The sequence below is a fragment of the Polyodon spathula genome, chromosome 11 (assembly GCF_017654505.1).
Source record: "Polyodon spathula isolate WHYD16114869_AA chromosome 11, ASM1765450v1, whole genome shotgun sequence".
Taxonomy (NCBI): Eukaryota; Metazoa; Chordata; class Actinopteri; order Acipenseriformes; family Polyodontidae; genus Polyodon; species Polyodon spathula.
This window is the reverse complement of record NC_054544.1, coordinates 26,811,731-26,949,282: the sequence shown is the minus strand read 5'-3', so window position 1 is coordinate 26,949,282 and position 137,552 is coordinate 26,811,731. Positions and strand designations below refer to the sequence as shown.

The following is a 137,552-nucleotide window of genomic DNA, read 5'->3' as shown; positions in this document are numbered from 1 at the left end:
AGATATTTAGAACTTGGGAGACCACATGAATGTTTTGTACTTTATTTAGGTCATACATTTTTTATCGCTATATGACTCATACATCAAAAAAACATGTAATATTGAAAAAAACAAAGGGCCCTTATACTGGAAAACAGTTTACTGTGAACATGGATGAGCAGTGAATTAACCCAATTAGTCAATTATCAAGGGAGCACTGCCTGGTATCACTTTTTGTGTGGTAGGTCACATGGTCTGAATGTAGCTTGACCACTGGAGTAAAACTGAGCGACAGCACAGGAAGCGATGAGATACCAGGAAGCAGCAGCAACTTGTATCCCTGCAGTGTTGTCTTTCAGAAACAAACAAAGGTCAATACAAGGAAACTGAATGATACTTTGTTTAAGAGCTAAGAAAACAGATTTGAAACCTGGTTAACACTCCTTTAAGAGAATGGAAGGTGATTACAAATATCAGCTTAGTGATAATAAGCTATTCCACTTGCCTTATCAAGAGCCTGCTGTACCATTCACCTCCAGGTTAAACATTAACAGGAAATGTCCTTCAGTACCCATCTCTCACAGGTGAGTCATTAGAATCCATACGGAAACTATACCACCCACCTCTATCACATGGCACTGAGACATTCCTAGAAGAGCAGATTAATGACAAGCATGCCAGTGACAACCCATGGCCTTTAATTGAAATCAGAGCTGTCAGTAACATAACAAGCAGATCACTATGAGCTGTATGCATTACACAAGACTGACAGAGACAGCTGCCTCCATACACCTCAGATTGTGATACACTATAAACTTGTGCTAAAGAGGGGCTAGCAAGTTTCATTACAACTGCACAAGAGGTGCAAGTCAAAAAGGAAGTTAGAAAGGCCAAGAGAGAGAGAAATGAACATTGCTAAGAGGGATAAAACCAATTCCAAAATGTTTTTCCAATTATACAATAGCAAGAGAACATTCAAAGAGAAGGTTAAATATCTAAGAGATATAAACGGCAAAATCATAGATGAAGAAAAAAAAAAGCAAATACATTAAATGATTACTTTTCACAAGTTTTTATAAAGGAGGTTACTGACAACATGTCCCACATGTCAACCTGTTCCTATCCAGTTTTAAATAACTTTAGCATAACCGAGGCAAATAAACAAAATAAAAATAAACAAATCCCCTGGGCTGGATGAGATCCTCCCAATAGTACTCAAAGAAATGAAAGAAGTTATTTGCAAAATGCTAATCAAGATCAAGCAATTACCTATATGGTAACAGTATCCTGGGAGACAGTCAGCATGGTTTTAGAAAAGGGAGATCATGTCTAACTAACCTGCTTGATTTTTTTGAGGATGCACCATCGATAATGGATAATTGCAAAGCATATGACATGATTTATTTAAATTTCCAGAAATCTTTTGACAAAGTCCTGCATAAAAGTTTAATTCACAAACTGAACACAGTAGGGATTCAAGGAAATGCATGTACATGGATAAGGTAGTGGTTAACATGTAGAAAACAGAAAGTACTGATTAGAGGAGAAACCTCAAAATGGAGCAGGTAACCAGTGGTGTACCACAGGGATCAGTATTAGGTCCTCTGCTATACCTAATCTACATTAATGACTTAGATTCCGGTATAGTAAGCAAACTTGTTAAATTTGCAGACGACACAAAAATAGGAGGAGTGGCAAACACTGTCACAGCAGCAAAGGGCATTCAGAATGGTCTAGACAAGATTCAGAACTGGGCAGACACATGGCAAATGACATTTAATAGAGAAAAGTGTAAGGTACTGCACGCAGGAAATAAAAATGTGCATTATAAATATCATATGGGAGATACTGAAATTGAAGAAGGAATCTATGAAAAAGACCTAGGAGTTTACGTCGACTCAGAAATGCCTTCATCTAGACAATGTGGGGAAGCTATAAAAAAAGGCCAACAAGATGCTCGGATATATTGTCAAAAGTGTTAAATTTAAATCAAGGGAAGTAATGTTAAAACTACAGTGTATTATTAAGACCTCATCTAGAATATTGTATTCAGTTCTGGTCACCTCGCTAGAAAAAGAATATTGCTGCTCTAGAAAGAGTGCAAAGAAGAGCGACCAGAATTATCCCGAGTTTAAAAGGCATATGCAGACAGGCTAAAAGAACTGAATCTATTCAGTCTTGAACAAAGAAGACTCCGTGGTGACTTGACTGAAGCATTCAAAATTCTAAAAGGTATTGACAATGTTGACCCAAGGGACTTTTCTCGACTTGAAAAAAGAAACCAGGACCAAAGGTCAGAAACAGAGATTAGACAAAGAGGTATTCAGAACAGAAAATAGGAGGCACTTTTTTACAAAGAGAATTGTGAGGGTCTGGAACCAACTCCCAAATAATGTTGTTGAAGCTGACACCCTGGGATCCTTCAAGAAGCTGCTTGATGAGATTCTGGGATCAATAAGCTACTAACAACCAAACAATCAAGATGGGCCAAATTGCCTCCACTCGTTTGTAAACGTTATGTTCTTATGTTTTAATCTGTTAAAATGTAAGTGAAACATGCAGTGAAATGGACGGACAGACAGCCTCCATACACCCAGAGATATGACAGACTGGATGAAGAAGGTCCTGATAAATTTGTGTGACATGTGTACATCTGAATACTGTCACTGTTCAGCTGCCTTAGACATTGAGGTATCATGATCAGTTCAATAAATCTAGTCATGGACAGAAATAAACACACAGTCCTGTAGTAAGCGCAGGCCATGAATGTGCTAAGGCAGCACATGCAACTCCCTGTAAGGGCTTACAATACAGGGAAGTTAGAAGTAGGTATGCAAGTCCAGAAAAAACCAAAAGCAGGTCTCCAGACCTACATACAAGTTTCATAAGAACTCAATGAGCATTATTCTAGATATAAATGAAAATTTAGTGTGCATACAAACCCAGATTTAGCATTACTGAAACAGAGTGTGCATATGAACCATGCCTAAATAGACCCAGATTCAGCTTCACTGAAACATAGTGTGCATACAAACCATGCCTAAATATACCCATAGATACAGTTTCTATAAAATAAGTTTTGGGCATATTCATCCTTGGTTGTAATTCGGACATTGATTATGAATGGTATTTAAACACACACATCCAAAATAAATGTACCCGACTTGTCACAAGAGAAGTTATTCTGTTTTAGTGTGCTGCTGACATCTAGCGGTAGAGAGGTGTAAGAACATAAGAATGATTGATGATGGTCTTTGTGGAGCTTGTTTTTTTCTTGGGGAGTAAAAACAAGCAGAAACCACGAATCACATTCGTAGAGACAAGCAGTGTCTGAGTGATTTGTTTCAGCTCATTATAAAGAGTGTTATTTTTTTTCCTGAAACAAGATTGACACTTTTTGCCAGAAACCTAACACATCGTAATTAATCTTTTTTGTTGTCTTTACTTAAACCAAATTCACATGTATAATCAGATTTTCCTAAAATACCACTAAAATGAATGAAGCTGCGTTCTAGGATAAACAAAACTCTTTAGTCCTCATTATTTAATTCACACACAAAACAAATGGACAGGGAATCATCATCTCCAAAGAGTTAACCACAAATTAGGAATCAGATGAAAGTCACTGGGTGCCAGGACAGGGTGCAGGGATTCAGCTACATTCAGTGACAGTGGCTTGATGATACCCTGAAGCATCAAGTATTGTGTTAATTTGTGGTAAATGTTAAAAGTGGTACGCCATGTACTGCGCTTGCCCGGGCACGCACAAATGATTTTTTCTCAGAAAACAATTAAATGACCATCTGAACGGGGTATGATGTACTGAGTTTAGCCTTTAAATTTCTTTTTAATATAATTGTTTTCACAATTCAGCAATGTATGTGACTTTAACTGATGGGCAGCAAACTGGGTTATCTAAAATTGCAAACATATAATTTTGTGTGTGAACTACAGTTTGTCTTGTTCATAGTGACTTGTGCAGTAGTAAATCATAGCATTGACAGCGTACCATTTTCTGGCGTTATACAGGTCAAGTTGTGGTACTTGTACCACATTCTGATGACATAGCACTTTCTGGCTCTATACTGGTGCTCTGCAACTTGCTGCCTGAAGCAAAGTATAGCATGGCACCCTGTGACAGAAAGACAATGATTCTTGGTGGTAAATCTCCCTCCCAACTTGTGAGGGCACTAAGTAACAGGAACAGAATACTCTGGACTACTTGGCCTGACACTTCGTTCTGAAGGTTAAAAAGAAGTCGGTCATGTAGAGAAGAGACAGAGCTTCAGTACACTAACTCATTGACCCAGAAGGCAAGGGATCATGAGTGACGGTATAAATACATCCAAGCGATGTATCTGTTCCTTCATTTTGGTTTGCGCATTTAAACCTGTAAGAACCCATGAGAGACCCAGTGATAAAAAGTATTGTGAGCATTTTGTTTTGTTTGCCTATAATTGTTGTTTGTAATTAACACGTTCTGGAGCTGTCACCAAGGGCCAGTACAAAACCCAGGACAGCACTTCACTTTTGTCACGAATAAACTTGTATCACCCACCATGAGCACTGCAGTACGCACCCAGGACTGGTGAAAGTGTTTGTACATTGTGGGAAAGATACGTGTGTTTATTATTTGGGACTGCAACCCGTTTGTTTGTTTCCAGTGATTACACATTGTTGCGTATTGCCTGGAATTATTGTTTGGTGACCAGACAAGGATTATATAAAAAAAAACTTTTTCTAACTGAATTACAAACCTCTGTCTGCTCATTACACACTGCATCACTCCTGCACCTGTACACAATCAACCACTTTGCCACACACCCTTATATCAGGCAGATAATGATTATTGTAGAGATTTTTAAATCAACAGGTGTTTGATTCAGCTTGTACTGTGCAATCGCTAGGTGTGCTCCTATAGCCTGCTTTCTGACCAGGTGTTTGATTCAGCTTGTACTGTGCAATCGCTAGGTGTGCTCCTAATTTATTATTTATTAAAAAATTAAATAACAAAAGAAAACAAAACGGCGTGAGGGAGGGAGTGCAGGGGTAAAAATCCAAAACAGAACGTGAGAACTCTTCCTTAATCGTCTTCGTGGCGTACGGGACATAAACAAAACAAAGACAAAATAAATATTAGTTAAAATTTTCAAAAATCTCGCTGCTCCAAACTAGTCTCTCCCTCCACCCGTTACTCCGCCTATTTTACCTTCGGACCAACCCCGAACACAGTAGTACGTTCCCTTTAGTATGTAATGTCCCACCTCTGTAGTTAGTGGAACACCAATCCCCAACTGACAAGTGTCCTTATCCTTCACTTGACTCCAGTGGCTGGAATTTACATACTCGTACTTCTGCCCCTCACCAAGGTGCCGCCCCTCAAAAAGATGACTTTTGCCATGGTCACAAGATCTTGGTAAGGGAAGTCCCAAGTTGGTTTGATGCCATCTACTGTCTACTGTCACAGACCGAAACCCCTTTGACTCATCACAGGTGCAGACAAGTATTCTTTGAGAAGACACACAGACAACATGCAGGTAAGGCACATGTAGATCAGTGCACACATGGACAGATATTTAGCCCATACATACAATAATACATGAAAGAGCATGAAGCAATATATTTCCAACAATGAAGATGATGAACAAGACCAATAATGGCAATGAGTGCAAGGGATAATGAGAATGCAGGGTAAGTGTATGGGAAGTGACAGTTGATGGGACAGGCATTGCAGATCCAGTGCTGGGGTGTTGGAGCTTTTTTTTTTTCGGTTGTGCATTGTGAATGTTTTTTGTTGCAGATGTGACTTTTGAGGTGATAAGGGAATGGTCACAATCCCCTTGTGTGTACAAAAAGCATTTCAATGTTAAGTGGAGCGATCAAAAAAAGAAGCCAAGTTAGAAGCAACAATTGTATGAATCTTGGGCCCCAGCACCTTTCCAATTGTGCCTATTTGCTTCATGCTTGACAAGGTTGCCCCAATTGCTTCTCCTAACTTGGGCTTTTGTGTTTGATATCACCACTTTAAAGGGCTGTTGCGTTTTTCCAACTTATTTTTTACAATGACATTAACATTGTTTTTGCCAGCGCCATAAACTTTCTTCAACCTACTGCATATAATGTACGCAGCAACCAAAGAATTGTAATGGATACATTTCTATTTCAGGGAACCAGGGTTATGATAATAACCTTAAGTTCCCTTTCAAGTATGAAATGTATTCCATTACACATGGGTAAGTATATCTAAACCTGTCCCAAGGACATGACCTGCAGAACAACCAATTTTGCAAAACCGATGGCTTGCCTTACTGATAAGACACAGTAATCTACAGAATGCATAGTTACCTTATGAATGTGCTTCTGAATGTGGCCGAGAAGCCGCTGTCAGCAGTCTGGTTCCAAAAGCAGGGTTATGAGGATCCAGGACATTAAACCTGTAGAACCTTGTGAAGGTGTGAGGAGTGGCCCACACCACTGCATTGCAGATGTCAGGGACTGATGCACCCTGAAACAACGCCCAAGAGATAGCAAGACCCCTGGTGGAATAACCAGTGACCTTCTCTGGAGGAGGCAAGTTAGCTTGCTCGTAAGCAATCTTAACTGTCTCCACTATCCAATTGGACAGCCTCTATTTTGATATAGCTTGACCTTGGTTCTTAGCTCCAAAACATAAATAGTTGCTTAGACTGTCGCCAAGTTTTTGTCCTGTCAACATAATATGCTAGTGCCCTGACCGGGCAAAGCGCATGGAGCCGATGCTCCTCATTTGACAGGAATGGAGGACGATACAAAGCCTCCAATTCCACAGAATGATTGACATGGAGGGTCAATAAACATTTAGGCAGAAAAGCCAGATACAGAGCATGACCTTAGTCCTAGACTCCGTTAAAAACAAGCAAGCTTTTGCCACTGAAAAAGTCTGTATCTCACTAACAAGTCTAGCAGATGTAGTAGTGAGTAAAAATGCTGCCTTCAAAGACAAGTATTTAAGCTCTGCAGAATGCAAAGGTTCAAAGGGTGGTTTCGTGAGTGCATGCAGCTCCACATTTAACCGCCAATGAGGCACTTTGTTCTTCAAAGGAGGCCAAAGCCGGCGTGCTCCTTTTAGAAACTGACCAGACAGAAAATGAGCCCCTGGGGACACAGAGTCAATTTTAACATGGCAAGCCGAGATGGCTGCCAAGTAAACCTTCAGAGTTGAGGGAGATTCACCCTCATCAAAGAGGTCCTGCAAAAACTGCAGAATGACTGGCATGGAGCAAGTCGTGAGATCAATGTGCCATGCCAGACAACAAATTTGAAACACGCCCCACTTGTATCCACACTGAGAGTGCGTCGAAGCAGCTCTTGCATTTTCTGGAGTCGATTTGACTCTCGGATAAGCCTAACTGGCTGAACAGGAGCCGTTCAGGGACCAGACCTAGAGTTGTAGGCTCGATGGGTCGGGGTGCCACAACGTCCCCTGCGCCTGGCTAAGCAGGTCACGACATGTGGCAATTGCCAAGGCTGGTGGCGCAAGAACCACGTTCTCCTGGGCCAATACGGGGCCACTAAAAGCACCCTGGCTCGTTCCTGCCTGATCTTTTCCAGGCACATCGGAAACAATGCTACCGTTGGAAAAGCATAAATAAGAGTCCTCAGGCACTCATGTGCAAGGGTGTCGACTCCTAACGGACCTCCCATCTCCAGAATGTAGAACCAGATGGGACAATGGGTGGATTCCAGGGAGGCAAAGAGGTCAACCTCTGCTCTCCTGAACCTGTCCCAAATCAGGCTCATCACATCTGGGTGGAGCCTCCACTCTGAGCCGCATGGAACACCTCATGATAGGAGGTCTGCGGTGTGGTTTTCTGCTCCTGGCAGATGTATCGCTTTCAGGGAGAGCAGGTGCTCGTAAGCCCACAACAAGATTCTGTTAGCTAACTGATGGAGACAGGGAGAGCACAGACCACACTGGTGGTTGATGTAGGCCACCACGGTTGTGTTGTCCGTCCTGACCAACATGGCTCTCCCCTGCACCTCCTGGAAGAAACTCTGCAAGACCAGAAAGGCTGCCTGCAGCTCCAGGACGTTTATGTGTAGCAGCTGTGTAGCAGTATTACCAGCTGGCTCTTTGACATGTTCATCATCAGGCCGAGTCTGTCGAGGTGAGTGGTCACCAGTGTGGACTACTGCCTGTGCTAGGGACTGGGCACATATGAGCTAGTCGTCCAGGTAGGTGAGCACTCTGATGCTTTGTAGCCTCAGAGGGCCCAGGATAGCCTCCATGCACTTCGAAAAGGTGTGAGGGGCTAAAGAGAGGCCAAATGGCAGAACACGGAACTCGTAAATGGTCCCTTGAAAGGAGAATCGTAGATATTTCCCGTGGCCAGGTCTTATCAGGGCATGGAAGTAAGCGTCTTTCAGGTCAACCATAGTGAACCAGTCTATCTGGAAAGGTGAGTAAATTGAACAAAGACCTCCTTCCATATTTAGAGGCTAGAATGTTAACAGACTGAGATTAACTGAAATGCCATATGTGTATTAGGATTACAAGAACTATTTAAAATTATTTTGAGACCAGGGTACAGGAATTGTTGGGGATATTGGATAATTGTGTTTCAGGCTGTAAATTCACAGAGAAGGGTTTCACAGCAGTGTGATTAGTAAATTACCACAGGCGATTACACACACGCAGGTTTCACAGCAGTGTAAGGAAAATAGGCGCGCAGTGTTAACTTTAGGTTAAAGGGCTTGATCAGGCAGTCGGTATGAATAAAGTAATTAAGTGTGTGAATGACAAAAGTGTAAATGATGATTATGATACGAACCAAGAACGTGATGATGGTGGTAGTGAAGGTGATAATGCAGGTAGAGGGGGAAGCGGAGCCAGGGAGGAGGCTGGTAAAGGAGGGAGTAATGGGGGAGCTGGGACAAGCTCTGACTCAAATCCTGGACCGACAACTCTGTCACAAATGATAAAAGAAACAGTAAAAGTGAATCCCATTCAAGCTCAAATAAAACAGGACAATACTAAGAAAAAAATTGTAGTACCATTGACAGTATTGGAAAAGGAAACACTATAAATTGTTGCCATCAATTAAGAGGAAGCAGGGCACTGATTATTGGATAAAAATGCAAGGTCTCGCTACGAGTTATGGGTTGACTGATACCGATGTCACAGTGTCATCTTGTGTAGCTGCAATAATGGTGAAATTGGATGAGGATATTAATAAAATAACTTATTTCAATGTAACAGACAGATTAGATCACTTAAAACAGGTATATTAAACTACGGGCAGGCTTCGAATAATGAGGGTTTGACAGATAGAAGAATCAGCACAGGAATATACGATTCGTAAATGGGAAGCATACAGGGATTATTCTGGACTCCCAGGGCCAAAAGAGGAGGACCAGGTATTTGTGCAGACAGTTTTGAGCGGTCTCGGACCGCATTTACAAAAAGCATTAGAGGTTGGCATTAATCCAGTGAAGACATATGATGATATTATGAATTGGGCCGGGACCATAGAAAACAGGCTAAATGAGAAAAAAAGAGGGGAAAAGAATAAAGCCTCTGTGTGTGCTATGCACTTTGCAGGCATTTGCCATGGGTGTGGCAAGCGGGGTCACAGACAGACTGAGGGCAGGTCAGGTAGGGATAAAGGGACAAAGGCTGGTAGAATAATATGTGCTAATTGCAGTAAACCTGGCCACTCTAAAATACATTGCTTTCCGTCGGGAGTGCCAAAAAAAGGACAATGGCTCCCTCTAAGGGAAACTTTCCTCCCCCTCTCCCATCTGCAGGAGATGATGCAGATGAGTGAAGCTAGGAAATAGGACCGTCTGGCCCCCATCACCACAGGCTGTGTTGTGAGAAAAGGAGGGCGTTGGTATTTGCAAGCACAATTAGGGGGCCCTCTTCAGCAGGAGGTAGGAGGGACTTCCTGGGCCCTGATAGGGCAGCATTTTTATATATGCTCAGTGATTGGCAGTCAGAGAGGCTCTTCCCATTCGGTAATTGTTGTCATTCTTTTCAGGGAACAAGGGTTATTGCAGTAACCTAATGTTCTGTTGTGCTGTTCGTTCTGTCTCTCCTCCCCTTGTCTCAGAAGGGCGCCGAATTGGAATCAGTTGCTCTGAGCTTCAGCTTATCAGAAAAAGACACACAGCTGTTAGACTTTTAAAGCTGCAGTGTTTTCCCAATTGATTGTGTTTTTTGATTAAAGCAATTAAAGATGTAACTTCTCCTTACTGCTTCTAACTGCTATGTACTTTTCCACGCCTGTACTTCTCCCACGTTGTTGCTTCTACTCACTGTCGCTGGGAAGACCTCATTTATATCCGGATGCGAGAGATTAACTGCAGCTCATCCGTCTGATCAGGGGTGAGTCCCACTTCAGCAGCGGAGCTCCAGATGTCGCTCTGGTAAGCCACCAGGCCCGTATTGTAGTTGTCCAAATGTGCAACAAAGGTGTCAGCCGAGTAGCTTTCTTTAGAAGGACCTTAGTGACCCTACATTGCTTGTTTGGGCAAGCGGCGTCCTTGGATAGCAACACCAGGTTCGATGGAGCGATTACTCGACTGGCGCATAAGCCTGGTCCATAGGGATTGTTGCTGAAAGCAGCACACTGTGCGCAAAAGGCAGGGTCCACCAGGGTCTGCCGCTATGCGTGTTCCTGGTCTAAGCAGCGCAAGCATTTCTCATGGCCACCAGCTGCTAGCAACTTGGCAACACAGTCAAACCAACTGTGAAACACAGTGCTTATTGCCTATGTAATAGGCTGAGCACAAACAAAAAATAACTAGTACTGAGCTATGCTCTGTATCTAGCCTGGTATCTACAGACTAGTAAAACACTAGTCTGGGTACCTAATATCTAGTACAACTGGTACCAAAAGCAAGCAAGCTTGGTACCAATTCTGGTGTTGACAGCAATACGCTGGTACCAGCAACCTGGTACTGAAGTAGTTTAGGTACAGAGTATGAATATTACCAGTACCGAACCCGGTATCGACCGCTAGTATTGTTGGTACCATAACGTCTACAACGAGACGTCGGTACAGGACGTTAATACTCACCTGACAGCCCCGATATCACGGTATACCGTCAGTGCCGAGAGGCTAGGTACCGTTCGTGTGATGTATCGTGTCAATATAGAGTCGGTGCCGAATACCTACTCTAAGGTTGCGTTCACTCTGGTACTGAGGTACAAAGAAGACTACGTCAACCTTGTGCTAAAGCACAACAGTAGCAAGGAGATCTCACGAAAAGATGCATGCCAGCTAACTGTATAGTCAAGAAGACTGTCTTAATTTTCATATATTTATTTAAAGTTTCTTCATTGTAATAAGAAATAAGTTTTTTTTTTTTTTTTTTAACTTTTACATTTTATTTCTGTTTCTTCATTAAAAAAATGTTTTCTTGGAAGAGTAAAAAAAAACATTAACTTTGATTCATATAAATGGTTGCTCTCAAATTAATTCACGATCAAGTTTATGGTAAACTGCGCATGCATGATTTAGAAACTCAGCTGTCAGTTAAGCAGAATATCCAAAAACTGGGATGAATTCGAAAATGCAGAATTTGGGACGTTATCTAAAAACTAGAGCAGTCCAGAATTTGGGGCGTTATCAAAGTAGACTGGAATTTGGGACGTTATCTGAAAATGATAGAGGCCCAGACTTTAGGACATTCTCAAAAGCAAAGCGGCCCAGAATTTGGGAAAGAAATGAAAACAGGGGCAGTCTATATGTAAAACCGATTACATTAGAGATAAACTAATATATCCTGTAACAAAACTGCAACAGTGTATATATTTGATATTAAAATACATTGAGCAAATGATTATAGATATATGCTATTTGAAAGAAAAAAGTATACCACTACAGAAAAACAATTCTTACATTCGTGCATAACATGATAATTCATATAAAGTAATAACCCATAGTTATTAGTACAGCAAAATATCATGTTATATTTTAACTGAATAGTTGTAGAAAGCAGATCTCTCGCTCTCTTTCTCTCTCTGATCGCAATGTTAAAAATGCCTGCAAGCTTTTCCACTCGTGTGACAACATGTTCACGTAACAGATATGGACCAATCAAAACGCGAGACTGTTATACGATTCCATCCCAAAAACCGGGCCTGTGTCATACCTCCTGTTCAGGCTTTGGTTCAGTATCTCAAAAGGGCAGTAAACAGCTAGTAAAAAAATATGTTATTAATAATTTACACGCAGTGTATGTGCCTTAAAATGGTCCTGGTTTGTAAACTGTTTATTTTTAACTAGTCTACATGTTGAACAATCAAACTATCTTTTTTTTTTAACACATATTTAAGTGTGTGTTTGTTGTGTAGACTTCAGTAGACCCTAACTTATTGTATTTAGTACTACCTCTTAAAATGTATTAGCGAAAGTAATATAATTTGACATCTGGTAGCCAAGGTGTTATAGTTTAAAACTGGTTAATACACTAGCAAGCACTGGCAAAATCAGCTTTTTTTATACGGTGCAAAACTCATTTAATTTAACATATTGTTTATGGACTTTGTGATACCTGCATGGTGGATAGTAGTGTCTACACATTTTATCGACAAAAATAATCCAAAGCAAATTTGCACTATTGTTACATGGTAACAGTCTATCTCCTTTGTTGAGTGATGTGTTTACAGAATTTTTTCATCTTTGTCTTTACCCCCAACATTGCACCAAGCCTCCATATCATTATTATTGAAACAGAATAAAGACCCTCTTGAATGCTGTTTGTACCGTCCTATATCACTGCTTAATGCAGACTTTAAAATTCTTGCTAAGATCATAGCACACCATCTGGAATCAGTTCTCCCCTTTATAATCTCCTGTGACCAGACAGGGTTTGCACAGGGTAGACATTCGTATTTCAATTTAAGACGACTGTTTATTGTTATATATGCTCCGACATCCACCTTGCCTGAGGTTGTTGTTTCACTTGATGCAGAGAAGGCTTTCGATCATGTTGAGTGGGATTATTTATTTGCTACTCTGCACAGGTTTGGCTTTGGTCACAATTTTATTTCATGGATCAAACTCTTGTATTCTTCCTCATCAGCCTCAGTTTGCACAAACATGCAGTCTGAGTACTTCACTCTCCACCGTGGTACAAGACAGAGTTACCCTCTCTCACCCCTCCTTTTTGATAATGCTATTGAACCTCTTTCGATATCTCTTTTGAAAGCAGGATATTCAGGATTTAATTTAAGGGGGTCGACAGCAGAAGGCATCTCTAAATGTAGATCACCTACTTTTATATATTTCAGATCCTGTGTCCTCTCTCCCCCATGTATTAGCTATATTGCAGCAATTTAGCGCTTTTCTTCCCTGTCAATACAGCCGCCCATCGATGCCCCCTTGATGCAAAATTCCAGCTGTTAGAATCATGAGAGATGTGCACTGCCATGTGTGCATGTAAAATATGTCAGCATGGCTTATTGCTACACCTGTATTGTTTTCACTGTAAAAAATTGCTTATTTCACTGCATTTCATGGTCTAAAAATATGTATGTCAAGATTTATGATTATTATATATTATATATTGTTATATTATAATATGTCTTGTAGTAAAAAATGGCATTTAAAATTATCATACAACAAATGTTCTTAAATATTAAAATTCTTACCTGAGAAACAGTAAATGCTAAATTGTAATTTTTTTTTTTTTTTGTCCACCTTTTAAAGACTTTGTATTTTTACCATCTGTGGTATTAAACAAAATAAAAATAAATGTAAAATTTACAACAGATTCCTAAATGCAGTAAAACAGGTAGTGCACAATAAGGCAACTGTTTCCTGTATTTATTTTGAAGTGATGATTATATTTATTTAAACTGTTCTTTCAGAAATTGGAATCTTCACAGGGAACTACATATTACATAGCAATGGGCACATTTCAAGGAAATCGTGAAATTTGTAATCAAAATACAGCCTAAATTTAATCCCAATTCACTAGGTGGTTCTCATTATCTGTAGAAATGTACACAGCACACAGCAGTATAAACAGACAGGAAAGAAACACATCTTTTATATATCCAAACAGTGGAGTATCTCAATAAGAATGAGTTCAGTATTCATTACAATTATCTGAGTCACTCTCTAAATATACTATCCCCAATGTAAACTCTACACTGCCCCAAATGTAAACTCTATAAAGTTTGACAGGCTTCTCCAGCATCTTGCAGCCAGTGTCCCAGACAACTGTTCTGAAGCATGTGGGCACCTCCTTCAGTTCCTTGATATGAACTGCAGGTTGATGGGGCCCCCGGGAATCATGAGGGTGCGTGTTCGGGGCTGAACCTCCCTCTCGTTGGGCTCTGGCCGGACCTCAAAATGCTGCATCAGCTGGAAACACAGACATGAAACGATTCTAAAATTATGACACCTTTGTGTTGACTCCCAACTTGCGAGACTTACATTGCCAAACTTTGCATGGTCATGGAGCATCACTATCAAAAGATGGACAGAATGAAATACATACGCATTAGGTAAACTATATGGAAGTGTCACAAAGACGGCTGTAGTGGGGACATCAGACCAGAAGAAACGCACAGTACTGACAGAGGAAATGAGAAATGGATGCGCTGCTGCGCAGTTTATTATTACAAAATAAAACAGGACAAAAACAGGACACGGCACTGGCAGCCAAAAACAAAGAGACAAACAAAAAGGACTAACACTAAACAAAACACGTGAGCAGATATTACTTCTATTATTATTATCGCAATTATTACCTCAGTCTCCTATCTCGTTCTCCACTCACCAAACACACAACCCCGAGTATGTGAAAACATGCTGCTTTTATGCAGCTGTACCGAGACTCGACTGCTAATCAATCATTCAATTGGAGTCGCGGTACAACTGCATGTGAATTAAAGTGCAATTCCCCGTGCTCACATATTACATTTTACCTGCACGTGAAGTGCTGTGCAATCCTCGTGCCTAAATACAAATGTACATTTTAAACACTTGTGTTACACAGACCCGTTTATATCCAATGTACCAATGACTATACACCAATATTAACACACAACATATAATAAACACAGGGGCAGGCACTTTGCCACAGGAAGACATTTATGTATCCTTGTATACATCCTATCTGTCTTGTACTTCCATTCTCTATACAGCTCTCAAATGTACAGCTTTGAAAGAAACATGTGATATCGCCAACATATATTTTAATTGTATAACATGGCATCTGAAACTACACAAGTGAAGACTACACCTGCCTTCCAGGAAATATGTTACACTTGCACTTCCTAAGTCATTATACCTCAGCAGTGTCTTCAGGTCCAAGCATCTTATTGGCTGCAAATCATATCAGTCAATAAGGAAAGTAGCTTGTTGGATACAGACAAGAAAAGGGACAGTGGGGACGGCGTAAGTTCCCAGGTGAAATGATCATGAAACTCAAATGACAGTGAAGCGGCCTGCAAGCAGATTTATGTAACTCAGGTGTACTACCAGATAGCATATTTTAAATTGAAAATATATGTCTGCAAGACAGATTTCTAGGAGTCCTACAGTATACAGCAGATGTGCAGGGCATGAAAAATATATGGACTTCATTTAAGGTGAGTGTGAGTGAGGGCACAGGCTTACAGCTAACTGCTCCACCTGCTGGAAAGCTGTTATTTCAACTAGGGAATAGTTCCATGTTATTAAGTTACATAGGTCTGTACAGTACATACAGATAGGTATGGTTTGCAAGTATTCCCCCCCTACCAACAATGTCACATTTTGTTACACTTAATGCACAGTTTTTCAAACAAACTTTTTTTTATTCCAAGCTGTAGTGGTTAAACTGAACACCGTTATATGAGGAGGAGGTTAAATGTCAACAAAACTTGCAAAGAAAATGTACAAAATTAAATTTACTGGTTACATAAGTATTCAGCTCCTTAAGTCAGTATTTGGTAGAAGTCTTTGGATAGGTCTCTTCTAGCTTTGCACAGTAGGATTGTGAAATTTTTGCCCATTCTTCATGGGAAAATTGATTCCCATCTCAGACGCAGAACTTTGCTGATCTCTCAAGGTCATTGTTGGCTTCAGAGTGACATCCCAAACCTGTTTCTCCTTGCCTGGCTGCTCAGTTTGGGAGGGTGACCTGATCTGGGTAGTGTCTGGGTGGTATGATGCATCTATGGACTTCACTGTGTTCAGAGGGATAATCTGCACCTTTGAATTTTTCTTGTACCTTTCTCCTGCTCTGTGCCTCTCTACCACTGTATCCCTGACTTGTTTTGAAAGCTCTTTGGTCTTCATGGTTGCTTTGTTGAGCTGCAGCTTGAATGTCTTTATATACCTGATGGAAATTATCTACAGGTTAAACCACTTTGAGTACACATGGGCTGAAACTATTTCACTAATTTTGTGACCTTTCAAACAAATCATTTGCACCTGAGCTGATTTAGGGCTGCAGTAGCAAAGGGGCTGAATACTTATGCAACTGGGATTAATCTGTTTTTTTCTGTAAATCTTACTTATTTATATCCTGTATGCATATTTTAACTTTATCAATGTGTAGCAGTTTGTGTAGATTCCACATGTAAAGTCTAATTTGAAAGCGTCGTGGAGTACACTCAGGTGCCAACACAATGTGAAAACTTTGCAGGGGGGTGAATACTTCCGCAAACCACTGTATGTAAAGTACAGTAGATCGCCTCCACTGTATCTCCTTCGCAACGATAATAAAGCAGTGATGCAGGTCAACTTCAAATATATAAGCGGTCATGTCTGAACTGTATTTTTAAGGTATTTGCAATGGTTTATAGCAACAATACTGTCTCCATCTCCACCTCTAAAGCCAAGGTGTTTATAGGGTGACAGGTAATACCAGGAAATAAAGAAACATGCATGTTACTACCTGTTTCTTAAAATAAATAAATCCCCCCTACTTATAATATGAATCATAACCAACAGTATGCCATGAACAGAGGGAGTGAGAGGGAGAGCAGAGAGTCGTTGAAGAGAGGAGACAGGGAGTCTTCTCTCACCTCCAACGGAGGTTTCACAGAGAGAGGAGAAAGAAGCTGGAGTTCAGAGAGAGTGAGGCTGGTTTCTCACCCTGGACAGTGCGAAGTACATCTCCAGCTCTGCCACTCTCTTCCCCACGCAGGCCCGCACCCCGACCCCAAAGGGGATAGAGCTGTAGGGGTGGTGTCTGAACTTGCACCCATCCCGCAACCAGCGCTCCGGCTCAAACTGCTCCGGCTCAGGGAAGCTGCTCTCGTCGTGGGACGCAGCGTAGTGGCACAGGTGGAACTGCGTCTGGAACCAGACAGACACATAGATTAAAAAATGAAGCACCTATGACAAATCAGGCATTGCCAACACTTAGAGACTGGTCCCTGGCAGTGTTGGGTACAGTACTTCAATGACAATACTGTGACAGTAATGGGGTTAGGTATCTCTTACAGATACTAGGTCCATGGTAGTGATGGGTACAATACTTCATAAGAAATTCAAGAACGAGGAAAGGCCACTCGGCCCGCCTATACTCGCTCGCTTTGGTGCCAGCATGGTCTGTTAGCACTTGGGAGTGAAAAAACTAAAACCCCTAGTCACCTCAAATGTTTGCTAACTGAGGTGAACACTCTGAAGAGGTACTTTGCATAAAACAATAATGGCAACAGGCTGGGAGAACATTTCTTTGACTCTGGGGGATAGACAAGTTTTGTCAATTTATATGTCAAAAAAAGAAGCCAAAATTGTTACTTCAGGTTTGCTTAATATTATAATGTGACTTATTTATAAAATTGGTATTTCAATAAAATTGATCAAATATGTATGCATTTATTATGATGATGATGACCTGTTGACTTAGAAAGAAAAAAATAAGAATTCCAGTTTTAAAATAGCTAATCCGACCATTTTGCTTTCGGATTTTATGACGTGTTGCATATTTGAAATGTTTGTGGAATGTTCAGTAAACCATTCAACTAGCCTTGTTCAAAGTTAACACAGTTCATTGTAAAAGTTTGCCTAGTTGAACACATCTCAGGTTAGTAGGGGAAATTTAACCTTTGGGTATCTAGGTGGCTAGCTAAAGGTCTAATTGTGGTCACTTAGAGGGAAATACTTCAAAGGCAATACTGTCACAGCAATGGGGTTAGCTATCTCTTACAGAGACTGGGCCCTGGTAATGAGTAATGTGTTAGTTGTGTCACACTGTAAGCATTAGTTAATTTAAAATACAGGTGAAATATAAAATTCAAGAAGATTTTCTGATTAAGTGTTGCAGTTTTGCTGCTGTAGTCAGAAGCAGTAGCATGCTTTTTTCCTTCACAAGAGAGTGGAAAGACATCTTCAGGGCTCCTGTGTTTCCCTGGAGTTGAAACTAATTTTAGGGGTGTACACAAACTGCGGTGAAGGGGAAACTATTAAATAAAATAAAGGAAAGCCAACCACAAAGCATATAGTATAAAACTGAATCCTGTTTTACCACAAAGCATGACTGTGGGAGTTGTTTTATATTCAATTTTGTAAGTGCTAACTTTGCTGTCAAGCAAACACTAACTACATGGACTGGAGTGTCTGGAATAAGCCACCTCTCTGCATTGTTTTTATGGGTGTGCCTACCTGTCGTGGGAACCAATAGTTGTCCAGTATAACTTCATTGTCTACTGTCAGACGGCCATTTCCTGGCACAACAGGGTACAACCTGCAAAAAAGAATTGGGTACAAGACACCAGGGAATCAGACTTCTGCTCAAAGGACTGGAATGAGACTGAAAGTACAGAGCAGTTAGAAGCAGTAAAGAGAAATTCCATCTTTAATTGCTTTAATCAGAAAACATAGGAAATTGGGAAATCACTGCAGCTGAATGTGTTATCAGCTTTCCCATTCTATCTGCCAAGTGATTAGAATTCAATTCAACATTAGTAAGGCAAGAAGCTAATAACACCCAGGCAGAAGAAACTCCTGGCTTTATGGACAGATATAGCTGGGTATCATCAGCGTAGCAGTTGAAGTTCACTCCGTGTCTGCAGATAGTGTCACCTAATGGTAGCCTATAAAATGAAAACAGCAAGGGATCTAGAATGGAGCCCTGTGGAACACCACAGGCAACTTCCGATAATGCCGATTTTACTTCCCTAATACAGACAAATTGAAACCTATCAGAGATAAGATTTGAACCAGGATAGGACAAGACCAAACAGTCCCACTGTGCTTTCAATACAATTCAGTAGGACGGAATAGTCTACAGAAGGGGTTGTCAAACTTTGTCATAGTGAGCCTCCCTGAGCTATAAAAAAAAAAAAAAAATTACGGCACCTCCCCAGTTTATTAAAACAATACAAAAAACTAGAAATCCTACTGTATGTTGCAACATAATGAATACAAAGTAGAAGGGATCTGATCAACGTAGATTAGTATGAGTTTCAGAAGTATTAATCTTAAGTTCAAAAACAATAACGGAAGCAGCTGAAATAAAACTTCACAAACATTAAGAAATATGACACCACAAAATGATAGATTAATTCAGTATAATATCATTCCTACCTTATCAGTAGGAGGGGTGTGTTTGTTTTCCCGCTGTACAATATAGTAGAATTCAGGGTTGCAGTGTAGAAAGGAAGAGAAGTAAGTCATCTTCAACAGAAAGCCAGGAGCGATATTTTGTTCTGATTGCAGTTAATGCTGAGGATCCAGACTCATATAGGTAGGTGGATGAAAACAGAATAAGGGATTTCAGGGCCCGGTTTGCTAACTCACAAAACTCAGATCCCACTGATAACCAAAAGTCTGCGACTGGCATTTGTAAAAATCACTGCTGCAGAACCTTGACGCTTGACAAGTCGATAAGGCTTTCCTCTTCTTTTGAAGACAGCACATCTGTGGGTTTTGGCTTAAATGTGAATGGGTTCCTGATCCATTGATTACATTTGTCTTTTAGTCACAAAACTGCTCCTGCAGGCCCCCTAAGTGCTGAACAGCATATCAATTCTTTAAACTTCTGAGTTGTGCAGGCCTCAGGGAACTAATGCCAGCAATTGAATGAAGCTGATTGCTTAAATGCATTTCACTATAAAAGCTAGTTATATTGTTTGCATTCAAATAACATTTTAATTTGCTGCTAACCAATGCTTCCATTAAGCAAGTGTTTGCTCAGAATGACTGTGATCTAGGTTGCACCAGGCTGATTGAACGTGAGATCCCATTATATAGGAGGATAGCCCCTGCCCAGTATGATTTTGTTCAAACTCAATATTCGGCAGCTTCTGAATGGTCAGGTTATTAGGGAGAGCTGTAGCCCTTACTCCTCCCCAGTAGTCAAAAAACTGACTCAATATCAGAAACATTGTTTTCCTACCGTCAAACAACGAAGGAATTTTTCGAATTCGCCATTTCACCGCTGAGATATTCCCTTTGCAATGTGTCTAGTACCTCATGGTTCAAAAACAACTCAGATCAACTAGCTGTGCGTTTTGCTGCTCTGGTCTTACACTTATCTGTTGATGGTGTAATCTCGGTGATCACGTTGTAGGGGAGGTCACAAGCTGTCCAATCATACCTTGACTTTGTAGCCTAATCCATTGAAGAGTAATCGATGTGCGTGTGTAAACAAGACACATATTTGCAAGCGAGAGCACAGTATTACGCACTTAGGATCAAGGTTTCTTACCGTTTTCTGATCATTTTTCAATTTGTAAAATTTATAAAATCAAACAAAATGGCAAGCAGTGTTCCAATGCATCCCAAAAGAAGTCGATTGGGTCTTTTTTAAGTTTTGGAGGAGATGAATAATAGTGAAAGTGACGGCGAAAATTATCAACTTTCTGGGTTGGCGAGCGCTGATTCAGCATCTGTGAAGCAGCATTTGAAGATGGATTGGAGCCTCTTCAGGATTTGTAAGTATAATGGATCCACACTACATTTATTATTATTATTATTATTATTATTATTATTATTATTATTATTATTATGTAATTTTCAATATGCATTTTTACTGTAAATATTATTAGAAAATGCAACCATTTGACTCTTAATGGGCACATAAAAATAACATTTTTTTAAATAATTTTTATTGCATAGTAAAGAGCAACACCATGTCTCATCTGTGCTTTGCTGCTGTATATGGGTCCTGATCTTTATGATGCAATACAAGTTGCAAGAAGTAATTGTTGCTTCCCGGCCGTCTTTATTATTTTCTCATTGATGTTCATTGATTTAGATGATTGCATGGGAGTGTTATTGCATGGGAGTGTTTAGCAAACTTTTTATATTTCCATGATTACAAGGAGTGATGTTACTCACCTAGAGACAGTGTAGGTTTCTTAGCCTTTCAAGATAAGCTGTCTGCCTGCTCCAACAATCACTCACTCAGTTCCTTTGTTTGCCACATGTCAATCAAAGTAAAGATCAAAGGAACTGAGGTGTTTTCAGTCTGGCAGCCTGATTTAGAGCAGCAAAGGTGTCTGCAATCTCATTATTATTATTATTATTATTATTACTATTATTATTATTATTATTATTATTATTATTGTAGAAATTTAGCAGATGCCTTTAACCAATAATCAACATAAGAATGAGTGTAACCACTTTATTTTGAAAAAAAAAATCTCATTATTTTGCTTCTTGACATTTACATACTTTCAAGCAAGTGAGTGACAAAAATAGAGTCAGGTACTGAAAATTCAGAGCTACAAAAAAATCTCAGAAGCAACATTGTCCTGCACAAACACACAGTTATGTGAAAGCAATGTGCCTGACAGTTGTGGCATATGAACTGAGAGTATTTGTCATGCATACTCATCATGGATACATTTCGGGCACCCTAGAGCTCTCCAAAAAGGCCACCTTTTGAATGAAATATTGGACAAATAAGTAAAAAAGAGGATTACAAAATCTAATTCATGTGGCAATGTATAGCATGTGAGGTGCCAGAAGGTAACCTCTCTTTTAGATCTTGCTCAAGAAACTAGTGTATGACTGGCCATAAAGGTTTACACAATATTCATTTTTGGAGAGGTTTGGAGAGGTTTGGGGACCCTTGGACCTAGCTTTGTAAAAACTCATGTAGAATTTGATCCCTTTATTCAATCAGTTCATGTGCTACAAGGTGAAAAAATGATGATAGAATATAAACAAATGAAAAGCATTTCTTGTTTTTTATGTTTTTTTTTTTTCTGGGTATCTCCTTCCAGTGTGGTACTGAGTAAGACTTATATCAAATCTGAGGTTTTAGTCCTAATGGCCAGGGGGTTACCTTGAATTGAAGCCCTGAACCATACCTGTGCTGTCTATACTTTGGAAGATAATGTGATTTATTTAAGGCCATAGCCCTCCAGGTAGAAATTGCCTGTGGGAGGCTTGGGGTTTAACAGGTTAACAACAAGACTTGGAAGTATGCATATCCATATTCCTTGGATGAATTAACAGGTACCCAGTAGTTCTCTACCTTGAATTTGGCGTGGGTACAACCACGTACCCGTGGCCGAGCGGGATTGTCCAAAGATGGCGTTTTGTACACCATTTGGCTTGTTTGAATTTAATCGAATGCCATTTGGTTTATGTAATGCTCCTGCTACTTTCCAGCGATTAATGGAGTGCATTTTTGGGGATCAAAGTTTGCAGTCCTTGCTGCTGTACCTGGACTACATAGTGGTCTTTTCATCAACTGCTGAGTAACATGTCTAGCGCTTGGATATGGTGCTGGGTCATCTTGGGCAACAAGGCCTAAAAGTAAAACCAAGTAAGTGCTGCTTCTTTCGACAGTAGGTTATTAGGCCATATCATCTCCCGTGAGGGCGTGGCTAATGACCTGGATAAAAATTAGTGCTGCTGCTGACTGGAAGTGTCTACAGAACATTCCAGAGTTAAGAGTTTCGCTCGCTCCTTGGTTTTGCTAGCTATTATCAATGCTTTCTGGAGTGATTCGCAGAGCAAGCAGTGCCTTTACATCGATTGGTGTCCGAGTTGATTGGGTCAAGGAAGCGAGATAGAGGTAATGTAAAAATATCTTTGGAGGGAAAGTGGAGGAATGAGTGTGAACATGCCTTTCAACCATTGAAAATTAAGTTGGTGATTACACCTGTACTTGGATATGCAGATTTTAAGAAGCCATTTATCATTAAGATTGCTGAAAGCCATAATGGGCTGGGTGCCGTGTTATTGTAGGTACAGGATAGAAAACAACAACCTACTGCGTATGCTAGTCGGGAGTTAAGATCAACAGAATGCAACACGGACAATTACAGCTCCATGAAGTTGGAGTTTTTGGTCATCAAGTGATCTGTTTCTGAAATATTTAGGGAATATCACTTGGGAATGTATTTACACAGAATAGTCCTTTGAGCTATTTAAATACTGCTAAACTCGGTCCGGTGAAACAGCGTTGGGCCTCCCAGTTAGCATCGTTCAACCTGGATATAAAATATCGACCTGGTAAAGTTAATGGTAATGCACATGCACTCCAAAGTGTGCATGTGACAACAATAGCCCAAGCACTCCACAAATCTAGCCAGTATTTTACTCAAGAAAGCCCACCTTGAATCCCATTTAAAGTATGCAAAAAAAAAAAAAACACTCAGGAGTCTCTGTAGCCATGTGGCAAAAAGTTTTGTGTTCTGATGAAACTAAAATGGAACTTTCTGGCCAAAATGCAAAGCGTTATTTTTGGCACAAGCCCAACACAGCACATCACCCAAAGAACACCATCCCTACTGTGAAGCATGGTGGTGGCAGCATCATGTTATGGGGATGTTTCTCATCGGCAGAGACTGGGGCACTTGTCATGATAGAAGGGAAAGTGAATGGAGCAAAGTACAGAAAAGTCCTTGAGAAAAACCTGCTGCCCTCTGCAAGAAAGCTGAAACTGGGATGGTGCACAACCCGGCGGACCAGGTTTTTGGGAGGCCGCCGCAGCCTGATCGGAGTATTTGTAGCAGCTCCTGAATGTCAGCTACGAGTTCCAGGGGCCGTTGATATCAGGCTGGCTAGCGACACACGGTGCCGGGGGTCGGGACTTTCACCCAGGGGACCAGGTGTGGGTCTAGTCTATTGTCCCCGCCAGCAACTGTTGACAAGTTTTCTGCGTCATACATTTACTATTGAGCGGCCACTCCCTATAAAAGGTTCCCATAGTAAAAGAAGAACGAAATATAATAAAGCATAGTAAGAGCAAGGTAAAGCATAGTAAAAAACATGGCAAACCATGGTAAACTATGCATAGTATAACCATTGTAAAAAATCTAAATTATTGTGCAAATTTATTGTGGAAAACTTTTATGAGGATCCTTCTTCAATTGTTCTGTAAAAGCACTGTCATTCACATACCGTTACTTTTAGTACTCTTCAATCGAAATATCTGTACTGTATACAAAACAAAGCTACAACAGTTTTGCAGTTTGTACTTCATTGACAAAATGTATCATGAATGTTCACTTGCACCATTAACGTCGTGGATTTCCCCAGTCTCCTACCTCAGTGTCTCTTTTATGACAGCCTTCATGTAATGCATCTGGGACAGGTGTTCTGCAGTGGGGATGCGCCGCCCTGGGCAAACCTCAGCAATCTCGCGATACAGCCGGACCTGAACAGCGGGAGCTCTGGCCAGGTGGTACAGGGTCCAGGACATTGTGTTCGAGGTCTGGAGAATAATATTATGCATTTCAAAATGATGACTTATTGTGTACATGCCTCCCATTCTTACTTCTATTTTTTATTTTACTGCCCTTTGCAACCTTTGAGTGTTTTTGCATTTATTTAAATGCTGAGTTTGCAGGGTTTTTCAATGGTAGCCTGTGTTAGGGTTAGGGTTAATTAAATGCTGAGTTTGCAGGGTTTTTCAATGGTAGCCTGTGTTAGGGTTAGGGTTATTTAAATGCTGAGTTTGCAGGGTTTTTCAATGGTATCCTGTGTTAGGGTTAGGGTTAATTAAATGCTGAGTTTGCAGGGTTTTTCAATGGTAGCCTGTGTTAGGGTTAGGGTTAATTAAATGCTGAGTTTGCAGGGTTTTTCAATGGTAGCCTGTGTTAGGGTTAGGGTTATTTAAATGCTGAGTTTGCAGGGTTTTTCAATGGTAGCCTGTGTTAGGGTTAGGGTTATTTAAATGCTGAGTTTGCAGGGTTTTTCAATGGTAGCCTGTGTTAGGGTTAGGGTTATTTAAATGCTGAGTTTGCAGGGTTTTTCAATGGTAGCCTGTGTTAGGGTTAGGGTTATTTAAATGCTGAGTTTGCAGGGTTTTTCAATGGTAGCCTGTGTTAGGGTTAGGGTTATTTAAATGCTGAGTTTGCAGGGTTTTTCAATGGTAGCCTGTGTTAGGGTTAGGGTTAATTAAATGCTGAGTTTGCAGGGTTTTTCAATGGTAGCCTGTGTTAGGGTTAGGGTTATTTAAATGCTGAGTTTGCAGGGTTTTTCAATGGTAGCCTGTGTTAGGGTTAGGGTTATTTAAATGCTGAGTTTGCAGGGTTTTTCAATGGTAGCCTGTGTTAGGGTTAGGGTTATTTAAATGCTGAGTTTGCAGGGTTTTTCAATGGTAGCCTGTGTTAGGGTTAGGGTTATTTAAATGCTGAGTTTGCAGGGTTTTTCAATGGTAGCCTGTGTTAGGGTTAGGGTTATTTAAATGCTGAGTTTGCAGGGTTTTTCAATGGTAGCCTGTGTTAGGGTTAGGGTTTAAATGCTGAGTTTGCAGGGTTTTTCAATGGTAGCCTGTGTTAGGGTTAGGGTTAATTAAATGCTGAGTTTGCAGGGTTTTTCAATGGTAGCCTGTGTTAGGGTTAGGGTTATTTAAATGCTGAGTTTGCAGGGTTTTTCAATGGTAGCCTGTGTTAGGGTTAGGGTTAATTAAATGCTGAGTTTGCAGGGTTTTTCAATGGTAGCCTGTGTTAGGGTTAGGGTTATTTAAATGCTGAGTTTGCAGGGTTTTTCAATGGTAGCCTGTGTTAGGGTTAGGGTTATTTAAATGCTGAGTTTGCAGGGTTTTTCAATGGTAGCCTGTGTTAGGGTTAGGGTTATTTAAATGCTGAGTTTGCAGGGTTTTTCAATGGTAGCCTGTGTTAGGGTTAGGGTTATTTAAATGCTGAGTTTGCAGGGTTTTTCAATGGTAGCCTGTGTTAGGGTTAGGGTTATAAATGCTGAGTTTGCAGGGTTTTTCAATGGTAGCCTGTGTTAGGGTTAGGGTTAATTAAATGCTGAGTTTGCAGGGTTTTTCAATGGTAGCCTGTGTTAGGGTTAGGGTTAATTAAATGCTGAGTTTGCAGGGTTTTTCAATGGTAGCCTGTGTTAGGGTTAGGGTTATTTAAATGCTGAGTTTGCAGGGTTTTTCAATGGTAGCCTGTGTTAGGGTTAGGGTTATTTAAATGCTGAGTTTGCAGGGTTTTTCAATGGTAGCCTGTGTTAGGGTTAGGGTTATTTAAATGCTGAGTTTGCAGGGTTTTTCAATGGTAGCCTGTGTTAGGGTTAGGGTTAATTAAATGCTGAGTTTGCAGGGTTTTTCAATGGTAGCCTGTGTTAGGGTTAGGGTTAATTAAATGCTGAGTTTGCAGGGTTTTTCAATGGTAGCCTGTGTTAGGGTTAGGGTTATTTAAATGCTGAGTTTGCAGGGTTTTTCAATGGTAGCCTGTGTTAGGGTTAGGGTTATTTAAATGCTGTGTTTGTAGGGTTTTTAAATGGTAGCCTGTGTTAAGGAACTGAGTTCAGGACCTGCTCTTCAGTTCTAGATCAGCCAATGTCTTTATAGTAAGCCGGCTCCTTCTGCTCCATCCATGATAATAAAACACTCAATAGTGCAAAATTAAGAAATACTAAAAGAAACTTCATACATTGACTAAAAAATATTTCAACTGGCACTTCATTCATTCATTCATTCATTCATTCATTCATTCATTCACTTCATTCATCAACTGATCACGTCATTCCTTTTGTTTAGCTGGAAATACAGCGCTTTGCCCTAAACTGAGACAATGTGCTTTGTCTGCTGCCATGCTCATACACATGTCTGTAATATTAGTGTACAGTCCTTTATATTACAGTGAAGATAGCAGAAAGGGGAGATTATTTTTGGTTTTCAACATGTTATGGTTTGATCAGCTAAGTGCAACGGATTGCCTGGAACCTATAAGGTCCAGGCTACTCTACACTGCAGTACAGCACTGTTTACCCAGAGAGCATGGACTCTTTCCTACAGGAATTCAGATCAGTGCTAATTGAGAGACTAACTCAGAGACTTTTTTTATTTTTTAGCACGTGTTGCTAAAGTGGACCACCGATTAATTGAGCTATATTTTATTTTTATAATTGACCATAGCCCATTAAAAGATGCATTTGAAAACTTAAAAATAAATGACTACAGTATTAATACATATGAAAGTATACAACAGTCATGTTATGGGTCCAAATAAAAAAAAAAAAAACATTTCAAGAAATAGAAATAATTTGTACTTGGTTTTAATGTCATCTGGATCAGGGGGTTGCACATGCCAGACTTATTAACATTTATTAGCATGTTCCTAACTAGTTAGGCTGGGTCCTACTTATTGATTTTTGAACCTGATCTGTCCGGTATTCTGTTAAGTTCACAATACAATATGATATTACACACATTGGTCACAACTTGGCTCTCACCACCAGAGATTCTATAAGATAAAGTCTGGTGTTTTCCTGTTCTTAATTGCATTGTTTTAGCTGCACAGCAGTGGTCCTCAAAATGGGGGCAGATGTACATACCGAAATAATCTTCTGTAAATACAGTATAATCGTAAATCTCGTTTTTTACTGACTTTATGTGAACGAAAAGACACACACTTGCCCGTTTTCCCATTGGAAATAGTGATATTTTGAAATATCACTGTCCTGGTCACAAAAGCAAAGTTTGTGGGGAAATATAGCCATTTTCTACACTTTTGAGGCATAAGCAATTAGGAAATAACACTTACTACCCAGGAACAAAAAAAAAAAAAAATTGTTACACAGTGTAGTCACTCCCAATGACACCAACACCTGACAAACAAATAATCTTTCCCAATGACCGTGACAACCAAAGTGCCTCAGGCCAGGGGAGCAATCACCAATGTGAATGCTGCTATGAGCTGCCTAGGTTATTTTGACTTTTCCCTTATTACTGTGCTGTAGCTCTTTTGAGCATTTATAAAGCCAGTTCTAATAGTATGAACCACTATACAATAAGAGAGATCATTGTAAAGACAGTAGCGGTCCCAAGACAGTCATGGGTGCTTTGAACCACAGTTGTATGGCAATGCCATGAATTCATTGCAGTTTGTCAATAGGGACTGCTTTTCATTTGAACAGGTATCTGCTTGTAGCCAGGTTACATATACAATACATATAATTATACATTGCTATCTCCAAGGTCAGCAATACACCTGAAATACAACTGTATCTATACAAACTATAACCCTAAAAGTGATCAGTCTTAGCTCTGTATATCATCCCTAACAGCCTGGAATATTTGAAAGGTAAGGTAAGTCTACGTCCTTTCCTCTCTCACACACACTTACTGTGTCAACTCCTCCCAACAGCAGTTCAGTGAGACTGGTATAGATTTCACTAAGGGAAAGCTTATTACAGGACAGCAGATAGGTGAGGTACATTCCCTCCACAGTCTCCCCTTTTTCTGTTTTCTGGTGAATCTCCTTCACCTTGTGGTCAATCAGTGTCTTCGCTGAAATCAAAGTAGGAGACAGGACATAGAAAGGCTCTGAACAGATTTAATAACACACTAGATTACAGGGCATGAATAGCAATGAAATAACGTTGTAATAACATGGTAATTACCAATGATTCCTGCTCTTATAGTAATTACAGTGAAAGTACATGGCAACGGGCTTGTGAACTCTTTTTCAACTGGTGTAATAACTTGGTTACACCACGGTAGTAGCCATTTCCATGTAATTGAACACTTATCATCTGTATGTAACATTCACAAACAGTAACATTAACAGTTAACTTGTTATTACTATGTTACGACACAGTTAAATATACCATGTAATATACTGGAAAACTGGTTTGCCCCTGTCAGTAATAAAGATACCTTATATTAACCTACTGAGTAGCTTGATTCCAAGGTCTCCTCCACCCACCCTCCACTTACAGGTCATACAGTTAAAATGCAACACAAGACAGTTCTAAAAGTTATTACAGTCCCATAATGTGTATCTGATGTTTACAAAGTCACATAGCTCACATCAAAGGATACATACTTAGATATATTCAACAAGACGAGGAAGTGTAAGGAACCCCAGGCAGATTCACCTTACCAACAGCAGAGATGTCATCCCAAGAGCTGACAAATCTCTTCCAGTAGGGCAGCATGGAGCGAGTCCACTTGGGGAAGAAGAGGACAGTCTCAGAGAGAGTCAGCATGTCCCCGACAGCCCGGATGAACTTCTGTGTGTCCTCAGGAATCTCCTCGTCGAGGCAGCCAAGACGTGCCTCAAACAGAATGGACGAGATCCCTGGAGCAAACCGGACAGACAGGCAGAAGAACATCTGAAAATTAGTGAACGAAAGGAGGCCATTTGGCCCATTAGTGCTTGTCCAGTTCCTCGTAGCTGGTTGACCTTAAACATTCATGCAGGGTTTTAAAAGGATCCCAATGATTCAACATGACATGATGATTAGCAGACAAAACATTTTAAATGGCTATTGGCACTTAGTGTATCTTGCAGGTTTTTTTTTTATGACTGAAATATATGCTCTGTTTATTAACAGTATTAGCATTATTATTTTTTATTTTTTTTAAAAACATTTTTATAGGCCACTAAAATGTGATTAAATGTGGATCACAGACGACGCCTACCAAAACACGCCCTTTTTGTACCACGTCACGCATGACGTATCAAAAGGGAAACCATTCTCGGCCTGTATTTCTGACCTACAGGTTTGTGAAATAAAAAAATATGTATATATATTTTATTATATGTTTCCAGCGGCAGTCGCCATGTGTGTTTACCTTTTCGTATGTAACTTCCGGTTTTATTCCGGCCAGCAAAATTCCTGAGTGGGAGTGACCATACATCACACAAAATCCTTCATGTCTTTGTTGTTTATTAATATTTTTAACCGCATAAAAACAATTTTATTTCAATTAATGGAATCTATACAGAAATGATGTGTTTGACCTGCAAGATGCATTTTAACAATCTCTAGCTTTAAATGTCCCTTCACGTGAAAAGAAACAACCGTGATCTATGGGGATTAAAACCCCTCTTCATTCAACCACTTCATCTGTTTCTGAAAGCTGAATGTGTTTTATATTTTTTTATTTATTTAGTGTGTCTAATTATAATCCCCCCACCACTGATTTTCTCCCAATTTGGAATGCCCACAAGGCCCAAAGGTTCAGTGGGCGTCCAATCCTACGACCAAGCCAGTTTTCTTTTTCACATAGGAACTCGAGAGTGGATGTCAGCAAGCAACCGACCTCTGGAGGATAAAGGCCAGCCCTGAGGGTGTCCGCTCTGAACTCACTGGACACCTGGCCAGAAGGGTTGACTGTAGAGAGATGAGGAGACACAGTCCCTGCCAGTTTTACCTCCCTAACTTGCGGGAGAACCAGAGCCAGTCTGATGCTCCCTGTGAACCTGTGCTGTATGACACCCTGCGCACCAATGTTTATATTGAAATAACCCCCCCCCCCCCCCCCCCCCCCCTTTGGATTCCCTTCCAGAGCTCAGGAACAATGCTGTAAATAGATGCAGAATCTACCCTGGACAAATATTTTAACAAATAAATACACTGGTGCAGAGATATACAAAGTAAAGAAAACCACAACAAAAAGAAACTGGTGTCATTATCTGACCCATTCAAGCGTGTTGTCAGATTAGCTTGTCAGAAATAACTTAAAAACTGAAAGTGTTGAAACCTGTTACATAATGAACAGGCTTTATGGTGTTCCAATGAAGAACCCCAGTCAAATCCATACTCTGAAATGGGAGTGATTTATTACAGTACTTTGATGAAGCAGAGCTGAGTGCACTGTATAGTGTGGCGAATGAAAAGTGTTTAACTATTGACATTTGTTTTGTTTGATCCTGTGAGATGTCTACAGTATTTATGAAATGTTTCACAATTGTAAAATTTTTTTCTTTATAAATTTAGTAGTCGCCAATTCATTTTTACCCCATTTTTCACCCAATTTGAAATGCCCAATTGTATTTAGGCTCAGCCCATCGCTACCACCCCTGCGCTGACTCGGGAGCAACGAACACAAACACATGCTGTCCTCCAAAGCGTGTGCCGTCAGCCGACCGCTTCTTTTCACTCTGCAGGCCTGCCATGCAGCCAGCCCAGGGCTACAGCGTTGGAGGACAACGCAACTCTGGGCAGCTTACAGGCAAGCTTGCAGGTTCCCAGCCAGTCTACAGGGGTTGCTGATGTGTGGTGAGCCGAGGAGCGTGGTGTCCAGGCTATAGGGCGCATCCTGCACTCCACGCGACGTGCCTTTTCCGAATGCGTCGTACGGAAGCACCTAATTGTACACCTAATTTTTAAAAGCTTACCTTATTAACCACATTGATATAATTCCACAGGGACACCCCTTTAAATCGTGGTGTGTGTGTGAATCAACCAGAGTAAGTGACCACTCAGGACTAGCCATTTGGGTCATTATTTCCAAGCGATTGTTTCCATTTCCATGCTGTTATTTTGCCACAGACACAACAATGTAATAAGATACTTCCCTGAAAGCGAATGACACATTTCCGTCAGGGTCCTAGAGCATGCACTGATAGCCCCATGCACACCAGTACCTTCAAAGCCAAACTTGTAGAGCTCCCCGGCCAGGTTCTGGACTGAAGTCCCGTCAGGACTCTGCTCCCGGAGCCGGTAGATCCTGTGCAGGAGGTCGGACACCACCTCATTCACCACGGGGGCGTACGCAGACACCTCCTGCAGCTTCAACATCTTGGGGTTCAGAGCCCTGCGGATCCGGTACCACTCCGGCCCCTTCCTGCAAGAGAAAAATAATCCAATCTGACAGGGCAGCTGGGTATACAACACTAGAAGCATCCAACAACTGGATCAAAATCAGCACTGATTATTAAAAAAATATTGTTATCTGTAAGCATTCTTCCCTGTCATCTTCGTCTAGATAGACTACATGTACAAATATAAGTGTGGCAAACACCTCCACTGTATCTCCAGTCAGGAATGTGATGTAGTCTTATAACCTATGGTTTTTCTGCAGGTCCTCCTTTTTACAAGGTATGCAAATTAGTTCATGCCAGTGCATGGCTTAATACAAGATACTGTGCTTAATTACTTGAAAACACAGGGAAGGGCTGCATTTTTAGCAAGTTTCATCGCAACTGGACATGTTACTGTTACTGAAGGCAATTGGGGGCCATCTTGGTAAAGACGCTGTTTTAACGTATATATAGATATATGACATATATATATATTATATATATATATATATATTATATATATATATATATATATATATATATATATATAGCTAGCAAGATAGCAGGGAGAGGGTCAGATCCCGCCCTGCCTAAAAACATATGCAAATGCACAAATGTTTAATTTAATTAAATTTCTGTTAATTGTCTTATTATTAATTATCACCTGCACCTGGTGATCATTGTAAATTAGAGCCAGGTGCAGGGTATTTAAAGAAAGCAGCCAGTGTGCTCAGGACTGCTGCTGTGTGGAGGGCCTGGTTGATGGTGCTTTCAACCATTTTTGAAAAAAAATAAAATAAAAAATGTACCATACAAAGCCTTTTTGAGTGTGTTGGTTGATTTTTGTTTTAACAGGTTAACAGCTTAGCTATCCTGTTTATAGCTTAGGGTCGTGTGTTAGTCATTGCTCGTAAGAGCTAGGTGTTTGTTTTGTTTATTTTGATTTTGTGTTTATTAAAAAATAGCACATAAGCGCTTTAAACTTCCATTTCCTGGGTCCTGTTTTAAAGGGGCATCGAACCATGGTGAGGTGCAGTCTTGTTACATATATGGTACAAGGCACCTTCCATTTCTTGGTGATTAAGTACAAAATGTGAAAACTGTGAGAGGGTCTGAATACTTTTGCAAAGCACTGTATAAATAAATTGTTTTCTACCAATGTATTTCATTATTATTATTATGATTCATATTATTATTATTATTTTGTTTACATAGCAGTCACCTTTATCCAAGGCAACTTACAGAGACTAGAAATAAAATAAACAATACTGCTTCTGTTTCCCTTTTCAGGCAGATTTGTGTTGTATTTGCAGTCAGACAGCGTACAGCTTCCAGCTTCCAGGCTACGGGGAAGCTCTGGGGTTTTTATTTTCACTGTATCAATGTTTGATCTAATAGCATATTGAAAGTGAATGCAGGAGCATGGTGATACTCAGAGGGGAATCTTTTACTTTCAAAAAGTTTTTTGTGGATAAATTATTTTATCGTCTTTCTACACAACAAGTATAACTATTACATTACATGACACAAATTCAATAATATGAAATTCAGAGATTCTCAATTCACAGAAAAATCTATTTCATTGCTGATTACTGCTGCAAATCCAGTCCCTTTTCTGCCTAAGAAACTGCTCTCTCTCTCTCTCTCTCTCTCTCTCTCTCTCTCTCTCTCTCTCTCTCTCTCTCTCTCTCTCTCTCTCGCTCTCTCGATTGTGGGAGGGGCCTATGAGCAAAGAGCAAAGAGCAGTGAATTTAAATTAGTTTAAATAAATATATAAATAAATTTGTTTTCTATATAAGTTTGTTTTAATATCTGCAAACTTTTTAGTCAACATGTACACCTGGGGATGGGCTCCCACTCGGGTGGTACAGGGGGGGCTGACTCGGAGACACGGGTTCAGGTGTATACCTGACCTCGATGTCTCCGTGGAGGATGTGTTGTTGGTGGTGGGAAAGTCAGTTGGGTTTAGAAATATTAAATCTGCCTCACGAATAAACAAAGCAATAGCTGTTTTTCTGAGTCAAGAAAATCTGGTTAGTAAAATTGTGGAAGAAGGTTTTGTTATAAATGGTTCACTAATTTCAGTCATGCCCCTATCCACACTTTTGACTAAAGTTATTCTTTCAAATATTCCCGTTTATTGATAATGCCATAGTTGAGAAAGCGCTCTCTCGATACGGCAAAATAATGTCGCCTTTTAAACAAATCCCACTCGGTTGCAAGGCACCAGAAATTAAACACGTAATGTCTTTCAGAAGGCAGATTTTTGTGCTTCTGAATGACCCTGATCTTGTTTTAAATGTTTCATGGCTTTTTAACATTGAAAGCAGGTAGTGTTTGCAAGCATAGGCATAATGAAATTTCGTTGTGGGGAACAGGGGCATCTCAAACATTCATGCCCACAGTTAAATGCAGAAGCAGGTCTGAGTGGTAGTAGTAATGGTAACGAGGAGGGGTCCGAGGTGGTTAAGAGATCGCAGGTGGAAGAGACCGAACGACCGGAACCAGGCGACTTAGCCCAGCAACAGCCTGCCAACAGCGAGTCTGCACCCAAACCAGAGGCTGCTACAGTATCGGTTGATGCTGACCAGGAGGGAGAGTTCAAGGTGGTGGGGAAAAAGCGGTGGCTGAAAAAGAGGAAGACATCCTCTGCTGCTGCCGACATGGAGGGCAGGGGGGGGGGCAATCTGGGGACCTATGGTTTCTCACGGCAGTGGTGGAGGGTCTCAGCCCTGCGCTGCGGTGGAACAGAGCAGCCGGATGGAGGAGAGTGGGGAAGGTGATTCCCAGCCCACTGATACCGCAGTTCAGGTATCAGGTGATGTCAGCGGAGCTGAATCTCTGTCGGCCCCAATGGCTAGTTCAAGTCAGCTCTGATGGGGATTCTGTCCCGGGTGGCTCCTCTCAGCCAGGGGAGTCGGTGGTGGCAGAGGAGCCAGTGGATGAGGCGATGTCGCTGTACGAGGAGGGCGAAGAGGAAGATGGAAATTTCTCCTACACCTCGCAGCTCTCTGACATTTCGGCCAGCCAAACCGGTAAGGGCAAATTATAAAATATTAAAGAAATCTGCACTTTTCTCGATAAAACAAAGGGTAAGAGGCGAGAAGAAGTAAAATCCTTCTTCCCAGACCAGAAGCGTTTTCTATACTCAGAAATGTTGTACTCAAGAAAGCAACTTTAGCTGAATTTGATTCAGACTGAAAAAGCATATGAGCTCAGTGAGGAAAATGTTGAGATCTTCTAATCAATTTTAATGGCTAACTTTACCTGGAATATTTATATTGTTATGTATTTATTCATTTTATTGTTGAGCAATCTTTTTTTTACCAATGGAGAGCATAAACATAAATGGGGGCAGAATTTTAACAAGCGAGCACAGCTATTCGATTTTTTAAATAGTAAATGAGCGAACGTGATTTTATTGCAGGAGACACACTAGCCAGTCTCACTGGCAGTCTGAGTGGGGGAGTGAATGTGTTTTAAGTCACGGCTCAAATGTTAGTGCAGGGTTGGCTGTTGGTGCTGGGGCAGTGTGATACTGGTCATGTCCTTATACTGGGAGGGGATTTTAAGTGCATGTGGCAATGTTGCCCCGCCCCTGCGTGTATATTGTGTTGTATGTTGCATGTTGTGTGTTAATGTTGGTGTATAGTCATTGCTACGTGGGATATAAATGGGTCTGTGGAATTTCAGCACTTTGGATTTGAAATGATACAATGACTATGGGGTTAAAGTGCAGACTGTCACCTTTAATTTGAGGGTATTTCCATCCATATCGAATGAACTGTTTTGAAATTACAGCACGTTTTGAACATAGTCCCTCTATTTTAAGGTTCCGAAAGTAATTGGGCAGATTACTTTATTGTACATAATGTTAGTCATGTTTAGTACTTGGTCGCATATCCTTTGCATGCAACGATTGCCTGAAGTCTGCGACCCATAGACATCACCAGACGCTGGGTATCTTCCCTGGTGATGCTCTGACAGATCTGTACTGCAGCCATCTTCAGTTCCTATATATATATATATATATATATATATATATATATATATATATATATATATATATATATATATATATACACATCCGTGTAGGAATGACTGACGTGTTTTCAATGTTTGTTTCAATCTCTCAAAGTTGACCAAAAATGTAGCATTGAAGTTCTCTCCACTAACAGTTTCAATAATCATTGAAACGAATGACCTTTGCCATAATGCTTGCATTTTTACATAGGAAAATCTGAGAAAAATGATGGCATTACATATTAGGTAAGAGTTACTGTAATTATTGTTGCAAGTACTCTTAGTTTATAACTTTCCAGCCAATGACAATGCAGTATCCAGCTCCTCCCTCCTCAAACCTCTGCCCGCACTTACTCTACATGCAGGCCGTAGGCTTGTCCCCGCATGTCGCGGTACTCCTTCCAGTGTGGGAGGTAGGTCCTTACAGGGTATTTCCCTTCTTGCTGGATAACCTGTGCGATCAGGTCAGCCGTTGCCACATTGACCACGTCAAAGGGGCCGAACTTTGACCGCCAAATCGGCCCATACAGCTTCTTATGCTCCACCTGAGACGAGAGGGGAAGGAAATCAGGTGTCAGGCAGCTCACAGGTGTGGCAAGCGATGCAAAATAAATAATACAGCCTATACTTTTAATAAGAACCAGCGTCACAAAATGACTGAGATAAACGTACGACAAAGTTTTTCTTGCATGTTTTCCTATGATTGTCGTTGATTGATGGCTGGTTTCACTGACCCGATTTGCACTGGTCTAGCGCTAATCTGAGTCTGTGTTTAAATGAACGGAATACAAATTATAGAATCATAAAGGACAACATCAGGCGGTACATTGCCCAAATCACTGGCTATATTTGGGCTGTAACTTGAAGATAGCAATTCAAATATGTTGAAAGGTCCATGATGAAGATACTTGGTGTGGTATGTTAATATAAAAATATAGATGTGAATCATTTTCTACAAAAATGAATTGCTGTACATATGCAGTATATATTATCAGTATATACAGGGATTTAAGACCATATGCGTATAAAAAAAATCAGCATGCTTGTTTCTCAGTGAAAGTGCTGTGTCGCCCAAAATCATTCTGGTGTGTGGCAGCCTTTAGGGGCAGTAAATATTTCTTATTAAATGTTAACACATTGTTTTGTTGCTAATGCAGGGCTGTGTTACACTCCATCCTAGCGTAATATGACTGCTGACACCTACTTACATTGCTTTGAATGTTAAGCTTAGGAACATCGGAAATCGACAGAAAGCAAAAGACGGCTCTTCAGGACTGCAATTTACAGTGGAAAAAGGGTCACAAATGCCTTTTCACCAGTCAGAAAGTGACAATTCAGATTAGCATTACAGCAATTCCTTTTATGATTAGTAATATAAAGCATGCTTTGAGAAGTGTGTGTTATTTTGTTTTACAGTACTGTAAGTTTTGAAACACCAGTGGGACTGGGTGTTTTTCTTTACACTCATCCCTGCATTAATAGTTCTCTTTTTATATAAGAACTGTAGAAAATAGTGTCTCTTATACTGAGCTTACTTTACAGTTGTATTTAATATAGTCAGTGCCAATGACTTTGATTACACTAGTTCCTGTATTTCTTATATAAAAATAGAACTTGTTTCAACAGAAATGAAATTAAACAGCAAGCATTCCGCCATGCTGTAGCATTAAGTGTGTTTTAGCCTCTACCACAATTTGTACTTTCTAACGTTTTTATTTGACAGCCACTTAACATGTAATGGGCATAAAATTAAAATAATCATGATAATGTCCAATATTTTATAGAGGGTATCGTAACGAGGTAGCCTAAATGAGGTATCGCAGAACCCTGCTGTACAGTACGATTCTCTGTTACGCTTGTGAAAAGCTTGAATTGTTAGCTATGATCAGTCGTTCGGTGAATTCTGGTTGTTGTAGTTCAAACTGGAGAGCGTTCCTAATTGGGCTGCATTCCTAAATTCAACGCCGAGAAGCAACAACTCTTAAATCGTTCCTAAACTAACCGTTGAGAGCTAGTGACGCTCAGCGTTGGCTCATCACTGACTCAACGAACTCACCGACTCTCAGACCTGGTGTGTATATATATATATATATATCAAAGTAATGCAGCATATTTAATAAAAAAAAAAAAAAAAAACTTGTATTTAAGATTTTGTAATATTCTTTTTAGATTTTTTGGCTGGAGGCCAGATATGCCGAATCGCTCATTTAAAATTTTACCGTTTAGTTTAGAATGCAACGAAGCGTTCCTAAATACCCTGTTGTGACAATAGTGCCCTCAACAGTACAGCTGAATTTAGGTACACACCCAGGTACGCACCCATTGTTACAGGTCCAGTCAGAACTACACAAAAACTGTTATCAAACCGTACAAATGCGCATGCGAAGCATTCGTTTTTAAAAGTAACATCCTGTCATAATATAATTATAATAATATAACTCCACTACATATTTTATCAAAACGTGCTTGCATTGTATCTGTTTTAGTACAGTTTTCTGACTTGCGTTACCGTTGTAATTACCTGCAAAGCGTGACTCTTATCTGCGTACCCCTTAACAAAAAGCCAGTAAGCCGTGGTTGCAAGACTTGGTCCCCGCAGATCATCGATGCACTTGTATTTGCCGTGGCTGCTTTCTGCTTGTAAATTTAACTGGCTTGTCCTTGATTTAAACCTGCAATTACTCTGCATTGCACCGGCAAGATCAAGAGATAATCCTCTGAAAGGCAGCAGAACAGGTCGAAAGACAGCAGACATGGTGCAGTGAAGCACGATTCCACGTTCTGGAGCAAAGGCGCAGCCTGTACACTATCACTCACACACTGATCTTAAAAAAGTCAAAGTCTCATTTTAACCCCCCCCCCAAAAAAACATTTCTAGCAAATGTGCACCTTATCAGCTCCGCCCATAAAAAACATTCTGGCAAAGTGCAACTCTGCCACGTTCATTGATTTTTGTGCAATTATTTCCCACAGTCATGATCACTTTTTCATGAACTATTGCTGATGCAACTATTTACTTACAGTATCTGCGCTGCGCACTCTACTTTATCCAATAGCACACCTCATCTGTAGATTAGTTCCCCTAACACTTCCCCTAACATACATTTGGCTGTCAAAGCTTCAATCAGGTAAAGAATACTGTAACATCAGTTTATTCATTTGTTATAATTCAGTTTGATAAACAAAAATACAAATTATATAAACTTTTGTTGTTGTATCTGATGGAACTTTATGCCAAATCCTGGATATCACCAGGTCCAGACAACACCACACATCATGAACAATCACATACCGATCCTATTGTAGGTCCAAAAGAACACTAACTTGGACAGAGCTACTTAGCCCTGGTCTAGATTCTAAAACACCCTGTGATTTATTTAAACTTACTATGCCTCTATTGGCCTCCCAAAGCAATTAACTATTTCATTATACTTGTCAAACCTAGTATGGAATAGCCCTGAAGGCCTGAGTTGCCAGTGCACTGGAATGGTACCCAAACTGAGTGTAAAGGCCATTGCACACTGGATGCGATAACGCAATCAAATTTAAGAAAAAGAAAACAAAACACATTATGAACATTCCCTATTGCACCTTGCACACTAATTACCGTACGACGGTGATGCGTCAATTTTGGAATCGAAGCATGTTCGATTTGATCCTATTTGACGTGCGTTAAAAATGACCAATGAAAAATGATTGGGAAGACATGTGGATTCTTGCAGTACCCTGAAGAAAATGTAAAATGTAATTGTGTGCCGCCAAACAAAAATTACTTAATGGTAAATCCAACAAAGATTACAAAAACTTTGAAAAAAAAACAAAACATGGAAAGACATTGCCGTGGACTTGGACATATGTACTGTAAAACATAAAAACGTGGATTTTGTGCAGCATAGGTTATTACAAGCATATACTTTTTATTTCAATTGTAGTCGAGGAAGTAAAGAAACAGTGGTCTAACCTGGAGACACATATCAGAGAAAGAAGCGTGACAGGGCAAGAGTGGTCAGGGCTCAACAGTCAGAAAAGAAGAGCAGTACATGAAAGTGATGGAAAGTATTTTCGGTAGGTCATTGCTAGCTTCCCAAATTCAACATTGGTCATATGGTTCCTGATGCTATGATAACCATGTTGTGTAATATTTATTTATTTATTTATTTATTTATTCAAATTTTTAAGATGTAACATAAAATTATCATGGACAGGGGGCGAAGAATCTCAATATATAATTATACATAGACTTTATAGCTTTTGCATATATTAAAGGTCTTAACAGCTTTTTTGTTACTAGATTTTTTTATTATATTAACATATTGTTCCATTTCTTTTGAAAACATGAAAAAAATAGGTTTTTGGAGAGTAAATTTACATTTATGGATATGGAATTTGGTCAACATGATCAAGAGGTTTACCAGAAAGATTTAATTTTGGTCTGTTTTCACAGTGAAAAGTTGGCCTGTAGGGTTGAGAAGTTGACAAACTAAGAGTATATTCTTATCAAAACCCATTGGGGAAAAAACAAAAAATTTTGTATCTAATATCTCACCATGTTGTGTTATCTAAGGCAGCAGCAGGGCTGGTAGGTGACGTAATCACACACGAAGACATAAGCCTGATATACGCTCCTTGCAAAGGTGCTGGCTCTTTTGTACAGCGGTATCAGCGCTATGCTTTAATGCGAAAGGTCTCGGGTTCGCACCCCCCTGTGTGCTGATTGCCTCCCTCCGTGTGATGCGCCTGCCTGCATTAACTGTGATATCGCTACAATATTAACGCATATAGTGTGCAATGGCTTGACGGACAAGTTTTTCGGATGATAGGTTCGAAATGGTCTAAAGGCCTTAAGTGTGACAAGCCCAGTAAATCCCAGATAATGAGCAATACATGAACCAAGGAGGGATCATCACCAGCACACATGACCTGTATTATGGAATTAGGAGCTAAGCCCAGAACAGCGAGCACTTGACAGAACTTCTTATTAAGACTGTTATTGTAGTCAAATACAGCCTTGAGTGTTTGCTGATTACCTGTATGTGCTGGCTCTCTTGTGCAAGTTTCAATAGCAAGAGTCATTACTGATAAAAAGGTTAAAGCCTTCTTCCCCAGAGATGGATGGGTTACCTAATGTTTAACAGACAGTGGAACAAAGTCCCAGATATGTACTGTGGCACAAACAAACAGTTTCAATATATACATTGTATTTGTAAAAACACAGTTCTAAAACATAAAGAGCTGGAGAAGAGCTTATTGAATTGGAAAGAAACTTGATGTTGATGCTGTCCTTCTGTGTGTATAATAAACATCATGGTGTCTATCTGCATGCAGTAGATGCAGGCGTGAGGATCTACTTTCTCATGTTACTGTTTGCCCTGACTGAATTTGCAACCCTGTGAGAGATGGATGGTACCCACATGCTTATTCCCTTGAGTAGTTGGGTGGGGAATATGGGAAGTAAACAAACTGTGAGCGCTTGTATACAATTTTGCAAAGTCCAATTAATGATTGTTCCCAGTGTTTTCAGAGATGGTTTAAAATTTTCATTGTGATATCCTCAAAGAAATGAATTCCTGGCTGAGATATTTTTAAAAGCTTTCTTTTAGTTGGAAGTTGGATAGAAGCAGTGGCTCATCCCAGCAAGCAGCAATTTGTTTCAGGAGAAGTTACTCTGATGGTAGGCTGTAGCTTTCAACATTTCCCTGCCGGAATAATATACATTTTCTTTGCTAATTTCCTTAATTTTGAACGTAGAAGAAAATATAGCCCATATTTTCTCATGATGTCTGCACTGCAGACTCTACAGTCCTTGTCAGTGAGCTAAAATTATTTCTTCACATCATAAATGTCACTGAGGTTGGCACCTAGGGTTACATTTGAAATCTTAAACATGTGCGTACTGTATCATATTCACACTTGTATTCTGTCATAATGTCAGTCTTTTCTTTTATACGCACAGGGGCTTGTAATTCAATAAAAACTGAATTCATGTGAAGGTAACTTTAATTAATGAAAGCCCAGACATACAGTAAATTCACCATAACCAGGGATAACGTTACTGGGAACATATTTATAAAATATTAGTATTAATATTGTTCAGGTTAACAATATGAATGAAGCCGAAAAAAAGTGCGTATCCGATAGCCCAATGCACCATAGGGACAACATGGACACAAACAAAGGGGAGATAACTGCTTGTGGCTGGAGATGCAATACTGAGTGTTTTTTGATTCAGTGCCTTTTAAACCTGTTTTACTCTGGGGGGTGGGGGGGATTACACAGCCCGTGAAGTAACTTTTAAAAAATGGATGGTGAGTAAGTAGATACAAGAAAATGCACAGAGTCCTTTTCTTCAATCAGTTGTTGGGTTTATTGAAATATGCAGGGAGTCTGGTCCCAGGTACAGGACAAACAGAAAACTCATCCTTACAATGTTTGCATGACATTAAATACCCTTCTGTATAGATGGTCCACCTCCTCTTTCTCTGACACTTAACCAATAGCAAAGGTACAACACATTATTCTGTCACCATATATTTAATCTATTGTGTGTGTCTGTGTGACGACCTCTGAACTAGGTGCATTCTTCAGACCCCTGGTGCCCAAAAGGTCCATACATCTGGTTTTTGTTATCTTCTTGAGACCCTTTGATTCCAGTGGCATTATCTCTTTGGATCTTTCTGAGAACCTTTGGGTCCAACGCCAGTCCCTGGGAGCCTTTTATCCCCTTTATGCTTTGTATTCTAAAAGTCTTAGAGCCTGACTGATAAGAGCATTGTTATCTTGTTAGTTTGCAGTCAATGCTGGGCAAGAAGCTTGTAGACGCAACGTCTCTATCAATTGTTAGCAGTACATGCAATTTGAACCAAACAGTCTGCTATCTGCAATATTAGTCTCTTTTCAGAAAAGAACACCAGTATAGCTCTGCCAGTCCACATGTGTAGCAAACTGCTAATCAATTCTCAATCCATGTTTTCCAACAGCCCGTTTAAAATAAACAGCACGTGTGAAAATAAATTGGACCTGACGCACCTGACAAGTGCTGAATAAATGGCCCGCTAAGGGTTAATAAGAACATAAGAACATAAGAAAGTTTACAAACGAGAGGAGGCCATTCGGTCCATCTTGCTCGTTTGGTTGTTAGTAGCTTATTGATCCCAGAATCTCATCAAGCAGCTTCTTGAAGGATTCCAGGGTGTCAGCTTCAACAACATTACTGGGGAGTTGATTCCAGACCCTCACAATTCTCTGTGTAAAAAAGTGCCTCCTATTTTCTGTTCTGAATGCCCCTTTGTCTAATCTCCATTTGTGACCCCTGGTCCTTGTTTCTTTTTTCAGGCTGAAAAAGTCCCTTGGGTCGACACTGTCAATACCTTTTAGAATTTTGAATGCTTGAATTAGGTCGCCACGTAGTCTTCTTTGTTCAAGACTGAACAGATACAATTCCCTTGAAGTAATGTTAAAATATAGTATAGTAAGAATGGGATCAAGAGAGTTTTAATAGGTGTAATTGGTAAAATTGTGCTGGAGTCCTCCTTAATAGAAGGTGTCTGTTGAATCTCATTTCTGATGTCTGGTATTTTTATTTTTAAAGAAATGTAAGAAGTCATTGCAGCTGTAATTGGAGCCAGTGTCAAGGGTAGGAGTATTAGGGGAAGGATTAATTAGCACAGAAGGACCAGAGATATACTCATACCTAGAAGCCCTGCAGCAGTCTTTCTGACGGCTGTATTCAAAACACTGTAAATAGTATAACGAAAAGATGTAATTTTTTTTTTTTTTGAGTACGCCACAAACATCTGAACAACCGAAGCATGCATATATATGCAGTGTGTGTGTGTGTGTGTGTGTGTGTGTGTGTGTGTGTATATATATATATATATATACACACATACATACACTCAAGCATTTATTTTACAAAAAAAGAACATGTAAGTAAATAAACATCTGAACAGACATCGGTTTACAACATACGGTACATATTTATATATGTATGTTCATTAGCTTTAATGTGAAGGTTAAAATCACCCAATAAAATAAGCCTATCATATTTGACTGTCAGTATAGATAGCAGAACCCCAAATTCCCTCACATAGTGTGTTTGACTTAGGTGGTCGATAAATAATTACAATATGAACAGGTAATGGACTGTTTAATGTCACGGTTAAAACTTCAAAAGATGAATAACCTTCAACAATTTCCTGTTTGATTTTAAGTTCACTTCGGAAAACAGTAGCAAGTCCACCTCCCCGCCCAGTCGAGTGAGCTTTCTGGAAAAAAGAATAGCTAGGTGGAGAAGCCTCAATCAGGGAAGCATTGTTATATGGTCCATGTTTTAGTTAAAGAGAGAATATCAATGTTGTAATCCTGAATAAATTCACCAATTAACAAAGCCTTATTAGACAGAGACCTGACATTAAATAAATCTAGGTGTAAATTGGTCCAATCAAGAGCATGTGATTGAGCAGGGGTAATAGGAATTTGAAGGTTGCTGTAGCACACTCCTCTGTGTTTGCTCATCGGGTAGCAGGAATGGCAGGATACTTTAACCTGAATTTGACATGACTCTTTAAATTCCCTCCCCAGTTCCTGGTATGTTGGTAATGATTAAGCATTCAAGAAATCTCTGCTGCAAAGCTAACAGTGCAGTTCTGACACCTGAAACAGGTAAGCGATTTCACAATTGAGACACAACACAAAGTCCAGGGACATCTGGACATCATTTATTTAGCTGCCAACTGATATTGAACTCCCCAGCAATAACAGCTGAGGTTCAATTAATAGCACCCAACAGTGGGTTTATGTAATGCTATTGCACAAACAACAGTCCAGCCAAAAGCATGCACAGTGGCCTGTGTTAGAACACATTAATACTCTTATTCACCATACAGCTACTATTTGTCTCTGACTATGTCTCTTGTGGTCCACTTAGACCTCTCTCCTCTCCTAGACCCTAGCCTCACCAATCCCTCAAGCTCCTCTGTGGGACATCCTCAATCCTAGAGTCCATCTTAAAACCTGAATGTGTAGCAGGGAATGTGTGTCAAAGAGAAACCCACAACTGTGTCAGGGGGCATGAGAAAATGAAATGGCGAAGAATAATGGAACTCCTGGACTGAATTCATTAAACAAACAGAAATAAACCATATAGATAAGATATAGAATCGAATACGATTCCAAGGGCAATACAGGTTCAAATATGGAATTAGGCCTTGGCCTTGATCAAGCAGAATCTTACCTTGCAAACTTATCTTAATCACAAGGTTTAGATCTTTATCCTTGTTCTGCGAGAACCATTAAAATAAATATTTACAGCATTTCCATTTGGGACACTATTTATTTAAATTGCTATAGTAGTCATTTAGTAGTTATTCAGTACAGAAAGAGTCGAACCTTTATTATAACCCTGTTTACTTACCATACTTAAAGACATTTTTCATTAAATATGTTTTGATATTTGATCATTTTTATCAAATTTTGATGATTTGATTAATTTTATGTTTTAAAATTATTTGGAGTTTATTCTTGCACAAGTGAAAATGGCCTTTTGTGTTGTAGTGGAACCTTTCAGTTCTACTGGTTAGCAGTGCCCCCTGCTGGCACAACCAGGGATTAAGGTTTTTCCAGCAATAGCAACACCAACAGCTGTTCTTGATTCAGGGATGTACAGTTCCAATGAGACATATCAAGTACATGAGATGTTGTCCCCGCACACCAAGCGAGTCCCAATCTCAAGATAACTGTCAGATTCATCATACTCTGATCAGTAAACTGCTTAATTTATTTATGACAACTAAAATATATTACACCAAAATTTAGTTTTAATCATTTTTTAAAAAATGCCATTATGAACAACAGAAGACATATAAATACAGTCACAGACAGAAGTTTTGGCACCCTGCACTTATTATACCAGAATTCAAGGGAACAGATCAAGGACAAGCATTTAGTAAATCTTAAACACTTTTTTAAATTAAACAAGAAGCACTATATACACAATCTCTAGTAATTTCACAAATAAGAAGCACTATATACACAAGCTCTAATAAATTCACAAATAATCTTCAAAAAACAATCAAACTTGTTTCATTTGAAGTATTCATTGTTGCAAATAACGTTGAATCAGCTAGGCTGGTCAGTAAAACATTGAATCTCTTTGCATGGAGGATCTCAGTAGCTAAGGCTCATGGTTCATCAACTGATTCAGATTCAGTTGTATTGTGTCTGCCAACTGATGATGTGAGGCAGAACAGTAACTGGATACCAGAAAATATGAATAACAGTGAGTTTTGGCCTTCTTCATTATTTTGGATAGAAGGCAAACCTCGCAAAGTGACCTTGTGTTAGCAGAAAGAAATGTATAGTAACAATGTGTACAGATCCAGAACTATTGTAGATGGTGCAGAAGTAACCCTGACACATAAATTAAAACATAATCCTCTTGTTAATTGTGCATGTAATATGTGCCAAAGCAAGTCATCAGTGACTGGGCCCGGACTTTGTCTGGCCTGCAGTCATTTGGCTAAATACTGTAGAATCTTGTTTGAATGTAGTGATTCTACAGGAGTTTCTTTCTCTCATTTAAATGTGAACCCAAAAGATATTAAGAGGATTGAATGCATGAGTTGTGAAGGAGGTCACTTAGTGAAATGGGCACATCTAGGTAAATTGGAATGTGTAGAAGGTGTCCCGGCTAAACGTGTCCAAGTATCTTGTAGGTACGAGGTGAGGAAGATGGCGTCTCACACCTGTGATGCTAAACTTTGGATAAAGAGACCTGTGATGGTATTTTTGGAACCAAGCAGAGCTGAACCCGGCACAGAAGTTGAATCCTGCTGGGAACGTCGGGATATGCTGGACATAGACTAGGCAATTTCAAATACGGAATGAACTTTGATATAAAAATGAAGTGTTAGAGGCTTTTTGGAAGGAGGGATAAAGAGGGAGTATCCTTGTACGACTAGTAGGTTGCTCTCTTGTTCCATGAAATAGGTCAGTCTACACATGTTTTTAATTAAGTACTTAGTAAAATGGGAATTTCTAAGAAAATATATAATGAACGATTTACCACTTTTATATCTTATCTTTAGAAAGCATGACTCTAGATAAAAAGCACCATTCCAGCTAAAAAGTGAACTTTAATCTACAAATTTATGTTCCAACAAAATAAGACAAGAAAGGGATTCTTTACCCCAGTAAATTAATATTAATCCTTGAACAACCAAAGTCTTAAAAAAAAAACCTGTCTCGGCTGGATTTTGTAAGAACAAAGAACAGGGTCAAGTCTAGTTCAGTCATTATAAAAATATAAGAATCAAATGCAGTTATATTAGTTGATATTTGGATTTAAATCTTAGAGGGAATCACCAAAGAAATACAGTGATGTTATAAATTCTGGGAGCAACTGTTAAACTAAAGTAAATTAATTGAAAGATTATCTTATAATGAAACAGGTTCAGTGCTAATTGATGCTGTTTATAGTTCATAATAGTTAAAGAATAGTAATTAGACACAAAGGTATTATGAATTAATAAAATAAATGATTAACCTTCCTTTTTTAGGCAGCATGATATTTGAAACTAAAAATAATTATTTGATTTCATAAGATTAATAATGTTTTAAGTATTTGCTATAATAAAAAACATATTATTTAAAACTGACAAGTATTATTGCTTGTTCGTGACTTTACCATATTGATAAGAAGACTAAAAGCTGGAGCAGTATTGATAGTTTTCTTTCTCCTATTGAACAAAAAGACCTCTAGACATTATGATATCCATTGAATTATAGAATATAAAAGGCGTTGTGTTATGTTTTTGTGTTAAGTTTGTAATGATATACTATAATGTACCTTGTTGTTAATCCACTATACTATTGTCTAATGATGGTAGATGGAGTCCTTATAATGTGGTTCTTTGAAACTGCTGCATTGAAAAAGGGGGCCTCTCTCCTTATCCAAAAAGGAGGAATGTCCTTGGATTCCACTTCAGCGAAGCTGCAAGTCTTATAGATTTGGAAATTTAGGGTTTATGGAGTTAATGGTTTAGCACAGATAAGAATATATCTAGAAATAATACGCAAGAATTGTGGCTTAACAGACATTCATAGGTCATAAATCTAAAGAGTGTTTGCACAGACTCTGGCTTTGTAGAAAGCAAGAAACTGTGGAAAACTGCTTGGAATAGCACATTCAAAAGTCAGGTACAGGTCAGAGCCTGGTTAGTACAATTTTTAAGGGATAAATAATTCTGATTAAAACTATTACCACTTAAACTTAGTGAAACTAATTGACTTAAACAATCTTTTGTCAAATACTCTGTTAGACATTGGTATATGGAATTAAAACTGACTCATTAATAAAATGATGAAACAATATGAGGTTAAAAGAAACACATACCTTTAATTTAGTAAAATATAATCAATTAGAAGATGATGTCACATATTAAGAACAGCTCTCATATATAACACATATAAAAATAGTGTTTTGCATGCACATATAACAGTAGTGTTTTTATATTATATTATAAACCAAGATCCTGGGAACATTGGTTCACGTAACTTTTCAGATAAAGGAGGGGCTCGGAGGAAAACAAAGAATGAGATCATACAAATTGAAATAAATATGAAGTTTTGAATTTATTTGAATACATGACACCTATTAATTCCGAAAAGTTAGTCCGGATCTTTTGAAAAACTATTATTTGTAAAATGGATAAGGACTGTCTCACTGATTAATGATTGGATTTAATTGAGGCGTCCCATGTATTCCAATGGGACAAAAAACCTATATAATTACAATACACCACCACACTTATCACAGACAGAGTAAGGTGGTCCATCTTCTGCAGACCAAAACACAATTGAGCTGAATGAACTCAGTTTAATTTGCCTGGTGAAGACAGTCCTACCCTTTTACGATCTATATTCAAGGGTAAGCATTAATCAATTATTATTTAATCTTACGTGTATTGCATGTATTGCTATAAGGGACTCACACTATGTTTTAGATATTAGAGAGTGATTTGTTGAATGTGCTGAAATAGACCACTGGGTACTTTAAGTGACATGTTCTTGGCCTGCTTGTCGGCCTTGAATACATACATATATACATGTATTAAAGTGTTAACGTTGATATCTGTTAAGACTCTGGACTGCCCAGTGTGTCTGTCAGCTGGGGATACGAAGTAGCCTGTAATTCTTAGTAAAGCCTCCAATATTTAACCGTTAATAAACTGAAGGAGTACTGATCATACTCCGATTCGTAAAAAAACTTTAAATACATGAGTCTGTCAATTTCTTAAGTGCTATATTAGTCATCTGGATATATTGCCGGTCCAGTGCAGAACAATACCCCACTAGGAGTATTATCAACTCCATCCTCCTAACATCTCCCCTGAGATAAGAGTATATGCTGAGCTATATGGAAAGAGTACGTAAAGAAATCTGAACCCACGGATTTCGTGACATCATTCATCACAAAAATATTGGCACCTGTTTTAGTATTTTGTGTGCCCTTCTTTTCATACGGCTTTCAAATGTTTAAAAGAACAGAAGAAATTAAAAGAAAACGACCAGCTGGCTTGCGTTGGTGCCAGTGTGGTCCGTCAGGACTCAGGAGAGGAAAATCAACCACCCCTAACCAGGTTAGGGGAAATGAAACCTCTGGGAATCCATGGCTAGATGGACCGCCCTTCCTCCAGACAGCTAGCTAAAGGTCTTATTGTGGTGCATGTTATACAGTATTGTTTGACAGCATCCAGTCTATTCTTTAAGGATCTGATAGTCCTGAATTATAGTAACTCTTAACCAGTATGTTACGTTTTGTTGGTGAAAGCATTTCTACTGGATTGAGACCTGGTGATTGCGAAGGTGATTACACAACTTCTAACTTTGTTTTCTTCAAGAATTCCAGAGTTGACTTTGCATATAATAATATCAATATTACAAAGAGCTTACAAATAGATTTAGATAAGATTCAAACTTGGGCTGATACATGGCAAGATGACATTTAATGTCTTGCACATAGGGCACAAAAACATTAGAGGCAAATGCAGCATGAATAGTAATGAAATAGAGGAGGCTATGTATGAAAAGGACTTGGTGTAGTAGTGGATGAATCTCTCAAATCAACTAGACAGTGCAGAGAAGCTATAAAAAAAGGCAAATCGAATGTTAGATTTTATAGCCAAGACAGACCACACCTACAACATTGTGTCAAGTTCTGATCCCAATATCATAAGAAAGACATTGAGGCATTGGCGAGAGTACAGGGGAGAGCAATGTGATTAATTCCAGGATTGAAGGGTATGTCAAACGAAGATAGACTGAAAGAGCTGAATCTCAGATTCTGGGATCAATAAGCTACTAACGAGCAAGATGGGCTGAATGGCCTCCTCTTGTTTGTAAACTTTCTTATGTACTTGAATTGAAAAAACTCTTAAACAGTGCAAGCAAATTCCTACTTGGTTTCATTGAATGAGTCATCAGCCAATGAAAATGTATTTCAATAAAGAACAAGTTTTTAGTTAAAAAGAATTAATGTTATTTTGAAATTCCACTGCTTCAGATTATTACCTGTGCTTAATGACAGCAACAACAGTTTATTTAGGGTTGCTGTTGAACTTAAACCAGTTCATGGCCCCGCAGCAACAGGAATCTACTAATTTCCATATTTAAAAATAAATAATAACAAATAAACGACCATCTAGTTCTCTCTAGCCTTTGATTCCCAGCAAATATAATTTAATTAAGAGAATAAAAATAAACTAACAACTACCTAACCTATATTTCATTGTTTTTTTGTAGTCTTCAAAACTGCCCCAATGTTGTAAATAGTGCAGTGTGGACTATGGGTCAAACCAATGTTCATGTAGGGTGCGTTTTTTTTGCTTTTAATAGGGTTGTAAATTTTATATATATATATATATATATATATATATATATATATATATATATATATATATATATAAATGGCCACACAAAAATCAAACATAATCATAAATATATTATCCCTCCCTCTGATTTTTGGCTCCCCCTACACCTAGGGCAGTAGCATGCACAGAATTCTGGGAACTATCCATCTAGTGATGCATGCCAGAGACTTGACGAAGAAGCTTCATTGATTACACCGTGTAACAAATTTTTCTTTTTCTTTTTGTTCCTGGGTAGTAAGTGTTATTTCCTAATTGCTTATGCCTCAAAAGTATAGAAAATGACTATTATTCCCCACAAACTTTGCTTTTGTGACCAGGACAGCGATATTTCAAAATATCACTATTTCTAGTATAATCATAACAGTATTTACAGTATAATCATAAATCTCGAAAAACTACTCACTTCTAAATCTTTTGTAGACATTTTTGTATTACTTTAGTATAAATACATGTTAATTTGGATTCATATGTTGTTTTTTTCTGACTTTGTGAACGAAGACACACATTTGCCCGTTTTCCCATTGGAAATAGTGATATTTTGAAATATCGCTGTCCTGGTCACAAAAGCAAAGTTTGTGGGGAATAATAGCCATTTCCTATACTTTTGAGGCATAAGCAATTAGGAAATAACACTTACTACCCAGGAACAAAAATTGTGTTACATAGTGTTATCTGTACAGTGTGCTATAGTGCCAATGGCTGTAGGCTATGGGAATATAATTTTTTTTTACAATGAATACCATTAAATCTCCAGAGGGTTTGTGTGTGTTCATGTCTTGTACAGTGTGTTATTACTTTCAATATATACAAAACATTTATTTTTTAAAGTTTATATGCTTGTACATGTTTGGGTCGGCAACTGGTAGTTTGGATTTTTAGCAAAATATGGCTTTTTTTTGCCAGTTCTTTTTTTAGTTTTCTAAAAAAAAAATTTTTTAAACCTAGTATAATGTTAGACCAATATACATTAAACCAGACAAACAAAACCCCTTCTCTAGCGCATTTAATTTTAAGCTTACGTAAATAAATATATTGATTGACCCACTAAATAAGCATTGATTGGTAAGAAATAATAAAAAAGACCAAAAACAATTTAAGTTATTTTAGTTTGGCATTTCTCAGTGCTGGCAGGATGCAGACTGCTTATTTCTCTCCCTGTCTACATAGTTCTTGTGAACTCGATGACCGCAGGTACTCTTGATTTACCTTCCATGCTGCTGATGCTCTTCTCTCTGGCTCTATGTTGTCAAATGTTCCTCTCGCTCACAGAGGCAGGAAAATGAAACTGATCGTGCAATTTATCATGAAAACTATAACTAGAATCAAGTGGAGACTTTTGGGCCAGAACTTGTCGAGCCAAGTCGAGTCTTTACTTGCAGGGACTCAAGCCGACTCAAGTCAAGTCATTTGATGACCAAAAATTGCGATCAAGTCGAGTCACTGGCTCGTGTCACCACAACTCTGGTTTAAAGCACCACAGTTGCCTCAAAAGAGCTCTCAGAATCATGTTTAACCGTGATGTACTTGCAATACTTGGTTAGACACAATTCTGAGTTTTAAAACGACACTAAATGACAGAAAACACAAACACTATTCTTATTTTTTAAGGAATTATAGGGAAAATGAAATAGAAATGTTCTGTAACTGCAGTTACAATAATACAATATTGGTAAAGTGATCTCCAATTGCATATCTTACCCTGCAGTTCACCTATCTATCTATATGGAAAAAAATATTTTATACTAAAAGGTATATATTGAAGCAGTGCATTTACAAAGCTTAAACCTGATAAATATAAAGTAACAAAACTTTTCTGATAAAACATTACAGGAATAAAGATATCATTCCTGAATACTGTATGTAAAAACTATTTTCAAATGCTACAGTAATGCAATGTCACAAGTCTTCCCTGTTGTGCCGCAGTAGCCTGAAACAAAGTAGTTCACAAAAAGAGAGAGATAAAAAAATTAGAAATTAGCATTGAAATAATTCCATGAATTTTAACTGTTGTGCAATTCAATTTGTTCTAATAGCTATTGCCAAAGGTTTTGCATCACCTAGAATTTTAGGATTGAGACAATTAAAAAATAAAATAATCAATAAATAAAACATTATATAAAACATCATTTTTTATTTAAATCAAATAAACTACAAAATGATATTGCAAGAGTCTAATGGTAGCCATAATAGTAGTACAGTATTCCCTGTTAAGATTTTGAAATGGCACATTTTACAATTTTTGTCCGCTTTTTGCCAAGTAAATAGAAACTACAGCGGTATGTAATTTAACATGTTAAAAACGCAACATTCTTCAGCAGGTATCATTCAACTTTATGAAGCCCAAATGAGTTCATTCTATAGGGTGATGCCAAACCTTTGGCCAGAGTTGCAGAGCATTTTTTTCATAATAGATCTGTTAAACGCACTTACTACAATCCCCCCAACACTCACACAGTAGATGCTCAATCTAGCAGAAAGTCAAAATGCAGTTTACTCCTTTATTTTGACTGATATATTTACATTGTACAATTAAAAACAGAAATCTTGAGTCACGCACTGAAGTCCAAACTCATAGCGTACAGTAAGAGCTTAACCATTATGAATTGCACACTCAAGTCCACGTCAAAAATGAAAGCACCAATTGCAAGATGATGGAATACCAAGTTGTGCACGAATCCAATCCATATAGGACATGCTGAAATTGAGCACTGTTCTGTTGTTGCCTTCAGGTCATCGAGTCCTTGTGCACTCTGAATGACGCCATCGTTTCCATGCATCAAAGCCCTTCCATATTCAGCACCTCCAGAGGGTTTCTCTCGAGTGATTTTGCGAGTGGCCTTTAAGATGCTCTATATTGCTGAAACACTTCCCACACTCTATACAGCGAAATGGATTCTTTATATGAATTTGTTGGTGTCTTCTTAGGCTGCCTAACCGAGTAAAACGCATCCCACAATCTTTACAGTAACATGGATTCTGTTCAGTATGAGTTCGCATGTGCTTTTTGAAGTTTCCTATTTGGGAAAAACTCTTCATACATTCTACACAATTATATGGTTTAAGTCCTGTGTGAACTTGCTGGTGTTTTTGAAGGTTTTTTAATGAAGAGAAACTCTGTCTACATTCAGAACAGTCATATTGATTCTCTTCTGTGTGAGTTTGCTGGTGTTTCTGAAGGGTTATAAATGAACAGAAACTTATCCCACATGTTGTACAGATATATGGCTGGTCTCTTGTGTGAATTCGCTGGTGTCTTTTCAGATTTCCTAACTGAAGGAACTTCTTTCCACATTCAGTACAGAGAAACTGTTTCTCCCCTGTGTGGCATTGCTGGTGATATTGAAGGCTTTCTATATCCTTGAAGCTTTTACAACACTCGGTACAATAATGTGGTTTCTCTCCCATGTGAATCTGCTGGTGTTTCTTAAGAGCTCCTATTTGCCTGAAACTCTTTCCACATTCTGTACAAGGATAGGGCTTCTCTCCAGTATGAATTAGCTGGTGGTATTTAAGATTAACTAATTGTCTGAAACTGTTCCCACATTCTGCACAGGCATACGGCTTTTCTCCTGTGTGAATTTGCTGGTGTTTTTTAAGGCCCCCTAATTCACTGAAATGTTTCCCACATTGTGTACAAGGATATGGTTTCTTTCCTGTGTGAATTTTCTGGTGTTTTTTTAGGTTATCTAACAGAACGAAACTTTTGCAACATTCACTACAAATAAATTGTTTCACTCCTGCATGAATTCGCAAGTGTTTTTTAAGAGCTCCTAATTGCCTGAAACTTCTCTCACACTGTGTACAAGGATATGGTTTCTCTCCAGTGTGAATGCGCATGTGGTCTTTAAGGTTTCCTGACTTGATGAAACTCTTGTCACATTCAGTGCAATGATATGGTCTCTCTCCTGTGTGCGTACGCTGGTGGTATTGAAGGCTTCCTAACTGCCTGAAACACTTCCCACATTCAGTGCAGGAATATGGGCTCTCTCCTGTATGGATTCTCTGGTGTTTTTTTAATCCATGTAAATGCCTAAAACTCTTTTTACATTCGCTACAATTATACTGTTTCTTTTCAGTGTGAATTCGTAGGTGTTGTTTAAGTAGTCTTAAAGTACTGAATCTTTTCCCACATTCTTTGCAATGATGTAGTTTCCTTTTGTAACTGATTGTATGGATTTTCTGGTGTGATTTAAGGAGTCCTATCTGACTGAAATTTTTTCCACAAGTTGTACACTGGTGTGAACCCTGCAAGCTGCTTGTGGCTTTTGAATATTTAACAGACACAGAATCTGGAACTGTAGACCTATCGGTGTGCACAGTGTCATTTTCAGGGACCTCCTCTTTAATGGTGACAATGTCCAGTTCAGGGACCTCCTCTTTAATGGCGACAGTGTCCAGCTCAGGAAGATTCTCATTAACATGGACAATGACCACTTCAGGGACCTCCTGTTTAATGGTGACAATGTCCACTTCAGGGACCTCCTTTTTAATGGCGACAGTGTCCAGATCAGGAACATTCTCCTTAACATGGACAAAGTCCACTTCAGGGACCTCCTCTTTAATGGCAACAGTGTTCATGTTTGAGTGTTTCACCAAGGTAAATCTGCTTCCTTCAGCAGCTCTGCCCTAAAACAAGGAATACATGCTGTTACAAAGTTGCAAAACAGTTACAATACAAAATAGAATCAATAGCCTGCAGTGTTAAATTACAAACAACAAAATCGACTCGATACTGTAAAGCCTACTGCAGAATTTCAGTCAATGGTAGAAGCACTGCAGTTCAGTCACTGTTTTCAGAGTGGCAGTCTGCAACAGACAGTTCCACTTTCAAAGCAACAGTTCTGTCTTCAGTAAGATTGTATTACAGGATTCAAAATTATCACAATGGGTGAAAAGGCCATTTCATTAATTTAAATGTGTTTAGCTGGTATAAATACAATTTAAGGTCTACACGGAGAATATGTTCTTGCAGGACACAACTCCACAGGAGTGTGGGCTAATTTTGTTTTGCTATATGCACTGAGAACTAGACCTTGACAAAACCTAATTTTGTTCAGTATGAAAAAAAAAAAAGCATAAACAACGAAAGACATTTTAGACACCTTACATTTAGGTAAATGCAAGGACACAAATTACTGTATGATGGGAACTGCCTGTTCCCAACATACAATAATGTACAGTAGTATTTACTGTATTTCAACATTAAGTTTTGGAATGAAATGATCATGTTATCATTTAAGACAATTTGATTCAGTTTTAACTAACCTAAGTTATATAAATATTTACAATCTGCTTGCAACATTCTGAAACTGCTATATACTCATAAACCCAAATATGGCACTACATTTATTTCTTTCTTTCTCAGAGTGCATGGAATGACAACTTCAGCCATTTTTTGGAATACACATATCATAATCTTATCTTGCATTAAATACCTAATAAAGGCAAGGTGCCACATTAATAAGGCATGTTTATATGTACACGTGTTTAAGTTTGCTCAAGATGCGGCTATCCAAAATACTAAACATTTTTAACTGGAGCAGAGCTTGTTTATCCATTTCTTCAGCTCTTTCAGTTATGCACAGATAAAACAAATATTCATTCTTATCGTCATTTTATAAATTACCTGATTTTTGTCTGAAAAAATGCTTTAAAAGCACTATAAAAGTTTGCTTTTATATATATATAAAATTGCTCTGCTTGGACATCAATATTCATAATTCTCTTTCAGTTACCCATTTCATATGTCACTGGTGACAATCCATTATTTTATCCACTATTTGTTGATGTATTGTTTGGCCAAACACACAAGGGGCTACAGAAAAAATAAATAAAAAAATAACACTTCCTCTCTCTTTCTTTCACACAGTCCTTTCAGTTCTTAAAGATGAAATAACAATATTTGTCCAGACTGGCAGGCAGGATTTTGTTGCCAGCGGTTACAGATTTTATGGAATCGTTCCATATTCAGTACTAAAGGCAAGAATGGAGCACGATTTCTTCTGTATTTTGCCTAGGATTATCATTTTACTTTTTGCAACACTGAGAAGAGAAGCCACACTGTGGATCAATATTTGCACGATACTCAACATGAAAACAAAGTTTGCTTGCTGCCCATCATGCTTGCATCACACCTCCTGCGCTACATTCAATGTGAATTAAGTCTTACGATTACAAAAAAGACTTAAAGGCCTTATGGGACAACATCAACATGACATCATTGTGCTCCTCTACTCCACTTAAGAAGATACAGGAAAGAATGAGAAAAAGAATCCCTTTGGTTGTGTAAATATGAAGACCCATTTAAAGCTTGCTGCACAGCCTGCAACTTTTCAATTTCACAAAGGAAATGGAGATGTGGAACAGCATGCAGCTCAAGAGGTGCATATTCCAAATATTACAACTAATTCCAGTTGAGTCACTTAAGACATTTTGTTCCTGTAGATTCAACTGCAAGAGGTAAGGTACTGACAGAGTTTGCTGTATACGGGAGTAGGTTTGAATTCTGGTACACTAGTTGTGTGTAGATGTACATTCAGATATCCTCAAACTACTGAGCTTTTGATCTATTGGCAAAACACATTTTATATACAAATGCCAATTTGACGAATTTGTATTACAAAATGAGACACAATTCAAACGTAATTGTAGTAGAAATATGTTAATATCAAGCCCCCACCCAGCTGAAGATGCTTAATGACATGTAGTGGCACTGTATTTAAATTCTGTTAAAACGACCATTTGAGTCATTCATTCTATAAACCATACCGTATAAAACAAACCAAGTGTTACAACATATGCAACATAAATTTCCATAATGCCAAGTTCATCTTTTTTATGGAGCACTGGGTATGAATTTGGCACATAAATCTCATGCCATGTATTTTCTATTTATTTGATTTTGCCAAGAAATAACATTAAATATAACAGACATGAACATTACAGTATATGCAAGGCATATTTCTTTATATTTGAGATGTATGGGATACCATGTTTGGATCTCGCGCTACCAGGCATTGAAAGAAAAAAAAAGGTTATGCCCTGATAAGGTGTTTACGCATGAATCACTTTGCAGGTAGCAGGTTATGCCCTTTAAATATGTTCCATATTGCATGCCCCAACAAACTGCAATGCAGAAATGTAAAACGAAAGCAATTTGTGAATTGCACGTTGGTTCATTTGTTATCCAAGCAGCAACCGAGCGGCTGCACCTACCCTAAATTGACGGGCTTAAAAGGGCCATATTTCGTGAGCATTCTCCGATAAATATTAGGTATAAAAGACCAAAAATAAACTAGATCAGTCAACAAATGTTTCCCCACCCATCTTGTGTTACAACACTAAAGAAAACACATTTAATACGAATTTACAGCCTAGCGTGTATTTAGTTTGTTTTATACAGCTTATTACATTCATATTTCACTACAGGCACACGGAGTGGTTTTAGATCATTGTTGTCAGGTGGACCTACAAAAACAGATTGGTTAATTCCCAACGCGACTACCATCCCCGACCAACACCCCGAACCGCACAGGAATAGTGTTAGTGTGCAGCTATTCAGGTGGCAACCCTCGTACTGTGGTACAATACGAATGGACGAGCAACGGACAGTACAAAATGAAAATAGGCAGTCATGATTAAAGTATTCAGGATAAACTTTATAAAGCGGATAGCTGTTGCAAATGATATCCTCTCACTCCCGCATCCGGAGAAAGCTTTGAAGTCAGGGCGAGCTGAGCGGCCTGTGATCGTTGGGTTTCACTCTGCCACACGAGATCACCTCGAACTCGGGTACAATTTAAACAAAACGTAGGACTTAAGCCAGCATAATGTAATTAATATGTTTTAGAATACAGACGTTTCTGTGCTGTTTTTAGAGAATTACTGTTAACACTGTATCGTCTTTAAATGTACAACACAAGCAAAGGCAGACATCAATTTGTTTTTGAATATGAAGTTTACCTGCTTACCTGGAAAAATGAATTACTTTCAAAACTGTTGAAATGAGTGGCACTGTAAAAGAAGGAGTAAAACAAGTTACTTCCTCTGGCTACAATCTTAATCACTGTTGAAATTAAATATTGCTACAGGACACGGAACAAGCCTCGAAATGCAACCGGAAACTAAACATGCAGATTCTTCCGTGTCAAAACATGCTTGGATTATACCAATTTAAGCAATGCCATATAATATATAATTTTAAGCGATGCATTTATGTTAATTTGGTGATGTTTAAGCATTCATATGGGGTGCAATAACAGTAAAAAAAAGTGTTTAAATAAAACGTGTTGTAAGCCTCCTCAATCAGATGCGTTTCCCTGGCGATAGAGCTTTCATTTGGTAGATTCCGCTGTCGTGCAATCCGCATGCAAATTCGTTTTTGCGCAAGGCCACTTTACTGCAAGGTTTAAGTAGGACAATGGTGTCATAGATGGGCGGAGCTAAGACAGAGACCAGTGTCTGAAAGGCCAGAAAGGCCAACAGGGTATACCTGCGGACTGAAGGCTCATCCAGTGTACCTCATCGCTGCAGATAAATTGTTCTCCCAACCATTGATCCAGGATCAGTTTCTCACTCTCTTGACGTTTTCAAAGCCCTGCCTCTTTGTGGCAGTGAAGAACGCAGAACCAAGTTGACGTTACTGAATATTTTAAACTCCAGATGAGAGAGAGAGAGAGAGACCTGTTAACATCTGTTAAGATGGTCTCCTAATTAAGATTATTTATTTTATTTTCTAATGAAAAAGTGCTGAAAACATAACAAGTAAATCCAAATATATACTGAACTAAACCATAGGGAAAAAAAAACAGAAAAAAGAAGACAAAACCAACTGAGGATTACAAGACAGAACCAAAATAACTGGAATACAGGAGAAAAGGCAGGAAGAAAGAAAAAGAAAGAAAGAAGGGTGACAAAGGCAGAAGGTAAGTCTCTTACAACAATTAAAATGAATTTGAAAATAATATTTATTATAAATACATATTAACTAAAACCCAAGATTACCACATATACAGTCACTTAAATTGACAAGCTAAACTCAAGTGACAGTAAATTTCAGTTGGAATTGTGGCAGTATTGAAATTGTATAGAATTGTAGCAGTTTTCAGTTGTCATGAAAACCAGTGAGCAGTGAGATACACTATCCTGAAAAGGTCAGAAATGCAGAAGCCAGAAAACAACACAAAGTGCTGAGAGAAAATCATGAAACCCTGTATTCAGACTACACTTTAACATGAGATGAAAACAAAGAGCAACCTCACCCTCTATACAGAGCACCCAAGCCTGGCACACTGCCTTCTGTAAGAAATACAGTCAAAAAAGGGTTATCTGCAATGGAAGGCAGATTACTGTGGGGGAAGATCCAGACCCAGAAAGTACAGTCATGACAGTAACATTTATCATAATGGAACTGAACTAATCCAGGGGAGGCCAGCCTCAGCTCCTTTGAGGAAGCCTTCCAGTGTGTGAAGGAGGAGGCAGAGAGAGAGAGAGAAGGCACACTCAGATAACAGCAAACTGAGCCCCACAAACCCAGGAACTACTCCGATCAACAAGGACACAGCCGCAGCCATCGACAGCACAACCGCCCACACAGCCCCTGCCACGGGCAGCACAACAACAGTCCACACAGCCCTTGCCACGGACAGCAGAACAGCCCACACAACCCTGATAGTACTGCACTGACTCCAATCGGTACTCCCCAGTAACCTCCAACCGCCGCCAGCTCCGTCCAGCACGTGCAGGAGAGCCTGTCCCAGCTGGAGCTGAATTTTGTTGCGTTCAGAGAGCTCACACTGGTGAAGCTCACCAAAGCCAGCCTCACACAGCAGCTGCGAGATAACGTGAGCCAGATAAAGAGGGAGAGGGAGAGCAGCGCTGCAGTCAGCGAGCTATGAGACAAGGTGAAGGGACTGCAACGGGACAACCAAGCCGCGAGGAGCGAGCTAACGGGAGAGAGCAGATGCAACGGAGTCGACCCTCACCAGGGCGCTGCACAGCCTGAGGGAGCATACACATACATACAGCCCCCTCCACACCCCTTACTCTACACTCCAGCATGCTCCACCACCCCAATGCACACTGCATCACCAGCCAGCAAAACCATGCCCATTTCCACTGCCCCATCACACACTGTCCCCCCCTAGCAACACTGACACTGCCAGACAGACACCCCCTGACACACCAGTCTCAATGAAGCACAGTGCAGTAGTGGCCTTACTCATGGATTATAACGGGAAGTACCTCGATGAATGGAGGCTCTTCCCTGGCCAGTGAGTGAACAAGATCAGGTGTCGAAACATAGAAAGAGCCCTGCAGTTGCTGAACCGAACCAGCCTGGGAAGCCCCTTATGCATTGTCATTCATACTGGCACCAATGACCTGGGCCAGCATGGAGACGTGGCCAAAGCAGTGAGGAAGGTGGCAGAGAGAGCCACACGGGCCACGCAGGGGCCAACCCACCCCTCGCCCACACAACACAGCATGGCTCAACACTGCCCGAGCCATTGCAACCCGGAGCAGCACAGCCCAGCCAGGCCCAGAGCCCCTCCACACAGCACCAGCGCAGCTACACAGGGGCCCCTACCACCACTGAGTGAGATAAAACAGCCCCTCAACATTCTCTGCTCAAGACTGCTCAGCTGAGGGACTCGCAGCACTTGGGCAAGACACGGAAAACACTAGTTTACCTGGGAAAATATCAGAAATGAATGTGATTTAAATAAGAAGAAAAAAAAAAAGTGTGTGTGTCTCTGCCTGGTCCCTGTCAGCGCTGCCAGATTTTGGAAGTAACCACCTAAAATGTAGCCAAATTGTGTTTTTTTTTTTTTTTTAAACCATCCAAAAACAGCCAAAAACCTGTACTTACATTTAAGACTAAAATATATATTGCAAAAGCCTAAATAAGTTCTACATATGTTTTTTGTTTTTTTAAACACCACAGGTAAGTAATGTTATAAAAAATGTATTTATATATCGGTTTTGCTTGGTTTTTTTTTTCACAATTTACCAATTTACAGTACAAGCACTGCTGTTTCTTATGTGATTAGATCTAATTCAGTAGCTCCACGATTTATATATATATTTTTTTTATTCAGAAGATAGTGTAAAATTAAATTGTCCTGAACTGTCAGCGTATCGTCTACTAAACAATAAATAAAATAATAAATTCTAATTATATTTGTACTGGTACAGTTCTTAATTTGTTACAAATTGTGTGTGTGTGTGTGTGTATATACACACACACACACACACACACACACACACACACACACACACACTGGTTTGCAGAAGTATTCACCTCCTACCAATAATGTCACATTTTGTTACATGTCAGCAAAACTTGCAAGAAAATGTACAAAAGGAAATTTACTGCTTGCATAAGTATTCAACCCCTAAAGTCAGGACTTGGTAGAAGCGCCTTTTGCAGCAATTACTGCTGAGTCTTTTTGAATCAGTCTCTACTAGCTTTGCACAGTAGGACAGGAAAATTGCTCCATTTCTGATAAATTTGTTGGGGATCGTCGATGGACTGCGATCTTCAAGTCTCGCTGTACATTTTTGATTAGATTCAAGTCAGGGCCACTCGATAACATTAATTCTCTTCTTGGTGAGCCACTTGTGTGTCATTGTCCTGCTGAAATGATTTAGGGCTGATTTAGGGCCGCAATACCAAAGGGGTTGAATACTTATGCAACTGAGATTAATCTGTTTTTCTCTGGAATTCATACTTATTTATATTCTATATGCATTTTTTTAACTTTATCAATGTGGAGTAGTTTGTGTAGATTCTACATGTAAAAGTCTAATTTGAAAGTGTGCCAACAAAATGTGAAAACTTTGCAGGGGGGTGAATACTTCTGCAAACCTCTCTCTCCATACATACACACACACACATATACAGTGCCTATAGAAAGTCTACACCCCCTTTAACTTTTTTTCACATTTTGGTGTGTCAGTGCCTCAGAGTTTCATGCATTAAATGAGGATTTTTTCCACTTATCTACACACCATACTCCACACTGTTAAGGGGAAAAAAGTTATATATTAAAAATACAAAACTGAAAGATCATAATTAGATAATCATAATTGGTTAATACTTGGTGGAAGCACCTTTGGCAGCAATTACAGCTGTGAGTCTGTTGGGATAGGTCTCTACCAACTTTGAACACCTAGATTTGGCAATATTTGACCATTCTTTACAAAACTGTTATATATATCACTGATTTTGAAAGGGGGGTGTAGACTTTCTATAGGCACTGTGTGTGTGTGTGTGTGTGTGTGTGTGAAATATATAATATATATATATATATATATATATATATATATATATATATATATATATATATATATATATATAGATACACACACACACAGTGCCTAGAAAGTCTACACCCCCTTTCAAAATTTTCACCTTTTGTTGCCTTATAGCCTGGAATTAAAATGCATTAAATAGTGTTTTTTTTTATTATTTTTTATTTTTTTAATTATTATTTATCTACACATCCTACTTCACAACTTCCAAGAGAAAAAAAATAAATTTGTAGAAAATTAATTAATAAAAACCGAAATAGCTTGGTTGGATAAGTGTCTAGCTCCCCTTGTAATAGCAATCCTAAATTAGCTCAGGTGTAACCAATCGCCTTCAAAATCACACACCAAGTTAAGTGGCCTCCACCTGTGTTAAATTGTACTGATTCACATGATTTCATGATAAATTCAGCAGTTCCTGTAGGTTCCCTCTGCTGGGTAGTGCATTTCAAAGCAAAGACTCAACTACGAGCACCAAGGCACATTCAGAAGAACTCCGGGACAAAGTTGTTGAAAGGCACAGATCAGGGCATGGGTATAACAAAAATATCAAAGGCTTTGAATATCCCTTGGAGCACAGTCAAGAAAATTATTAACAAGTGGAAGGTATATGGCACCACCAAGACCCTGCCTGGATGACCGAGCAAGAAGGAGACATTGAGGTTACCAAGAGGCCAATGGCAACTTTGCAAGAGCTACAGGCTTTTATGGCCAAGACTGGTCAAAGTGTGCATGTGACAACAATATCCCAAGCACTCCACAAATCTGGCCTGTATGGTAGGGTAGCAAGAAGGAAGCCATTACTCAAGAAAGCCCACGTTGAATCCCATTTGAAGTATGCAAAAAAACACTCAGGAGATTCTGTAGCCATGTGGCAAAAAGTTGTGTGGTCTGACGAAACTAAAATGGAGCTTTTTGCCCTAAATGCAAAGTGTTATGTTTGGCACAAACCCATCAAAGCGCATCACCAAAAGGATACCATCCCTACTGTGAAGCATGGTGGTGGCAGCATCATGTTATGGGGATGTTTCTCATCGGCAGAGACTGGGGCACTTGTCATGATAGAAGGGAAAGTGAATGGAGCAAAGTACAGACGTCCTTGAGGAAAACCTGCTGCCCTCTGCAAGTAAGCTGAAACTGGGATGGAAGTTCACCTTTCAGCATGACAACAACCCAAAGCACACAGCCAGCTACACAAGAGTGGCTAAGGAACAAAAAGGTAAATGTCCTTGAGTGGCCCAGTCAGAGCCCCAACATAAATCCAATCGAAAATTTGTGGCATGACTTTACGATTGCTGTCCATCAACGCTCACCAAGGAACTTGACAGAGCTTGAACAGAAGTAAAGTAAAGAATGGTCAAATATTGCCAAATTTAGGTGTGCAAAGTTGGTAGACACCGATGCCAACAGACTCATAGCTGTAATTGCTGCCAAAAAGTGCTTCCATCAAGTATTAACTCGAGGTGGAGGCTTATCCAGTTATGACCTTTCAGTTTAATATTTTTAATATAGAATTTTTTTCTAAATAAAAACTTTTTGTGGCGTATGGTGTGTAGATAAGTGGAACAAAAATCCTCATTTAAATGCATGAAACTCTGAGGCACTGACACAACAAAATGTGAAAAAAGTTAAAGGGGGTGCAGAATTTCTATAGGCACTGTACATATTTTTACGAGACCTGAAGCCAGAAAAGTCTGACTTGGGCTTTCCATTAGTATTAATTCTTCTTGATCTAAGTTCTGCCTTTGATACTGTAGACCAGCAGTGGGACTACCTGGCCTTGTCCTATCCTGGTTCAAATCATATCTTTCTGATAGGTTTCAGTTAATCTCTATTGGGGAGGTAATTTGGCATTATCGGAAGTTGTCGGTGGTGTTCCACAAGGCTCCACTCTAGGTCCCCTGTTGTTTTCATTATGTAAGCTACCGTTAGTTGACATTATCCACAGACACGGAGTGAACTTTAATTGCTATATTTGTCTTTAAAGCCAGGAATTTCTTCTGCCTGGGTGTTATTAGTTACTTGCCTTACAGACATCAAGCATTTGATGTCACAGAATGTTCTAATGTTGAATTCAGATAAAATTGGTTATGCTAGTGGGCTCACAGAATCAACTACAAGGAAATGTGGGAACATGAACTAAACCCTTGCAGTCTCTCATCGAAACTTAAACTAGAAATAAAGAGTTTGGGGGGTCATATTTGATCCTAATATATAATTTGAGACTATATTCATGAAGTTACTAAAGTATATTTTTACCATTTGAGAAATATAGCCAAATTAAGACCAATTACTTCCCTATCTGAGGCAGAGAGACTAATGCATGCCTTTGTTTCAGCTAGAATTGATTATTGTAATGTGTTTTTTTCTGGTGTCCCAAAACATGTGGTATCCCGCTTGCAGCTTGTTCAGAATACCGCTGCTAGAATTCTGACTAAAACCAGGAAAAGTGAACATATTACACCTTTGGCCTCTTTACACTGCCTCCCTGTGCAGTATAGAATTGATTTTGCCATTAACTTAGCACCTAGTTATTTGCAAGAGTTACTAACCCTGTATCTTCCAAACCACACTCTGAGATCACAAGATGTATGAATGCTGGTTATTCCTAGCGACAACAAAAGCAGCACAGGAGGTAGGGCTTTTTCTTGTAGAGCTCCGAAATTATGGAATGCTCTGCCTTCATTTGTTAGGGAAGCTGGGACCCTTACAGTTTTCAAGTCAGGTTTAAAAAACATTTTTTTTTTTTTAAAAAATGGTTGTTATCTTAGTGGGTTTTAGTGTAACGTTAAAATTGCTGCTTTTTTATTATTATGTGTATACTGTTATTTAAATGTTCTGACTGTGGCTGTTGTATGCATGACATGCTATACAAATGTATTGTGGTTTGTTGTTTTTTCTCCTATGTACTGTATAGTGCTTTGCAATACTTTTATATAAAAATCTCTACATAAATGCAATAAATGAATAAACAAAAAGCTGCTATATATACATACACTTACAAAAAAATAATAATCGAAAAAAAGTTTATTCCGTATGTGTGTCCCTTTGTTTCTTAATGGGGTGTATGGTGGTGGTGTCCATCTGATATTGTGTTGGTTTAAATTATGTAGAATCTCATATATTTAATTTAAATTTTGAGTTTTACTTGTTTAAAGCTTAAAACACACAAAAAAACACAATGTGATCACATACACACCTCTGCCAAAACTATTTAGTGGAACACTGTCCCACACTCAGTTGTTTTACATTTCTTCATCTGTCCAGGTAGTGGAATTCAAGTAATGCCTCTTTCAATTTCAATATTAACAAGGTGTTGAGTTAGCAGTGACTTCATGACATTCAAGTAAAAGTTTTTTTAAAAGTTTTTGTTGGTCAGTGCATTTAAGTTCTACTGCAATCCTTGTGTTTGTTTATTTATTTATTTATTTATTTACTTACTTTCTTTCGAGTATAAACCTACATGTGGATTTGTGTAATTTTGTAACAAAAAAGAAAAAAGTGATTTAAGAAAAGACAGAAGTTTGCAATTTTGCAGGCACTATTTAAATATGAAAATTATTAAAATATATAAAAATAAATATGTAACCTCTATTTTACCACTACAAGAGAAAAACACACTGTAAAGACTTGGACATTTTCAGCACTTCCTTCCTTGAAAAGCAGTGAGACTCTGTTCAGGATCATGTTACAGCACAGTAGCTTATCCAGTTCTCCTGGGTCAGGAACCAAGTCACATTCACATGCTCTAAAAAGACTCATTACACAATTGTACCTTTTGTTGGTACATGGTAACATACATATGTGCACTTCCTTTCCAGTGCAAAATTCTTTTAAATAATTAGTTTGTTGGCTTTATTAAGATGTATTATAAAATGTGGCTATGAGAACTAAATATACTTTCCAGCTGAATTATCTGAGACAGCTATACTCCCAGAAGTCTGTCAAGCCACAGTGCATTCATTTAGATGTTTTTCAGCATACTGTGTGTTATAGACACCAATTGTACAGTTATCACACTGGTTAAGAATTGAAATTTAACAACGCGAAGCAAGGTTTAGTCTTAACAATAGGTTTTTCTGTGTCGAATCCTCTTGGGCCATTTTAAAGTAAGACCTAACAGATTATTCCAATCCAGACTTTTTATTAATATATTATATTTTTCTGCTCTTCTCCACCTAAAAAATAACAGGTCAGATGCTTATATGATGCCCATGCTATTTCCCACATGCAGCTGGTCTGGATTGTGTGCTTCTTGTGGGAGAGAGGAGAACTCCAGCTGTGTTACAAGGCCTGGGTAATGTCATGGAGGCTGTTGGGAGTTGGTGGTAAAAGTAAGTAATCATTGGTCCCCAACTCTCCAATCGTTGGAAGGCTCCGATTGGAAGATATTTGCTCAAAGTCCCCCGTCAGCTCGTCACATTTTTTCCTTTTAACAGATGTACTGTAAATAAAAGATCCCACTGTTATTTTCAATAATTTAAATACTGGGTTCATAAAATGACAGAAATAGATTTTAAATCATTATACCCACTAGATACTATGTGGCATTCACCACACAATGTGATGCTACACAAAATGTTAAACTTTACATTTCTAATTTTAAAGCTGTATGTATTTAATTACGTTTTGTGTCACTTTCCCTTTAAGAGCAGCCCTTTTGTTGGATTTTCTGAGGACTTAATTCAGTGCCATCACAGATCAAGTGAGATCCAACTATTTACTTTTTGGGGAACACCATTTAATTTTTTCCTAGCGAGAACTGTATATTGTTTTTGTTTTCTTCTCTTTTGGGGTTTATCAAAGTTATTGGGACACAGAAGTTTATGCTTCAGCTGCCGTGTTTTTTTTTTTTTTTTTTTTTTGTGGACAGTTCCTTACTTGGAGGACTGTTCTTTGTTATTCTTGAAAAAATATCTGGACTTCACTTATGTTACTTATCTGAATTGAGCGATTTATTGTTACAATTGTAACTGAAAAGCCCAAGAGCAGTTAAAATATTAGGTTTTGTACTTTTGCTCACTTTGTTATTATCATTACTGTTTTTAGTGTTTTCTTTTTGTTGGCCTAAGTTTGTATTAGTCTAACCAATTTGTATTAGTCTAACTGCTGGGCTGCATACTATGTATGTACATTAACACTACTGAAATATTTGAATATATATGTTTCATTTGTGCATCACTTTGCCGTGTGCAGTAAATTCCTTACATAGCTGGGAACCCTTTGATCTTATTCGCAGTTTTGCTGTCTCATGGTCTTGCCAATGTGGATGGAGGTATAAAAATGTCTTCATGCAGATGTAGACTGTTGTAACAGTTTATACAGTGCAGAGACAGCGAGTATTGAAAAACTGGACACTGGCAAATTCCATATAGAGTATAATATAGGATGCTGTACGATGCAAGCTGATATCAACTCCACAAAAAACCAAAGTGGCTACCCAGGAGAGGGTTTACTGGCTGCTCTGACCTTGAGTGAGTGAAAATCAGATTGCATCTTACACAGCACTACATGCTAGATGTGTAATTCAGTATTTACAGCAGTTAAATAATGATCATTAAACAGTAGCAAATATAAAATGTGATATAATTTCCATTTGTTTGTTTTTATCACATGTAGGTAAAATGTTACTGAAGTTACCTGACTGTAACAGTCTCTTGTTTGATACTTCCATTTACTGGAGCTTCAGGCTTCTGGATAGAATGAGATTTTGACCACTGAAAAAAAAAAAAAATAAATAAAAAAGGCAATTTTACAGCGATTCAGGGACCAGGACAAAAGACACATCGAGTGGTCAGACAGCACAGAAGGGTAGGAGACCTCAATGTATGGAATAGGTTACCACCTAGAAGTTCTGGAGTAAATCCTCTGCTAAGAACTGGGCAAGCAATGAATGGACCTTACTTGTTCATAACTTTTCTTATCATCATATGTTATTGAGGTAATTACAGCTGTAATTTCAGTTCTGCCTTTTCTCCTTTCTTAAATGCTGGTACCACATATTTAAGTAGTACATTGTTTATTAAAGTACTCTTGGGTAGATGCAGTCCAGACTTACAAACAACAGATGTGCTACAGTGTCCCATAAAAAAAAAAAAAAAAAAAAAAAAAACAAAGACTACTTACTACATATGCAAATATTTATTTTTTATAAGTTTCTATATATTGCATGTTTTCATTTATTTATTGTATTTATATAGCACTTTTTATATAAAAAGTATAACAAAGCACTGTATAGTACACAGCAGAAAAAAAGAACAAACCACCATACATTTGTACAGCATGTCACACATACAACTGCCACAATCAGACCATTTAAATAACAATATACAAATAATAATACTACAAAATGTTAGGTTACTATCATAACCCTGGTTCCCTGAAATAGAAATGTAACCATTACCTCATAGGTATTTATCCTTAAAGACCCTGTAACCTGAACAGTTACAACAAAGACTACTCATCAGAGCCTGTGATCAGTCATGCTCGCCCCCTCGGAGGACTTAAATAGACTGCACGCACAAATCTCAGTATCATTTTTCCTTCAATACTGCTGCAATCATAGACGCAGGGACCTTGAAGGTTAATGGTTGCATTTCTATTTCAGGGAACCAGGGTTATGATAATAACCAAACGTTTCCTATCAAATACAAAATGTAATCATTACCTCATGGGTAATTATTGCAGACAACTGGAATGCCACAAGCTCAGCCAAGGCCACCTTGCACATTACCATGAGGAACTCCAGTACCAATAGCTAGGTCTAAAAATTGAGGGAGAACTCACCTCTGTTTTGTGGATCGATGACATTCAGCTGATAGAACCAGGCAAAGGTATGGGGAGTAGCTCACACTGCTGCACTGCAAATGTCTTTGACAGATGCACCCTGCAACAAAGCCCACAAAGTTGCCAAGCCTCTGGTGAAATGGGCAGTAAGTTGGAGGGGGCAAGTTGGTGTGCTCATAAGCAGTCTTGACTGTGTCTGATTCATTTGGATAGCCTCTGCTTAGGACAGGGCTTTACCATGGGGCAGCACCATAAGACAAAAAATTGTTCAGACTGCCTCCAACTCTGTGTTCTGTCCACATAATATGCAAATGCCCACATCAGACAAAGCATACAGAGCTGCCGCTCCAGACTGGAAAGGAGGTGGATGAAAAGCCTCCAATTCCAGTCTGGTTAATGTGGAATGCGGAGATAGTTTTGGGCAAAAAAGCAGGATTGGTGCAAGGACAACCCTTGTCCTGGCTTCTGCAAAAATTAAACAGGCTTTCGCAATTGAAAATGCTTGCATCTTACCCACCCGTTTAGCGGATGTGATTGCAAGCAAGAAAACTGCTTTCAAAGATAAATATTTCAGCTCAGCTGAATGCAAGAGCTCAAAGGGAGGCTTCATAAGTGCTTCAAGTGCCACATTAGCCTCCAACTAGGGACAATGACCTACACAGGTGGCCGAAGCCGCCAAGCCCCCGCCAGGGGCTCCCGAGTAGCGCATACAGTAAAGGCACTCCGCGTGGAGTTCAGGATGCTCCCTATAGCCTGGAGACCGTAAGTTTGAATCCAGGCTATGTCACTGCCGACCATGACCGGGGGTTCCTAGGGTGCAGTGCACAATTGGCTGAACATCCTCCAGGTAGGGAGGGCTTAGGTCAGTAGGGCAGTCCATGGTTCACCGCACACCAGCGGCCCTTGTGGCAGATAGGACGCCTGCTGTTCTGCAGTAGAGCCAGAAGATCTGTGTTGTCCTCCGGCACTATAGGTCAGGTGGCCTCGCTGTGGAAAAAACGACAGATTGGCAGGTTGCACGTTCTAACCTCCATTTCCTGAGTCGCCAAGGGGTTGCAGCAGTGAATCAAGATGCAAATAACAATTGGGCATTCTAAATTGGGGCAAAAACTGGGGTAAAAAAAAAAAACCTAAACAAAAAGACATTGGTGACGACTAAATAAAAAAATGTAATTGCCCCGTCAGAAAGCTGAGCTCTTGGGGAGACTGAATCAATTTTGATATGGCAAGCTGAAATAGCTGCCAAATAGACACTTAAAGTAGAGGGGGATTCCCCTTATCAACAGGTTGCCATGAGACAGGTTGTGGGGTCAAAGCCCTTAGGCAAGCATCACCTCTGAAACGCCCCACTTGTACCCATACAGGGAATGTGTGGACGCTGCTGTGGCATTCTGCAGGGTCTCAATAACCGTCAGAAAGCCCCAGAGGGCTCAAATGTTGCCGTTCAGGGGCCAGACCCAGAGCTGCAGCCTCAAGGGGTTGGGATGCCACAATGTCCCCCGCACCTGACTGAGCAGACTGCAACATTCGGACAGGCTCCACAGCTGGCTGCTCAGGAGCTGCATCACAACTGGAAACCAGTTTCCTGGGCCAGCAAGGAGCTACTAATACAACCCTGGCCCAGTACCTTCTGATTTTCTCCAGACACACTATCGCTAGCGCGGACAATGGGTCGATTTCTGAGAAACAAGAGGTCTATGTGCCAAATTGCCAAATGAGGCTCACCACCTCTGGATGAAGCCTCCATTCTGAGGCACTAGCAACTCCCCTCGAGAGGAGGTACACCACCTAGCTTATCACCCCAGGCAGGCGTACTTGTGGGCTACTTGACGGAGAATGGGGGACCTGAGGCTGCCCTGGTGATTTACATAAGCCACCACGGTAGCATTGTCTGTCCAGACAAGCACGTCTCTCCCTTGAACCTCCTTTAAAAACTCTAAGGCTAGAAACATTGCCTGCAGCTCCAAATATTGATATGGAGACCCTGCCATGGAGAGTTCCACACCCCTTGTACTCCAGCTGAGGGTGGATGCGTCCGTGGAGATGACCTCCCTCTGGTGATGCTGCCCAGCGCTACCCCTAAACACAGGTGGGCAGGCTGTGTCCACCAAGAAAATATCTTCAGACAATGACGAGACACTGTTACCAGGCAACCACAGTTCAATGTGGGCTGAAAAAACCTGCTGTTGAACCAGGCTTGGAGAGGGTACTGAAAAGCTTCACATAAGCGGCGACTCTCTGCACTCTGTCGTCCGACAGCGTAAGTCTGTTTACCTACAGGCCCAACCAATTAAGGTGTTGCTGATGTAACTACATTAGCTGGTTGAAGGAATTCATTTTCTAAAGTGTTCAGCGCTGTGGTTGATTGAAGTGAATTTAGACAGCACGTAAACTGGACCAGCTCTAGACCTGTAGGACAGTATAAATGGCAATCAGTGTTTTAGAACTCCAGACGTTCTAAGCGCCAGCTGTCAAAGGGCCACACATCCAAGGGCAGTCTGAGCTGTGACAGACCAAGCGAGGACAGGCAGAGCGAGGACCTATTCCAAAATCTCTCCCAGTGGCTACTAGACGCCTCCCTCCTACTCTTAACATTAGCTGTATTTAAGTACCATTATAAAAGGTGGTGTTGTTTTAATTAGGTGATCTACTGTTTGTGATTAGTACCAGGTAAGTGTGATTGAATTGGAGAAGTTGCTTTGCAATTTGACTGGTTTCCCACACAGCGTTTTGTAGTTATGTGATCCCATTGAAGTGCACTGAAACTATTGTACTGCTTAAGTATTTATTGTCTTCAGCACAGTTTAGCAGCTGTTAACCAGTTCTCTTGCAAAGTGAGGGTGTGAGGATAAGCTGTTGGAGAAAATCAGAGCCTAGCAGCACGTTCTGGAAGACACCAACTACTATACAGGTCTGTACCCTCCCCCCACCGCTCCTGCTCCCACTACTACTGTACCTATCTGTCTCACCTGTCCTGCTGACTCTCTCACATCCCTGTTATTCTGTCCTCTCACTCCTGTCCTCTCTCCACCGCTGCTCCCCTAACCCTTCTAACCTCTCATCTCCCGCACTCTCTCTGGTGCCCTCTGGCACTGTCACTCTTCTGCTAACAAAGCTGATTTCATCAATGCCTTTGCCTCCCACCTCTCTATTTCCTTGCTCTCACTGAAAACTGGCTCTCTAACTCCTGCTGCACTATCCTCTCTCTACGTATTGTCCCATACTCCGTGTCTCACTGGATGGGGAGGTGGGACTGGTCTTCTCCTCTCTCTCCCTCCGTATTCTTTTAAGAACATAAGAAAGTTTACAAACGAGAGGAGGCCACTCAGCCCATCTTGCTCATTTGGTTGTTAGTAGCTTATTGATCCCAGAATCTCATCAAGCAGCTTCTTGAAGGATCCCAGGGTGTCAGCTTCAACAACATTACTGGGGAGGTGGTTCCAGACCCTCACAATTCTCTGTGTAAAAAAAGTGTCTCCTATTTTCTGTTCAGAATGCCTCTTTATCTAATCTCCTTTTGTGACCCCTGCTTCTTGTTTCTTTTTTCAGGTCGAAAAAGTGTCTTGGGTCAACATTGTCAATACCTTTTAGAATTGTGATTGCTTGAATCAGGTCGCCGCATAGTTTTATTTGTTCAAGACTAAATAGATTCAATTCTTTTAGCCTGTCTGCATATGACATGCCTTTTAAACTCTGAATAATTCTGGTCGCTCTTCTTTGCACTCTTCCTAGAGCAGCAATATCCTTTTTGTAGCGAGATGACCAGAACTGAACACAATATTCTAGATGAGGTCTTACTAATGCATTGTAAAGTTTTAACATTACTTCCCCTTGATTTAATTCAACACTTTTCACAATATATCTGAGCATCTTGTTGGCCTTTTTATAGCTTCCCCACATTGTTTAGATCAGTGCGGGCCAATTTCCAGAGGTTGCACGGGATGGGGGGCCGCACAAGAAAATGTACCACTCATGAAACCGAAATACGTCCCAAATCATACCTTTTTTATTTCCTATACATTTTTGTATTTAAAATTAGGAATGTATATTACTACCACTGCAACACCAGCAGCTTTGAAATATATTTGTATTTTATCCTGTGTCTTGGTGCCACAACAGGCTTAGGTTTGAGCACCAATATCATGCTGTCACATCTTACATTGCCTTGGTCACAACAATTAAAGAAGATAATACCGAAAGACACTCTTCACACTATACCAATTAAACTCTTTTGTGGGTTATTCTTCAGTAGTGAGGCAGAATGCATCTTGACTTGTACAACTAACCACTTCACTAAGAGCTGAATATAGGTATAGTGAACTCCGCTTAATTCAAATCTCTGAGGAACCATACAACAGTTTGAGAATTAAACAAATAATGTAAATTACCCCATGGTGTGGACATTGAGCTATTTCCATAGTAAATGTGTAGAAATAAAACAAATGTTACTATATTTTACCTTGATGTTTTTATTTATTTTTTCTTTCTGAAATTATTTAAAGTGCAGCATCATAAATGATCTGCCATTACATTGGAGCTTTTTATGCAATTACATGCGATTGCTACGTAACATCCTACTAGCTACTGTAGCCTAACTGTAGTCTTATTCAGAAACAAAAAAGAAATGTAACAGTAAGAATTTTAAACTGTAGCCGGATACTGTTACTACAGTAGTACTTTCCCTAATAAACGATCCCAGTTGAACACCAACTACAATACTGTACAGAGAGCATTTTGCTGATGTAGTTGAAGCTGAATACAGTTTTGCTCTTAAAATAAAATAAAATCTACAACAGAAAAAGTGCCTGTATCCTGAACCGTAAGATTTCTTGCAGTCGCTCTGTTAACATTACAGAACCTAGCTACTTCAGTTGCATAAAGTAATCTAACGTTATTTGGATGGTACCTTCATGTCTTGATATCACAGTCTTTGAGCATATTTCCCCATGGAAAGCGATAGGAGACAACAAAATAACAATTTAAGTAGAAGCACTATTTCTTTTCTTAGAAGGTTCCATGTTATTTTCCTTCAGCACGGCAAATCTACTGTGCACTATAGGTGCCGTTATTTTTTTATTAAATTTTTTTAAAGGGACAGCGCTCATACAATGACCGTAACAACTTAATTAATAAAATTGGCTTGAGAGGGTCCAGATTTGATTCAAAACATGTAAAAAATGTATGTTAGGGAATTTAGGGGGGGGGGGGGGGGGGGGGGGGGGGGGGGGGGGGGGGGGGGGGGGGGGGGGGTGGGGTGGGGGCGGGCCGCACTTTGGGAAACCCTTGGAGGGAGCAATTTTAGATGAAGACATTTCTGAGTCAACACACACCATTTTCACACACTGACTCAAAAAAAAGACTGGACCGGGTTTGGTATCACTGTTTTGAACCACAATATCACCTGTCTGGATGGTGATGAACCGATCGATTCACAGCTAAACAGTGCCTGAGCACTAGAGCTTTGCTGTACAGTACCTTGCAATTCACAGTTTAGCAAGTGTTAATACTCTGTGGCGGTACACTCGGCCCGCGGTGCGATTCGGGTACACCGGTGCAGTAACCTCGCTCGCTGTTCGGTACAGATACCAGGTCAGGAACGGAGCAGGTCTGTGATCCACAGTTACTGCAGAATATCTCTCTCTCTCTCTCTCTCTCTCTCTCAGCCAACACAGCCCTAAGACTAGGGAAAGCCTCTTGCCAGAGCCATCGCAGTAGTACTGCAAGGCGGCACGAAATACTGTTGGAGGGGTGGCGGACTGCCAGACCCGAAGCCAAGTTGAGCCCAGCAACTGCTAGTGAATCGGAATGGTACCCTTGTTTGATGTACAATGTACCAGTGGCAACAGGAGCAGGTCTGGACCCACAGTCATCATGGGAGCAATCTATAGTGATGCCCACCTACAGCGCTCTTGGTTAATCCAACAGTCCGAGGATTAGACACAAAACTGAAGAAACCTACTACTATTAGATCCCTAACAGTCTTCAGATTAACTGCTATTACAGAGCATTACAAAATCATGTCTGAGTCTACAATACATGTAAATAGCAATTACTATAATCACGTAAATATAAATTGCATTAACAGTGTAATTACACAAGTGAATAGCAGATAAAAGTATATTCAACACTGAATCATAGTCTCTCATTTCAGATCGGACGAAAGGAAAAACGATAATGAGATCTGTGCTGAAGTCTATGCCCTCAGGGGCGGTCATGCCTGCAGCAATTTTTAAGTTACATTAAAACCCACTAATTTAAGAGCCATGTTATAAAAGTGCGTTTTTAATCTTGACTAACTTTAACGGTCCCAGCTTCCCTGACAAACGAAGGCAGAGCATTCCATAATTTAGGAGCTCTACAGGAAAAAGCCCTACCTCCTGTGTTGCTTTTGTTGACACTAGGAATAACCAGCAGCCCAGCATCCTGTGATCTCAGAGTGCATTTTGGAATATGTGGTCAGTAATGCCAAAACTCTTAATTTCTAGTTTAAGTTTTGATGAGAGCCTGCAAGGGTCAAGCTTTTGTAATCCCACATTTCTTTTTAGTTGGTTCTGTGAGCCCACTAGCATTCAACATTAAAAAATTATGTGACATCCAATGCTTGATGTCTGCCAAACAGTCCAATGGTGCAGGTCAGTATCAAAGGCAGCACTTAGATCTACAAGAATTAGAAGTCACAGCTTATCAGCAGATCATTCACAACTCTGACAAGGGCTGTCACAGTGCTATGTGCAGCACGAAAACCAGACTAAAACTTCAAATATACCATTATGAGTTTGAATTTTTTTTAAATTGTATTGCAACTCTCTCTAGAACCTTATCTAAGAATGGTAAGGTCAGACATGGTTTAGAGGTGGAATACTTACTACATGCGCAGGGTCACACGTGGTTCCGAGTTGGACTCCTTTCTGACAAAGATTCCTAAGCAGTTCAATACCTGCAATACATGATTAAAAAAGAAACCAGTTACATATGCTATCTAGAGATCAGTGATTGTAATACGACAACTACATTAGAACATATCCTATCCAATTTAATTAGTTTTAGTGATCCATCAGATATGTGAAAATAATAGCAATGGGACGAACATGGAATTTTCATGTTCGGATATTCACTCAATTTAAATATTCACTTGTTTTTCAAAAAGTAATAAAAGCGATTATATTGTTCTGAACCCAGGCAGAGATGGGTAGGGGACATGGCACCTCTGTGTGTGTGCGCCTTTATTTTACAGCAAGACCTTACAATAGTAACACATTAAAATAGAAAAATATCCCAGGAGTAAATACATTCTGTAGGACTGACTTTACCCCAGTGAATTAACTACAAAACAAAGGATGCCAAATAGCAGTTCAAGTTAAACGTTGTTTTGTTTATTCCCGAAATAAATAGTACAGAAAGTTGACAATACATTTTATTTATTTTTTCCTTGCCATTGTTGTTTCTTCACAGTAAAGAGGGGCCAGACATGTTTTCATAAAGTAATAAAACGAGGTCAACACTTCAAATAAAACAAAAACTTTTTGGTTCTCGTTAAATTACATTCCACATGAACAGAAAGTCGCAATGTATATAAAAATCACTACACAACATTTTCAGGCAGTTGGCTACTGTAAGACAGGCATTTCAGAATTACATACTTGCCTTTTTTCTGTCCCATGAGATTCTGACACACTCGCTCTAAAGCAGCACAACACATTTTTGTCTCAGATGGTTTTCCACAGAAATCACTATATGTGTGCACGCATGTGACAAGTTGCTGAGTGGATGCAGGTGCAGGGGTGATGCAGTTCAGTAATGAACAGACAGAAAGGTTTTATCCGGTTTGGAAAAGTGTTGGTTATTTCTGTATCTAGGTCTGGTGACCAACAACAACAACAACAACAACAACAATAGGTTTGTAACAACAACAGTAACAAGAACCCAACACATATCCACCCTGCAATAGTACATACACCCAGTCCTGGGTGAGTGCAGTAGTGCTCGTGATGGGCGATACAGGTTATTTGCGACAGTTGTGCAGTGCTGTTCCTGCTTTAGTGCTGGCCCTCAGCAACAGCTCCAGTATAGTGTTAGCCGTCCAGTGTGGTGTAATAAACAAGTAAAAAGGTCTAAATTAAGCAAATTATCAGTTCAATTAAGGGTCTATTTAAGTAACTGAGAGCTCGGTAGGAACGAAAACCAGCAGCCACAGGGGGTCCCCAGGACCGAGTTTGAGAAGCCCTGATCTAGACAATGTGGGGAAGTTATAAAAAAAGCCCAACAAGGTGCTCAGCTATATTATCAAAAGTGTTTAATTTAAATCAAGGGAAGTAATGTTAAAACTGTACAATGTATTAGTAAGACGTCATCTTGAATATTGTGTTCGGTTCTGGTCACCTCACTACAAAAAGGATATTGCTGCTCCAGAAAGAGTGCAAAGAAGAGCGACCAGAATTATTCCAGGTTTAAAAGGCATGTCGTATGCGAACAGGCTAAAAGAATTGAATCTATTCAGTCTTGAACAAAGAAGACTACGCGGCGACCTGACTAAAGCACTAAAATCACTAAAATATATTGACAATGTCGACCCAAGGGACTTTTTCAACCTGAAAAAAAGAAACAAGGACCAGGGGTCACAAATGGAGATTAGACAAAGGGACATTCTGAACAGAAAACAGAACTTTTTTAGACAGAGAATTGTGGGGGGTCTGGAACCAACTTTGCAGTAATGTTGTTGAAGCAGACACCCTGGGATCCTACAAGAAGCTGCTTGATGAGATTCTGGGATCAATAAGCTACTAACAACCAAACGAGCAAGATGGGCCGAACGGCATCTTAATAATGTGCATAGTATTGTTTACATAGTCTCTTTGTTCATCGCAAATCTTGCATATGTATGCTTGTTTATAAAAAAAGTGTTTGTTTTTTTTAAATCTTGTTTTGTATTTATTATGTTTACAAATAAGTTTATTTTACTGTTCATTGCATGTGTTGCTATTTACAAAAAAATATTTTTATTGTGTTATTTTAAAAAATAAATATTTGTCATTGTTTATAACTAAAAAGTACATCTCAGATGTGTGTCTTACTTATTTTATTGTGTTTTACTGGCATAGGGGCTTAGACTTAATCTGGTACCTGGCGTGCACATTCATTTTCTATCTGGAGTTGAAGGAGTTAATAAATTAACAATGTACGTCACCGTGTCTAACACAAGGTATCCTACTGCTCTTATACTGTACAAAAAAGTGAGAATTATTGCAAAAAAAAAAAAGTTTTTGGAATGTTGTTTTGCAAATTGCCAAATACTGTAAGTGTTAACCTGAGACAGGACTGGCGTTGACAGCAGCTTTAAGGGTACAGTAATTCTATTAATCCCTTGCTTGCTTTTATTGAACGTGGAAGATTTCACATATAGAAAGTAAAGCTGCAGTCTTTTCTAGCCCCTTGCTTTTATCTGCAACTGAATCCACTGAATTAAGCTGAATTGACTGTTTCAGACCCATCATAAAATGTGCATGGATCAGCTGTCATCTGTTCCTTTCCGTTGGTGGCAGCATGTGTAAATGACACAAGACACAGGTCCATTGGTTAATAGAGGGTATCGCATGGATATGATAGTTGGTTCAATCCATGACAAATAACCCCAAAAAGAGTTGGATTTTAAACCCAGCCATCTCAGATTTGTACCAAACTTGTATCTTAGGGTTGTTTCAGGCAAACAAGCTCAAATTTACATTTAGACTGATCAGGTCAAGGGGTCATAGTTAGAGAGGTCAGAATGTGGTTTATGGGGTACCAGCCTTTTACTCAAAAACAGTTTGTGCTACAGACTTGTGGGACATGTCATTTTATTGGAAATTGCATGACAAATTCAAAATACGTTTGAAAGAAAACAAAAAGGAAGTTACGCCTTAATAAATTAAGTTTTTGACCTTTGACCTTGGGTTGAACCCTGCCCCCCCAAAAAATCTCAATTACCAAGAAAAGGTCAAGATCTAGACTTTGCAAAATTTGAGTAAGGTAATATTTAGTTTGAATCAGATTAAATCGGTAAATGAACAACATATCAGTGGGAAAAAGCCAGCATCTTTTATTCCAGCTGAACAATTACTTGTATGTGACATTGGGATGTTACTAGCACTGCTGTCATGGTAATGACGTTATTAACTATGGAAGATGTTAAATCGAGGTTTTGCACTCAATTCAGAATTTGAGAACTTTCCATTGATGTAGAGTATAATATTTTTTTTTTGCAATTTCACATGGCAAAGGCCCTTGTTATGGTACTGGGAGAACAGTGAAGCGAAAGACTGCAAAAACGAGCTTGCAGCATCCCCTGAAGACATGTATGCATTCTGCAAGACTGTACTCGACAGCATAACCTTAACCAATACTGAACACTTAAAACATAGGTTCAAGTCCGCATTAACCACAAAGGGCTCTAAAGGCCTGAATAGATTCATCCCCATTTCCCAGACCCATTATCCTGCCAAATTGTCTGTTAGCAAACAGTACTGTCACTCACATATGAACTGCCCTAGATTTTTACAGACTTCTTTAGATTAGACAGTATAAATTGTTATTTTGTCACATAGAAAGTCAGACCCACCTCTCACTTTGTTAAGATAGTATTTCTGCTCCCACTGGTTCAAGAGAATATTCAGATATCGTGGCTGCTCAAAGAATCGGAGATAGCGCGAGGAGCTAAATGAAGGATACACTCGCTCAAACTCTCCTCGCCGGCAAAACTCATCTTCTGTGTCTGACAAAACCCGAACATCTTCCACAGTCAAAACTTCAAGAATACTGGAATAGAATTCCTAGGATTGGAAACATGAAGTAATTAAATGTGAAATTCCATGCAGAAACAAAAATAAATACATCTATAAAAAAAACACCGTCTCCAACAGTTAAACTCACTGGATAAAGTAAATATTAAACAGCATCAAATAAGAAGGAAGAAAAGGAAGGCCCTCTCAGTTATGTTTATCTGACAAACACATTTAACCTATTACTGGTCTTGATTTTGCCCTCTCCTTTGTTAAGTTTCTTTAAATATGTCCCTATTTTGAAGTTGTATATCTCAGTTTAACCCTTTGAAGCCTCCCTCAGCTGTGTTCGATCCTTCTAGTGGTCTCTGGGTAACCGCCATGGGCCATGTCCGATTTTGCGCTATGTGTCTCTTGGCTGTGTAGCTTCGACACTCCGCCATTAAACTGCATCACACTTCGTTCAGAGACACTCAAGCCCTTTACAATCCTGCTACATTACCTTTCTTTTGCATCTTTTGGTGTGTGTATGTGTATATATATACACACACACACACACACACACTGGTTTGCAGAAGTATTCAAGGATTCAAGTCAGGACTTTGACTGGACCACTAAAGAACATGAATTCTCTTCTTGTTCAGCCACTGCAGTGTGGCTTTGGCTTTGTGCTTCGGGTCATTGTCCTGCTGAATGTGAATTTCCTCCACAGTTTCAAACCTGACTCAAACAGGTTTTCCTCAAGGATTCGCCTGTACCTTTAACCATCCATTCTCCCCTCTCCTGACAAGTTTCCCAGTCCCTGCTGAAGAGAAGCATCCCAATAACATGATGCTGTCACCACCATGCTACACAGTTGGGGTGGTGTTGACTGGGTGATGTGCAGTGTTGGGCTTGCGCCAGAAGTAATGCTTGAAATCTAGACAGAAAAGTTCAATTTTTGTCTGGTCTGACCACAAAACCCTGTCTGCAGTATCATCTACATGCTTTTTCGCAAACTCCATACGTGCTTTAAAATGAGGCTTTTTGAGTAATGGCTTCTTTATTGCCACTCACCCATACAGGCCAGCTTTGTGTAGGGACCGGCTCATTGTTGATGTGGGAACACTGACTCCCATCTCAGATACAGAACTTTGCAGATCTCTCAAGGTCACTGTTGGCTTCAGAGTGACATCCCAAACCAGTTTCCTCCTTGCCTGACTGCTCAGTTTGGGAGGGTAACCTGATCTGGCAAGTGTTTGGGTGGTATGATGTACCTTCCACTTCTTAATGATGGACTTCACTATGTTGACAGGGATAACACTGTGTAACAAACTTTTATTTATTTTTTTGTTCCTGGGTAGTAAGTGTTATTTCCTAATTGCTTATGCCTCAAAAGTATAGAAAATGGCTATTATTCCCCACAAACTTTGCTTTTGTGACCAGGACAGTGATATTTCAAAATATCACTATTTCCAATGGGAAAATGGGCAAATGTGTGTCTTCGTTCACAAAGTCAGTATTTACTGTATAATTGTAAATCTCAAAAAACTACTCACTTCTAAATCTTTTGTAGTCATTTTTGTATTACTTTAGTATAAATACATGTTAATTTGGATTCATATGTTGTTTTTTTCTGACTTTGTGAACGAAGACACACATTTGCCGTTTTCCCATTGGAAATAGTGATATTTTGAAATATCACTGTCCTGGTCACAAAAGCAAAGTTTGTGGGGAATAATAGCCATTTTCTAGACTACTGAGGCATAAACAATTAGGAAATAACACTTACTACCCAGGAACAAAAATTGTGTTACAGTGTAATCAGTGTCTTTTAAATGTTCTTGTGCCTTTCTCCTGCTCTGTGCATCTCTACCACTTTCTCCTTGATTTGTTTCGAAAGCTCCTTGGTCTTCATGGTTGCTTTGTTGGATCACTATGAGAGTTGCAGCTTGAAAGCCTTTATATACCTGAGGGAAATTATCTACAAGTTAAACCACTTTGAGAACACACAGTCTGAAACCATTTCACAAATTTTGTGACCTTTCAAACAAATCATTTGCACCTGAGCTGATTTAGGGCTGCAGTAGCAAAGGGGTTCAATACTTAACTGAGATTAATCTGTTTTTCTCCGTAAATCCTACTTCTTTATATTCTATATGCAATTTTTTTTAACTTTACCAATGTGGAGTAGTCTGTGTAGATTCTACATGTAAAGTCTAACATGAAAGCAGTGGAGAGTATCCTCAGGTGCCAACAAAATGTGAAAACTTTGCAGGGGGTCAATACTTCTGCAAACCACTGTGTGTGTGTGTATATTATATATATATATATATATATATATATATATATATATATATATATATATATATATATATATATATATATATATATATATGAGAGATGATTATATACCTGAAATCACTAATAGATGGACTTTTATTACAGGAAAATAATTCCATCAGGGTTTATGTGACAGAGACTGTTAGGTAGAGCAGTTTATAAACTGTCACAGAAACCAGGAGATGGAATTATTTTCATTTAACTCACTGAAGCCCATCTATTTTTTATAATACATGGATATTAGTATCTGCAATAAAAACGGGTGTTAAGGTTCAAATTGCAAGTGAATTTAATAAATAATAGTAACGTGGTGTCAACTATGCACTATTTCGGGAATAAACTAAACGTTTAACTTGAACTGCTACTTGGCATCCTGTGTTTTGTAGTTAATTCACTGGAGTAAAGTAAGTCCTACTCAACTTATTCTTTACTCCTGGGATATTTATCTATTTTAAGATGTTAGATATTATAAGGTCTTGCTGTAAATAAAGGCACACAAACAGGGACCACAGCCATGCCCCCTGCGCTTGATGCTATGCTGTCTCTGCATGCGTTCAGAGCAAGATAATGGCTTTTATTACTTTTTGAAAAACTACCAAATATCCAAATGTATATTTCAATTATGAGCAAATATCCGAACATGAAAATCTTGTGTTCACCCCAGCATTAGTTTATTCAGTCTTTTCAAAAGCAACTTGTCATCACAAGAGTGTCTTGAGGGACACTGATTGGTTCATTAAATCTTTCAAGTCCCAGAGCAATTTGGTGTTTTCTGTTCTGGAGAGTTGCTTTACCATTTCGTTAAATAATGTGCATGTGCTGCTGCATTTAACGTGTGTAGGGATGCTGTGTTAATTTAGTTTGACAGTTATTAACATTAGTTTGTCTGTTACTTTATTATTATAGTTTATTAACATACACTTGCCTATTGTTTTTCTTTTACTTATTGAGTTAATTTCATATGTTGATGCACATGTGTCATGACAAGTAATACATATGTATTTATTTATTGATTGATTCATATTATGTCTGGTGGCTAACTCCTCTGCTTCCCGAGGGGTGTTCTCTTAGCTGGAGACTACTGTATTATAAATGTATGTGTATAATATGTTTAAATAAATATATATGCAGTCAAAAAATGTTTAGCAATACTACAAAAATAGTACACAGTTTATTTTTATTATTTGTGTAACGTTATGTCTGTATGTTTTTTTTTGTGGCCAAATGAGGCAGGCTGCACTTTGATGTTTAACACAACCTAAAAACTTTGTGGAAATCCACATTAAAGATGTACGATATCAGTAAGTTGAGCAAGGCCAAACTGGAACTCAGGACACAAACACTTAAATATACTCTCCTTTATCCTATTAAGTTATTTTAATAAGGAGAATTCTTTTGGCTAAAATAAAACTACACGGAAAACACACACACACAACCAAAAGTACTACCAAAACAGAGTGAGGAAAGGTGAGCCTTTTTTCATTTTTCCATGGAAATTGCCCATTGTTTTCCCTTACTGAATGAAACAGGCTCTATATTACATATGCCATATTACAGCACAGTGGAAAAAGGGCCCATTGCAACCGTTGACTCAATAAAAGAAATGATGCAGGAACATTATTTTAAATCTTAAAAGTGCAAATAGGTGAATGAAGTTTTAGCACTGAATAACTATTCAACACAAGTTTGTTTTTTGTTTTTTTTCATTACCTCATTCAAATCCAAATGACAATGACCAGTGAATTGTGCTGTTCTAAATTACACCACATTGGTAAGTAGATGAAGCGCTTGATCTCAGGAAAGGGTTTTATTTAGGTTTGATCTTTAATACATTGTACATGTTAAATAAACATAATACACCAATATTAATACAGGATTCCCAGAGTGCTCATTGGGTATTAGGCCATTGGCTACTGCACTACTATAACTACAGCACTCCCTGAAAAAGTAGTCTCCTTCATGTATACACAACAGATTTTACTTTGCCAAGTTCTAAGTTGTGTCATGCAGAATACAGCAGTTAAAGCTAAAAATACATTCTAAAAAGTACAAGTGATTTCCAAGTTTAGCAAAATAATGCAAATTACCTGATCTGCAAACCTCTGACTCAAGAAGTAAGCCCGTTTCACTTTCTCATCGGAGGAAAGCTCTGCAGTGTATCTTGTCCTCTCTTTCATTTGTCCAGACATACTTATATTAAAAAAAAAAAAAAACCCACCCTTGTAAAGTTTGTTATCCAAACACCTTGGATACTTTTCACCTAATCTTTCCTGGAGATAACTGCAATAGTATTAGTTTGTTATGCGGGGTGGGCATTTTCCTATCTTTTTATGTCAATAGTTCTATATACTTTACATCAAGTGCCACTGGCTAAAAACAATGCTTACATAATACCAAAACTGCAGTAATATGTATATTTTAAAAAAAAATTGCAGTATTATTTGACAATGCTTCAATAAGTAGCTCTTTCTATTAACAGTAAGTGTAATACAAGTACAGTAAGCATAAAGCATAATTTATGCATGTTTCCAAACAGCAATTACAGGCAACATAACATGCACATTGTAATGAATTAATTGGACAAGTATAAAATATAAATGTTTACATTAAGTAACAGATCTCATTAAATACGATGCATACCTCCCAGTCCTGGTATACTTTCTGCTATATGAACCATTATAAATAAATGTAGTATAAAGTAGACCTTAAATCACTGAATGTCATTAACTAAAAGTCAAGCAAATCCCCTTATTAAAATATTCATTCTAAGGCAAAAGTTTTTGACAGTGGACAGGGGTATGTTAGTTTAGGGTACTCTCACCTGCTTGTTGAGCTGTTGACACGACTGCCAGTCACGTCTCCTTTGAGAGGCAGAACGAACCCTGCCAGGTTCAATAGGTCGCTGATCATCTGTCCCTTAATGGCAACATCCAAAGCAGAGTTGGAGTGGAGGCTGAGAAGCAAGGGCTGTGTTTATTGAATTTTCCATTTTTTTAAGTTTGTAAATTGTGTACTGCCGGTTGTTATCCATAGCGTATTAAGGCTTAAATTGAAACTATATCAATGCACCACCTACCAATATTATGCAGATTCTCTATTTTCTGTTGACTCACTATTTCTTAGTCATTACCAATTTCCTAGACACAGTGAAGACAGGAATAAATGTGAATAAATGACCTGGGTGAGATGTTGACCTCCAGGATCCAAGGTTTAAGACTTTCATCCAACATAATGTCAAACCCAAAGAGTTCGTGGCAGCAGTAGGGGCGGCGCACATGCATCTTCAACAGGCTGTTCACGTATGGGTCTGACCTGTGAAGAGACACAGCGACTATTTGAAAAAGAGTGAAAAATCTTGAGAAGTTGCACGAAGTTGCGAATTTAAAACAGAAACAAGTCAATTTATCCAAAAAAAACTATAAACAAAAAAAAAAATTATGGTGTATGTTATATCAGATTGAATGGTTTGTAAAACATGAATTAAATAGGAATGTGAAAAAGACGTTAAAAGCAATGTGGCACTGAAATCTGTGAATGTTCTCTGGACACCACCTGTAAGGACCTTTAGAATACAACTGTGTACCAACTACTGCATAAGGATCCTGTGTCAAGCCATGTGGACTGTATCATTTATATTAAAGCAATGCAGCAATAAAAAAAAAAAAAAAAGTCTATTCAATGAAACTGAAGAAAAAATAAATGTAAGAACATAACTCAAACTGTATTGTCTCTATGCAGCTATAATGTCAATATGCAATCATATTAGGTCAGAGGTCAAGGGTGCCAATAGATTTTTGCATGCAGTTTCCACAACAGCAAATATATTACATTGCCATCTTAAATGTTTTATGAGAGATTCCCCTTACGTCAATGCTGCATTTCCACTTCAGCTTAAACGAGAATGTCTGGATCAGTAACACTGTTCTCTTAATATAGCGCAGGAGATAAATGAGGTAAACTCTTCGGTAAGGGAGTTGGGTAATCTAGAATACATATTACAAGGGGTTTGACTGCATGATCAGGCTTGCCTTTTTTTTAATTATTATTACTACTCCTCGTCACACAACCTGAACAACCCCCGGTCTCGCTATCAGAATATGTGCAACACAGGAGCTTCAGGACAAGATACTGGCCACTAGACCTTACGAAAGCAAACCCTCGAAACACTACACAGCTTTTTTTTTTTTTTTACCCGTAGTCCCTTTTATGGCAGCAATAGGTGCACTTTGTTATTACCAAGTGGCAAACTAAAACAGAAACATTTAAAATGATATCAGGGTCTGTGGCTACAAAAGTTAAATTGAATACACTATGTAACACAATTTTTGTTCCTGGGTAGTAAGTGTTATTTCCTAATTGCTTATGCCTCAAAAGTATAGAAAATGGCTATTATTCCCCACAAACTTTGCTTCTGTGACCAGGACAGTGATTTTCAAAAAATGTCTTATCGTTTACATAAAGTCAGAAAAAAACAACATATGAATTCAAATTAACATGTATTTATACTAAGGTAATACAAAAATGACTACAAAAGATTTAGAAGTGAGTAGTTTTTTGAGATTTATGATTATACTATATTTACAGTATAATCGTAAATCTCGAAAAACTACTCACTTCTAAATCTGTCAAGTTGGATGAGACTGAGCAACTCTAGGACATTCACTTTCTTGTTTTTAAGCCACTGTTTTTGTCCTGCTTAAAGGTGAATCTTCGTCCCAGTCTTATGTCTTTTGCAGACTGAAGCAGGTTTTCCTCAAGGATTTGCCTGCATTTAGCTCCATCCATTTTGCCGTGTACCCAGACAAGCTTCCCAGTCACTCCCTGCCAATGAAAATTACCGTCTGAACTTGCAACATGACGTCCTTGAAGAGCTCACGGCCTTAGCCTGCTGCGCCACAGCGCTGTTGTTGAAAGGTGTTAATTATTAAAGCTTACTTCAAAGCCTGACCAGCTTTCGCTGAAAACCTGAAGGTTCTGCTCGATTCTAGAAATGCTCTATTTCCTGTTCGAAAATATCCACTTTCCTGTTTGGTAGATGCCACAGAATGGAATTGTACACAAGAGCTTCCTTGTCTAAATCTCTGATCTCTGATAAATTGTAGTTCCTCATTTAATAAAAAAAAAAAGAAAGAAATAATTTATTAAGTAGAAATAAATTAAATACATAGGAATACATATTTAGAAATAAATATGTAATAAATAAATGTAGAAATTAATGTTTTATAATACATGTATAAATAATTAATAAATTAATAAATAGCAAGCCAGAAAAATATGTCATACTAATTGATTTGGCTGATGCTTTTATCCAGAGCAGTTGACATTTGTATACTTATACAAAAAGAAAGTTTCACGCATTTAAAAAAAAAAAAAAAAAAAAAGTTATACAATGAGACATTAATGCTTCTTCACTTGTAGCATATGTGGAGTAGTGATTACAGCACTGTGATCTTGACCGGAAGTTCGCGAGTTCTATCCCAGGTGGGGGACACACTGCTGCTTTACCTAGATTGGTCCAGTAAAAAAACAAAAAAAAACACACTATATAAATGAGTAATTGTATGTAAAAAATAGGAAAAAAATGTCACAATTGTAAGTTGGCCTGGACAATGGTGTCTGTTAAGAATAAAACAATAATTTTCAGGCCTGGTTAGTATAGGATGGGAGACTGCCTGGCGATACCAGGTACTTTAAACTTTACTTTGGGGTTTCACTCAGTGGTGTAGTTGAGGGTATATGCAGGTAAACAATGTTTACCCACTTTGAACTTGGGCAATATAACATTTACCCACTTGTCATATAAGGGATACAGAGTTCACTCATTTCTAATCTCCTGTGATGCGCAAATCCTGTGTTAAAGACAATATATTTTAACGACAAGCGTCTGTGTTGTGTTCAGAGAATGTGAGCGGAGCGAAGTGGTGCAATTTGAAAAATTTGAAATGACTGGAGAGTGTACAGGATGTTACATACCACTTCTGGTGGGCTGTGATGTGTACATTAAAATGGGATTGGTGGCACACAAGTCGATAGGGTCTAGCATTTTGGTTAAATATGGCAGCATCAAGAACAGACTATATACATTTCTAGAAGTAGTGTTAAGAGAATTTCATTTCGGAAAATAGTCTTGTGAGATACTAAACATGGATGAATAAACCCATATAACAACATGGAGCTGAAATCAATCACTCACACTACGGCACAGTTCACAAGTCAAGCAACAAATACAGCCTCTCCTTGTTTCACGTTATTACTATATGCAGCTAACCTCTCCAAAAACGTACAATATGCAAATAGGGGGATTCCTATATCCCTGGCAACACTGTAGCACATATACTGAACATCAAAAGAAACATTACTATTAAAAACACATTTATTTTGGGGAAATAAAAAGGTATATAAAATGATGGACATTGACAGGAGCCTTTGTCACGCACATCACTAAGAACGTGGACAAGCTCCTAGAACGAACAGCAGATGACCCGGTAGTAGTCGTTCACATTGGTACAAACATTGGAAGAGACAGACCAAAATCCCTGCAAAACAAATTGAGAGGAAATTAAAAGCCAAGACCAAAACTGTGGTATTTTCTGGGATACTGCCAGCACCTTGCAAAGTAGCATACAGAAAGCTGGAAATAATTAATCTAACCAACGCATGGCTCAAAACGTGGTGCACACAGGAAGGCTTAAACTTTATTGAACATTGGACCACATTCTACAACAAGGACTACCTCTATAGGCGGGACGGACTGCACTTAAATTAAAAGGGAACCAATCTACTTGGAGAAAAGATCCTCGAGCAGGTTCAGAAGCATTTAAACTAGAAAGGAAGGGAGGAGAAATCAACAAAAAAAAACTGATGGGAGACCACATCAAAACAAGGGCAACAACTCAGGTAAGACAGCCATTAAATGTATTTATCTAAATGCTAGAAGTATCAGAAACAAAATGTTAGAACTTGAAGCTACTGCACCAATAAGTAACTATGATGCGATAGGTGTTACAGAAGCTTGGTGTCAGAGTGATGGAGATGAATATATTACTAGTGGGTATACACTGTATAGGAAAGACAGGCAGGACAGAAGAGGCAGAGGGGTAGCGCTATACAGGTGTTAAGTCTGGATGAAGAAAACAACGCCGAATCAATAAGGGTCAGAATAATGGACAAAATTTCAAAAGGGCATAATATTAACCTCCAAATTCAAACTCTGAGCAAAATAGTCTTATACAATGAGAAATGCGTGTAGCAAAGGAGAAGCCATACTAATGGGGGATTTCAACTTCCCCTATATCAAATGGGAAAACCCGATGGGAAGCACGATGGACGAAACTGAAATGGTGGAAATGACTGCTTCCTAACTCAATTTGTCAAGGCACCGACTGAGGGGAGACATGCCTTGATTTACTCTCTTCAAATAATGAAGACAGAATAACTAAAACACAAGTCAGAGAGCCATTGGCAAACTCAGGTTTGCAAGCTAAAGTTTACAATTTTAGAAAGGCAAAAACTATGAAGGTATGAAACAGGGACCAACAGAAGCAGATTGGATTAAAATAGAGAAAACATCCACCGAAAAAGGATAGCTGTTTTTTAGAAATGTAGTTGGTACTAGGAGGTACAAAACAATTAATAACAATCCAAAAGTAAACAAATCTAAAACAAAATGGAATAATAAAATCAAGAATAAATCAAGTAATAAAAAATAAAAAAAATTCTGCGAAAAAAAGGAGCTTTACGGTGTTTAAAAGGGACCAAAAACAAACTACACAGAAAGAGTACTCGGAACTGCAAACTCAAGTCAAAAAGTTAGTTAGAAAGGCCAAGAGAAATATAAAAATGAACATTGCTAAGGGGGCTAAAACCAATTCCAAAATGTTTTTCCAATATTACAACAGCACAGGAACATTCAAGGAGGAGGTTAAATGTCTAAGATATACAAATGGCAAAATCATAGATGAAGAAAAAAAAAAAAAGCAAATATATTAAATGATTACTTTTCACAAGTTTTTACAAAGGACGATACGGACAACATGCCCTACATGTCAACCTGTTCCTATCCAGTTTTAAATAATTTTAGCATAACCGAGGCAAAAGTGTTAAAAGGACTAGGAGCTTGTTGAGTTGCAAGCTTGAATAAAAGCAATAAAGGAAATCACCAAAAAACACCAAAAAATAATAATAAAAAAAAACAGCACGCCACGTCTGTCAAGAGAGCAGCGCCTTCGTACAATCGGCATGTTGGAGGCTGGACTAGAGCAGCGTACTGTGCCTTAGAGTCTTGGGTGCTCACAACCAGCAATTTCAAACCTGACGAGAAGGTATAACCAGACACCCTGTCAATGACAGGCCATGAACTGGGAGACCAAGAGTCATAACTGCCCAAGATCGACAGATCATTTTGCAGCACCTTCATGATGTCAATTGTTAAATCAGTACAATAAAAATCACGCACCTGCTCTAAAACAGAGTTTGTCATTTTTCGATCACATTAATTTTATCCATATATAAGCGATATGTTTCTTTTGATGCTCAGCATAGTTTATATTGTTGAAAATGAAAAAGTACTAAAACTGGTTTTAATAATTAGATTTTAATTTAATCATTCAAACAGAGTTCAGAATATTCTATGCAGTGCACTACTTATGTGGAGCGAAAAGGCTGGGACAGCCAGGCATAAGGTTTCTGTCTCTCACTCCCAGCTGTCTTTTTGCAATTACATTTTGCAATCTGGCATTGTCGTCTCTTGTGGCTAGCTGTTCGTCCACTGTAATATTCTGTCCCGGTCTGTAGCAAAGAATTACTTTATTTCCCTAATTTTTGCAGCTACACGATTCTTTCGTTGTCAGGGTAATTAGAACATATATTTAGGAAAATTCAGAAAAGCATAGCTCTGTATCTTATTTTATGTTTTTATTTAGCAGTCGACAATTGATTTTTATCCCCTTTTTTTTTCTCCCAATCTGAAATAGCCAATTGTATTATTTTAGACTCAGCTCACCGCTACCACCCTCACGCTGCCTCAGCAGCGGCAAAGACTAACACAAGCTTCCGAAATGTGTGCCGTCAGCCAACCGTTTCTTTTTAGTCTGCAAGCTCGTCATGCAGACACCTCAGAGCAACAGTGTTGGAGTTAAACACAGCTCTGGGCAGCCTACGGGCAAGCTCGCAGGCACCCGGCCAGCCTACAGGGGTCGCTGAGCAAAGGACACCCTGGCCGACCTATTCCCTCCCCACCTGGGCGACACTCGGCCAATTGTGCACCACATCTTGGGAACTCTCTTTCAAGGTTGGCAGTGGAATAGCCTGGATTCGAACTGGCGACCTCTAGGCGGAGCGCTTTTACCGGATAACTCAGGAACCCCCTCTGCTACCTATTTTAAAAAACACGTACTGTAATTTTAAATTCAATTCCAAAAAACGGTCTAAATGACCGCCTTGATCTTCTAGTGTTAATTTATAAATACACCAGATCAAATAAAACAGATAAACAGGAAAAATGCAGACTACCTACATATCTTATAATTATAGATAATGTGGTTAAAGCTTAGTTATACATTGTATTAGCAAAATGTGTGATTGTGTAGAAATGAGTTTTTGCACAAACTGCATAACTCCTTTTGGGAGTTGTTTGTGGACCACAGGTTGGGAACCACTGCCCTATAATGATGTTGCTGTATAAATAGTCTTCAAGCAGTTGTGTTTGTGTTTAGGAAGAATTCAATACCAAAACACAAGCACAATACTGATGTTAATTTTTCCTATCACTGCACACAGCAAATGTGTACCTGTTTAAGCATACTCCTATATTCTTCCCATCTTCCAACTTTCCTGCAGGTCAAACACAGCCATCTTTTTCTAAGTTTATTTTTAACCATCTTGGTGACTGCTTGTTAAACCTGCTCAATTTAAGTATATAGTTGTCCTGCATACCTTTAAATCTGTTCCATTGAACTTCATTTGTCATATCCTCCAATTTCCCTGCCCAATCTATTTCTCTTAGTTCCTGTCTCATCCCTTCAAAGTTAGCCTTTCTGAAATTATACACTTTAGTTTGTGCTTTCTTTTGCCTGGAATCCCGTTATGATCACTGCTACTTCAGGTTGGGTCAGGAAGCAGTCATTTACTGCATCAATCAGTTTTTATGTTGCCACATCCCACCAGTTTAGATTGGGATCATTGGCATCACCCATGATTACAGTATTCTTGCCACTACATGCATTTCTAATTGCTTCACATAATAAATTTGCTATCATTATTCTGACCTGGGGGTCTGTAACATACACCAATAGAAAATACTGTAATGCTTTTACCTACAGCTCTATCCAAATTGACTCACTGTATAGACATAGTTATCTTTCATATGTGGCACTTACAAGGTAGGGAGCACTGATCTAAAATTTAGACGCATAGCGCAGATGGAGGATGGGGGGTGGGGGGTTGTGATGGGGTTGTCCCCCCTCCTACTTTTGAAAAATAGTGCATTGTGGCATATTTTTGCATGGTTTAAGCACATGTTAGACTAGTAATGGTCTGCTTGTAGTCTTACAAAGTAGTCCATTAGTGCAACCAAGGAGCTTTATTTCAGCACTGCTCACAGCAAGGCAAGAGCAACAAGAAAATTGTACTTTGAGCATCAAGGCCCATGCATTACAAGACTGTCTGAAAATGTGTGTGGAATTGGTGGCCGCACCTTTAATTGTGAACTGTAATATGGAAACAGCATGTCACAGCTCCCACGCTGAGCGCTGGTGAAGTCATGACCTGACAACATGCAACAGACAGCTCTTATGATTACATTTTACCATTTATTTTTCACTAAAAACAAGTTAATTGCAGCGAGTTTGTTATGCTATTTATGGTATTAAATACACTACAGCAAAGGACATTGTCTTTAGAAAAATATATCTCAAATATATGACAATCTAGTAAGTTGCAGTACATTTAACTTCCCTAAATGTTTTTTTTTTTTCCTCTCAACAGTACACTTCCAAATTAGTGCCAATTATTTCTACAAGTTCTGCTTTACCTTAAAATGGTCAGTCTAAGAAATAAACTTTGTTTTCTCTGCAATAACTGACTCTGCTTTAGTACAAAACTCACTCTACATTACCATTTTCATAATGGGAACGTCTTTAAAATTACCATGCCTACTTATTTGGCTGAAGACATATTATCAGCTCATCATCTAACTAGGTAATCTGCACAATTAAATCATCCTTAAAACTACTGACGGTAAACATTGCAAGTACCGAAGCTAAAGAAGATGGAACATATGAAACAAATGTTTGTGTTGACTCAATTTTACTTAGGCACTATACGATTTGACTGGAAAAAGAACGTTGGCTTATTGGAGTTCACAAAGAACACTTTTTTCAACTTGATATACCTTTTCACTTCCTTTTTTGTTTAATTATTGATCTTTTTGCTTCATTAAAAGTATTTTCTTTTTTTCAGGGCATTTTGTTAATGGCACGTGTGCAACACACAAACCTTAAGTGTTTTTTTTTATTCTAGTTTTCCGCTGTTCTTTTGTAAAAATTTTACTTAAAATGAACAGTTGCAGTCACCATCACAACTGTTGCATGAGACTTACTGTATTCTGCTGTGTTAATACAGCACCTCTCTGCATTTCCAAGCATTTGTATATTAGCCGACAAGGGCTCAGCTGATATCCAACCATGCCTTTTTCCTAAAATCGTAGATCCTCTCTATACCTGAACCCCAAACATTGGTAAATATTTCAACCATATCATAACAAAAGGAGTATACTTTTTTGCTGCATATGTATAGCTATTATGAAATATATCTACAGTGCGATAATAGGACAAAAACTGGACTGAATGATAATACCATAAATTAATACAAATTTTATAAAAAGTACCCAGCATTTTAGGTGGGGGATCGTGCTGGTCGCCGGCTTATTTTGAAAGCCCTGGTTGACGTGTGCTTCTAGTTCTACAATTTATTTGTGATGATTCTGGCATTTAGACACAGGCACTTACATTTTGATTATATGCCAATTCCACCTCTACCCCTAACTAGAACCTGATTTAGGTTCCCACTCACCCAGAGTAGTTTAAATCCTTTCTGGTCTTCCTAAGAGTTTTCTATTCTCCATGCCAAAATATCTGTAAAGCTCAGGGGTGATAGCTAGTTAACAGAATTGTGTGATTTATTGTTTAATGTTTACATCCCAGTGTAAGCCAAATAGCCAACTTTAATAACATATCATATTATATTCAAAATTGCAAAGTAGCCCGTGTCTTTACTTACGCAATGATGGTTTTAATCACAATGTCCTTTATTTTCTCCCATATCGCATTTGTGCTGACTCCCTTTTGGCTGAGATAATTCCACAGTGCTTTCAAAGCCCTAAATGCACAAACAAATGAATGAATAAATGAATGGATACAGTAAATGGCCTCAACTGTATTTCATTTTAGGACAGACTGAAAACAAACAAACAAACAGTTAAATTTAGAAACCCGATTTGATTAGCTGATAGCAGTGTGCACAAACCCAACTGGCCTCAGACCACTAAGACCCGAAGCAGAGTTCAAATTGTTTTTAGATATATTATTCAGAGATGGGTCCCTTTCTCACCATTTGTGACCCTGACAGGCTTTCTCATCACTGTTTGGTTTGTACTCTGAATTCTTCTTATTCACACTGTAATTGGTTAAGTGCATAAACTTGTTGCTCAGGCTTTTCATTGAAGTGGAGTACCTATAAAAAGAAATCCAATAAATAAAAAGTCCAAAAAACAACCAAATTCTTTGAATTAAAGCATACATTTTACTTGTTTAATTAGATTTTTTCAAAATCAACAGATTGGTGTTTAAAAGGTGGGAAATAAAAGTACCACTAGTTAAAATACAATCCACATTTCCCAAGGATCCAAAAGCACTTCTCATATAAAAGAAAAAACGAAACAAAAAAAAATTAAAACCATTCAATACCAAAGGTTTTATAAAATTGGAATTAAATTAAAAGTTTAATTGCAAAATTAGAAAAAACTAAGATAAAAGCTTATTTAAATAAATACATAAAACACATACATTAAATAAATTAAATGCTCAGGTTAAAAAAGCCAGTTTATAAAAATGTGTTTTTAATCTAGATTTAAAAAATAGTCTCAGATTCCCTAACAAATGGGCACATAATTCCATCATTTCTGAGCTTTATATAAAAAGCACTTCCTCCTGTTTATTTTATAAACCTTGGTAAACCAACAATCCCACATTCTGTGATCTAAAATTCAGATTAGGAATACTTGGGGTCAGCAGCTTCTGTAAATAAATAGGCGCTAGTCCATTCAAGGCCATGCAAGTTAAATGCAGAATTTTGAAATCAACTCTGAATTGCACAGGGAGCAAGGCCAACACTGGGGTGATATGTTCACATTTCTTAGTTCTAACCAGAACTCTAGCAGCAGCATTCTGAATGAGCTGCAAGAGAGACAAAGCATGGTTTGCAATACCAGAAAAAAAAAGCACTGCAATAAATCACTCCTAGATGACACAAAGGCATGCACCACTCTTACAGCATCAGATACAAAGATAACAGGTCTGAGTTAGGGGTGCTAGATTCCGTTTAATTTAATAAACGTTTAAAAATACATAGTTCAAACATTAAAATAAATAAATTTTAAAAGACACTGTGTAAGGGGGGTAGTATGCGTCAGCAGGAGAAAACAGGAAGGTCAGCCACCTTGGAGGAAGCATGTTACCTGCAAGGGGTCTGAACATTTAATATCTTTCTGTAAATTGCTGCATATTTGTCCATACATTAGGTATTTTACATCTGCTTTTCTACTCTCCTTAAAACGCAACATATTTAATCTTGAAAGTAGTTATTTTTGATTGGAAAACAGCAAGCTGCACTCCGATGCATATAGTAAACAAATGACAGGTAGGATAACTTTTTGTGCCCTACTTGAGGCTACGTATATCATTGTTTACTAGTACATCCTATATGTTTCACAAGGGATATATATATATATATATATATATATATATATATATATATATATAATATATATCTAACTATGATGATTAGAAAAAAAAAAAAAATTCAATTTTGCAGGTTTGTATGTAGCAGTTTACACAATAGTGTTCAATGGAACTGCGTCTGTGTTTACAACATAGCTACTGCATGCAGGCACACTCAACTGGCAGACGCGTACACTCCTCCATAGAGTACAATGCAGCCGTTATATGTACATACCTGTTTATTTTGAAATGTGTATTATGTTTTTTATGTTTGTAGTCGTGCTGTATATGCGCTCACTATAAAAATAAAGCATTTTATGTTTAATTTTACATTTAAATACACTGTTTCTGTGATGCAAATGTTAGATATGATGTTCGTGAATACAACTTTTCAGTTGTATCTGATAGTGTGTCTTTCATTTTCTAACAAAGCAGTTTAAAAACGTATGGGTCAAAGTGACCCACGTAGCAGTTCTAGGTAGTTAGAAAATCCGGCGGTTCTAGTGTTAAATAAAGTTACTCGTCATAATGATTGTAATATTATAGTATTATAGCTTTAATAAAGATTAGTCGCTTATTAACATGTTGCAATCTAGTCTGTACATGAAAAATGAAGGCTTGGCCTATTTAAAAGCCCATTAAGTTGTTTAACTTGAAAAAAAAAAAAATGTTGGAGCATCTCTACATAAAACTTGATGACTTCATACAAAATAACTAACGTGTAGTTCAGATTTCTTGTATCTACATTTCAGTTTGCGACCCTCACAAAATGATGTGCTGCTACAAGATGGAGGATTCCTGCTCCACCAGTGTAAACAATGGCTGCAACTTTTGCTTTATGAAAATAAACAATTCACATAGCACATATGAAGTATATTTGCGTCTTAATTATGTATATTTGAAACAGAGATTTATGAAAGAGCACAATTAAGATTTTTCCCCTTTCAGTTTCTGATAAATGCACAAATTATACAAAGTAGAATTCAACAATACAACTGCCTCTTGACTTCTCATGGATGCACACCACCTAAGTGTGCACTTGTCAAATGCATATTGAGCTGCTATATTTTTTTAATGAATTGAAACCAGCTGCTAAAAGTAATTTAAACAAGTGGATTCAAATTCTGACATACATACTTGCAACTGGCAAAACGGACCAAGCCATCTGTAAACATGTAGATTCGAAGAGGATCATAAGATGTGACGTAAACATATATCCTGAGGTCAAATTTGCATCCATTGATGAGGTAGGGTTTATTAAGATATCTGTAACACAAAAACAGGCATGTCAGTAACATACTTTCCCCATGCCACAAATGCAGATACAAGATTAGAGCTACAGTTGCATACAAAAGGTATTGGCCCCCTATGCTGAATATAAGATTATTCAAGAAAACATGTTAAATACAAGCATTTAGACTGAAAAAATAGGTTATTTCCAACATCTGTTAAGCTAAAACAAATCCAAAGATTAACAGCCAAGGACTTAGATTTAGAAGCATCAGGCATAATAGTGCATGCAATAACTGTACCAAAGTCACCTGAATAAAGAAGATTTGTCTGCATGTAGACCTCACTGAAAACCACTTTTTAAAAAGAATTCATAAAATAAACCATCTAAAATTTCCCAATGAGATAATATAACTTTTCCCCAAAAAATTGACAACAGTATATTTGGAGAAAAAAAAGGGAAAGCCTTCAAACGAAGAAAATCTTGTCTACAGTCATGGCCAGCCTAAGGGCAAGGCAAGCAAGGAGGCGGCCTAGGGGGACCTGCGCGCGTCCCAAATTGTATGACGTCTTCAGAGTCGAAACAGTCTCATGAGTATTATGGTTGGCCCCTCGTCAGAACGAGTCGATCCATTGTAAAAGGAAAATAAATAAATAAATTTCAGTCAAGAGGCAACAAGGCGCTCTACTGCCATATCTAGACAAACTGCCAAATAAAAATCTGCTTTGGGAAGCAAATTAATCCGATTCAGACTCTTCACAATAATCATCGTTGTTTCCCTTCAGTGTCAATGCAACAGAGTCCCCGTCCCTCTAGCTGGCCAACTTCCCTTGAACCCTGGGAAAGAACCGTCAGGCAAGCCTGTCCAGGGAACTCTGTTCTCACTGCTTAGCGCCCTCACAGGTAGGGAGGGAGATTTATAACGAAGAATCATTGTATTTCTATGTGGCAAAGTGGTTAATAGACAAGTGGTTAAAAGGCAATTGTAATCCAGGAGCAAAAGGTTTGTTTTACATTATTCCTTACTAACAGACACAAACAAACAAAACACTCACGAATATTCTTAAAACAGGTTTATTTCAGCAGCAGTTATTGCGACTCTCACGGTCCTTCAGGTTCACAAACCACCCAAAGGAACAGATTACGAGACTCTGCCTCCCTTATATGCTGTCACGCATGACCCCTTGGTAAACGAATGCAGCTGCCTTTACAATCTGCGGCTGCTACATTGTTTCCCTTCCAGGTCGATACGTTCTTGCAACGGAGTCTAGCCTTTTTCCAGACTGACCAACTTCCCAACCCGGGGAAAGAACGGTCAGGCCAGTCCATCAAAAAAATCTCTGTCCTCTCTTAGTACTCTCACAGGTCGGGAGGGAGATTTACAACCAAGGTTCATTGTATTTCTGTCACATATTCCACCACTCAGAGTAGAGCCAAAGGAACACTCGGCTGAATCTATCTTTCCCATTACTCTTTTCCTCCTGGGAAAACTAATCTGCATTTTGATGGTCGTTCCCAGCTCGGTGTACCTTGTGGTACATGAAGGGTTGCAATGCCAGATAACACAGAGCTATCCGGGCATTGCTATCCTTCGTTGTGTTTAACATGAGTGGGGGCGTGGTCTGTGACAAAATCAAATCAATGCCCTAGCAGGTAGTATCGTAGAGAGTGAGTAGACCATTTTGATGGCCAAACACTCCTTTTCAACTATGGAGCGCTGGGACAAGACTGCACCCAAACCCACGTCTGACACATCGGTGTGGAGGTTGAATCTCTTGGAGAAATCTGCTGTGATAAGAGTGGGGGTCTGGCAAAGTTTACGCTTCATAGTATCCAACGCCCCTGACACTTAGCTGACCATTTAATAAAATTTGGAGCACTCGCAGGGTTAACCACTGCGGCATACTTGGGGATAAAGAGGCGGTAATAAATCGGCTAATCCCAGTAGTGATCTCATCTGAGCCTAGATTTTATGTGACCACAGGTCTCGCCCTTCCATTTCCCATTAAAAATCCCAAATATTGAGTCTCACTAGCTTCACTACATTTTTGGACGCCGCAAGGCTGTCGGCCGTACAAGAGCTCGAAGGAGGTGAACCCTGTTGAACTCTGTGGCACCTCTCTCACTGCAAAACGAAGGCAGGAAAGAAGCATTGCCCAATGTTTCTGCTCTTGTGTTACAAACTGTCTCAGCATTGACTTCAGGGTCTGATTAAAACGTTCCACCAAACCATTTGTCTGTGGATGATAAATGCATCCCATCAGGGCATCCGTTTAATATTTTATACACCTGCTGTAGCGTGTTAGACAGAAATGACACTGACACTGCTGGTTTAAATCTAGGGAAATTATGCTGGTTACCAGCATTGGTGTTAAAACAGCCTCAGAAATTATTGGTCAGTTCTTAAAGACCGCAAAGCCTGAGTAAGATCATTTTCTACAAAAAAATAAATAAAAAACCACACACAACCACTCGGAAGCCCCTCCCTCTATGTCAAGTGCACTGTTTGGCTGTTGCATGAATCCTTCCCTCAGATGTGGGAAATCAGTCTGCTTTCAATTCCCAAATGCCATTTAATCTCGAACATTTTACTATAAATGGCAACATTCAATGTAATGTTTATGGCAAATAAAGTACAAAATATGTAACAATATACACACCGTCGTGGGTTATTAATTACATATGATAACAGTACGATAGTAATGCTTTGTTTTTAATTGTTTTGTATATTTTAGTTTGTGATGTGCAGGCTTTGAGATGGCTTATTTTTATGAACAGCTTCCTTCTTGCCAAACAGCCATACAGGCTACTTTTGTGACTTGTTCTGGATATTGTTGACTGATACACATTTTCTCCCATCTCGGCCACTGAACCCCGTAGCTCTTTCAAAGTGGTCGTTGGCCTCACAGTGGGTGACATCCCTCACCAGTTTCCTTCTTGCCCGGCTGCTCAGTTTGGAGAGATGGCCTGATCTAGGCAGCGAGTGGGTGGTATAATGCACCTTCAATTTCTTGATGATTGAGTAGCCTGTGCTCACAGGAATATTCAGAGACTTCGATATTTTTTTATACCCTTCTCATGATCTGTGCTGTTCAATGACTTTATCCCTGACATGCTTTGAAAGGTCCTTGGTCTTCATGGTTGAGTCTTTGCTTGAAATTCACTACCTGACCAAGGAACCCTACAGACAGGTGTTTTTATTCTGAAATCACGAGAACCACTAATACTGCACACAGACGGAGGCCATTCAACTAATTGTGTGGCTCGTTAAGGTTACTTTGTGCACCTGAATTCATTTAGGTTTGCCACAGCAAAGAGTTTGAATACTTATGCAATCATGACGTTTCCATTTTTATTTCATATTAATTGCCTATGTACTGTTCTTTTAGTTTTTGCTTTGAACTGGAGTAGGTTGTGTATATAACAAATTAATTCCTACTTCAAAGTGTCATGACTGCAAGCTTTAAAGCAACAAAATGTGAAAACTGTGAGAGGGTCTGAATACTTTTGGAAGGCACTGTGTGTGTGTGTGTGTGTACACACACATATATATTTGTGATTATTAAAAAGTGGTTAAGGTTTACTAAATGCTTGTCTTGATCTGTTCCCTTGAATTATGGTACAGTAACAAATGATGCCAACACTTTTGTCTGCGACTATATCGACATCATAAAAAAGGAAATACCCATGAATAACATCTACTGCACGCTGTATGAAAACATACAATGCGACATGCAGCAGCAAATAGAGGTAAACGTAGAACTATTTCATCACCGGATGCTGCGAGGCTAAGGCATGACTTTGTTTCATCAAGAATTGACTACTGCAATGCACTCTCCTCTAGTATCCCAAAACGGGTGGTTTATAACTTACAGCTTGTTCATTATATAGCCACTAGAACTCTGACTAAAACCAGGAAAAGTTAACATATAACCCCTGTTTTGGCCTCTTTGCACTGGCTGACTGGAGTATAGAATTAATTGTAAGATTTTGTTATTAACTTATAAGGCCCTGGTGGGATTAGCACCTAGGCATTTGCAGGAGTTACTGAATAGAGCTGCAATGAAGGGTACATTTTGACCTTTGAAGGTTCGGAACACATTACCAAAGGAAGGTTTTAACCTTCATAATTTACTGGTGATGTCACCAAAGTATTTAAAAAGGGACCAAAAACAAAAGTACACAGAAACTTACACAGAAAAGTACTTGGAACTGCAAATACAGTTTTTTCCAATACTATAACAGCAAGAGAACGTTCGGAAAGCGGAGAATAAATGTCCAAGAGAAACAAATGGCAAAATCACAGATGAAGAAAAAAATTGCAAATATACTAAATTATTACTTTTCACAAGTTTTTACAAAGGAGGATATGGACAACATGCCCCATATGTCAACCCGTTCCTATCCAGTTTTAAATAACTTTAGCATAACTGAGGCAGAAGTGTTAAAGGGACTAGGAGCTCAAAATAAACAAATCTCCTGGGCCGGATGAGATCCTATGAGATCCTATTACCTATATGGTAATAGGAGGAGTGACAAACACTGTTGCACTAGCAAAGGTCATTCAAAATGATCTAGACAACATTCAGAACTGGGCAGACACATGGCAAACGACATCTAATGGATAAAAGCGTAAGGTACTGCACACAGGTAATAAAAATAAATATCATATGGGAGACACTGAAATTGAAGGAATCTATAATAATAATAATAATATATTTTTATTTTTATATAGCACTTTTCATACTGTTCCACCATGACAAAGTGCTTTACAAGATACGAGACTAGGGTGTGAACTATGCATGCATCACTTACAACAACTTCTCACCAAAAAGACGGAGCACAACGAGGTTAAGTGACTTGCTCAGGGATCACACAATGAGTCAGTGGCTGAGACGGGATTTGAACCGGGTACCTCCTGGTTACAAGCCGGTTTCTTCAACCACTGGACCACACTGTCTCCTTAAATAAATAATAATAATAATAATAATAATAATAATAATAATAATATGCTGCTACAATTTGGTAGTGGATTTATTAAATTATTTTTAATAAAATTTAGTCGTTGCCAATGATATTACCCAATTTTCTCTCTAATTTGGAATTCGCAGTTGTGTTATTAATCCCGGCTCACCACTGCAACCCCCCCGCGACTCGGGAAACGAAGACTGAATCATGCGTCCTCTGAAACATGTTCCTGCCAATCTCATTTTTCACACTGCGGATCCACAGCGAAGCCATCAAACCTATAGTGCTGGAGGACAAAACAGATCGAATGTCTCCACTGCAGACGTCCTATCAACCACAGGGGTTGCTGGTGTGCGGTGAACCGTGGATTGCCTTGGAACCCCCGGTCCCCCCGGTCACAGCCGGCAAATGACATTCCAAATGACACTCCATGCACCACTCAGAGCCCCTTGGTAGTGGATTTGATTACAAAAACTTCTGTTTACGTAATATGCTTTATACAAATCGAAAGACCAAATTCTGGATGTGACATTTCATGTGTGATTTATAGTATTCACCCAATGTCATATGGTTTCTGTTGGAGGAAAAAAACAAAAAAACACAACATATGGTGTGTGATTGTCACCTTCGAAACTTAAAACTACCTTTGAATTCCTGGCTATCGAATGAACCTTCCATATCTTCCAAAGCACACTCTGAGATCACAGGATGCAGAGCTGCTGGTTATTCCTAGGGTCAACAAAATCAACATAGGAGGTAGGGCTTTTCTTTTAGAGCACCAAAATTATGGAATACTCTGGGATAGGGACTGTTACAGCACTTAAGACTGAAAATGTGCTTATATAAAACAGCTTTCTTGTCTTAGTGGGTTTTAACCCATTATGGTCCTATGTCAGACCAGGTTAGACATTCCAATTTTCTCTTTCTGGTCAGATGTCGGACCCTCTCTCTGGCCCACAGAAGATTGCGATTTTATCTCTCAGCTATCAACATGTTACCCCTGAACGGTCTCCGAGTATGCAAATCATATACATGCAGATGGCGAGCTACAGTTAGTCATTCTGCTGATGCACGGGTTATTCTTCCTGGAATTTCTCATGCAGTAGCCACCGCAGTCTGAAAACAATTACGCATATGGATCACTCAGACATGACGGTCTGGTCCACTGTGGTGACCCTCTGTTTTCCAGGATATGACCTGTCCCTCACAGAGCCTGTTTCCGGGTTTCATGTTTCCTGGGAACATGTCATTATCCGGGCAAATTCTCTCACAGACAGGCCACCTTCAATCATGCCGATAGGAACCAGGCAATCTTTTTGAATAGCTATTTATACAAACTCACCGAATACCTGGCATTTTTATGAAATAAAAACTTGAGCTCAGTATTTTGTACAGTGCTTTGAGATACTGTATATAAAAAAGTGCTAAAAAAATGCAAATATGTAAAAATAAAAGGCTCTGTTTAAATAAACGTTCCAGCACCTAAAAACCTAGTTTAGAATTTATACTTAATTTTTTTTGTTCCGTTTTTACTGGTTGCTCTGCCCTACTGCCTTGTTAGATTTCCCACCCCATTAAAAATAAATAAATAAAAATAGTACACTTTGCAGTTAATAAAATATGGCAGCAGCCGCTTACACAGGTTCCCTGAAAGAGGAATATTAACCATTACAAATGGGTGTTTCCCCTTTAAGGACACCCGAACCTGAAACTTTTTTCACAAGGACATGCCGAAACCACTTTGTGCTAGTAATCAGCATCCAGCAATAGTTGGAAGACACATAAGATGAAACTCACCTAATGTTCTGTTGTGACGGTAGAACCTAGTAGAAGTATGGGGGAAGCCCACACTGCTGCATTGCATATGTCCTGGACAGATGCACCCTGGAGCAAAGCCCAGGAAGTCAACTGACACCTGGTGGAATGGCCGGTGAGCTTCTTTTGCGGAGGCATATCAAGTATTTAGACAGACGCTGTTTAGACAGAGCCTGTCCTTGGGGCTTAGCTCTGTAAAAGATTAATACATTTTCTGACTGCCTCCAGCTTTTATTCATCAACATAATACACTAATGCCTGCACTGAGCAAGGCGTATGGAGCTAGCGCTCTCCATCAGATTGGAAAGGAGGGGAATGGAAAGCCTCCAATTTCACCAACTGGCTAACATGAAAAGCTGAGATGATCTTCGGTAAAAAAGCTGGGCACGGCAAGCAGAAATAGTCACTAGGTATACCTTCAGTGTGGAAGATGATCTACCAGCCTCAAGCAGATCTGCAAGATGACAGGCATGGGACAGGAGATTGGGCCATGACCGCAAGTACGGCACCCATCTTGAACCATATTTCCACTTATAGGCGTACAGCGACCTAGCGCCCTAGCATTCTGCAGTGTACCCACGACTGAGTCTTATAGCCCTAAGACTGACTAGCGGTCCCTTTTAGGGGCCAGACCCAAAACTGGTGCGTGTCTGGCCTAGGAGATCTTGGCGAAGCGGGATCTCCCAGGGCGGGCCGTTCAATAGCTGGCACAGGGATGAAAACCAGATTCTCCTGGGCCACTAGGAGAACTGATGACTTCTCTGACCGGGCCTTTTCAAGAAAGGCCGGTGAGTAATCGCAGAAGAGCAAAGGAGTGCTCTGGGCCATACGTGGGCTAGGGCGTCGACGCAGAGTGGACTGCCACAGCGGTGAAGGGAGTACCACAGGGGGCTGTGTGTCGTCTCCGCCTAGGCAAAGAGATCGGCCTGCGTCTTCCCGAACCGTTCCCAAATGCGCTCCACCACCCGAGGGTGGAGTTGCCACTCCAACGGATGCTGGCCCTCCCTCAAGAGGAGGTCCACTGCCCGATCTTCCACGCCCAGAACATGCGTCGCCCTGAGGGACAGTAGGTTCCATTGTGCCCAAATCGCAAGCCTGAAGGATAGGCGATTCCCATACAGGAATCACACTTATTATTTACCTATTTCTAAAGAAACGAATACACATACAGTGGCTGCAAAAGTATTCATCCCCCTTGGACTTCTCCACATTTTATTGTGTTACAACATGGAATCACAATGGATTTAATTAGGAGCGTTTACCACTGATCAACACAAAAAAAGTCCATAATGTCAAAGTGAAAAATAAATTCTACACTTTGTTCTAAATTAATTACAAATATAAAACAGAAAACGAGAACGAGAAGGGCACTAGTCAGGGAGGCCACCAAGAGGCCTATGGCAACTCTAAAGGAGTTACAGTCTTCCACGGCTGAGCTGGGAGACACTGTGCATATGGCAGCAATAGCCCGGGTGCTTCACAAAACTGGCCTTTATGGGAGAGTGGCAAAAAGAAAGCCATTGTTGAAAAAAACACATCAAATCTCGGCTAGAGTTTGCTAGAAGGCATGTGGGAGACTGAGACCAAGTGGAAAATGATTCTATGGTCTAATGAGACCAAAATAGAGCATTTTGGCCTCAACGCTAAGCGCAATGTTTGGCGCAATCCTAACACCGCACATCATCCTGAGAACACTATCCCTACCGTGAAGCTTGGTGGTGGCAGCATCATGCAATGGGGATGCTTCTCTGCGTCAGGGCCTGGAAAGCTCGTGAAGATAGAGGGCAAAATGGTTGCAGCAAAGTACAGAGAAATCCTGGAGAAAAACCTGCTGATGTCTGCCAGAGACCTGGGACTTGGGAGAAGATTCATCTTCCAGCAGGACAAGACCCCAAACATACAGCCAAAGTCACACCGGAGTGGCTTAAAAACAAAAAGGTCAATGTCCTGGAGTGGCCCAGTGAAAGCCTGGACCTCAATCCAATTGAGAATATGTGGAAACAGTTGAAAATTGCTGTTCACCAAAAGGTCCCCGTCTAACTCGACAGAGCCTGAGCAATTTTGCAAAGAAGAATGGGCAAGATGTCCAGATGTGCAAAGCTGGTAGAGACTTATCCAAATACACTCATGGCTGTAACTGCTGCCAAAGGTACCTCTACCAAATATTGACTCAAGGGGGTGAATACTTATGCAATCAATTATTTTCTGTTTTGTATTTGTAATTAATTTAGAACAATTTGTAGATTTTATTTTTCACTTTGACATTATGGACTTTTTTTGTGTTGATCAGTGGTAAAAACTCCTAATTAAATCCATATATATATATATATATATATATATATATATATATATATATATATATATATATATATATATATATATATATATATATATATATATAATCTAAAAACAAAGTTTTGGCAAAGTCTAATTCTCTTTGATTACAATAAAAGTACAGATGTTTACTATTATTTTACTGATTGGAACAATAAAGCATTAGACTCAGCTACAGAATACTTTAACATATCATGCCACAAACACTTTGAAAGATCATGCGGTTTGTATGTTTTAGATTAAAAATCAGAATTTGGAAAATTTTACGTTCAACCTTGTGCATTGGTCCAAATTTACTGTACGGTATTCTGTTCGATTTAGTTAAGTTTCCTGTATGATCAAATTCTAATGTTAGTATTTTGCTTTTGAAGATGGCCTTCTAAAGTGAGCCGATTTACAGAGTGCGACACCTGCTGGTGCAACACTATTTCAGTAGTAATCTGTGATAAATCAGATTTTAGTCAGATAACTGGTCTCCAGAGTGCAGAAGATGCAGGACCGGTTAACTAAACTGCACATCGGATGGACTATCATGAAGTACAACACGACATACTTAGGCATTTTTGTTGCTGGCCATGGGAACCACTGAATGTTGTAGAAGCCCTATCTATATAATAAATGTTCGACACAATGTTAATAAAGCAGATTAACATGTTCTTAAATGTTCTAATTGTGTGTAGAGAGAATTGTTATAAAAAACTATTTCTAAACTGATAAAATGTTATTGCAGTAGAAGTACATTGACTGAGTGTACATGTAAGCTAATTAAAATAAATGCTATTCCAATGTGATGTTTTGTCATTTTGAATTCCTGCTGATCACGCTGTTCAGATTTACTCGTTGGAGAAACGTTCAGTATGTTCCACTTCCAGGTGTCACTTTGCCTACTTTTGCACGAGAAGAGGTCTCCTCCTTGGCAGCTGGTTCCACTTGTGAATAACCTGGATCCCGATTCCTCTGGCTGATGCTGGCTACAAAATAAAAACTACAATTACATTCCAAGTAAATCTGTCGTGGTTAGAAAATTGAATACTACATATATTTAACCAAACAAATAATTCTTTCAAATTCCAGTTGTGAAAAGTGAGGAATGCTCATCTAGTAGAAGCAATCACAACAGCACACCAATCCCTATATTATTGTTCATACAAAAAACTACATACCAAAACTCACTCAAGAATTGGGTCACTTTATATGGACTTGGTTGAGATGACAGCATATTATCGCTGCAACAGCATGTTAACCAAACAATTTATAAATCATGTAAAAGGACATCAAGAATCATAATTGTGGTTTGCAGAAGTATTCACCCCCCTGCAAAGTTTTCAGTTTGTTGGCACCTGAGAGTACTCCAACTCTTTCAAATTAGACTTTACATGTAGAATCTACACAAACTACTCCACATTGATAAAGTTAAAAAATGCACATAGAATATAAATAAGTAAGATTTACAGAGAAAAACAGATTAAACTCAGTTGCATAAGTATTCAACCCCTTTGCTACTGCGGCCCTAAATCAGCTCAGGTGCTAATGATTTGTTTGAAAGGTCACACAATTAGTGAAATGGTTTCAGCCTGTGTGTACTCAAAGTGGTTTAACTTGTAGATAATTTCCCTCAGATATATAAAGACTTTCAAGCTGCAACTCACATAATGATCCAAGAAAGCAACCATGAAGACCAAGGAGCTTTCGAAACAAGTCAGGGATAAAGTGGTAGAGAGGCACAGAGTAGGAGAAGGGTAAAACAAAATGTCTAAGGTGTGTGACAAAGTGCCCGCCCCTGTGTATATTATGTTATGTGTTGCGTGTGGTGTTTAAATGTTGGTGTATAGACATTGGTACACGGGATATAAACAGGTCTGTGTAACAAGTGTTTAAAAATGTATATGTGTATTTAGGCACGAGGATTGCACAGCACTTCACATGGAAGTGAAATGTAGTAATATGTGAGCACTGGGAATTGCACTTTATTAATTCACGTGCTGGGATTCAAGTGAATAATTAATTGGTAATTGAATCCCAACACAACAGTATATATAGATGCACGTTGTCACATACTCGCGGTTAGGTGTTCGGTGAGTGGAGAACGGGATTGGAGACGGAGGTAAAGATAAAAAGCATAGTTAAAGTTAAAAAGAATAGTGAAAGTATCTGCTCACCGTGTTTGTCTGTCTAATCTGTTTTGTTTGTCTTTTTTGTTTTGGCGATGTGTGCCGTGTCCTGTTTTTGTATTATTACCAACGTTTATTTTCTGATCTGTTTATTAATCGCTCAGCTCCACCAAACCACACCTCTTTGTCATTCATTCCTTTTCCTGGTTCTGACGCCGCCCACTTCGGCCATCTCTGTGACAGGTGCCTATTATCTCTCTCAGCACAGTGAAGTCCATCAAGAAGTGGAAGACACATCATACCATCCAGAAACTACCCAGATCAGGTCACCCACCCAAACTGAGCAGCCGGGCAAGTAGAAAACTGGTTTGGAATGTCACTCTGAAGCCAACAATGACCTTGAGAGATCTGAAAGCTTCTGTGTCTGAGATGGGAGTCAGTGTTCACACATCAACAATAAGCCAGTCCTAAACAAAGCTGGTCTGTATGGCCAGGTGGCAAGAAAGAAGCCATTACTCAAAAAGCCTCATTTTAAAGCATGTATGGAGTTTGCGAAAAACCACGTAGATGATACATACTGCAGACATGTCAAAAAAGGTTTTGTGGTCAGACCAGACAAAAATTGAATTTTTCGGTCTAAATTCCAAGCGTTACGTCTGGCACAAGCCCAACACTGCACATCACCCAGTCAACACCATCCCAACTGTCAAGCATAGTGGTGACAGGATCATGTGATGGGGATGCTTCACTTCAGCAGGGACTGAGAAGCTTATCAGGATAGAGGGGAGAATGGATGGTGCAAAGTACAGACGAATCCTTGAGGAAAAAATCTGTTTGAGTCAGCCAAGACTCTGAAACAGACATATACTGGAGTTGTTGAACAAGAGAATTGATGTCCTTGAGTGGCCCAGTCAAAGTCCTGACTTAAATCCAACTGAAAATTTATGGTAAGACTTGAAGTTTGCAGTCCATTGACGATCCAACAAACTTATCAGAACTGGAGCAATTTTCCCGTGAAGAATGGGCCAAAATTTCACCATCCTATTGTGCAAAGCTAGAAAACACAGATCCAAAAAGACTCATAGCAGTAATTGCTGCAAAAGGTGCTTCTACCAAGTACCGACTTAAGGGGCTGAATACTTATGCAAGTAGTAAATTTCATTTTGTACATTTTCTTTGCAAATGTTGCTGACATTTAACCTTCTCCTCATATAACAAGTGTTCAGTTTAACCACTACAGCTTTGAATAAAAAAAGTTTACGTTTGAAAAACTGTGCATACATTATTTGTAATTCAACAAAATGCGACATTAATGGTAGAGGGTGAATATTTCTGCAAACCACTGAATTTAAATATTGGTTATGCCATTTTAAAAAAATAAATAAAAGGTGTGTACATCACCTGGCCTGCAAATTCAGTAACTTTGTTTTAATTGCTTTGCTTATATAAATCCATGTTGTCATTCAAAAATACTGTAATACCTAAAACAAATGACTGTTGTAATCTTTAAACCCTAGGCTTTTATATATTGGATTTGTCTTCATGCAACTGTGTCTTCTGCTTAATAAAAAGCCATGACTGATACTGTATGGAGGGACAGGACCTGCATATAATTTAGAACAACATTTTTTTAACACATTTTTTGTAATGCACGTCCCATTGTTTAACCCAAGTAGCATGAACAACTCCAATTATCCTTTCAGCTATTTATGTTAACCATACACTGGAATGGTGAAATACAGTGGTAGCTGAAGCCAGCTACGAAAATGGCAAAATATGCAATAAAACTGCAGTCAATGCAATATGTAGTTGAATTAACCTGTCCTGCATTTTCTGCATGCTAGAAGATGTTATCTGACTAGAAACTGGTTTGTCACAAATTACTACTGAAATAGTGTTTCATCAGCAGGTGTCACGCGCTGAAGCTCATGAATACCAAAAGCGCAATACTTACATTGACTTAATCATTTTATACTGTACTGCAGGATTGTGGGAACAGCTCGAATATGCCAAAGCCAACAGTGTATCATATTAAGTAATGCTTTTGCTGGAGAGATGGACAAATGCAGCATGCTCCAGCCCAAACAAAAATAGTTCTGGTGATAATACAGGAGGCCGTGTGGTCCAGTGGTTAAAGTAAGGGCTTGTAACCAGAAGGTCACCGGTTCAAATTCCACCTCTGCCACTGACTGACTCACTGTGTGACCCTGAGCAAGTTACTTAACCTCCTTGTGCTCCATCCTGCAGATCAGATGTTAAATCAATGGCCTATTGTAAGTGACTCTGCATATAGTGCACAGTTCACAGCCTACCTTTGTAAAGTGCTTTGTGATGGTGGTCCACTATGAAAGGCGAGATATAAAAATAAGATTATTATTATATAAATGAACCACAGAGGCTGAGTCAGTGGGTGCTCTGGGGCTAGAGCATGCATACGAAAAAATAGGGAATGAGGAGCATCCGGCAGGAATTAACATGAGTTAAACAACAATTGATTGCCCAATGGTAAATAATGTGTATACACATCAACAGTAAGCGAGTAAATAAATAAATATGCGCTTCATTTGAGGTTTCATTTCTGTGTGTACTTATGCAACCTACAGTAGTTGTAAATACATGTACAACTGTGAGGACGTTTAAGACAGAGAAGTCATGAATGGGCTTCTTGTCAAATGAATATGCGCTGACAATAATGTATATAGCAAATGCTAAAAGGAGGAAGCCAAACTTTTACATTTAATTACCTTTCCAATTTCACTTTATTCTGAATATAAAGTCATACTAAATGCTAAGTAGAACAAGGCAGTGACTAACAAGGAAAACCAAGACACTTGGAACGTTATTTTTTTGTCTCTGGACTGCAGTTCAATATATAACATCTACTGTTGACTTTCTGCAATGGTTGGATTAACGTCAACATTTGCACTGACAATTAAAGTACAACCAGGTATGTTCCTTGTTTTTAATTATTTACAGGATATTGAATAAACAAAGTTTACGCATTATGCTATTGTCGCTTTAACTGGACGTTGCTGGTACAGTTTTCATTGAGTTATGCATTTTAATTCAGTAAACAAAAGGAAAAACCTGTGTCCAAGGAAACAGAGTATTGAACGCATACACCTGACTATATGCCTACAAAATCCCTGACTTTGTTCAAGTGTACCTAGAAGAATTGATGCTTTTTTGAAGGCAAAGGGTGGCCACACCAAATATTGATTTGATGTAGATTTTTCTTCTGTTCACTCACTTTGCATTTAGTTAATTGATAAATATAATCTATTAACATGTCTATTTTTGAAAGCATTCTTACTTTACAGCATTTGTTCACACCTGCCTAAAACATTTGCACAGTACTGTATTAGTATATATATATATATATATATATATATATATATATATATATATATATATATATATATATATATATATATATATGATAGGATGCTGTACTTTTCATAAAAAAAGAGACTTGAAACACACATTTTTTCTCTGAAACACTATCACAGAACTCCTTGTGGCTAACCAAATAATTTAGAAAAGGTTTGGTGGTTAGGTTATAGTAACTTAACAAAACATAAGGCTAAAGGGTGCTCACGTGGTTAGCAATGTTTTACCGTGTATTTGACGTTTTACACCGGCAACAAAAGAGAACGATTTGTTTCAACCTTTACAAGCTCAAGGACTTTTTTGGACTTTAGTCTGTGTGCATCGGACAAATTTGGTGTTTCCCGTTCTGGTAAGTTGCTTCGCCATTCTGTTAAATAATGTGCATGTCTTGTATATCTGCTGCATTATGTAACGTATGTAGGGGAGCTGTGTTAATTTAGTTTGACAGTTTATTAACATTAGTTTGTCTGTTACTTTATTAGTAGTTTATTAACATACACATGTCTTTTGTTTTGCTTTTACTTATTCAGTTCATTTCAAATGTTGATGCATATGACAAGTAATACATACTGAATTTATTTATTTATTGATTCATGTTGTATCTAGCTCAGTCTCAGAGAATACTTTGGCAATAAGAATACTCTGCTTGCTTCCCGAGGGGTGTTACTAGACGGAGACTACTGTATTTACTGCTCTCTTTTGCTACCTAGTGGCAGGACTGATGAAATGCTGCCGATTCAATGCTAGTTAGAAAAAAACAGGATTGCAAAGCTGCCACATTTTTGTGCTACTGCACTGTAACATTATCATGACAGATGACTAACTGGTTTTGGCTACCACTGTATGTCTCCTTGTTTTCAGGAATGTCCTATGCACAAGGGGTTCAAGGAACTTAACATAAAATAAACTCAGTACCGGTTTTACAATCCATTTCTGTTTGCTTCCAGCTTCTTCCCAGGACTTCTTCAGCAGCTTTATGTCTTGTGGCAGCACATACGATTGCGGAAAGAAATTAAATTCCTTTTTCCCAAAGCGAGCCTGCATTTTGGAGAGGTTACGCCATAGACGATCTTTCCGTCCAATCTGGAAGGAGCCTGGGAAGTGATTTAGCTGGAAGGGAAAAAATGAATATTACTTTCGAATAATTTTACTATGAATCTTAAGTGCAAAGTTAGACAAAGAAAAAATGTCCACATACTAAATGAAAAACATTACATTTTCAGAATTAAAAACATGCCAATAACATACAAGGCTGTCAAGGGATGGTATATGAATGTTTTGTTTTAACTTTTACATCACAGAAGTACATATATACAATGACTACCCTAGGATAACTAATTAAATAGTTTCAGTGCCTTGAGCTGAAAAAACATTTTTTAAATCATAGGATCACATTAGAATACTAGTTTACAAGTCTACTGTTTTTTAGTGGAGTTATCTTTTGATACTACTAGAGTTTTTGCATACAGGTCTGCTATGTTGAAAGGGTAGGAAAGTTGCTTATATCATCTGCATTTCCCCAATAGTTAATTTCTGACCAGTTTGATATTCTGTCACAGTTTGTGTGCTCGTGTGATTCTCTCATTGATGTGACTCATGTTACATCAGAGTGTTATATTTGTGTATCACAAAGATATGACTATCCTGTACTACTATTGAAATAAGTGTATACACCCATAGCACTGAAGTATACAAAATATGCACAAATTGAAAGGGTTTTAAGCATTTAACAGTTAACCTTCTGATGTTCCTGGATGGCCTTAAATCCCGGTGATTTCATGTGGTGTCCCCAGCAGCCCAGCCAGTCATGGTTTCCTGGAATTCAAATTAAATACAACTTTTTACAGTATACCCAAGTACATTGAAAGCAAGAAGAGTTATACACAAACACCACCATGCACATCCAAAATAAAAACTGAAGGGAACAGATGAGATAATGACTTACTTTTAGTGACTTTAAAGTGAGAACGTGCTATGGTGTGCCTCACCACATTAGGAGTCACTGAGCTCATCTTCCATCTTAGCAGCTTTCTCTGTTTCAAAGGTAGCAACTCCACTGTAACCAAGAAAGGACAATAGATCAGTTAGAAATCGTGACCCTAACAGAACTGACCTTTCCGTACTGTATAATACACAAAGCTATGTTGAAAAAAGATTCATAGAAGTTAAACAAGGTACATTTGTTGGCTTTTTTTTTTTTTTTTTTTTTTTTTTTTTTTTTTTAAGAGGAAGGTCACCTAGAAATCCTGACAGGGATTATGTGAAATGTTTCTGTATTCTACAGTGCAAGAAGTAGGGTATCATCTTCAAAGCGTTTACATATGTACTGTAAACACTTTGTAAACTGTCCGAACCAACATAAGTACCAACTGTCGAAAAAAAAAAGCACCATCATAGAATACAGCTGTATACAACAATAAAAAACTACCTCAAAGCTTGGGTCTACTTGATAGATTTGGACAAAGGTTAAAACAACGATGCAGTGAAATTATTCATTTTTTCTTCAACAATTAAATTAAAAAATAAATAAAAAAATAACGTATGAGAAAGCCATAATATACAGCTGTGCATCAACTATGATAATAACTCAAACTGACATACTAGGCAAGAGGTTGATTCTAAGGTCACCAAACCAGATTTTAGGGCAAAAACTGACTGATCTGAAGTCTAAATAATATTTCAGGTTATTCTTTTTTTTTCTAAAAAGAAGTGACAATTACAGAAACTGAGGGGATTAATTAAAAAGGCTTTGTATGCATTTTTCACTAGGGCTGCTACGATTAAACCACAAATTGATTTTTCGATCGATTCCATTCCTCATTATATACATTAATATAAATACTGGATAATCGATTCATAGTTAATAACATTACTTAAGTTTATCAACTAAACTGCACCCAACGCCCTGCCTTGCTATTTCCAGTTTTTCTGCCAGACAAGCAGTGGGTGTGCTCTTTTCCTGCTCGTGTTAATCAGCATCCGATTTGATGGTCCCAACCTAGCAGCACATCAGTTTTGAAAATGCTTTGTAAGTGCGCCGCTCTGTGTATTTGATTGAAAAAAAAAAAAAAAAAAAAAAAACACGCCACCTTGTATCCAGAGCAGGACAACAGACAACCAGCCTGTAAATAAATTGTGCACATTGAAGAAAACTGAGTGTATATAGTTTGTGCTTCTTCGGAGTTTCAAAATGAACTGTTATATAATGAACACTTAACAATATTCAATAACGTTAAAAAAAAAAAAAAAAAAAAACTTCAACTTGATCTATATTGTGGTAAGTAAATCAATTTGGTAATATTGTGGTAAGTAAATCAATTTATTATTATTTAGGCATAGATCATAGATAGCGAAGGTTATATGGTACAGTATTAACAAGATACAATGCGTGATGCTGCAGTTGTCGGTAAATATAAAAATAAGTTTTTCATAAACTTGCGTTTAGTTTATATAGCTTATACTCCAAAGTACTGTAATCTGTTTGGAATACATATTTTAGTAACACTCCTGTAGTGTGTTAAACTCGCTTTAGGCTTGTTGCGAATGTTGTGTTTTTTCTCCTGATGCTACCAAGGTGTAATTACCCCTCTCATTCAATTGTTGTGCACAAGCTTTTACTGAACTGCAATGATATTAAAATAATCATGTTGGGCGGAGGGGTTTAGGGTACCAGGAGGAATGGAGAGAAAATGTAAGTGGACGGTATACCGATATTTATTCAAACTATTATAATTTGTGTGTGCCCAATTGCTATTTTAAGCGGTGGTGAAAATAAGGTAAACGTGGTAAAAATAAGGTATTCATGTAATTCGTTCTGAATCTGCATCCACAGGTCTACATTTAAACTTCCACAAACTACAAACAAAGCACTGACCTTTTTCATCAGGAGTGCTAAAGTAGATGGTAGGAGGCTTTGTGGAGAATAAACTTGGCACCAATGCAGGCTTCAAAACCCTGCTGTCATTTGAGCAAACCTGGGAGGAATCTTCCATGAAGCTCCTATACAAGTAAAGACATCAAAATAACATGTGCATTTTAGGTTTGTTACTGTCATTTAAAACAAAAAGACAGAACATGTAAATTCTAAATAAATAAATTATTGTATATTATATATATATATATATCATATATATATATATATATATATATATATATATATATATATATATATATATATATATATATATATATATATCTATATATATATATCATATATATATCTATATATATATATATATATATATATATATATATGTATATATATATATGTATATATATATATATATATGTGTATATATATATATATATATATATATATATATATATATGTATATATATATATATATATATATATATATATATATATATATATATATATATATATATATATATATATATATATATATATATATATATATATATATATATATATATATATATATATATAGACACACACACACACACAATTTTAAAAACTAATTTTACTGACTATATGGAAGTGCTGTCTCCTGTGCACTGGAAAATAATGCATGCTTTAGTTCCTGGCTGAAAACCCGCAACATTCTGTACATTCATTTGCCCAACAGCTTATAGTCCTGCAACAGCTGAAGTGAATTATATGTATTATTGTAGCAGTAACATTTACCCCACAGTGCATGTAAGAAGTGTAAATTTAAAGTAGATAACTTGAGACAATTAAGTCAGTTACCTATAAACAACCACAGATGAAGCCGAGGACTCCTCTGTCACAGAAGAGCAATCTGACTCTAAAGAATAAAACGCACATGTTAATAATTATCAATTCAAAAACAGAAGTCCATGAACCACCCCTTTGCTAATACATAGTGGAGGTTAAAATTGCACACAACATTCCAAAAAATGATTACTACTTTAGAACTGTTTATTGCACAGAAAAACTGGGTTTGGGAATCACAGGGACCAGCACTGAGAAAGTGCCGACATTTTTTACCACAACATCCTGTTGGCCAAAATAGTTTTCCTGGACAATTAACAACTACAAGCTTCTTCTCCTGACTGACTGCATTGCATATGCAATGCGAAGTTTACTCACTGCTCCATCACAGAACTAGAACAGAGGTTGTGGGGAGTCTCTAGTGCTGCTTTTCTACACAGAGAATCGTGAGGGTCTGGAATCAACTCCCCAGTAATGTTGTTGAAGCTGACACCCTGGGATCCTTCAAGAAGCTGCTTGATGAGATTCTGGGATCAATAAGCTACTAACAACCAAACAAGCGAGATGGGCCGAATGGCCTCCTCTCGTTTGTAAACTTTCTTATGTTCTTAGTAAATAGAATATGAACAATATTTGAACCATTGACATTTCACTGTTGCACAGGGTTATAGATCCATTAAATTAGCAACTGCTGAGCAAACTTTTAAAGGAATGGAAAATACTTTTCTGCTCCATGTTCAAAGTGAAAAGCACAGTATATTTCAGGACTATTATTTTATTTAAAATAGTGGGTTTTTTTGCCGCTAACATTGTTTGAAATTTCTTACCAACACAGCGGCTGACACTCTCGCAGTCGCTCTCACATGCTCCCTTTTTATTGGCACCCCAGGCTCAGGGTGCCTATTTGTGGTACACATACCCAACCTATTGGCGCTCCCCACCCTGTCTATGTCTATCTCTATGAACCTGTTTTATATCATCTCGCTTGTTAACAATAATCACATCGGCTGATAAACTGACATTTTGTGTAGCCTGTCAAATGCTGCGTGGGCAGATTTAAAAAAAAAAAAAAAAAAACACAAGTGCAACACCTAACTGACAGCTCTCAGTCTACAATTCATGCCTTTTTTAGCTAATGAACGACCCACTTTATATCACGAATTAAGCCTGCATGGTAATCATAATATAAAGCATGTTCATCTGTATATGATAACCTTTTGAATTTCATAACTACAACAGAATTTGTAGGATATGCTATAGACATGAATACATGTTTGTGTAGATCTTTCTTCGGAGCAACAACCAGATTATCCAAATTTAGCAGGACAGGGTGGTGATCGCAGCATTTTTCATCTTTTTTAGCAGCAAATTTCACTTTTTTCACAGCAATTACGCTCAATCGTGAAAGGTAGTATTCAGATCCATAGGTTCAATTTTTTTTACTCGGGACAACACAGCAAAAACGCTAGTGTGAATAGCCCTTTACATATAATATTTAAATTTAAATGTGCAATGAATACATATAGCAATTTTGCCACACAGCTTGAGTTTGAATGTTACCAAGCTTTTTGTACCTGACATCTCAATGGTCAATTGTGAATATACCTCATGCAGTAGCTAGAGAATGCCGGTACAGCCCATTGTAGCTTGACTGGGAATTGCCAGAAACACATGACCAATAAGATCAGGGTTTTCAATAAAAAATAAATAAATAAGTACAGACTTGCACTCTTACAATGCGTGTTTGTGGCTGGTGAAGAAGTGACTGGATTCTTTATTTTGGATTTCTTGGCATCGTCTTAGTCCCCATCTATTCTGCCAATTTACCTATCCGATTGGAAGGTAAATCTATAGAATAAATATAAGTTTTTATGTTTGGAGAGAGTCAGGATGCTTTATATTGCTATAGCGAAGTGATAAATATACAGTATGTGCATGCAGGCCATTTGTTAAGTAAATTCCATCTGCAGGTGTTTGTTTATTTGCTTCACAGCCTGTCGTTTCTGGTCAATAAAGCAAATAAGAATAATTGTTTTTATTGTAAAGACCAAGTTTTTGTACAGTAGTAAAAAGTAAAATTACAGTTAAAATGCAAGGTTGTAGTTAATGCACACCCCATAAGTTAGCATTAAAGTATGTATTGAAAGTACTCATGACTTCAAGGTAATGTCGCATTTTACTCACATACCATAGTGTCTAAATTGGAGAGTAAATTAATCAATGACCCAAAACCTTATCTGGAGCTCTGGTTACATTTTAAAATGTACTCTGTGTTGTCCGAGATTAAATGTCTATGATATTCGATGTAATAGAAAACGACTGAGTGTGAACAGCCAATCAGCTTCCAGATCTAGCAGGCTTCTATTTTGCATAGATGCCCGCTGGAACGTTGACGTGTTTAACTGCGAATTACATTTTAAATCAATACGTCCATAAATACCGGCTTTTTCCCTCAACATTCTAATCTACAACTAACCTAATAACATAAAAAGCTACTTAAACATACTCTGACGCTGGTCTAGCGACAAGTGAAATCATGTCTGTGACAGGACACCTTAAGGAAGGCTCAATTAACAAAATATGATAGCCAAATAAGAATAATTTTAATAATAATAATAATAATAATAATAATAATAATAATAATAATAATAAACAACATTTTCTCTACGTGTATGTCTATTATATTCTAAATTATGTTAAGGATTATTTTCCTCAGCAGAAGGTTACCCGGCGAAATATCGGAAGTTCAAGGTAAAATAAAGGTTTCAAAGTTGTTGTTTTTTCTTAAAGAGAAAATAAATGGTTTTCTAATAGCGATAGAGCTCTCCCGATGCAGGCTCTACCGTGTGGTAGATGACCGCGACTGGAGTTATGCGTCACAAGCCGAAGGCATCGACGGGCTCCATCTCTTAATTATATTATCTAAAACAAAAACACATTGGAAATGTGAAAAAATGGCAAGTTATCAAAAGTGCCCAGTCATTGAAAGTGGAGATATCAAAAACACAAGCCAAGTTTCAGGAAACCATTGGAGCAACCTTGACCAGCACAAAGCAAATGGGCACAACTATAAAACCGATGGGGGCCAAGGTTACCCCAATTGTTTCTTCTAACTTATACCAAAACACAAGCTAAGTTAGAAGAAACAATTGGGGCAACCTTGACCCCCATCGGTTTTACAGTTGCGCCTACAGTCAAACCCATTTACAACGTACCTGTGATATAAAGAATCAGCAACATGGAACTGAATAAAATTGTATTAAATCCTGTTTAAATTCTTTTAGTACATACTCTGATAGTGCATACTTCCTGTTATTATGCACGCACTGGTCTGTGCATCGCATATTGCATACTCATAGGCCCACTTCTTGCTGTTTGAACTTGACCTTGCTCTCTATTACTGTAATTTATGCAGTATTATCATGGCCAACGCTAAATGATCGTCAATTTCACTTGACAAACTGTACATTATTAGACAAATCAAAGGGACGAAAGCAGTCAGAATTATGTTGTCAAAAAGCTCAAGTTTAAAAAGCAGCAGTCACTGAGGCAGTCGTCTAAGGCCCTCCCCACATTAGAGCAAAAAAATCGACAACCAAGGTCAAAACCGATTTACCTGAACTAGCCCAACAGCGTTACAGCGTCCAGATTGCTGTAATGAAACCAGGTTAGTTTAACCCAGCTGTTGAAAAAAATTAATAAATCACTTCGCTGGATGACAGTATCCCAGAAACCACTGTAATGTATACACGTTTGTCTTTCTTTTTTTCCCCCTTGTAAATGTTGTTGTTTATTTTCATTGAACATGGGAGCAGAACAAAGGAGATACAAGAAAGTGCATAAGTAATCAAAAGGGGAATAATTTTTATGGGGGAAAAAATGCTCACGCCATAGTAAATAAATCAGATGGGCATTTGCACAAAATGGAAACTCTGGGGTGGATAAGACATTCTTTAATTTAATTAAGTCGAAATAAAGACTTTTAACTTATTAATAACTTGGTTCTAAAACGCTAATGTGGCCATGGCCTAAAAGACTTCTTAAAATAGCGTACAGACAACGATTACTGTACTGTACCTGAACTGACAGTTTGTATGGTAATGTTTACTAACTTGTATATTTTTATTTATTACTTCTATAATGTATTACTGTACTGTATTTTTTATTAGTTTATTTTACCAAGTACAGTACTATTCAGTACATTAGTTACATGTTTATTTATAATTCATAGCTGAACATCTTTATCTAAGGCAACATAGAATTACTGTATTAAATAATACAGAATGTTACATACTGTATAACAATGTACAGTACTAGTTACATGTTACATTGTTTTATATTGTTTCTTCTGTAATAAACCTTTATACTACATACATTGTATATGTACATTCATTAATTAGTACTGTCCTAGGTTTTGATTTTTGACCCAATTTGGCAGGTATGTGCATGTATCTGGTTATTACATACCTCGGTTATAACATACTGTTTTTACGGTCCCAAGGCAGTATGCTGTATCAGAGTTTCACTGTATTTGCTTGGTGCTGGCCAAGGTTGCCCCAACTATTTGTTGTAGCTTCGCTTGTGTTTTTATACTTGTTTATTTCAATGAGATTTTAATAATATGCTGAGGATACTGCAACCCTATATCTCTAAATACTATCTTTCCAAATTAAAAAACAGATCTGGAGTCTAGTAGCTCTCCACCTACGCTCTAGTTTGCGATACATGCGTTTATTCATACGTGTTGTGTCGTTAAACCGTGGGGAGGATCTTTTTATACCCTCTTCCTAAATTCTGCAATAGTATCTAAGGTGTTTGTTAGAATATCGTTATAATTTTCCACCAGCTCTTCAACCAATCTTGACTGAGTAAAAGTATGAGCTCTTTGTATGCATGCCCTAATGCAGTGTTAGTAATGAAAGGTGTGTTTTGAAGTCAGGAAGGAAAAATCAAAATCATCTATCTGTGAAGACATTAAGAGTTGGAGCAATCAATGATCTCAAGCATCCACAGAGTACTTAATTTTACAAGTTTTGCTTGTTTACCTTTATTTTATATTGGTATTTGATTGTAAAAAAAATTATGGCAGCATACATCGATTCTGAGAACGGGAGCGAGTTTCAGCCATGTTTGGATGATTACAAAAGCTGTGACAGTACTTGGAGTATCTTTTACAGTGCTGTGACAATACTGTAAAGTCACACATTTCTTCAACCAAAGTATTTGGCAAATCGCACCTATAAAACTTATTTTGCGCCAGAAATGTTGCAATATGAAGTATGCATTGTTAGCGGAATTTGATTTCATGCCAAAAATGTTTTTTTTATACATGATAAACGCATAATAAAAGGCTCGCAAATATTTATGGCTTTACAAAATTTTCAAGGCACATCCAGTCTACTTTGCCAGATGAGGGGTCAAAAACACTGTATTCCTTCAAATTTAAGACATGCTTTAACCATTTCTTGCTTCAAGAATCTTAAATTCGAGTACAGTATAGTGATGCATGTATTAAAAATCGGCAATAAAAGACATGACTACAAGTATACAAACAGCAACGTGACTGACTGATGAGAAAAGACAACAAAGGAGTCTGCCCGAAAACACAAGCAGCAACGTGACACTGCTAGGAAAAAAACTGAGGAATTCCAAGAGAAACGTTTACAATTTCAGCATTTCTAACAAACAGGACCAGCTTGGACAGATCGGAAATACTGATCAGACCCCATATTTTTCGACATGCCAAGCAATGTTCAATCTATAACAAAAACAAAAAAGAAGCCAAGTTAGCACCTTTCCAATTGTGCCTATTTGCTTGATGTTTGACAAGGTTGCCCCAATACTGCATTGGTATAAGAAAAGTGTACTTTTTTTTTTTTAAAAACAATTTCAGCTTTCAATCACTTAAAATATCCTGAAGATAATGTAAACACCAAGCTACAGACAGGGAGTCCTAAGCTTTAAACGTGTTACTGTTTATGAATAAGAACTCAACTTTATTATGAATATTGTGTTATGTTTTAAGCAACACACTACGAGAGTGTTCACTATGGTAATTGTTTGTTTATTAGTTTTAAAATGTTTAGTAAAACGTGACCTATTGTTTAACCTCGTTAGTACAACCGGCCCCCTTTGCTAATGACATCTTTAGTCAGGGTCGTAACCAAGTATAAATCTCCACATTTTTGTAAAATGACTTTACACTTACTTCTAAAGATGCAATGCGTTTCAGTAAATTCAAATGATAAAGTTCACATCCCGCGCAGAGGGAGAACAGAAATTTAAAACACCATTAAGTGGGGTTGGCATTGCAAGGCAGATGAAGTGAGGTTTCACAGTTCCAATCGAGTGACTGTTTTCTAAGCATTACTTGTGAATTATTTACCATTGCTACACCCTGTTAGAAAATGCAGAGAGTCAATTTTTTAAAAGTTATTCATCATTTAATCATAAAATCACAATTTACCAGATAAAACACGATAAAATACTCTTCCTGGGCACTGCCATAATAAGGTCACACGGCTGATACTGCACGCCGATTGGCTAATTAGAAGCCTGCCGTATAGTGAGTTATGGAAAGAAACGATCATTTGAATTGTATTTACCGTGGCGTAAACAGTGTTTTGAGGACAAAATACACTGAACATCAGAAAATTGGCACTGTGAGATGAATGAGCCAGCTTTTAGCTCAGTTTTGGTGCAAATAGCATATATATATATATATATATATATATATATATATATATATATATATATATATATATATATATAAATATAAAACTTTGGTGTCATTTTTTCTCTCAGTTTCCCTCTATATACTTCTACAACCCACAAAAAGATCAGACCAAATTCAAATGTGACAAAATGTGCAAAAATTCAGAAAATCAGACAGGGGACAAATACTTTTTCACAGCACTGTATATATACACACCCGATTGTGGAGCTGCATTTGTGCCATATAAAATGTGAGAAACGTCATCCGTTTGCGTCCATCTGTCTGCAGTTATTGTTCTTATACAGTCCAACAGTTATGTACCATAAAGTGCTGTGAAAACAGTTTATATTTTCTGCACTCTTAAATTAAGGATAATTCACACTAGTACAGCCAGGATGGTCCGTCAACCCTGTCGACTCACTCATATGTGTTCGTGGTTTGCTTTGAGCTTCCTATGAGTTATTCGGATAGAAATAAGCCCTGTATGAAGCTAATTTGATAAGAATCATATGCAAAGCTTCAAATGTATGTATGTTTTCAGTACCAAACAATAAGAAGGTATGCAATTAAATGGTATTCCTTTCTGAATGTACATTACATCTTTTCATCTGAAATCGGCAACACGATGGGGGAAAAACAGCTAGTTTATTTGCTTATTACTATATATCTTTTTTAATATTATTTTGTCTGGAGTGGGGAAGTGGAACAGAATGAAAGAACATACCAAGCAGAGAAAAGATGGAGCAGAGGATATTAGGAGCAGTGAGCGGAACTGTCACTGCTTTGCTGCGCTCACATTTTCTGAACATAAAACAGATGCTCGCCGTTAAAATATAGTGCCTTTAACACAGGATTTGCACATCACAGAAGTGTAGAAGTGAGTAAACTCTGTATCCCTTATATGAGAAGTGGGTAAACAATATATTGTCCACGCCGTTAACCTGCATATACCCTCGACTACACCACAGAGTTAAACTCCAAAGAAAAGTTTAAAGTACCTGGTCTCCTATCCTACATCAACCAGGCCTGAAAATAATTTTATTTCTTAGCAGACACCCTTATCCAGGCCAACTTACAATTTAGATGTTTTTTTTTTTTTTTTTTTTATACATAGTTACTCATTTATACAGTGGGGTTTTTTACTGGACCAGTCTAGGTAAAGCAGCAGTGTGTCCCTCGCCTGGGATGTAACTCACGACCTTCCAGTCAAGAGCACAGAGCTCTAACCACTACTCCACATATGCTACAAGTGAAGAAGCACGAATGTCTCGTTGTATAACTTTTTTTTTTTTTTTTTTTTACATGAAACGTATTTTTTGTATATAGGTATACAAATGTCAATTGCGCTGGATAAAAGCATCAGCCAAATCAATTAATATGACATTCTTCTGGCTTGCTATTTATTCATCTATTTATAATAAAAACATTAATTTCTACATTTATTTAAAAATAACATTCTAAATATATTTCTTCCTCTATGCATTTTTTAAATAATTTATTTCTACCTAATAAATTATTCCTTTATTTAATTAAACGAGGAACTACAATTTATCAGAGATCCAGACAAGGAAGCTACATGTCACTCTTGTGTACAATTCCATTCTATGGTATCTACCAAACAGGAAACTAGATATTTTCAAACAGGAATAAGAGCATTTCTAGAATCAAGTAGAACCTTCAGGTTTTCGGCAAAAGCTGGTTAGGCATGGATGCAAGCTTAACATTAACGCATTTCAACAACGGCGCTGTGGCACAGCAGGCTAAGGGTGTGTGCTCTTCAAGGACGTCATGCTGCAAGTTCAAACAACTGTAATTTTTTTTTTTTTTTTTTTGAGATATGTGCGGTTTTAAAACATAAATAAATGGTTTAATATAAATGATGTGGGCATCAAACTGCTTGCGTTCCCCGGTTTATTTTGACGTTGACCAACATGTGGAATCACATGATTGGCAGTTGTCCAGTTATTTAGCTTTTCTGTTCGAAAAGTCGCTACACATTCTTAAAGTAAGAGGAAGAAGAAGAATTTTACCTTAGTTTTACAACTTAAATATCATTGTTTATTAGAAGTTTTTTTTTTTTTTTTCACATTTGGTGCAAGAAAGTTTCAGGCTTTTGGTACTGGTACAGTAAATTCTAAGTGATTTAGTTTTGCCGCTGCAACATGGTGGAAACAGCAAAACTCTTGGAGCTGTATATGCCGAGTGTTGTGTCTTGCTTGCTGTTTCCAGGATGTGTGATGCCGCAAGTGAGTGGTGGTGCATGTACGATAGAGACTCCATCTTAAGTACACAATAAATGAGTTCCGTGGTTAATCTGCAACAACACTTTTGTGTCAGTTTTGTACGATACAACAACGTAATTGAGTTTGTATCTTTGTAAATGCATACTTATTTGAAATATGCAATTGAATTTTACTTTTTCCTCAAATTGAGGGTGGTAAATTTGGGCTGCGTCTTAAATTCAAAGGAATACGGTAGTTATTTAAAAAACAAAACAAAAATAAATAGTTTTTACAGTGCTCGTATGTTCCAGTCAACAGTATTCAAAATGTTTATTTTGTTCCAGTAAAATCGGGGCAATTTCCACAATTCATTACATATGCAAGTAGAGTAAAACATTCCTTTTCTATGTACAATCGTCTTTTAACTCAAAGTGTACCAAATACAGTGAGTACACGTTATAGCATTGTAAAATATCTTATGCATTGACTTACAAAATTGATCTGAAACCTAGGACATACAATTAATTCAGGAAACGATATTCGCATCGCGCAATTAATGAATGACTGATATTTTATTTTTATGTGCTTTGTTTTACTGATTCAGTCTTTATTAAATGAAAAATACCGCTATATGAACTACAAGATGTACTGGTCAGATCTTTTGCTGCATAATCAGTTGCTGTAAAACTGTGGTCAAGTAATATTATTGACAGTTTACACACAAAATGCAGATTAAAGTACACCCACATGTACAAAATCCGAATAAACTGTGATTATCTTTCTGTTTTTGAATAGGCATGGTACTTAAGTTCACTATTTTTAGAAGACTATCTAAATTCCCCTTTAAGAAGTTCAAGTCAAATGGAAATGTATGTTTTATGTATAGCACGAAACTCTTCCTCCTGCTCATCTGTTGATGTCACACTTGTCATGTCTTCCCAAAACAGAGCCATACTTACTTTATATTAGGCAAGAGCAACAGTGGTGGGAAGGAGGGTATTTTCGCGTTAAATGTAATGCTATAAAGTACTTTCACTTTGAAACTTTTGACTCCTACGCAGTGTATATGATGGAAGCCATGAAAAGCACCCCCAGCACCCCCTAGTTCCAGTGCCTCTGCTCCTACGCACTCACCATCTGTACAGTTGGCTCATCGATTTACGTGTCTCTTGTAGTGACACGTTCTGGCAAAACTGAGCTACAACAGTATTACACTGAAAGTCTGAAATGGTGTATACAATCTATGTTAATAACTTTTACCCTTTTCCAGGGTCCTACATAAACATTAAATGTGATTTCGAATAGAAATTAAAGCTAGTAAACAGCGTATTGCAGTGTTTTGTGGCAGACGAAGCACCAGCCAAAAGGGAAGCTGCTCCAAATTTCCTATAGTAACTCAGTTACTATAACGCAGTTCTCACAAGCGCATTTTTTAAGATGTATTTATTAATTTATCAATGCACTTGCGCATTCTCTGACTTGGTAGTTAATGAGAAACAGCAACATGGTAAAGTCTACTCAGAATCGTGGAAGACTAAAAATTAAAGGAAAGGACTAGTTGGTTCCATGAATATTTTTAGAAACTTAATCTTAGTCTTTTTTGTATAAATGCAAAGGAAAAAACTGAATACATGAAAAAAAGAAAACAAAATAGTTCATGGCTTACCTTTTCTGTATTCAAATTTACTACCAATTTAATAGTACTGCTTATCTTTAATTTAGAAACTGCTTTACATTTTTCTCTTCTGTCTCACTTGGTGTTATGGTATCTATATAGTAAAAGTGTTTGTTTTTGTGCCCGAAATATAAATTTATTTGCTTCTTTGATGTCTGATTCTGTCTTTCATCACATTTTTCTGTGTATAATTATTGTAAAATCAAAGTTTGCTTAAACATGTGGACTTTACTTTGAAGTTTTCTGTATTAAGACTTGGTTTTAAAATGCTAATATAAATAAATAATTTTGTAATTACTTTTCATAGACACAAGTAACTTTTACTTGCTCTTTAAATGTTGATGCCTAAAATCATTAAAAAATACACTTTAATTCTGGGTCCCTATTAAGGCACATATTTTTGGGGGCGGGGGCGGGGGGGGGTGGGGGGAGGTATGCGTTGCCACTTGCACCCGCGCGAGAGGGGACCCATACATAGGGGGACTACTTAATGAAAAGACTGACAGCACTTGATATGAGGCTGTGAAGCAACTTTCTAAGGCAAGCAGATCACTTGCAATGCCTGCGCCAAGTAGTGTTGTACATTGCTTTATTACAATCCCTCCCACACAAGGTAAGCGGAGACCACAGAAAAGGCACAGGGTCTGCTATGAAAAACAAATACGAAAGGATAGCAATCCCAGGGTTCTGCTGCCCCAGTCACTTCAATGGATTGATACAGAATCAATTGCTAACCCTACAAAAAAATATGTAACAATGTTAACTCAGGTGTTGTTGTTCATAAAAATTACATATGTATGTCTTGCTTTACTAGATATGACTCTAGTAAACAGGAGCCTAAAGGCTTAATAAAAATGTTATAAATGTAATTAACTTTTTCCAAATATTATTTTATACCAATTTCAGGGGTAAAAATACAATAATTGAAGAGGTTAATACTTCAATAATAATAGCATAGTGATCTGCAACTGTAAGATCAATGATGGCCAAGTTCTGAATGTTTAGGCCATGAGAGATAACTAAATCTAGAGTACGGCCATGAAATGAGTAGGGCCAGTAACATGATGAGTGAAACCAAGGGACTCAAGCAATACAATAAAATCTCTTCCAAGCAGATCTCGTTCTACATCAAAATGTACAATAAAATCACCCAACACCACAATCTTATCATGGTTAACAGCAAATGTCGACACAAGTTCACCAAATTCTGAAAAAAAAAAAAAAAAAAAGACAACCAAGTCTTGGAGGACGATAACTGTACATTTCGAATAATTAATTGGTTATTTTTTTTAGCAGTCATTTTAACGTTTAGTCTCTCGAAGTGCTTAACACAGAAAATCCGCCTCTTCAACTCTGATTGGTTAAATATTGTGACAAGACATAACAGAGCTATCATGTGGTTCCAAGTTGTTGTTTTTTTTCCACCCAGCAACACGCAAGTGATCTAGTCTGCTGGAAGTGCAATCAATCCTTATTGTTAACAGCACAGTAGCATCTGCAAGATGGGTGGATCAGGTTTTTTCAGCCGGGCGGCGACAGACACTTTGCCAGAGTCCCGCCCATCTGAAAAGGCCCGGGGAGAACCTTGCTTGTATTTAATAAAGCTAGATGACAGTTGTCGATACAGTGCTAATTAAATGTGTATTTCCCATTACGCATTACAAGATCATTTTTACGACAAGGGAATACAATCTTGCACATGAACACGTGTGTATGTGAGCCTTCTTCCAAGGGTAGTGCTAGTTCCAGGTAGTTTTTGGGTATGTACTATTTGTCAGTGTATTGAGTTGTCAGGGAATTAGCACTTATGTTTCTGTGCCGCTCAGCATTAAATCAGCACAATGGACAGCTGCGTGCCCCCTAGGCCTCACAGTTTGAAAATCCCTGGTATAAAAGAAAAAGAATGAAAAGATACAATTCAAAATGTGCATATGTATATTAAATATAGAAGTTATCAGATGCACACTCAACTCCACAAATGTAATTTTGCAATTTAGACTTATTAAGAAATAATATTGACTCTGAAATGTTAGGTCCAGGATACATGTCCTAACTGAGCTCCACTGCATTTGTAAATGACAGCTTTGATAAGCTGTGTGGGTATGAAATACCAACCATCATCATCCTGGCTATTGTCATCCTCTTCCAATGCATCTGGAAGCTCCTCCTCATCTCCGTCTTCATCGAGGTCCTGTTGCATTTCATCATAGTCAGCTCTGGAAAAGTGAAATGAAAACAAATGAAAACCTGCACCTCATGTTTCAATGCATTGTTTAATCTAGGGGAGGTTCCTCTTTAAAAAGCAATCATTAAAAAAACATTCCTAAAGCAGTCCTAATCATTTTGTGAAAAAGTCCAAATTGGTAAAAAGACAGTAATTTACTAAAGTCTATTTTCATTTAGCTGGAAGTACTAGTTTATTTCAAAATTATAACAAACTTTTTTTGGCCCTGGAGACTATGAAAAATAAACAGCTGGTCTCACAAACTCAGATTACCTTTAGGGTTTCCTACATAGAAAGAAATCTTAACACCACACACACACACATCAATCTTCTGTTCAGAGAATTAACCATAGCAGTTTACAATCAGTACCTCCAATAGTGGTGTTTGCTAGTAAAGATGAATCAAAAAGCTTTCCCGGTCTGACTTGGGTATCTGAGTATCTATACTTTGCTTTATCCCCGCAATACCAGTCTAAACTTTCTTTTTTTGTAAATTCAACAATATGAATACTTGTACCGACTTATTGTAATGCCAACATCTTTTCTATATACAAATATCTGCTTTGTAGTCACACGTCATTCTTTTTCTTTTTCAAGAAAATAAAAAAAAAACAGACTCTGTATGGAACGGGAAGTTTACCATCTGGTTTTTAAACCGATGGGGCTCTTAAGTGTAAGCATCACCATTAATTTAGTTACACTTTAAATAATATCTTTATTTTTATATCACGCCTTTCATAGTGGACCACCATCACAAAGCGCTTTACAGAGGTAAGCTGTGAACTGTGCATTATATGCAGAGTCACTACAACAGGACCCACCCAAGCTCTTTCATCTCCATGTCAACTCGCTCATCTCCGCTCTTATGTGACTTGGTTTCCTTGTTTAACTGTATTGCAGAGATCTGTGTGGTCACTAATGAAACAGACGCCATTTGGGAAGAATCTGTTTTCTGGGGCGCTCTCTTCTGCTGCATAGCATCAACATTCCCTTTGGTCACCACAGCATCAGAAAGGTTACTGAAAATGTGTGCTTTAATGATGTTCGAACTCTCCACTGCTTGCATCTGCATATGGCTGCCATCAGAGTCGCCATTGATATGGCGAGAATTGCTGGTTTTCACTGATGACTGTGAGATGCATTCTCCCTGAGGGGACTCCGTTGCCTTTCTCTCGTTACTGTGTGACAACTGAGAATCCTCAGAGTGCCCCTCATGCCCTTGCGGCTGCCTGCAGAACCCATTCCACATTCTGTTCTTCGCTGAGCTGTTCCCAGACATTCTTCTCACAGCCTTTGTCAACATGATCTCGGAGTTGACATTTCCAGCCTTCTCCAACCTGTGACTGATATTGCCCTCAGACTTGCAGGTCATTCTCTCAGCCCTCAGAGGTGTTGCACAGCCTTCAGAAGTGTGTGCTTGCCAGGAGATTTCCTCCAGGATCATATCCTTTCTTTTTTCTCGACTCAAAGTAGAAGGGCTAGTTTTCAGAAACAGCATAGGGCCATTCAACTTTGTGGCTCGGTTTTCAATTTTACTGTCTCCTTTATCCCCATTACAATGAGAGGCAGTCAAATATGTCTGTACAGTGTTAGAATCAAGTTTGTGGTAGGAAGGCACTTTTGCACTGGTGGGTCTCATAAATGTATTTGTGTTTATTGCAGGCTTGTTGGTCCGAGTAGGTCGCTGAGTAAATGGCATGTCAGTTTCAGTTTTGTTCAAGGGCTCAAGTGAATTTGCCTTAGGGGGGATGGGGCAATGAGGGGAAACGGGATTGGCTGGAGAAACTGCTGGTTGGGGCGATGAGAAGGCTCTCTTCCCCAAAATTCCAGACTTAAACTTGAAGGATTCGAGTCGCCAGTTAGGCCTGTAGCTGTGGATAGTCTGTTCGAGAACGCAAGGACTATCGAAAGGCAAAGAGACACTGGAATGGAGGGCAATCCTGGTCGCAGCTTCTGAGGTGCTAGCACCATTTGCTGTGGTGCTGACTGAGAGGTAGGCACGCTGTGGAGGAATCCCTGAGAAAAAACGGATCCGGTCCTGAAAATCCCTCACATTAGTCCGAGTTCCAGGACCACATTGTATGGGCCCCCGAGGTGGAGCCAAGTACTTAAATCTCCTCTGCAGTGTGCTCGGAGAGAAACATCTGGGAGGTTTAAAAGAATCTACTCTGACAGTGCCATCGGACTCAAGCGTCACGTCTTCAACTCCATTAGAGGCCATTAGTGGCCATCTCAGACCTCATCAGCTTTATGAGATACATCCAGCATAAAATAGAGAGCAGCTTAGTGATGTGTAAACCTATGAAACAAACAAGAGAAGATATAGGTCAGTAACATTTTATTTTAGATAAAGCACCTGGTATGACTACCAGAGAATGTGTGACAATTCTTCCACAACTTGCAATTACATATCCAATATATTTCAGTTGGAAAGTCCATAGTGGTATTCGGAATAGCGAGTTGAGCTGAATTCTGGTAGTTATATTGAGACAAGTTACAAAAGGTGACTTAAAGGGTACATAAGGACCTTTTTATTTTATTGTGTTACATGTTTCCATGTGTTGCTATAACTGTTTATGTAAGGTGAGTGTATTGGTTTTTTTTGTGGGTTTTGTTGTTTTTGTTTTTTTTTTTGTTTGTTTTTTTTTTTTACATTTTGACCACTTTTAAACTTTTAAATTGCATTCCCTGCCTCAAGATGACTTCCCATGTATCTGCATGGACCTCTCAGAACTATATTGCCCATTATCCTCCTGCTCACTGGTAAATCCATCTCAGTTACATATGTGAGCAGTAGGATGATGGGAAATGTAGTTCTGAGGAGGTCCATGCAGGTGCATGGGAAGCCACAATATTTGGGCAATGCAGTAAAAACCAATTGTATTAACTTATATTTTGCTGAAAGTAGTTAGAGTAAAATAATAACAACGTAGCTATTAAATCTCTCTGCAAAATACATATTTGTTTTACTGAGTTTAATTGCAAAATGATTAAATAAAAAAATTAATAACTGTGTAAATCAACAAGGTCTACATTAAAGGGCTGTAAACAACATTTGTTCCAATTCCCCAGCAGTACATATCTCTAGTAAATCAGCGATTCTTACTGTATTATTCAAATATTGTGAAATGATAAGAACACAAGAAAGTTTACAAATGAGGAGGCCGCCACTCGGCCCATCTTGCTTGTTCGGTTGTTAGTAGCTTATTGATCCCAGAATCTCATCAAGAAGCTTCTTGAAGGATCCCAGGGTGTCAGCTTCAACAACATTACTGGGGACTTGGTTCCAGACCCTTACAATTCTCTGTGTAAAAAAAAGTGCCTCCTATTTTCTGTTCTGAATGCCCCTTTGTCTAATCTCCATTTGTGACCCCTGGTCATCCTTTATTTTCTCAGGTTGAAAAAGTCCCATGGGTCAACATTGTCAATACCTTTTAGAATTTCGAATGCTTGAATCGGATCGCCGCATAGTTTTTTTTGTTTAAAAACTGAATAGATTCAACTCTTTTAGCTTGTCTGCATATGACAAGCCTTTTAAACACAGAATAATTCTGGTCGCTCTTCTTTGCACTCTTTCTAGAGCAGCAACATCCTTTTTGTAGCGCGGTGACCAGAACTGAACACAATACTCTAGATGAGGTTATACTAATGCATTGTAAAGTTTTAACAACACTTTTCACAATATATCCAAGCATCTTTTTGGCCTTTTTTTTATTGCTTCCCAACATTGTCTAGATGAAGACATTTCTGAGTCAACATAAACTCCTAGGTCTTTTTCATAGATTCCTTCAATTTCAGTATCTTCCATATGATATTTATAATGCACATTTGTATTGCCTGAGCGCATTAACTTACAACAACACTACACTGGTTTCCTCGCTCCATTTTGAGGTTTCTCTAAATCAGCACTTTCTGTTTTCTACATGTTAACATGATAAATGTCTATGAAACTGTAATCTGAAAACCAAGTACTGTACTGCATAATACTTTTTTTTTTAAATTACAACAAAAGCCTGGCTACAATATTCCCATAATATGTACATTTTCTGCAATCATTATTTACATTTAAAGGCGTTTTACCCTATATACGTACAGTACTGTTATACATACCCAGAAAATTATTTATCCAATTGCGATAAAATTTACAAAAGATATTCTTTAGCACTGCTCGAGTTATTTCGAGTATCTGGGGTACATGGAAATAGTTATAATTGCTTATTCAAAATATTAAAAAGGCAAGACCTTACAATACAAAACAACTGTAAAACACCATGGCTGTATCATGTTGGTAACAATTTATAATATGTGCACCTAACAATTGGCAGGGTCCGCCATAATTTAAATAAATAAAATAAATAAATAAGTTGGTTATTTGTTTTAACCCAAGTGGGTAGATTTGTATCCTACTGAAAATGGTACTGGGTAAAAGTAGCTGTACAAATTGATTCTTTACTATAAAAATACCAGGAAAAGTTATACTCCAAATCTAGAATAAATAAATAGGCAGGTAAAAGTGAAAATGACACTTAACTTGTGACTGGCACAGCACACCTATGGGTAACTCGAGACTATAATTATTTTATTTGCAAACTAGACGACCACCATAGCCTGTAGATTGTTTCTGCAAACCAGCAATAATGAAAGCGACACCATTGGGCAGGTTATGAACCACACATACCACCATGACAACTACTGCCAAACACACTATCTAATATCGGTGTTCACTGTGTCTGTAGCGATACACTTCATTTGAGAATGACAACAAATCCAAAAAAAACATTATTTATCAATTTAAAAAAAAAAAAAAACATACATGAAACCACCATAAAATGGTTACATGTCAGAAAAAAATGGCTAGGCTTGACGTGATTTAGCTTAACTGCCTTTCTGTCAATCAGCTATATGAGCAGTGATATAGGAAGACTACCTGCAATTTCTTCTTTCAGTCCAATCCAAGCCAAACAACAAACAAACTTTTTTTATAAATTATTAACACTACAGGTTCTTAACTCTGGGCAAATATGTACTTGGAATTAAGTTTATAAATAATTATACCGACACTATAACATTATGAAATTAAATTCGTTTTAACGTTTGGAGTAATTATATTTCATTACAGTATTTACCGTTCTGCCTGCTAATGTATTATTAAAAGCATATGAAATGCACACTACATTTCCACAGCCGTAATCCTGGCTACACGGTTACCGTACCATGCGGCGATCTCTCTGCCAGCAGGCCTGCCTGGGATAAAGCGGGTAGTCACCGTTTCTGTCTGCAGCTGCCACATATATTCATTCAATACACGTATGTTCAGTTGGTGGTGGTATTCATTAAAACCTCAGTGAGCTTCAGCAATTTATTTCCCAACTCACTTGGATGTAGTGAAAAAATCTCGTACTTTTACAGTCCCACAGAAAACTCTTCCTGCCACTCCACTGCTCCCCTAGCAACCACGCAGACTGGGCCGCAGCCAGCGTCTCGACTCCCGCGCATGTATTCTGTTGTTAAAGACACGCCTCTCAAAATCTCAGACGTGTCAAATTTCACGCTTCTCGCGGGACTCCACTCATTCTGGTCACTTTATACCTCCAATGATAAGCATGTTTTCTGAAAAGAACACATCTTCAGCGAAGTAGCGAGCTAATGTACAGGTTTATAAGCACACCTTTACTATATAACAAATGTATCTCTCTTTTATATTTAATATATCTACATACTGTACAATACATTGCCAATCATTTCTAAATAAGTACTGTATTGTTGTTGGTATTTATGTGCATTTGTCCTTGTACTTTACTAGAATATTACATACACTGGCAGGTGTATGATTTTACTGAGACAGTGTCCATCAATTATAGTTATTATACAAAATACATATATTATTTGTGTATTTTTGTAGGCAGTTTCCTATTGTTCCCAATACCGGTTATGTAACTGGACATTCCCAGACAGATGTCTTGCAACTCTTTTAGATCAGCAGCATAGTGTGTAATTTCACTGCGTCCTATTTTAGATAGAATGTATATGGAGTTAATCTGGCATTTCTGTACTGGTAGATTACACCATTTATGTAGCCATGATTATAGGGATGGACTTCCCCAGGTTCAGTAGACTGCAACAGGAAAATAAAGGGACTGGGAGTTACACAGAGCATGAAGTGGCAATGATAGGATAATTATTATCCAGCTTGTAAAATCAATGGGGGAGTGGTAATGAAGTATGAAATCAGGGAGTGGTAATGAATTATGAAATCAGTGGGAGTGGTAATGAAATATGAAATCAGGGAGTGGTAATGAAGTATGAAATCAGGGAGTGGTAATGAAGTATGAAATCAGGGAGTGGTGATGAAGTATGAAATCAGGGAGTGGTGATGAAGTATGAAATCAGGGAGTGGTAATGAAGTACGAAATCAGGGAGTGGTAATGAAGTACGAAATCAGGGAGTGGTGATGAAGTATGAAATCAGGGAGTGGTGATGAAGTATGAAATCAGGGAGTGGTAATGAAGTACGAAATCAGGGAGTGGTAATGAAGTATGAAATCAGGGAGTGGTGATGAAGTATGAAATCAGGGAGTGGTGATGAAGTATGAAATCAGGGAGTGGTAATGAAGTACGAAATCAGGGAGTGGTGATGAAGTATGAAATCAGGGAGTGGTAATAAAGTACGAAATCAGGGAGTGGTAATGAAGTAGAGCTCATTGCTGTCAGGAACCAGAGAGTGTGGAGGAGAAATCAAAGAAAAAACAAAATGGAAAGTAAAATATTATTTCCACCATATATTTGAATAAAGTATTACGAGAACCCTACTATCTCTGAGAAATCCATAAAACATATCCTCGTCTGATCATTTGGATCTGGCACAGCCTATGAAATCTCAATGATCCACATTTCCACTTATATTTTGTTTGTTAATTCTTATTATGTGATATTGGAGTGTATTACCTTTATTTTTCAGTATTACAATTATCTCCAATGATCTCCACAGGTATATTTCCAAACTCCAGTGACAGCGCACTCTTCTACATGTGTTTCCTGGCAGTCATTGGCAAGCGGCACCTCTGCAGCGCTGTGGACCACAAGATAACAGGCGACATCCATTTAATAACCATCTCATTCTACCATTAGGGTGCCTTTTTGCATTCCGAGGCACTATTTTGGATAAGGCAACTGCTTTTACTCAAACTGATTGATGC

General features: G+C 38.4%; 3 protein-coding genes across 10 annotated transcripts; all 3 read right to left on the bottom strand.

Annotated features, from left to right (window-relative positions):
- Positions 1 to 13,823: 13,823 nt before the first annotated feature.
- On the bottom strand, positions 13,824 to 38,690 carry LOC121323418 (sterol 26-hydroxylase, mitochondrial-like). Its single transcript, XM_041264480.1, has 9 exons — positions 38,409 to 38,690; positions 36,242 to 36,432; positions 31,709 to 31,908; positions 29,216 to 29,413; positions 28,457 to 28,620; positions 24,422 to 24,588; positions 18,576 to 18,657; positions 17,061 to 17,264; positions 13,824 to 14,336 (listed from the first exon to the last, which is right to left on the bottom strand). The coding sequence occupies exons 1-9, from the start codon at positions 38,640 to 38,642 to the stop codon at positions 14,220 to 14,222; spliced, it is 1,557 nt and encodes a 518-aa protein (XP_041120414.1). The 5' UTR covers positions 38,643 to 38,690; the 3' UTR covers positions 13,824 to 14,219.
- Positions 38,691 to 53,282: 14,592 nt separating this feature from the next.
- LOC121323629 (gastrula zinc finger protein XlCGF26.1-like) lies at positions 53,283 to 59,039 on the bottom strand. The gene is made up of 2 exons (XM_041264792.1): positions 58,785 to 59,039; positions 53,283 to 55,440 (listed from the first exon to the last, which is right to left on the bottom strand). Exon 2 carries the CDS (start codon positions 55,390 to 55,392, stop codon positions 53,608 to 53,610), a length of 1,785 nt encoding a protein of 594 aa, XP_041120726.1. The 5' UTR covers positions 55,393 to 55,440; positions 58,785 to 59,039; the 3' UTR covers positions 53,283 to 53,607.
- An 8,368-nt stretch (positions 59,040 to 67,407) lies between these two features.
- On the bottom strand, positions 67,408 to 135,831 carry ttll4 (tubulin tyrosine ligase-like family, member 4). 8 transcript variants are annotated; one of them, XM_041264784.1, is made up of 19 exons: positions 135,571 to 135,831; positions 131,179 to 132,656; positions 130,249 to 130,349; positions 117,537 to 117,594; positions 116,703 to 116,827; positions 114,774 to 114,884; positions 114,567 to 114,643; positions 113,744 to 113,938; positions 108,216 to 108,298; positions 98,117 to 98,245; positions 95,592 to 95,714; positions 95,262 to 95,360; positions 86,163 to 86,297; positions 85,807 to 85,938; positions 85,073 to 85,175; positions 80,504 to 80,714; positions 76,776 to 76,846; positions 68,764 to 68,840; positions 67,408 to 67,567 (listed from the first exon to the last, which is right to left on the bottom strand). In XM_041264784.1, exons 2-19 carry the CDS (start codon positions 132,576 to 132,578, stop codon positions 67,408 to 67,410), a joined length of 3,390 nt encoding a protein of 1,129 aa, XP_041120718.1. In that variant the 5' UTR covers positions 132,579 to 132,656; positions 135,571 to 135,831. The 8 variants fall into 8 exon arrangements, with proteins under 8 accessions (XP_041120718.1, XP_041120717.1, XP_041120720.1 ...); XM_041264783.1 differs by having other exon boundaries at positions 135,733 to 135,823; XM_041264786.1 differs by having other exon boundaries at positions 135,759 to 135,819.
- Between the last annotated feature and the right edge of the window lie 1,721 nt (positions 135,832 to 137,552).

Coding starts and splice junctions, on each gene's coding strand:
- LOC121323418 (XM_041264480.1), bottom strand. CDS start 38,642: ATGTCTGCTGTCTTTCGACCTGTTCTGCTGCCTTTCAGAGGATTATCT. Junction 28,621..29,215: donor GGATGACATCTCTGCTGTTG/GTAAGGTGAATC, acceptor CTTTGATTTCAG/CGAAGACACTGATTGACCAC. Junction 18,658..24,421: donor GTCATAAAAGAGACACTGAG/GTAGGAGACTGG, acceptor TCTTTTTTGCAG/GTTGTACCCTGTTGTGCCAG.
- LOC121323629 (XM_041264792.1), bottom strand. CDS start 55,392: ATGAACACTGTTGCCATTAAAGAGGAGGTCCCTGAAGTGGACTTTGTC.
- ttll4 (XM_041264784.1), bottom strand. CDS start 132,578: ATGGCCTCTAATGGAGTTGAAGACGTGACGCTTGAGTCCGATGGCACT. Junction 114,885..116,702: donor TAGCACTCCTGATGAAAAAG/GTCAGTGCTTTG, acceptor TCTTGGTTACAG/TGGAGTTGCTACCTTTGAAA. Junction 67,568..68,763: donor CAAGAGACTGTTACAGTCAG/GTAACTTCAGTA, acceptor TTTTATTTACAG/TACATCTGTTAAAAGGAAAA.